The following is a 123,630-nucleotide window of genomic DNA, read 5'->3' as shown; positions in this document are numbered from 1 at the left end:
GAGTGGATGTGGAGCAGATATTTCCCCTTGTAAGAGAATCTAGAACTAGGGGTTTCAAAATGGGGGGGGGGGGAGGTGGGGGGAACACACATGTAAAATGGAGATTAGATGAATTTTCTTTCACTGGGGTTGAGTGTCTGGAACTCTCTCAAAAGGCAATGGAAGAAAAATCTTTGAATATTGTTAAGGCACAGCTAGATAAATTCAACATTAACAAGGGGCTGAAATGTTATCAGGAGTAGGCAGGAATGTGGGTTGAGGTTACACTCAGGTCAGCCGTGATCTTATTGAATGGCAGAGCAGACTTGAGAGGCTGAGTCGCTTACTTCTACTCCGAATTCATACGTATTCATATCTCAGGCTAACCCCTGCCTATATATAGCAACATGTTACAAGTTACAATTAGGCTTTTATTACTGTGAGATAGCAGTTCTTCTAATAGCTGCAATGCAAGTGAATCATGCAAGCTCCTCCCAGCAAATATGGAATTTAATTCCTCTTGCTGGAGTTCATGCCAATTCTTTCAATGTAAAGAAAACTCGTTCCGTGACTGATCCCTACACTGCAGCAGGAATACTGCTTTAAGTAGTGTATTGCGGAGACAAACAAGAGACAGGTGAGAAAAGGCTAATAAAAATGTGAAAATTGGAGAAAACAAGCAAATGGATAGATAAAAGCCACAAAAAAAGTGGTTAGAGGAGGGAGGAACAAATCAAGAAGTGGAGAGAAAAAGAGGCATGCACAAAGGTGTTTCACTTGGTGCATCAAAACTCAATGAATGTGAAATGGATCCCGAAGACTTTGTATTGTGAGGGTCCTTTATCCAAACATAAAGATCTTGGCTATCTCAAACTCTCAAAGCATGAAAAGTCACAACATAGGATGTGGACTCTGCATTTGTAATAGGTCACATGGATAAGACTGCGGAGCTGATTCTTGCTGCCTTAAAAATAGGCAATAATTATGGCCATCAGAGAGGCCAACAAAAAGCCACTGAACTGGCTGAAGTCAACTAAAACAGCCATGGTAATAAACAGTAACACCATTAAAGCAGGGATTGGACTGTCTACAACATGTTCCAACTTAAGTTCACCTTATTATTTAAACTGAGACAACCATTCTTATGGATAGGAAAACACAGACACTTCAGGTACAAACAAATTGATCACGGGCAACAGGAAGAAACATTCTTTCCTTGACGCTTGACAACAGTCAATGCCAGCTATGAGAAAAACAGATCATATTGTAGAAAATTATTTTATTTAAAGACAGAAACAGAATGACATCGACAAATGCAGAAAATTAAGAGTATATAACTCTGAGTATACAGTGCCTACGATGTGATATGCCTGGCTATAGATGGAAACAATCTGATAGCCTCTCGGTCTCTACTCTGCCTCCTTACCTCACCCTGAACCTATTTGGAGAAACCATGTGACCACAAACAAGCTTAAAAATCAATAATTAAAAGTGGGAGAGAAGAAATTTCGAAGCTGAGGAAAGTGGTCATCCACCTTGAAAAGCACTAGTGAATTGGATCATCTTGTGTAAGGAAGCTTTGAGCAAAGGCAGGTTTCAATTTTGTTTTAAATATTATTTACTCTAGTGTTTCAAGATTCTTCTCTAGTAAAACTAGGTATGTCCATCCTGAGAAACAGATTCTCTAAAGATTCAATCATTTCTAAGACATTCACGTATTCCAAGTATGTCAAAGGTATGAAACATTGTTAGGTTTCAAACAAATATTGTTGCAGCATGAGTCAGCTAGATTAAACATCTAGATAAATATCAGCACAGATTAACAGTTACAAACTAGATTTTGGCAGAATCAATGCAACATTATGAATTTGATGGGATCCATCTAATATGCTCTAACTAAGTTTATCTGTGATCAGAACAGTTTTGAAGGGATGGATGAAAATTTGTTGGCGCTACAACTTTGTCTTCTGAATTGTTAAAATTTCTATCTAATTACCTTTTAGCTGCTTCTGCTTATTAATTAAATGCCATATAAAACAGGTAGCTAAACATGATTTTTGTTCTAAAGAGGATCCAATCGAAATTATTGGCAAAACGTGTGTATGTTTTATATTATATATATTATACACACAAATGTTTTCCTTTAAAATATAAGATAAACATGCACGTGGAGAGATTTTTATAGAGAAAGGACATTTTCTTTGTGAAGAGTGGAAAGGTTATCATTGAAGAATCATATTTGCTCAGTATTACATGATAAATTGCATAATAATGACACTTAAAAAAATCACTGAACCTGAACATCAGCAGAAACAAGTATGTAAATCTGACACATTTCCTATACATGCCAGAAAACTTTTGGGTTTTTTTTACAAATACTGTACATTTTTATAGTAATATGAATACTCCATAAATCAGACTTCTTTCATTCCATGTTTTTATTGGAAAATAGAACAGTAAAAGGCACTCAAACAACAATGAGTCAAGTCAAATGATGGTTCATTTTACTTAGGTAACTTCAATTAAATTTTCTGTCCACAGACACAATGCAAGATTTTCTTTAGCTTTGTCTGAGTCCAGTTTGAGATTACTCACAGGGACAGTGTCATCTGTCCATAGTTGTTTCAGTGCTTCCAAATGGGACCAAGAAAATCTCAAGCCATGAGCCTGTATAGAGGACGACAAAAGTTAGTAATTTTGGAATAACAATTTCAAGTAAATGAAGCAGCTTCTTTACTCAGTGTACAGTTTGAGTAATACACTATATATAGTCATTCTAAAATGTAAATTATGAATTGCAGTAAAATTCAAAAAAAGCACCAGTGATTGAAAGAGGAAATGCTGTAATAATCAGCATTTATACTACAATCACAATCTAATGTGAAAAGTATACGAAATTTCACACAAGACAAATGCATTTTTAAATAATGAAATGTTTTACAGATAATTAACATGTAATGAGGCAGTTGAATGCTATTAAGATTTAATTTCCTCTATTAGAATGATGGCATATCAATATCATGAAAATTCATGTTAGATTAGCTATATTGATTTATTTCAAACAATGACGATGGCCAAACAACCATAAACATGATGCAAAAAACTAAGGTGTCACCATCAGTTTAAACATTAGATACTATACACGGTGCAAGGCAATGTTCTTTGCTCACCCTACTTTACAACTATTCCCCTATGATCTTGAAATTATTCTAAAAGGAAGCAGCAGTAGCTTATTGTTGTCCTGTTTGCAAAACACATACAAAAATGATGCTAAAATTAGGCATCACTCAAAAATTGAGGCAGAATGAAAACATCAGCAATCTGGTCCAGGTACAATCTTTTATAGGACAGTCCCCATGACCACATTGAAGACCCGAAGTAGACAGAATCTATCACACTCTACGCCATCCTCCAATTACGTTTCTATAGAATCTTAGAACTCCTACAATGCAGAAGGTGGTCATTCGGCCCAACGACTCTCTGACAGAGTACCTTATCCAGGCCCACTCCCCTATCCTATCCCCATAACCTCATGCACTTACCATGGCTAATCCATCTAACCTATTGGGTAACTTAGCATGGCCAATTGACCTAACCTGCATGTCTTTGGACTGTGGAAGGAAACCAGAGCACCTGGAGGAAACCCATGCAGACATGGGGAGAATGTGCAAACTCCACACTGATTATTAGGCAGTCACCTAAAGCCGGAATTGAAGCCGGGTCCCTGCCACTGTGAAGTGTCTATATCAATTCAGAGTTCTGTAATTTTGGATTGACATAACAATTTTCACTACCAATGAATTTGTACAATTCAAGACTCTTAATCCCTAATAATCTGGAAACTGTCTTCAGAGGTGGATGATCTGAGGATTACAGAATTCTGAATTGAGACCAAACTTAATTAAGGGAGTGCTTACAGCATGCTAGATTCTATGCCGGGGATTTATCTACCTTGATGCACTTTAAGACCTCCAGACCTCATTCTCTGTTATATGTACACTCCTCAAGACATCACTATTTATTTCCCCAAGTTCCCTAACATCCATGCTTTTCTCAACTGTACATACTGATGAGAAATATTCATTTAGGATCTCACCCATCTCTTGTGGGTCTGCACGTAGATGACCTTGTTGATCCTTAAGAGGCCCTACTCTTTCCCAAGTTACTCTTTTGCCCTTTATGTGTTTGTAGAAGCTCTTCGGATTCTCCTTTGCCTTATCTGCCAAAACAATCTTGTGCCCCCTTTTTGTCCTCCTGATTTCTCTCTTAACTCTACTCCTACACCCTCTATACTCTTCAGGGGATCCACGTGATCCCAGCTGCACTTGCATGTCATATGTCTCCTTTTTCTTTTTGACCAGGCCCTCAATATCCTGAGTCATCCAGGGTTCCCTACTTCTAACCAGCCTTGCCCCTCACTCTAAGAGGAACAAGCTTACCCCGAACCCTGGTTAACACACTTTTGAAAGCTTGCCACTTACCAGACATCTCTTTGCCTTCCCACAGACTCCCCCAAATAACTGTTGAAAGTTCCTGCCTGATACCACCAAAATTGGCCTTCCCCAATTTTTAGAACTTTTGGACTAGACCTATCATTCTCCAGTGCTATCTTAAAACTAATGGAATTATGGTCACCAGTCCCAAAGTGATCCCTCACTAACACTTCTGTCACCTGCCCTTCCTTATTTCCCAAGAGGAGATCAAGTTTTGCCCGTTCTCTAGTCAAGCCATCCACATATTGAAATGAGAAATTCCTCCTGAATACACTCAACAAATTTATTTCCATCCAACCATGGCTGTCGCAATCAACGTTGGGAAAGTTAAAATCCCCTACTATTACCACCCTATTTTTCTTGGAACTTGTTCACCGATGTTCAGCTTCTGACCTCATTATAGCCTTGGTTCAAACACAGATAAATGAGTTGAATTCTAAGGGTGATATGAGAGTATCTGCCTTGAACCAAAGGCAATATTTGACCAAATGTGGCATCAATCAACCCTAATAAATTGAAGTCAATGGGTATTAGGAGGAGAACCCTTCACTGGTTGGAACACAAAGAAGGATGGTTATGGTTTTTGAAAATCTCTCATCCTGGTCCCACAACATTGCTGCAAGAATTCCTCAAGGTTTTGTCCTAGGCCTAAAGATTTCCAGCAATTTCATCAATGGCCTTCTCTCTATCATATGGTCAGGATCAAAATTCTCTGGCATGTCTCAAGTTCAATATTCAAGACAATGTTCAATATAGACTGATGTGCAATTACGCAGGACAATTTCAGATGTGTACACATCTAGCAGGGGTGTCATCAATTATCATTTTGTTATGTTGAAAAACTATAATGGTCTTCAGCATGAAATGCTAATTCTGTTCCTCTCTCCACAATTATTGCCTGGTCTGTCAAGTATTTCAGCATTTTCTGTTTCAGAATTCCAGCATCCATAGTATTTTGTTTTTGTTTAAATAGGATAGCATTGGTTGTGGAACAGTCCCCAGATTTATTGTTAACAAGCTATGTGAAGAAATTAGGGCCTCAGATGAAATAAGAAGTCTATTGGCAGATCTTGAAGGATTGGTAAAAAAGATCCATGTTGAATATTGATTGGTGCAGTGTTACACAAACAGGCAGAGGTAATTTTACTTGTTCACAGGATGCGAGGGTGATTGATGAAGCCAGCATTTATCGTCCAACCCGAATTGCCCTCGAGAAGGTGAGCATTGCAATCCATGTGGTGCAGGCAGACTGATACTATTGTTAGGCTAGCGACAGTGAAGGAATAGTGATCTGGGTCTGAGTCAGGATGGTGTGTGATTTGGAGAAGTTTCATGCAACTTCCGCCCTTGCCCTTCCAGATGGTAGTGGTCGCAGGTTTGGAAGGTGCTGTCAAAGGAGCCTTGGTGAATTACTGATGATACACACCGCTGCCACTATGCATCAGTAGTAGAGGGAGTGAATATTTAAGTTGGTAGATGGGTGTTAATCAAGTGATCTGCTTTGTCTTTGATGGTGTCGAGTTGTTTATTTGAGTGTTGCTGGAGCTGCGCTCATCCAGGCAAGTGGAAGGAATTCCATCACACGCCTAACTTGTGCCTTGTAGATGGACTGACTTTGAGGAATCAGGAGGTGAGTTACTCACCACAGAATTCCAAACAAGTTCTTTAAATACTAATATAACACATTCAAACTTGTTTCACCTTCTCTATTACAAGCAAGAAAACAATTCAATTTTAATGAAAATCATGGTTAAATTATGCCCACCAGCTGAAATTTAATCTGCTGTCACCTTTAAAGCAGTTTCCCTTTGTGAAAGCATTCTGCTTGAAGATCTGTGTCTAGAAAGCGCTGATGTCTACCACATAATTAATTAGAAACACTGAACAGACTACTATTAACATTTGCTAAAGCTTAAGCAGCCACATGCAGTATTAACTTGCTGTGACTGTCCTGACACTTCTGTTAAACAAAGCTCACTTGCAGCCCCCAGTGGCAAGAAGGCAGTACGTCAGAAACTTCAAATTCCCAAACATCTGGGGTAAAAAAGCTGATGTCTTAATCGATTCATTGGTGTTGGTCCATATATAAATGGCTTTCCTATGAATACTCAGATAACAGATAGCAACAAAGGGAAATTACATTTTTAAATCAGATCTAATTTAAAATTTGTTTTTGGGTTCTGATCATTTCTACACAATGTTAATATTGCAACAAGTAGCTGGACTACTGTTAATATGTAATGTAAAACAGTACAGTTTTGATACTGTCACAATAAAGTTTGATCTATTTCAATTAACAGTGGTTATGTTTTGCAGTAATATCAAAAGGATATCAAGACAACTGAAAATGTAACATTCTCTTCAGTGTTGGCCTGTCTTTTTGTCTTCTATTTTCAAGGTGAATTACACTAGAGCAGCATTTCCCAAACTGGATTCTGCAGAACTCTGGCGTTTATTAGAATACACCCAGAGGGATCAGCAACAGGTCAAGCCACTTTAAATCTGAAAAAAGCTGCTTCCAGCTTGTCCAATCTACGGTGGTTTTCACACTGCATTGGTTACTGATAGGCCTAGCAGCAGCCAATGCACGGAGAAGCCAGTCTAGGAAAATAGCAGCAAAGCCAGTATTCGAGGTCCCAGGCAAGAGTGTGACAAGACAATGGGGTGTGAGGGGTAGCAGCCTCAGAGGGCAGGAGGGCAAACGGTCATGGAGCAATGGAGAGAGATAGGTGAGAGTGTGTGTGTGTGTGTGCAACAGAGATGTGCGAAGTGTGAGAGAGAGAGCAGGAGGTGGGTCTGTGAGTGTTTATGTGAAGAGGTAGAGGTAGCATGTATGTGTGCCTTTGTGTGATGGAGAGAGGTGGAAGTGTGTGTTTGTGTGAGGTGGAAGTGCAAGTGTGAATGTCTGAGAGAGGTGGGACTGTGTTCGTGTGAGAGAGAAAGATGGGTACGTATGAGAGAGGTAGGAGCACGAGTGTGAATGCGTGTGTTTGAGAGAGAGAGAGGTGGGAGTGAGGGTGTGTGAGAGAGAGGGAGAAATGACTGAGTGAGCAAGCAAAAAGGAAAGGCCAGACTGAATTATGTATGTGCGATTTGTGGAAGGTGGGAGTGTGTGTATATAAATGTATGCTTTTGAGAGTTTGAGAGAGGTGGAGGTGGGAGTACGTGCGTATTTGTGAAAGTGTGTGAGAAAGAGGTGGGAGTGCAACTGTGAACGTGTGCATTTGTTTGAGAAAGAGAAGTGTGAGTGTGTGTGTGTGAGAGAGAGAGAAAGGTGGGTGTGAGAGAGAGCTGGGAGTTAGTTTGAATGTGTGTGTTTGAGGGAGGGGAGAGAGTGTACGAGAGAGAGCTGACTATGTGAGTGTGTGTGACAGAAAGGGAAAGTTGAGAGTGTGAATGTGTTTGTGCATGAGAAGCAAGCGAGTGAGTTTTGTGGGTGTGTCTGATATGAAAATCCAGCTCTTCAGCAGCACTCCTAACATCGAACAAATCTGGAGCAAAAGAAGCAGCATCACTCCTCCCAATAAAAATGACAAAGGCAAGACTCAAATACATAAAGTTAAGCTATAAATCTGCCATGATCTAACAGTATGGTTGAACAAGCTCAAAGAACTGAATAGCCTATTCCTGTTCCTTGGTTCATTGTGGGTTGTTTGGCTTTGTACTGCACTTGGCTGGACACAACCGTTAAACTATAAACAACACTCTTTTACTTTAAAGAAAAGTCTCATCATAACTCCCTTAAAAATCATGAATCATTAAAAAATTGTAGTAGCTTTCCTGCAAATGTGAGAAATACAACATCGGGGCAGGAAGGAAGCTCAAATGTGTTGTTCATAAAAACATGAAGCTTAAAGAACAAGCTGAAGGAACTGCAGACACACATTTAATTTAGAGGGTATGGCAAGGTAGCTATTACTGAAACATGACAAGATGGTCATGAATAGGAAAATTAATACACCAGGTTATAAGAGGAGGACAGGGAATCTCATGAAAGGGGTAGAGAAGCATTTTTTAAAAAATAACTCTACATGAGATTATATAAATAGGTAGGCAGTGGATAATTTATGGGGAGAATTTAGAAACAGAAAAGGATACAAAACTAGCAGGAGTTTTCACAGGTCCTCTTGCAGCAACTATGCAGTGGCACAATGTATAAATGCAGAGATTAGATAAATATGTGATATAGGCAGTGGTTTTAGTGTGTGATTTTAGTTAACAGAGATTGGGATAACTACACAAGCTCATATCAGAAACATAGTAAATTTATTGAGCGTATTCAGGTTAGTTTTCTGCAACAATATGTTCTCGAACCTAGAAGAGGAGTGAGTTAGAGACCTAGTTCTTTCTCTCAAACACATGCATTCATACTCACACTCCTATCTCTCTCAAATGTACACACTCACAGCCATCTTTCTCTCTCTCACACAACTTTTGAAGATCTTGCATTTATTGCTCATCTAATCTAATCACTCTTGAGACAACGGAGTGGCTTGTTAGACCATTTCAGAGAGCAATTAAGAGATAACCTCATTACTGCAGATCTGGAATTACATGTAGGCCAGATCAGGCAAATTGAGCAGATTTCCTTCCCAAAAGGACATTAGCAAAGCAGTTGGATTGTTACAACAATACAGTAATTTCATGGTCACCATTATTAGCTTTTTATTTCAGATTTATTAACTCAATTTATATACCTCAGCTGTCAAAGTGGGATATGAATTCATTGCCCCGTAACAACCATTACACTACCATACTGAGTAAACAGGACAAACTTGTTAGAATAGAACAGGAGATCAGTTGGGGGTGTTCAATGAGTTGAATGTAATACAGAACTAATTTAAGGTTCTAATGGGGAAAAGATCTAGCCAAAAAAGGCAAACATGAATGATTTACAGAGGTAAAGAACAACAAGAAATTAAAAATAGATAGAGCACAAAAAGGGAGTATGAAAACAAACTTAAAGGATATCAAAATCTGCACAAAACAATGTAACAGGGCTCCTTACAAACTAGCAACAAAAATAAAAATAAGGAAATTACCAGCTGTCAGTATTTACAGTTGAGGACATATCAAGGAAACTAATACTGAGTCAGGGGCAGAGACACACCAAAGTTAAGCTGAACAAATTAACAGAAAATAATGGTAATAAACAGCAACAAACTCTCAGGATGAAATGGTTTTAATCTGAAAATTTTACAAGAAACAATTGAGAACATTGCAGATGTCCAACTATGATCTTCCAAAGTGTTCTCTATTCAGAAATGTTACTTTAGATTGGAAGCCTGCATATCTCAGTCTGCTATATTAGAAAGGTAAGATGGAAAATAAGGGTATTTTTAGGCCACTTAATTTAGCATCTGTTTTTGGGAAATTACTAGTCCATACTTCAGCATGACCAGCTGAACATTTTGGAAATGTTCAGCTGGTCAGAGCAAGCCAACATGGATTTTCACAACATAGGTCATACCTGATAAAATTCAACTGAACTTTTGAAGAAGTAACTCCAAGCAGTGCACTGGTTGTTCATATGGACTTTCAGAAAGCAGTCAATAAAGTCCCACCAAAGATACTGCAGATGAAATGGAAGCTCATGCAACTGATAGCAAATTAGTAACCAGGTTAGGGGATTGGTTGAACAGCTAGAAGAAGTGAGTAGGGGTAATGGACAGGTACACTTAATTAGAATCATAGAATCCTAGAGCGCAGAAGGAGGCCATTCGAACCATTGAGTCTGCACCAACCACAATCCTACCTAGGCCCTATCCCCATAGCCCCCATGCATTTATCCTAGCTAGTCCCCGGCACAAAGGGGCAATTTCAGCATGGCCAATCCACCTAACCTGCACATCTTTGGAGTGTGGGAGGAAACCGGAGCACCCAGAGGTAACCCACGCAGACACGAGGAGAATGTGCAAACTCCACACAGACAGTGACCCAAATTGAGAAATGAACCTACGTCCCTAGCGCTTGAGGCAGCAGTACTAACCAGCAATTGACAGGAGGTGACTAACCACTCCACACAGGAATTTAAGGCAGGGTCATAGCGGGGAACCATTACAAAAATCAGCAGCACCAAATTACATGTCCACCCTTCTCCAATCGGACCCCGCTTGTTCTAAAAATCCAGCCCCACACTTGAGAAATGATATAATATTGACCCTGGAGGGAATGCAGCATAGATGCAGTACTGTGGCACAGTGGTTAACAATGCTGCCTCATAGCACCGGGGCCTGGGTTCAATACCCAGCTTGGGTCACTGTCTATGCTGAGTCTGCACTTTCTCCCCCCGTCTGCATGGATTTCCTCTGGGTGCTCCCGTTTCCTCCCAAAGACTGAAAGACATGCTGGTTAGATGCATCGGCCACTCTAAATTCTCTCTCAGTGTACCCGAACAGGCGCCGGAGTGTGACAACTAGGGGATTTTCACAGTAACTTCATTGCAGTGTTCATGCAAGCCTACTTGTGACATTAATAAATTTGAACTTATTTACTAGAATGATACCCAGAATCCAAGGGTTAAATTATGAATGGATTACATAAACTAGGCTGTATTTCCTAAAATTTAGTTCAACAGCGATCTGTTTGAGGTTTTCAAGGTATTATGGAGCAGACAGTTTCTTTTCCATTTGCACTATTCCACTGGTTGAAGAATCTAGAACTAGGCAACACTGCCTGAAATTAGAGCCATTGGTCAGGACCATCAAGGGTAAAATTAGGAAATCATTTTAAAAAGTGTGATTTAAGTTTGAAATTCTCAGTTAATTCTGAGTCAATTGTCAACTTCAAATCTGAAATTGATACGTTGATGTTAACCAAAGGTATTAAAGGACATGGGGCAAAGACAGGTATTAAGAGTTAAGTCACAGCTCCACCTTGATCAGGCTTGAGAGCTAAACAGTTAATTATTTTCCTTATGTTCCCATATTTCTGTGATTGGATTGAATATCTTAAAATCATGCTGGTCTTGCCACCTTCCCAAGTTGAAATACATAGGAGTTTAAGTAAATCTTACGGTATTAATAGAAAAAAACAAAAAATATTGTCACCTGAAAACTTTCTTCTTCTTCATTGTCCTCAGCCCCCATCATGTGGTTTTCTCTGCTATTTTTCAGAGAATGATATACATACACCATCATTTCTCGAGATTCATCCTGAAAAAACATTACAGTAACCCTAAAATTACGTAGAACAATAATTCAACCCAACCAGTCCATATCAATTTCCATCCTCTATGTTCGCAGTAGTCCTAATTCCAGATGCCTATCCTGTTCTCCTATCTTTTCCCCTTCTATTATTTACCGTACTTATTAAAATGTTGACATGATCTTTGCTTCAGTTACTGACACTGGTAACATATTCCACAGTAAGAAGTCTCACAACACCACGTTAAAGTTCAACAGGTTTATTTGGTAGCAAAAGCCATTGGCTTTCAGAGCACTGGCTGCCCCTTTGTCAGGTGAGTGAGAGTTCAAATCACAAACAAGGCATATAAAGACGTAAACTCAATTTACAGAATAATGATTGGAATGCAAGTCTTTACAGCTAATCAAGTCTTAAAGGTACAGACAATGTGTGTGGAGCGAGCATTAGCACAGCTTAACGACATATGTATTGACTCCAGACAGGACAGTTAGAGAGATTTTGCAAGTCTAGGCAAGTCATGGGGGTTACAGATAGTGTGACATGAACCCAAGATCCGGTTGAGGCCATCCTCATGTGTGCGGAACTTGGCTATTAGTCTCTGCTCAGCGACTCTGCGCTGTTGTGTGTCGTGAAGGCCGCCTTGGAGAATGCTTACCCGAAGATCAGAGGCCAAATAGCTTGACCTGACAAAGGGGCTGCCAACGCTCCAAAAGCCAGTGGCTTTTGCTACCAAATAAACCTGTTGGACTTTAACCTGGTATTGTGAGACTTCTTACCGTGTTTACACCAATCCAATGCCAGCATCTCCACATCATAACATATTCTACAACCCTTGTTTCCTCTTCTTTTGTTCCAAAATGCATTTCATTTATCTCACCCCTATGTCTCATTATTCTCGATCCTTCAAGTCGCTGAGAACAGGCTCTTTCAATCTATTCTGTCATATTGTGTTTCATACATCTCAATCGAATTACTGCTTAATCACCACTTTTAATGAAAATTTTTAGTATTTCTTTGTATTTACACCCGAAACTGATATTACTAAAGTTTAAGTAAATTCACTGTTACATCTCATTTTTCATATTCTGTTGGCATGTCAGTATTTCATTCACTTTTTTATGGCCTTATCTTATTTAGGTATGTTTACAATGTCTACTAAGTTGAACCCACAAATCTCTGTTTCTTTTCATCGTCCAATTTCCCCCCAAAGTTTCATCATTAACTTTTATTTTTTGACCATTATTTACTTAATAAACATTTCTTGAAATTATGTCACCAGATTATTTCATTGCCTGAATGGTAAAAGATTCAAAAGGAAAAATTAACATTGGGTGAGTAAAGACTCGAGTTAGAGTTTAAATACCCACATAAACCACACCCTTCAAGCTTGTTCTCCCTTTCAGTGAGATCATGGCAGGGCTGTGACCTAACATCTTATTCACCTTTGTCCCATTTCACTTAATACTTCTAGTTAACAAGTCTATCAATTTCAGACCTAAAATTAACATTGGATCTACCATCTATTGCCATTATAAAAGAGTTCAAAACTTTTAGCACCTCAGCCTAGAGCCTCACTCTTTACAATCTAAATTAATACTGTAGCCAAATTTGTCTCTGTATTATCTCTCTACTTCAGCTACTAGTTTGTCTATCTCATTCTGGATGCTCCATGCATTCCGCTAAAGCAACTTCAATTTTATATTTTGCAACTATTTCCTTCCTCAATGGACCTTATTCCCTGATGCACTATTATTATTAAACTATGTCCTTTCTGTTCCAATCAATGAATCTTTACCCACCTCAATACACTTCTACATTGCCTCAACTTTTATTTTTGGATTTCTCCCTTCACCCGAACCCTGCCTCCCCCGAGGTTATTTAAAGCTGTTTTCCCTCAAACTGAACTACACCCCCTGACCTTTCTTCTGATCTGCTCCATCCATCTTCTAGCCAGCGACCCCTCTCTACATTCCCCATCGCATGCTCACTCACCTGTGTTTGGGTCTCTCATTGATGCTAGGCCTCTGGTTGGTATATTACAGGCAGCAATTACTACACTTGGTATTGACCACAGTTTGGTGTGTCCACAAACTTTGAAATTGTATTTCCAATTCCAGAGTTGAAATCATTTTTGTAAAAGATGAACAATTGTGGTCCCAACACCAACCCTAATGGAACACCACATTCTACATTTTGACAATCTGAGTAAATACCCCTATTCTCTGTTTTGAAGCCAACCTGATCCATTCTACTATTTGTCCCTAGATCCAATATTCAAACCTTACTCATAATTCTATTATACGGTCCCTTCTCAAAGACCTCCTGGAAATCTAAATTTATAATGTCTACTTTTTGGTTACTTCTTCAAAAAAATTCAACAAGGTTAGTTATGAATAGCTTTACATTTTGGAACTGTGCTGACTTTTTTATTATATGGATGTTTCTCTATTCATCTTTGAGTAATGGATCAATTATCTTTTCTACATGTAACACTAAGCTAAATAGTCTATAGTTCCCTAGATATGTTTTTTTAAATATAGACATCACATTAGCACACCAAAGAATCAGGATATGGACAGGACCACTAAGGTAGACACACAATAATCACATAGGTATTGACAGTAAGATCGCAGACATATTAAATATTATGATTATTTGCTTCAGTATTTGTCAGAAGGACATGATATTAGAAGGATCAAAAGATCTGACAATATTCCTTCTTCTAATGATTTTTTAATATATATATGTAATCTTGCCAATGTCTTTTAATATGACTGGATGCAATCCATCCAGACCAGGAGTTTTATCCTCTAAGTTTGATAAGCTTTTCAACTGTCCGCCCCACCTTTGTCTTAAATGTCTTCACATATTTTTTGATCTCTTCTCTTTACGTGCACCACATTAGTCTCCCTAGGCAAAGTAATCATTTAATACTTTTTCTACTTTCCTGTCAATGTGTGTGAGATTATACGTATACCTTGGGGCTCTGTCACTATCTGATACTTTTTCTTTTGTTATTCTTGCCTGCAAAGTGGTTCAGTATTCATTTTCATATTCCTTGATAATTTAGTTGCATCTGCCTTAACTGCTTCTCTGACATCTTTCACAATTTTTTCATTCCTTTTTCTCATTCTCACCTTTGTCTATACATGTTATACTTTTCTTTTTAATTTATATTTCTTCCTATTTCTCTTTTCATCCATGGTGTGACATTACTAACCAGTTTGTTATTGTTCTTTTCCAAATGGAAAAAAAAAATGAGGAGAAATTACTTCTCTCAAAGGGTTACGAGTCTGTGGAATTCACTACCCTAAAGCATGGCGGATGCTGGGATTTTGAGTAAATTTGAGGAAGGGGTGGACAGAATCAGTAAGGGTTTAAAGAGCTATGGTGAATGGCAGGTACATGGAATTGAAGCCAAGATGAGATCAGCCATGATCGTATTAAATGGCGAAAGAGGCTCGAGGGGTTAAATTGCCTACTCCTGCTCCTAGTTCTTATGATTTAGTTTCTCCTGGACTCTACTGAACATAATTTTAAATGTCTCCCATTGCTGCTCTATTTCTTCCTTTGTCAATAAAACTGTCCACATTATTTTCTCCAGTTCCATTCTCAGCCATTAAAATCAGCTTTTTGCCAAATTTATTAACTGTCTCTTTGTTTTACTTAATATCCTTCATGATTTTCAGCTTAAATTTTGTTACGTTGTATCCCATCAAAATCAGGCACTTCATCCTTGTTAGCTTATTACATTTTATAATATTTCCCATCCCACTTTAAGCCAATTCCCACAGTCTCCTTTTGTAAACATTAAAGTATAGTACTTGTAAAGTATCTCTATGAATTTCCATTTATCCATTATTCCCTGATTTCCAGATTCAACTTCATATTTGTAATAGGAGTATTCAGCTGCTAATAATCAAGGGTCCATAATTCTCACTACTTCTACAAATACATATCTAAGATATTTCCCAATGATCTCATTCAGAAGTATTCAACCACACCATAGAACATTAAGGCAACAATCAATTAAACGGTGAACATACATTTTAGTTATTATAGAAATAATACACTTACTTTTGCCAAGAAAGCATTTAAATTAAAATTCTGTACAAAATAATTCTTAAAGATATCATTTGATAACTCTCAAAGCAGTAGCCTTAATTCAGGCCAAGACATGACTAGATAGCAAATGAATTTATAATTGAATAATTGTAACACACAAATAAATGTCTATTGAAGCACATTGATGAATACTCTTGCCACTTTTAAATTAATTACGAAGAAGTTACATATTTCCTCTGCTACCCAAATAGAACATGTCAATTTTATAAAATTCATTCACAAAAGGTAAAATATTTGCCAAACTAACTTCTATACTAGGAAGTACATCTGGAAAAATTTCCAGTTATCAAACTCACTCTAAAGAGAAGACTGTTTAAACAATTAAATTCTTGCCTATACTCACTGTCCTTTCTTGATCGTGTTCAACTAAAATCATGGTATGGTCTTTAAATCTTAACTTGATCTGATCATTGAGTTTGGGCAGTTTCCCAGCTAGAGAAGAAAATAAAACTAGTTAGCATGTACACACACTAATTACGTCTAATCAGTAAACAGGTGACATAGTCAAGATCACCTTATCCAAAGGCATTGCTGCAGAGTTCCTCAGATAGCACACAACTAAAAGTGAATAAGTTACTGGATCTTTACAATCCTGACACTAGAATGTTCAACGAAATTAGGAAAGATAGCAAGGTTGTACCCACAATTACTCAATCTTGGAAAATTCTTGCCTATAGATTTACAGATAGTGTTTGACAAGAATACTCTTTCATTATGAACACCTATTTCAATATCCAATGTGAAAAGATACACATATTTTCACATTAAAATCTACTTGTCATGTTTGTTTTAACATAAGCATTGATTGACGACTTCCATCATCTCAATCTTCAAACTTTTGAGGTATATCCAAAGCACATGAAATTTAATGAAGGGTTGATTTCTGTTTTTGTACTGATCACAAACATTTACAAAAAGAGTTTAAATAAATCCAACGTTAGAGAGAAATCCTTCAACCTCACCTTGTGTTAAACAATCTGAAGTGTTGCTCATGTATGGAGGTAATCTGTTTAAAATAAAATCTTTCTTCATCTCAGATGATCTTGTTTCTTTTCCATTGTCTACCTGATCTGCCAATCCTCGCAGGAATTCACTCAGTTTTCTTGCTGAATCGGTTGACGAACCCATCTGCTATAAAATCCATGGAATGAAAGAACAAATGTAAAATGTGTATAGTTCCTTTCACATCTTTAGGACATCTCAAAGCATTTCACAACCAATTTAAGTACTTTCAAAAAGGAAACTTTTAATTTTACAGAGAACAACAGCAACATATAAAGAGGTATCATAAATAATGAACAATAATTGAGTTGATTGTGCTACTGGAAGGATGAAACTGGCAGGACATAGGGAGAACTCTTTGTTCTTCCTTACATACTGTCGCTGTATTTTTCACAGCTACCTACAGACAGAACAGGTGTCAATTTAACATCTCATCTGAAAAGGTAGATCTGACAGTGCTAGTGCCTTAATATTAAAACACTAGCAATTTAGTTAGCCAATATCAGATGAGCCTAGATTATGTTCTCAACTCATGAGGAATCTTAAGCATAAACTGATTTACACAAATTTTATGCTGCAATATTGCTATGCACAAATTTCATAGACTGCATCCACTGTGTCTAAGATACTTCTCCAAAAACATGTTACGCACGTTAACTGCTGCATCCTTGAGAATGACAAGCTCAAACGAATTACCTGAATTTGTGCAAATACTTCGCTGTGGACATATCCTCAGCAGAGCCTGAAATAACCTAATGTAAGTACAAATTAGATATCTGAATGTTTAATTGCAATTTTCCTTAATGAGATCTGCACTATATTTCATTAAAGTGCTATCAGTCACAATAAAACTGAAACTTTTGGACCACAAACTATTGTGAAGTTGTTAATCGATCATTGGCCATCCCTTGAAATCGAGGATGATGTCCACCAGGCTTGCTGAGCCTACAGATGATCGAGGAGCCCAATTCCAGATCCACAAGCACAAGTTCTTCCACAGTGGAGGACAAGTTGTTGGGCTGCAGAGTGGAATTTGCAGCCCTTGGGTTAGCTTCCCTGTCCTTTCTTTACTGCCGCCATTCTACCTCACCAACCCTCGAAGCAGCCTGAACATTGACAACTAGGTGCAGCCATGCCAAGTGGTCCATAGCTTTCTCTTCCCAGTCAATGGTGTAATTTTCTGTGCTTTAGGACGTCCTTGAGTGTATCGATATACCTTTTCCTTTAGCATTCTTAAGAGAGTTGACCATCAGAAAGCTGGGAGAACAGAACCTGCCAAAGAGGCTGTTTCCGAGCATCCAGGCGCAATGGCCTCTCTATTGGAGTTGGTTCTGCAGCAGAGCTCCTATGCTGGAAAATGCTGCCTCATGGAGGACGATAACGTATTCTAGCAGTCCTCCCATTTGATCCCCAGAACCACTGTTAGCACAAACACTGCTGATGGAAAGCTCTCAAGGATCTTAACATGACATAAACAGACAGTTCAGGTTTCACTACAGTTGTGAAGGTGGTCAACACACCTTATATCCCAAGACCCTTTGATGGCTTCCAAAGGCATGCTGTCAAAGACACGTTGATGCAGCTTGAAAAGTGCTCGACAGCTGAAAGGATTTTCCAAAGGGTGTATTCCCCTTATGCATAAAAACAGAAGGGGAAGAAGAGGAGCAGAGGCAAAATGCTCTGAGAATGAGGCACTATAGTAGAAGAGAACAGCTTACCCTGTTTACTATTTACCCCATTAGTGGCACTGTATTTACACTCATCCTATGTCGATGCTTACATTCATGCATAGATAAATGAACTTCATAAGAAACTGACACAAGATTAATGCAGACACCAGCAGGGTGGCACAGTGGCTAGCGCTGCTGCCTCACAGCGCCAGGGACCTGGGTTCAATTCCCAGCTTGGGCACCTCTGTGCGAAGTCTGCACGTTCTTCTGGTGTCTGCGTGGGTTTCCTCCAGGTGCTCCAGTTTCCTCCCACAGTCCGAAAGACATGCTGGTTAGATGGATTGGCCATGGTAAATTCTCCCTCAGTGTACCCGAACAGGTGCCAGAGTGTGGCAACTAGGAGATTTTTTACAGTAACTTCATTGCAGTGTGAATGTAAGCTACTTGTGACACTAATAAACTTTAAAAACTTTAAATTTTGGTTTAATTTTGTTCAAGTGCAATCCAGAAGATCCGGGATCATTATAGAGACAATTTAATTAATGTCAGAAATATCTATAACTGCATATGGAGAAGTAATTTAAAGCAAACCATCAACCTCTGGATTAATGACTTCCATTTCAAAGTTGGGAGATACATCTTTTTTATCCCTTCTGGGTTAATCACTACTATAGTGAAGCAACTTGAAGTAAGAATACCCTTACTATGCTTACTGTTCTCATTTGATTATCAAAAGAATTGGTAGTTCCCTCCACTCTACTGAAACGCCTTTTTACCATGTTATTCTTGAGGTGGCAGATTGGTTAAGAAGTGATCAAACTCAGCTAATTCATGATGATGTTTTGTTTTGGCAGAGATACTTAAACTTAGGGCTGTTCATTTTGCAACTCACAGGTAGTTTAGGCCTCCAAATTGCATACCAAAAGCTTGAAAGGAAATGTACTAGACACTACTGACCATCAGTTTAATGCTGCAACATAACAGGGTGCCCATGTGGGCTTGCAGCTTAGGTATGAAGCCAAATTTGTCTTAAACTTCTGGCCAGTATAGGATGATGTGCAAAAAGATCATTCCACCAGTTCTGAGCGCAAGTTCAACTTTCTCCCCCATTATCTTTTTTAGACTCAGCCTATGTTCCCACATCAAAAAGGCAGACTTCTACTTCTCTTGTAAACCATCCAGATGAAAAGGTAGAGAATTAAAAAAAAATTCAAACATACACTGTCTTCTAAAGTTGCAGGAGAATATCAGATTGAGGAAAAAAAGTCATTGAATCCAAAACAAGAAAAATTAAAGATCCATACCATAAGATATTGCCTAGGCAGACCTCTGGATAATTCAATGTCTTCTTTCATTGTATCATAAACAAGCCAAGGAATCACATCGAGTAGATAGTCTCCCCAGGTACTATAATGAAAAACATCTTTATTTAAAACAATAAATGCGGTACTGAACAAATGTTACTGCCAATTAACAGTGTCTTCTGTAGAGATAGAGGAATATATTCCCAAATATCTTTGAACAGGAGTGAAATGAGATTACGTTATTTCTATTTTATCTCTTTGGAACAGTTACAGTGCAAGTAATCTTATGATTAGTTCCTTAAATTGTTCTCAAGCTTTTTTCCCAATTTCTGTCATTTTTACAACTTTCACTACTGGCTCTTGGCTTCTACACAAACATGATTAGTTTAAAAAATCCTGCTTACTTTAAAAAAAACTATAAAATTTGTTTATTTGCTTTTGGCCTTTGACTATTACTTTGGGATGAACACGAGGGATGGAATTTTACCGCCAAGGGAATCAGAGCGGATAAGGGGCAAAACATAGAAAGGTCCATTGACCTCCAGCAAAATTTTACAGTTTTGGGAGGCCGTAAGATCTTGGCCCAGATGAATAAATGCAAAATACTTGCAGGAAACGTGTGCACATTAAATGGATACTATTTTGATCATACTTTGGATTGAAAGGCTTGGCATTGAGCATTGAACCTAGAGATTTGATTGCAAAAATAATTGTGGCCATCATACCTAATACAAAGTGGCTAGGTGGATAATGACACTAGAATTACATTTTCTACAGTCTTACCCCATTTCCTACATATTAATCTCATTCATAAATAGACTGAGCTTAAGATGCGTGGGGACTTTGGCTTGCATTTTGATTAGTCATTGAACTGCTAAATTTTAAAGTGGGGTCAGAAAGTAAGGAAGTTCAGAGAAAAAAATTAATTGCTGCTAAAAGTTATGGATTCCAAGTGCAAAATTCATATAAAACATAAACCAACATAAAGAGCTCTTACTTGTTCTGGTAAGTGCTTATGGTAATATGCGTAGAATGTGAACCTCCAGTTGGGGTATCTGCTTGGTGGATTGTTCCTCTAGGAAAATATAACAGATCACCTGGCTGGAAATAAAAAGGAAGCAAATAGACACTTCCAATATTAGTTTATTTCATTTTGTCATGTTGTGCAGGTCAACGGATAGAATAGGGGAACATTTTTAACTTAGGTCATGCAGTATTTCTTTTTAAAATATTGATATATATTTTCTATTTTCTTTTCATACCCACTATCTACTGTGCTCTATGACAGCTATAATAGCCATTTACATTTATTTTGCACTTTTAACCTCAAAATGTCTCAAGGTTACGGTCAAAACTACAAGAGGAGAAATATGGAAAAAATGCCACATACATAACAACTTAAGTTATTAAACCTTATGTTTTTAAACAATGTTTTTTGATTCCTTAATTTAACATTTACTCAAATGTTCATTAAATTTAAACTCATGTACTTCAAATGTAGGAAAGCCAGTTATATCTTCTTTATTTCAGACAGTCAAAGTTAAGAGTGACCATCTTACAGAATAACAATGAAGTGATGGTATTATTTATACCAAAAGGTGTGATGTACCTGCGCTCCTGGCTCCCCAAACCCACGCCATCTTGTGTCTAAATGGTGGACAACAATGAACACACTTTCAAATTAAAGAGGAATGCACTCCGAGGCAATTCCATTAACTCAAATGAGAATTGGTGGATCAGTATGCTGCTAACCAATCTAGGGCGACCCCAAGCCAGAAATCAGTTGCAATTGGATATGCAGTGGCATAGAAAGTACTTTATGCTCCCCTATTAAGTATTATTTTCTCAAGAAGTTGACGTAGCAAGACAATAAATTATTATTGACTAATGATTTAGACAGTTAATTATCATAGTTTAATAATTATTGTGTTGGTTTACAACAGTAAGTGTGTAAATAAAACAGGGTTGTCATACTGGACCCAAAGGTCACAAATTCACAACCCACCATGGCAAGTTTTGAAACTGAACTCAAAATATCTGGCAATTTATGGACTAGTGCCAGAAAAATTCAAATGGTTCACAGTTCAAATGGTTTTCAGGAAAAGCAGCCTGTCACTCCTATACACTCTGGTCTATATGTGATTAGTCTCACATTGCATTCTGATGAAAGTTCACATGACCTGAAATGCTCACTCTGTTTCTCTCACCATAGATATTGTCAGATCTTTTCTGTTTTTATCTCACACAACGTGATTGGTTTTCAACAGGCTCAGAACAGTGGAATGGGTAATACATACTACCTTAACACTAGTCACCCAGATCCTCAGAATAATCGCTTTAAGAGTCAACATTTCTGGAGAGTCATTTTCTGAAAATGTTATTGAGGCACACATCTAACTTAACATGCAGCTGGATTCATTTGGAGCATTCTGTTTAGTGGCAGTGTGTAATATGCATTCATGCTCCAGATGTTTAGCATTAGTTTGAGCCTGAAATTGTTTTACACTGATGCTAAACTTTAAGCATAAATTAAATGTGAGAAAGCCTGATCTTTATGGAAGACTGCCTTCCAAAGATAGCCTCAAGTATGACTGTTACATGATCTTCCTTTAAGAAGCCACAAAAAAGACTAATTATTTACAGGTAAACTATACCAGAAAATAAAAGAATTGTTCCAGAACAGTACAAAATATGTGAAATGCTCTGTAATAATTTGTCACAGATAAGTAAAAACTTAGTACAAAAAATTAAAAACAAAATGACAAATCTAATTAAGTGCGTACTAATAATATTAATTCATTACCTTTAATGTAAATTCATGGGTTGGATTTCCAATCCGGTCTTCAGGTTCCACACTATATTCACGAGCTAAGGGTTTTGTGGGTTTGTAGAGACGCCAGTGTTTCTCTCCCTCCAGCTGAAGAATAAACACCTGACAGTGCAAAGAAAAGAAATTAAACTAGCAGGATTTCTGTCATTGCTCTGAATACTGTGCTCAAATAAGCATTGCTTGGAAAGGAAGATATCTCTCTCTCTCTTCCATTTCTCTTTTCCAGACTTATAACAGAATTGTCGCTGCACTACATATGCACAAATGTTTTATTATAAAATGAGAGAAATATGAACACCACATGTACATATATACACTATGTTTAAACAAATGAACATAGGTTGATGTTAGCTGCAGGAAGTAATAACATTCATTATGAGCTACCAACCTAATACAAGAAAATCAAAATAAAAACAAATGAAATAAACTTGGTTAATACAACTCTGTCTGCATTGTACAGTTAAACTCACTTAATAAACTTATTAATAAAATACTGCAAACTGTCTCTTGACAGCAGATATCACTCCTCAGATTTATTTTTTTATTTTAGAACATAGAACACTACAGCACAAATAGGACCTTCAGCCCACAAGTTGCACCGATCATATCCATACCTACCAGGCCTATCTATAACTCTCAATCCCATTAAATTCCATATACTCATCCAGAAGTCTCTTAAAAGGCCCCAGCAAGTTTGCCCCTACCACCACCGACAGCAGCCGATTCCACTCACTCACCACCCTCTGAGTGAAAAACTTACCCCTGACATCTCCTCTGTACCTGCTCCCCAGCACCTTAAACCTGTCTCCTCTCATAGCGATCACTTCAGCCCTGGGAAATAGCCTCGAAGAATCCACCCTATCTATACCTCTCAACATTTTATAAACCTCTATCAGGTTGCCTCTCAATCTTCGTCTCTCCAGGGAGAAGAGACCTAGCTTCCTCAACCTATCTTCATAAGGCATGCCTCCCAATCCATGCAACATCCTTGTAAATCTCCTCTGCACCCTCTCAATAGCTTCCACATCCTTCTTGTAGTGAGGCGACCAGAACTGTGCACAGTGGGGTGTGACAAGGGTCTTGTAAAGTTGCAGCATTACCTCCTGACTCCTAAACTCAATCCCTTGATTAATGAAGGCTAGCACACCATATGCCTTCTTGACCACATCCTCCATCTGTGAGGCCGATGGACTCGGACCCCAAGGTCCTTCTGCTCCACAACACTGCTAAGAGTCCTACCCTTGATATTGTACTCCTTCATCCCATTGGACCTGCCAAAATGGACCACTACACATTTATCCGCGTTGACGTCCATCTGCCACTTCTCTGCCTGGTCTTGCATCCTATCTATGTCTCGCTGCAACTTCTGACATCCCTCCAGACTAGCCACAACACCACCAACCTTCGTGTCATCGGCAAACTTACTAACCCATCCCTCCACTTCCTCATCCAGGTCATTTATGAAAATGACAAACAGCAAGGGTCCTAGAACAGATCCCTGGGGCACTCTACTGGCGACCGACCTCCAGATTTTATTTAAATCTGGACATTTTATTTTGCAGCATTTTATTAATAAGGTTAATAAGAAAATTAGAGAACATAAACACCCTCACCTTTGCCATGGTCTGCAATATAAACTGAAGCAGATTTTTTCTCCGAACAAAATATAGAGTGCCTTTTATTCACTTCAAATCCCGAAATGAGAGCGGGAGGGGAAATTTTTAAGTCATACCTCAACATCATCATAATGGGGTGGTAGACCCTGAGAACCTGGAGGTGTGATGTAAACATTGGATCCAACTAATGAGCCAAAGAAACATTCCAGTTTTTCCTGGATCTTCCATAATTCATCCTTGAAAAAAAGTGAAGAAAAAGTGTGGTTTGCACCGAAATTAAAATCAAAAGATATTTCTACTATAAATCACACCTGAAAACAGATGTCCTTCAGAAACTGTACCTTAAACCTCTGTGGTTGGTGAAACTGTATTGTAGCCTTCTTCTGCTCAAAGTCTTTCTTCAGTTGTGTGTAATTAACCTTCCCATCTTTATTTAAAACTTTCTTCTTCCCGCTTACACATCGACAAAAATTAACATCTCTTCCATAAAACACATCATCTTTGCAGATTTCCTTTAAATCATCAAACTTAAATAATGATTGGTAGTAAACAGCTACCAAAGGATCATTCTTCTGAATGAGGAGAGGTTTCTGCTCCCAATATTCATTGAAGAACTCTTTGCTTCCAATGGGAGAGATCAGACTTTCAAACAAGCTGGCTGGGCTTTTGAAGTCAAGAACTGTGCTGGAAACACCTGGATCTAACTTGACTCTTTTGCAGATGTCAGCATCTTCTCTCTCAGAATTGGATTCTGGTTTTCTGCCAACCTTTTTCAGCATTTCTTTACGGGAAAGAAAAAAGTTGTGCTTTATTATCAAATGGCTCATCATACATTCACATTACAAACATCTCTGCGTCATAACCCACCCTAACTCTAAAGTCATGCCAGAAGCAATTTTAAACTCTAAGTCAGGTTGAGCAAAACAGAACAGTCAAAATAAGTAACTACATTCTTAGAAAGAACCATTTGTTTTGGTACGATCCCCATAAAGTCAATTAAATTTATTTTTAAAAAATAACTTCCATTAATAGTTAAAAGAATTACATGTCAAGATTTTATGTTTTAAGACATTTTCTGTAATAACTGACAAAAAACACTTTTAACTAAATACTTCCTTTATTGGCAATGTCTACTTTAAATCACAGAGCAAGGTATCTCCTCCCTTCTTATTCTCAGACCAACCAAAAAAAACTTCTGAGATATACTTTGCAGTGTCTTTCAAGCAGCCATTCAACCAGAATCAACCCAAAGTGATTCTTAGCTTGGAAGAGTTTCTTCAAATTCTTCTCCTTTCTCAGCATGGTAACTTGCAAATCTTAGATCAGTCTTTCACAGTGCATTTTCTCTAGTCCAGAATACTGACTCTTCCAGCCTTGTTTTAAATCCCCATAAATTTGGTCTTTTCAATCTGAATGCAAGCTTCCACCCCATTCATGTGCAGTGAACCATAAAGATTTTTATCTAACTGCCTCCTCTCTCCAAGATCCAGGCAGACTCCAAACATTGATATTCAGTGATATTCTAGGAAAGCCTGTATTCTGATCTTTACAATGGCTTTATCTACACCTTCCTCCATGGCAACATGATTCACATGGGACTTGTATCTAGGTAGAAATGTCATCCTTGAGAACTAAATTCTCTTTCACCTTGGGACGAAATGGACAGTTTAAAGCACACCTGTTTACAGCCAGGCATTCTCACCATTTCTCTAGGACTATGGAGGTTGCTGCCATTGTCGCCAAGCATAAATACCTTGCTCCTTCTTCCCAACAAAACAATCTGAACCTTCCTTTAATTTCTAACAACTAAACTAACCAGGCTTATTGTCAGGCAGACTCCAGAGCAGGTTGCATGTCCATCTTCATTTTACCTAAAATTTTAAGACACAATCCCAAAACATAACAATCTTAGAAACCTCGTAATTGTAACAATGTGAACAATCTAAAACATATACTGATAGCAAAAGTTACTTCAGTCTCCTTCCTGCTTCATTCATTGTCCCTAAGTAGGGAAACCTTGGACTGAATAGCAAAAGTACATCATTGCCTATTACAAAGTGCATTTTCAATGCCAGGGAAGGCTTACAAAAAACATCATGTCCAGTTCTGCAGCCAATCACCCACCCATGACCTAACGCCAAATTACCTTAGCATCACTCTTGAACATGCATTGACCTAATGGCAAAACCTCCAGAACAGCTGAGCCAAGGTCAAAACGTGAGTGAATCTAATACAGAAACTGGCAAGTAACAGTGTCAACACATTATGCACTGCTTCACTTCCTCTGGTCTACCCAACAGCAGAGTACTGCTGCTCAAACTAGCTCAGACGCCACCATACAAATGTGATAAATACCCACCTTCGAGAAGTCAGTGTTTTTTCTGGAATGCAAAGCCAACACAGCTTAAGTGGCTTCCCATGCTAGTGCATATTGAACCTTCTGATTTCCATAGGGAAATCATCCTCCTCAAGCAACAATGTCAGCAGCTAACAGCTACTAAAGCACTGCCATCGACAGAGGACCTCAAAAGAAAAATCTGCCACACTTGTCTGACGTTCTGCAAAACTGATTGGAACACATTCCACATGCTACAAACTTACAACAGCCTACTTCTTGATTGCATACATTCTATTTGACTGCAAACATCACCAACCACAACCTGGTTACTGATCCAAATAGTAAAGTCCCTGGTTTGAACCTTCCACAGAAAATCTGGAAAGCCCTCATCTGGGACCCACAGGTGGAACACAAGGAACAGATTAAACTGTGATTGTGGCTATCACCTATATGCTGAACTTCTGACCAGAAAGATGCATTCCTGGTGGCATCACAGCCATTCACGTGGCTCACATGTAGCCAGAGAATGTATTATTAACCTCGGCACCAAATTGTAACCACCTTCCTAGTCATACAAATGAAACATTAAGTACATACAACAGACATCTTCTTAATCCATATTAAAAACAATGTACTCACTGGCCATATGCAAAAAATAAAATCGTAAAGTGATAAGTGGTTAACACTGTCGCCTCACAGCTCCACGGACCCAGGTTCAATTCCAGCCTTGGGTGGCCGTCTGTGTGGAATTTGCACATTTTTCCCGTGTCTGCATGGGTTTCCTCCAGGTGCTCCATTTTCCACAGTCCAAAGATGTGCAGGTTAGAATGATTGGCTATGCTAAATTGTCCCTTAGTGTCAGGGAGATTAGCAGGGTAAATATGTGGAGTTGTGGGTGGAATTGTTGTCAGTTCAGACTCAATTGACCTTCTGCACTGTAGGTATTCTATGATTTTTTAAAATCCTGCAGAGACAATCCAACTTATACCAGAGCAACAATTCCACCTTGATCTCTTATCCAAAAGAAATATAGTGGGAGCATGAGGGAGAAGTAAGAATGAAAGGTCAGGGAGAATCAATGAGTGAGGAGAGACATAAATATTAAGGACGGGAGATCAGAGGTGCAGGGGGTAACATTAGAAGGAAGATTAATTAGAGACCAGGGAAAAGAGGCATAAGGCTTTGTAACTTCAAGAATGGAGTAAAAAGTATTTCAAAAAACTTGATGAAGTGGGTGAATTTGGTGAAGACGGCGATTTACTGTGGGCTGGATTGAGAGACAGTCTGAGTTAGAGAGGAGGGGGCGGGTGGTACGGGGGGGGGGGGGTGGCGCGGAGAGTTCAGGCGCCAGTAAACGCTTTGTAGTTCTCACCACACACCACCCTCCTCCAGCCAGAGACGGGGACGCGCTGGGGAGGGGGAGCGTTAAGATCACTGGAAACACCAGATCACTGGAGATTTCCCCCGGCTACCGTTACCTGGAGACGCTGGAGCTCGAGCCGCCGTTACCTGGAGACGCTGGTGCTCGGGCCGCCGTTACCTGGAAACGCTCGAGCTGGAGCTCGGGCCGCCGTTACCTGGAAGAGTTCAGGCCGCCGCGTGCCTAAGGCATTCCAGTATTTCCAAACAGGTCTAGCAACCGGTGCCACCCTCTGCAACTTCCGACAGAAAACCAGCCCTGAAAACAGGTTCCGGCCGCTGCCAGGGTTTCCTGCTCGTCCTATCATTTGTTTTGGTGTCAGTGTCAGTCTGTTGAGCGCCAGGGAACGAATGCCACAAATCAAATGGGTTTGGTAACTCTTTAAAACCCTTTTATTTATTCACTTTTCATTCATGAATCTAGACAAAACTGTATCATGGTTAAAGCCATTTCAAAATTAAACTTAAAGGTGACCTCTTTGACGTTTAAATATATTTTAATTTTATTGATTATGGGCATTTATTCAACTTCGTGGCCCTCTGACATAAGAATTCGCATTAGCAGCTGAGCCTGTGGCATCGCCAAGTCACATTTTCAACCCAGCCCCATAAATAGACTCTCTGAGACAAAAGACTTGTTTAAATGTTGTACTATCTTCCACCTCTGGATGATTGTCCAATTGAAATTTTATATTGTTCATGATATATAATCAACACTCTGCAGTCTCTGAGTTGTAAGTACACCCACAGTGCTGTTAGGGAATTCCAGCATCTTGACCCAATGAGAGTGAAGGCGATGTATTTCCAAGTCAGGATGGTGGGTAGCTCGGAAGGAAACTTACACCTGGTGGTTATTCTTAATCATCCGGTGCCCTTGGTAGCAGTCACAGGTTTGGAAGATGCTGTCAAAGGAGCATTGGTGAGTCACTGCAGTTGATGCTCATGTACAGCCATCTATAATGACAAGGTCAGTGGTGGAGCGCTGCTCCGGCACTTTCTATTTAAAGCAGACTTGCCAAATTTGTTGAACATTCAGATAGCTTATATTTGAAAAATGGTGTAAAGCTGGTTCGTAGGCTGGTTCCTCCATTCATTTGCCAAAGGTGGGCTCATAGAGCTGGTGTTTCAGAAAAACCTTGACGTTGTTCCATAAAGGAGGCTTTTTCAAAACGTTGATGGATATAGAAAGAAGGAATCAGGCAAACCGGATAACAAAAATTGGTTGAAAGTATGAGAATATATTCAGTCACCAGGGCACTGTCTGCTGTATGTAAATACAAATGCAGAAATGAATTAAAGTTGAAGCTTGTAATAGCACCCATTTGTAGCCATTTTGATATGTATGCATATAGTGTAACCAGAATAAACAAAGTTTTAAGTTGGGTCCTTGACTTTACAATGTCTCTTTTCTGCCCTGCAAAGATAATACAATCCAGCAATTAAGTAGAATTGTGGATTCCGTGGATGAACAAATTTGGTTGGAGAAGCTTCTAGCAAATCAGTAGAGGAACTGTGAATTGTAATTTTGCTGAGAATATTTTAAATAAAATCTTAGTGAAAAGGCTGCTATTTATATGAGTGGACTGACCTTCAAAGATACCTGTATCCACAGGTATTGGGCGACTGGGTATAGATGTGACCAAGAGTCTTTTGGTACCTATTTGGAATGACTAGAAATATATTTCTTTGCTAATTATATCCTCCTGTTCCCCATAATCCAGCTGTTATCCAAGTAGTGAGGGAAAGGAAAATGGTAATATTTCTGACTTGGCAGTCTGGGGAATGTATGAAAGGCTTGAGTATTTGCTTGACGCTGTTAAGCCAAAAGATATGGCACTGTCAGACATTTTTATAAACTTGAGCAGTATTATAATCCCAAACCACTGTAGGATATATAGAAAGCTATATATTTTGGAACCAGGTATAAGTTGCCTGATGAGAGAATTAGGGACTTTATTGTGATTTGAGACAGCTGTCCATTCACTGTAATTTTGGAGAATTTCAAGAGAACCACAGATCTCTGTGGTTTAAAAGTGAATGCATTTGTAGGAAGTTGCTGATGTTGCCAAAGTTACCTTACAGCATAATTCACCAAACAACAATGTCCATGGACATAGTAGAATATGACTTGAAAGGTCAGAATTAACAACTATCAGTTATCTGCTGACATAAATAAGTTGAAACTGAGTAAGCAGAAGGCTTCAACGACAGTAGTTAGTGTTAGCAGAAGTACTAAAAGGTCCTGTTACCAGTGCTTAGGCCAACATTGAGCAGAATGCTACAGCTGCAAGAAGCAGGATCACCTTGCCAAGACATGTCGTAAGAAGGTTAACAGGCACCATTCTCTGGAGGTAATGGCAGTTATTTCATAGAATTGTTGAACAGCACCAAGTCAACCTGGAGTCAGTTCATACCATCTGAACTACAAAGGTGTCCAGTGGAAATTTGTAGGATATTGTAGGCCAAGTATTGTTGGTTGGAACTCTAGTAAACATGGAGATTGACAAGGGTGCATCCATTAGTGTGATTCTGAATTGCTAAACTGTCAAAAGTTGTTGGCAGCTAGAGCAATTACACTTAGAATGAGAAGATTATGGAGGAAAGAAGATTCCCATAATAAGAAGCATGTTGGTTCCAGTCACATGCATGCAGTAATATGAAAAACCGCCCATCATGTGGTGAAGGGTGAAAAACTGGTTTTGTTAGGAAAAACTGGTTAGTAGCATTTCAGTTCAATTGGAACAAACATTTTTCACAGAAGCAAAATTCACAACACAAGATGGCATGATGGTGCCAAGTACCCTCAGATGTTTAGTGAAGCTGGCAAAACCAATTCAAGAATATAAGGCCAATATACTGAACATTTCAACCTGGAGAAAATAAGCCACCATCAGTTCTTTTGCAATCATGAAAATGGCCAGCAGGATTGTACAGTAAAAGTCTCACAATACCAGTTAAAGTCCAACAGGTTTATTTGGTAGCACAAGCCACAAGCTTTCGGAGCACTGTTGCTTCATCAGCTGAGTGGGACTTCTGTTCACAGACAGGGTATATGAAGAACAAACTCAATTGACAAAATAATGGTTGGAAAGTGAGTCTTTGCAGGTAATCAAGGGTTAAAGGCACAGTCAATGTGAGTGGATATTATTATTAACCCCAACGATTATTTTGCAACCCCCCCCCCACCCCCCACCCCAGATCTGGAAATTTAGAAAGAAGCTGCCCTCTTAGGAATAGGAAACAAGTGGGTAGGTTGGATTTGTAAAAAAAAATGAAAAAGAAGAAATGTATACAATTTGTTTTGAATTTGAACTTTTGCATAATTTCTTCATTTAGGACGAAGGAATGTAATTGCACCCTCAAGGCAACTTGCACAGTCAAACTGGTATAACCTTGCCTTTCAGTTCGGTACTTGACTTTACATGTGGCACATGCTCTCTTTTCTGTCCTGCAAAGATATTACAAAACTGTTCTCATCAGAGAAAAGGTGATTTCATGGAAGTGTTCAAAATTCTGAAAGAATGGACAAAGTAACTAAAAACAGGATGAAAATTTTAGAATAAGTGGATGTAGAGATGATTGGATGTTAGATTTAGGTGGAGGATTTTTAAGAGGAGTGTGAGGGTATGGAATGCATGACAGACTGAAGCAGAGGCGTCTAATAATAGGTGGTTGAAGAGAAAGGGATAAACATGGCAGCTTAGCAGGCAATTAAGAGTACTGCTTGAATGGAGGATAAAACCGAACATAAACCACTATAATTAAATATTAAAATAAGCAAAATACTGTGGATGCTGGAGTCTGAAGCAAGAACAAGAGGATCCTAGAAAAATTCAGTAGGTGTGCCAGCATCTATTAGGAGAAAAAGAGAATTAATGTTTTGAGTCTTGACTTTTCATCAAACTGAGGGAAGGGAGAGATGTGTTAGAGCTAGAAACTGCAACGAAAAGTAGCAACTTTAAGAACAAAAGACAGATGGTCCTGATGTGAGAGGGGGGTTGGGGTGTTTGCATTAAGACAATACATGGATGGGATATTTTTTAAAAAGCGGATTTAAGATGGAATTCAAAGTTCGAAATCTAAAGCTGCCAAACTCAACATTGAGCCTTGAGGGCCACAACATGTTTAACTGGAAGTTGAGATGCTGCTGCCCCAGCTTTAGCCAGGCTTCACTGGGGTATTGGAACAGGCCAAGGATAGAGTGAACATTAGAGCAAGGTGGTGAGTTAAAATGGCAAGCAAGAGGGTCATGTTTGCTGATTGAGTGCAAGCGTTTCACAAAGCAGTCACCCAGTCTGAATTTAGTGTCCCCAACATAGAGAAGACCACATTGGTAATAGTGAATACAATAGGCCAAACTGAAGGAATTGCAAAATGAAAAGCTGCTTAATGTAAAGGAGTGTCTGAGGCCTTGAACAATGAGGAGAGAGAAGAGACAGAAATATTGGACCTTCTGTAATTGAAGGGGAAGTGCAGTGGGAAGGGAATGGAGAGTTGGGTGTGATGGAGTGGACCAGTTGTCATAAAGGGAATGTTTCCTGCAGAATGCTGACTGTGCTAACTGTGGGGAGGGGGAGGGTGGTGATGAGAGGGAAATGTGTTTCATGGCAGCATTGTACTGGAAATGGCGGAGGGATGATTCTTTAAATGTGGAAGCTAGTGGGGTGAAAAAAAGAGAACAAGGTGGACTCGTCCTCCTTGGCTTTTTACTTTTGGCCCCCAAGGCTTTTTACTCTTGTGTGAGAAATAAAAGAATGACCAGGGTGAGGTTAGGGCTGGTCGAGGATAGTAGTGGGAACTTGTGCATAGAGTCAGAAGAGATAGGTGAGGCGTTGAATGAATACTTTTCTTCAGTGTTCACTAAGGGGCGGGGGGGGGCACACTTTTGAGGATGAAAGTGTGATACAGGCTGATAGGATAGAGGAGGTAGATGTTCTAAGAGAAGATGTATTAGCAATTTTGAAAAACCTGAGGGTCGATAGGTCCCCTGGGCCAGATGGGATACATCCTAGGATACTTTGGGAGGCAAGGGATGAGATTGCAGAGCCTTTAGCTTTGATCTTTGGGTCCTCACTGTCCACGGGGATTGTGCCAGAGGACTGGAGAGTAGTGAATGTTGTTTCTCTCTTCAAGAAAGATGATAGGAATGATCCTGGGTAATTATAGGCCAGTTAATCTTACTTCGGTGGTCGGTAAGTTAATGGAAAAGGTCTTGAGGAATACGATTTATTACCATTTGGAAAGATGCAGCTGAATCCGGGGTAGTCAGCACGGATTCATGAGTGGTAAGTTTGCCTCACAAATTTGATTCAATTCTTTGAGGAGGTAACTAAGTGTGTAGATGAAGGTAGAGCAGTTGATGTTGTATACATGGATTTTAGTAAGGTGTTTAATAAGATTCCCCACGTCAGACTCATGAAGAAGGTAAGGAGCTGTGGGATAGAAGGAAACTTGGCCAATTGGATAATTAATTGGCTATCTCATAGAATACAGTAAGAAGTCTCACAACACCAGGTTAAAGTCCAACCAATTTATTTGATAGTAATCCCACAAGCTTTCAGAAACGGTGTTCCTTCGTCAGGTGTGTGGAAGGTTCCACACAGTGAGGTCCAAACCTTCCACACATCTGACGAAGGAACACCGTTTCCAAAAGCTTGTGGATTACTATCAAATAAATAGCTTGGACTTTGACCTGGTGTTGTGAGACTTCTTACTGTGTTTACCCCAGTCCAATGCCGGCATCTCTACATCATATCTCATAGAAGACAGAGGGTGATGGTGGAGGGAAAATTTTCAATTGGAGGCCAGTTACCAATGGTGTACCACAGGGATCAGTGCTATTTGTGATTTTTATCAATTACTTGGAAGAGGGGGCTGAAGGTTAGTAAATTTGCTGATGACACCAAGATTGGTGGAGTAGTGGATGAGGTGGAGGGCTCTTGTAGGCTGCAAAGAGACATTGATAGGATGCAGAGCTGGGCCGAAAAGCGGCAGATGGAGTTTAACCCTGATAAGTGCGAGGTATTTCATTTTGGTAGGACAAACTTGATTGTGGATTACAGCAGGGTTCTGAGGAATGTGGAGGAATAGAGAGATCTTGGGGTCCATATCCACAGATCTCTGAAGGTTGCCATTCAAGTGAATAGAGCCATGAAGAAGGCTTATAGCGTGTTAGCGTTTATTAACGGGGTTTGAGTTGAAGAGTCATGGGGTTATGCTGCAACTATACAGGACCTTGGTGAGACCACGTTTGGAATATAGTGTGCAGTTCTGGTCACCTCACTATAAGAAGGACGTGGAAGCATTGGAGAGAGTGCAGAGAAGATTTACTAGGATGCTGCCTGGATTGAAGGGTAGGTCTTACAAGGGAAGGTTGAGGAAGCTGGGGCTTTTCTCTTTAGAGCGGAGGAGGACGAGAGGCAACTTAATAGAAGTTTATATGATGATGAGGGGGATAGATAGAGTGGACGTTCAGAGACTATTTCCTCAGGTGGATGTAGCTGTTACAAGGGGGCATAACTATAAGGTTCATGGTGGGAGATACAGGAGGAATGTCCAAGGTAGATTCTTTACTCAGAGAGAGGTTGGGGTGTGGAATGCACTGCCTGCTGTGGTAGTGGAGTTGGACACTTTAGGAACTTTCAAGCAGTTATTGGATAGGCACATGGAGCACACTAGAATGATAGGGAGTGGGATAGCTTGATCTTGGGTTCGGACAAAGCTCGGCACAACATCGAGGGCCAAAGGGCCTGAGTTTACTCATTTACTAAAACCCTGTTTTATATGAAAAATGTTTTCCTGTTTCCTACCTCCAATCCAAAATAAGATTTCCAATATTAGATGTACAAAAATCTTACCAAAAATGTAAAACATTTAAAATATTGAAAATGTATAACTAATCAGTGATCATCTGAGATTACAGGTTGCTACTTTATTTGGGACATCCTTTACTCAGAATTCAGAAACGTCACTCGTTCTTGCAAATGTGCTCTTTTGAAAATGTTAACATACCTGCAGATCCCTTTCTCAATCCTGATTAATCTAGTTTAATTCCAGCATTTCTTGTTTTTAAAATTAAAGATAAATTCATAAATTTTACAAGTACAAATCATCAAAAGATACAGCATAGTGTCCTTCAGTCCATTGTCTAAAAGATAGGATAGATTGAGATAAACTACTTCCTCCAGTTGGAGTATAGGAATATAGGACCACGTCAAAATATATCCTGATCATTCACGAGTGAAATTAGGAAAGACTTCTTCATACAAAGATGGTATAAGTTTGGATTTATATTCTGTAAATGACAACTGACGTTAGATCAATTGTTAATTTTAAATCTGTGAGATTTTTATTAGCGAAAGGTATCAAAAGATCATAGAATCCCAAAGTGCAGAAGGAGGGCATTCGGCCCATCAAGCCTGCACTGATAACAATTTCATCCAGTCGTAACCCAACGTATTTACCCTGCTAATCTCTCTGACACTAAGGGACAACTTAGCATGGCCTGTCAACCTACCCTGCACATCTTTGGAGTGGTCACAGTAAGAAGTCTCACAACTCCAAGTTAAATTCCAACAGGTTTATTTGGAATTGCAAGTTTTCAGAGCACTGCTCCTTCATCAGGTGAGTGGAGAGGTGGGTTCACAACCACAGCATATATAGGCAGAGACACAATTGCAAGATAATGGTTGGAATGCGAGTCTTCACAGAGATCAAGTCTTTGCAGGTACAGAGAGTGCGGGTGGAGAGAGGAATAATCACAGCTTAAAGAGATGTGAACTGTCTCAAGCCAGGACAGTAGGAGGATTTTGCAAGCTCGGGCCAAATGGCGGGGGTTACATGTAATGTGACTTGAACCCAAGATCCTGGTTTAGACCAACCTTGTGCGTGCAGAACTTAGCTATCAGTTTCTGCTCTTTTGGAGTGCAACATGGGACAAAAATGGCTATATGGAGTTAGGTGTGGAGATGCCAGTGTTGGACTGGGGTAAACACAGTAAGAAGTCTCACAACACCAGGTTAAAGTCCAACCAATTTATTTGATAGTAAACTCACAAGCTTTCGCGGTTTGTCCCTTCATCAGGTGAATAGAGCATATAACAGCACACACAGTTTTCAGATTACTGATTAGAATGCAAGTCTTTACAACTAACCTGCTCTTCAAATCTTAAAGATACAGACAATGTGAGTGGAAAGAGCATTAGGCATAGGTTAAAGAGATGTGTATTATCTCCAGACAGTACAGTAAGTGAGGTTTTGCAAACCCAGACAAGTGATGGGGGTTACAAATAGTGCGACATGAACCAAGATCCCGGTTGAGACCATCCTCGCGTGTGCGGAACTTGGCCATCAGTCTCTGCTCAGCGACACTGCGCTGTTGTGTGTCATGAAGGCTGCCTTGGCGAACACTTACCCGAAGGTCAGAGGCTGAATGCCCGTCACCACTGAAGTGTTCGCCAACACTTCAGCGGTCATGGGCATTCGACCTCTGATCTTCAGGTAAGCGTTCGCCAAGGCGGCCTTCACGACACACGACAGGGCAGAGTCGCTGAGCAGAGACTGATAGCCAAGTTCTGCACACATGAGGACGGTCTCAAACAGGATCTTGGGTTCATGTCGCACTATTTGTAACCCCCCATGACTTGCCTGGGTTTGCAAAACCTCACTACTGTCTGGAGACAATACACATCTCTTTAACCTATGCCTAATGCTCTTTCCACTCACATTGTCTGCATCTTTAAGACTTGAATGGCAGGTTAGTTGTAAAGACTCGCATTCTAATCAGTAATCTGTAAACTCTGTGTGCTCTGTCTGAGGCCAGAACTCTCCATTCACCTGATGAAGGGGCAAACACCGAAAGCTTGTGAGTTTACTATCAAATAAGTTTGTTGGACTTTAACCTAGTGTTGTGAGACTTCTTACTATATGGAGTTAGTTTGCAGATCAGCCCTGATCTCAGTGAGAGATGGCAGACTGGCCTGTTCCTTCATGTCTGCGCTAGCTCTTTGGTCAGTCTATCCCATTAATTGCACTGCCCCTGCTCTTTCTCCCATAGTAATTTAAATTTCTCCCTTTCAAATGTTTAGATAATTTGGTTTTAAATGATTTCTATCAAATCTACTTCCATCACCTTTTCACATAATGCATTTCAGATAAGAAGAAATGTGTAAGAAGAAACGTTTCTTCATTTTACCTCTGGTTCACCTTAAATCTGTCTCTTCTGGTTACCAACCCTTATCTCTGCCACTGGAAATAGTTTTCCATTTTTAACTCTAATAAAAATAGTCATGATTTTGAACACCTCAGTCAAAGTTCATCTCATCACTCTCTGCTCTAGGGAGAACAGCCCCAGCTTCTGTGTCTCCACATAACTGAAGCCCCAATAACATTTTAGTCTCAATGATTTACTGTGACATATACCATCTTGAGGTTGGGTTTATATTTTTAAAGATAAATCTTGATCAGAGAGTATTTCATACATCAGTTATACATAGTTAGTCATGCATCATAATTTCCTTAGAAATTATTCAGACTATAAAGGAACAAAGAACAATACAGCAAAGGAAATGGGCTCTTTGGCCCTCCAAGCCTGCGCCACTCATGCTTCCAATTAGACTGCTCGTTTGTATCCCTCCATTCCCAGTCTGTTCATGTGGCTATCCAGATAAGTCTTAAACGATCCCAGCATGTCCACCTCTACCACCTTGCTTGGCAGTGCATTCCAGGCCCCCACCACCCTCTGTGTAAAATATGTCCCTCTGACATCTGTATTAAACCTTGCCCCCCTCACTTTGAACCTGTGACCCCATGTGTTCGTCACCTCCGACCTGGGAAAAAGTTTCCCAGGGTTCACCCTACCTATGCCCTTCATAATTATATACACCTCTATTAGGTCGCCCCTCATCCTTCGTCTCTCCAGGGATAACAACCCCAGTTTACCCAATCTCTCCTCATAGTTAAGACCCTCCATACCAGGCAACATCCTGGTAAACCTTTTCTGTACTCTCTCCAAAGCTTCCACATCCTTCTGGTAGTGTGGCAAGGCGACCAGAACTGGATGCAGTATTCCAAATGTGGCCTAACCAACATTCTATATAGCTGCAATATCATATGCCAACTTTTATACTCTATGCCCTGTCCTGTAAAGGCAAGCATGCCATATGCCTTCTTCACCATCTTCTCTACCTGTGTTGCCACCTTTAAGGATCTGTGGACCTGCACACCCAGGTCCATCTGTGTGTCTATACTCCTGATGGTTTTGCCATTTATTGTATAGCTCCCCCCTACATTAGTTCTACCAAAATGCATCACTTCGCATTTATCTGAATTTCATCTGCCATTTCTCTGCCCAATTTTCCAGCCTATCTATATCCTGCTGTATTCTCTGACAATGTTCATCACTATCCGCAAGTCCAGCCATCTTTGTGCCATCCGCAAAATTACTAATCACACCAGTTACACCTTCTTCCAAATCATTTATATATATCACAAACAGCAGAGGTCCCAGTACAGAGCCCTGCAGAACACCACTAGTCACAGACCTCCAGCTGGAAAAAGACCCTCCCACTGCTACCCTTTGTCTTCTATGGCCAAGTCATTCTCCACCCATCTAGCTAGCTGTCCTTTTATCCCTTGAGATATAACCTTCTGTACCAACCTGCCACGAGGGACTTTGTCAAACACTTCATTAAAATCCATATAGACATTCACGGTCCTTCCCTCGTCGATCGTTTTTGTCACCTCCTCAAAAAACTCAACCAAATTTGTGAGGCATGACCTTCCTCTTACAAAACCATGCTGTCTGTCGCTAATGAGATTATTCCATTCTAAATGTGCATTCACCCTATCTCTAAGAATCCTCTCCAACAATTTCCCTACCACAGACGTCAAGCTCACCGGCCTACTATTACCCGGGTTATCCTTGCTACCCTTCTTAAATAACGGGACTACATTTGCTGTCCTCCAATCCTCTGGGACCTCACCTGTGTCCAGTGAAGAGACAAAAATTTCTGTTAGAGGCCCAGCAATTTCCTCTCTCGTTTCTCTGAGCAGTCTAGGATAGCATCTATCAGGCCCTGGGGATTTGTCTGTCTTAATGTTCTCTAGAAAACCTAACACTTCCTCCTTTGTAATTGAGATTTTCTCCAACGGGTCAACACATCCCTCTGAAACACTCCAAATCAACATGTTCCTCTCCTTTGTGAATACAGATGCAAAGTATTCATTTAGGATCTCATCTACTTCCTTGGGCTCCAAGCATAATTTCCCTCCTTTATCCCTGAGGGGTCCGATTTTTTTCCCTGACAACTCTCTTGTTCCTAATGTATGAATAAAATGCCTTAGGATTCTCCTTAATCCTGTCTGCCAATGGCATTTCATGACCCCTTTTTGTCCTTCTAACTCCCTGTTTAAGTTCTTTCCTACTTTGTCTGTGTTCCTCCAGTACTCTGTTTTTAGCTGCCTGGACCTAACGTACGCCTCTTTTTTCTTTTTGATCAGACACTCAATTTCCCTGGTTATCCACAGCTCTTGAATCTTACCTTTCCTATCCTTTCTTTTCACAGGCACATGCCTGTCCTGCAGCCCTATCAACTGCTCCTTGAAAGACTCCCACGTGCCAGACGTGGATTTATCCTCGAACAGCCTCTGCCAATCAACAGCCACCAATTCCTGCCTAATCCAGCTTTAGTTAGCCTTTCCTCAATTCAGCACCTTACCCGTAGGACAAGACTCATCTTTTTCCATTACTATCCTAAAGTTTACAGAATTATGGTGACTATTTGCCACATGATCCCCTACTGAAACTTTGATGACCTGACCAGGCTCATTCCCCAGTACTAGGTCCAGTATACCCCCCTCTGTAGTTGGGCTATCAACATATTGTTCCAAAAGAACCTTCCTGTATGCATTTTATAAATTCCTCCCCATCCAGACCCCCAGCCCTAAGCACTTTCCAATCTATACAAGGGAAATTACAGTCTCCCACTATAACAACCCTATCTTTTCTGCACCTGCCCAGAATCTCCATATCTGTTCCTCCAATTCCCGTGGGCTGTTGGGAGGCCTATAGTATACCCCCCGCATAGTGGCTATGCCCTTCCTGTTTCTGAGCTCCACCCACAATGACTCGTTACATGACCCCTCTAAATTGTCCACCCTCTGCACCGCTGTAATATGCTCCCTAACCAGTATTGCTACTCCCCCACCTCTTCTAGCCCCTCTTCTGTCTCATCGAAAACACTTATACCCCGGAATATTCAGCTGCCAGTCCTGTCCCTCTTTTAACCAAGTCTCCATCACTGCAATCACATCCAAATTCCGTGTAAGCACGAAGGCCCTAAGTTGGTCTGTCTTGCCCATTATGCTCCTTGCATTGAAGCAGATGCGCTCCAGACCTCCAGGCCCACTGAGGTCATCCTCCCCCAGAATGCTCTTCTTGAGATAACTTTAACTCCAACAGGACGAAATAGTTTAACTGCTAATTTCTATCCTAATAGATTTTAAAATCTTGTTCTAGAAGTGTCATGTACATTAAAGCATTTGTTTCTTGAAAAGCTGAAATACTGTGGATGCTGGAAACCTGAAATAAAATGCCAGAAATAGCAAGTCAAGCAGCATCTGTGAAGACAGAGTTAATGTCAAAGGATCTGTCCTAAAAAACATTAAAGCTGTTCCTTTCTCCACAGATGCTGTATGCTAAGCGTTTCCAGCATTTTGTTTTTATTTGTTTCTCCCACTTTACTCATTTACCAAAACATTAACGTTTCGATCTAAAGTAAATTTTGCCATTTGTCAAAATTAGATGTAAAACAAACAAATTCAAATTTTTCAAGACTGGACCGATTCAGAGATCAATCTTTATTTAGATTTATAGTTTACACTGTTCCATAGTTTAAAAGATATCCATTATTGGCTTACGTTGACTGGTCATCAATACAAAACTGCACAAAAGTAACTTGCAGTAAATGGCTGCCTGTGATGTTGGCTTATGTGGACAAATGCTGTAATTTACTGATATGCAAGAGGATTGTGTTTATGACAGACAAGTATAAATGCGGTGGTACAGTTCCAAGCATATTCCAGTGCTACCAGCACATTATGAACAGTGCTGTTTCAATCTACTTGTTGTATATCTACTAATTTTCACCTTAATTACAAATAACCAGTTAAAAATTCCATCCATCGTTTCAGAACTTGAATAGATTCAAGATATCATTAGCAAAAAAAATAGAAACACCAAAAACTTGCACATAAAAATTAGATTGAAAGCAGCACTGCTCACAATACTTTGGCTTCTACTGTAACAACGAAGCTTGAATCCTTAAGTCAAGCTAGATAATAAACTGTGTTTTTGATAATAATCCTTTGCAACTGTTAGAATGTTAGCTGTTGCTGTTACAAGACAGATTTCACTGCAGTAATCCTTCAGAGGTATACTGACAGCTACTAAAATAAATCAAAAAGGATTATACTAGTCTATCACTTTTCAAGAGCACAGAACTCTTTTACTCATTCTGTAGCAGAATGTCACGTCTGTCTTGATTCTCTGCCTGCAACACAGATCTGTGTATTTTCAAATGTTGTGTTGTTGTCCACACCCTCAGGGAATTCCAACTTCTCACAGATTAACATTTTCAGGGGTAAATACTTTGAGATCTCATTTGGATCAGTAAAAAGATACTGCGGAACGTTCTGAAACAAAAGTGAATTTGATTAGGTCTGGGATAGTATGCATACACTTCCCCACCCTACTCTCCCAACAGGCCCTCCAGTCCAGGATCCGGAACATGCACTATGGGATGCTAACGCCTGACTAGTTTAAATTAATTGGGTTAACACATCGACTAAAATAGCAAAAAAATGAATTATGGACAAGGGATTAAGCATTCATTTCCTAGTATCCAACAATTTAATTTCAGAGACCATTTATTTTTAGCTGTAAAGTGGCCCAAGATATAACATGCAGCAAAATGTTCAGATCACAATATAGTCAGCTCTTAACTATATACAGAGAACTCAACCAACTGCTGCTAGTAGTTGTTCTCCATGGTGCTTTCCCACAAAGTGGCATTGTTTCTACAACTGATTTGCAAATGGATCCTTTGCAGGAGGATTACCCTCCCAAACTAGGACACTAAAATGAGCACACAAATAATTCCCACAAAGCTTCCTTTGCTTTAAAAGGCAAAATTAACAACCTCAACCCATCATTTCATCAGTATTACCAAAACAGAACAGGTGTTAGGAAAAAATATGTCTTGCAATTTACTGCTGCAACCTATTTACAAGTGATGCATTAACAAAATGCCTAATAATCTTTTAACTCTTAAGTTTCAAATCCCAGACACTTAAAAATTGTTACCTGAAGAGCTGACACATTACTTTCTCGGGAGCTGTATTCAGAGAGTAGATAGTTTTTGTCAGCCTTTGAAAATAAAAGGAAAACGTGTTTTTTCAACAACATGAATTTTCATGGTTCTTTACTTTTATGTTTCTATGGTATTTTTCCAAGTCTGTAACGTGCCAGAGTGTAGAGTTTAGACTTTGGGGAACACATCACTGATGCTTCAACTTCTGTTTTTGTGCTACCAATTTTTCTTCAAAACATTCTCTTCAGTTCTGATAAGGGCCATGGTACAGGGGTTCTGATAAAGGATTATGACTGAAATGCCAACTTTTTTTGACTTTACAAACACTGCTCAACATACAGCGTGTTCCCAGTATTTTCTGCTTTGTTCCAGATTTCCAGCATCTGCAATACTTTATTTCTTATCGAGTTCAGGGATGGGAAGGGGAGTGCACAACAAAGCCTCTAGTGGAGCAATGAATGACTGATTGCAACTACAGGATCTCCAAGTTAATCTGACAGGTGATAGTTTGCTATTAAAACACCTGTAAATTCCAGGGTCTTTCTGTCAGCAATACTTAGAAACCATTGCTTGCGAGGCTGAAAGTTGGAGACTTTAAGCAAGGGGTTACAAGACTTTTCAAGAAAGGGAACAGGGATAGCCTGCGAAATTACCGACCGATGAGTCTGACCTCAGTGGTTGGCAAGTTAAGAACATAAGAAATAGGAGCAGGAGTAGGATATCTAGCCCTTCGAGCCTGCTCCGCCATTCAGTAAGATCATGGCTGATCTGAAGTGGATCAGTTCCACTTTCCTGCTTTCTCCCCATAACCCTTAATTCCCTTGTCTGTCAAAAACCTATCTACCTGTAACTTAAATATATTTAGCAAGGTAGCCTCCACCACTTCAATGGGCAGAGAATTCCAGAGATTCACCACCCTTTGAGTGAAGAAGTTCCTCCTCAACTCCATTCTAAACTGCCCCCCTCTTAAATTGAGGCTGTGCCCTCTAGTCCTGCTGTCCTTTGAGCAGGAAGAATCTCTCTACCTCTATCCTATCCATCCCTTTCATTATCTTTTACGTCTCTATAAGATCCCCCCTCATCCTTCTAAACTCCAACGAGTATAGACCTAGTCTATTTAGTCTCTCTTCATAGTCTAACCCCCTCATCTCTGGTATCAGCTCAGTGAACCTCCTCTGCACTCCCTCCAAGGCCAAAATATCCTTGTGCAAGTGCGGTGACCAAAACTGCACACAGTACTCCAGCTGATGGAGAGGATTCTGAGGGACAGGATTTATGAGCATTAAGAAGTTTGGTAGGATCAGAAATAGTCAGCACGGCTTTGTCAAGGGCAGGTCGTGCCTTACGAGCCTAGCTGAGTTCTTTGAAAATGTGACTGAACACATTGATGAAGGAAGAGCGGTGAATGTGGTTTACATGGACTTCAGCAAGGCGTTTGATAAGGTCCCCCATGCAAGACTTCTTGAGAAGGTGAGAGGGCATGGGATCCAAGGGGCTTTGGCCTTGTCGATCCAGAACTGGCTTGCCTGCAGAAGGCAGAGAGTGGTTGTGGATGGGTCTTTTTCTGCATGGAGGTCGGTCACCGGTGGAGTGCCCCAGGGATCTGTTCCAGAACCCTTGCTGTTTGTCATTTTCATAAATGACCTGGATGAGGAAGTGGAGGGATGGGTTAGTAAGTTCGCCGACGACACGAAGGTTGGTGGTGTTGTCGGTAGTCTGGAGAGATGTCAGAAGTTGCAGCATGACATAGATAGGATGCAAGACTGGGCGGAGAAGTGGCAGATGGACTTCAACGTGGATAAATGTGTAGTGGTCCATTTTGGCAGGTCCAATGGGATGAAGAAGTACAATATCAAGGGTAGGACTCTCAGCAGTGTTGAGGAGCAGAAGGACCTTGGGGTCCGGGTCCACAGGACTCTTAAATCGGCCTCAAAAGGTGGAGGATGTGGTCAAGAAGGCGTATGGTGTAGTGGCCCTTCATTATTTGAGGGATTGAGTTTAGGAGTTGGGAGGTAATGCTGCAACTTTATAAGACCCTTGTCAGACCCCACTTGGAGTACTGTGTGCAGTTCTGGTCACCTCACTACAAGAAGGATGTGGAAGCTATTGAGAGGGTGCAGAGATTTACAAGGATGTTGTCTGGATTGGGAGGCATGCCTTATGAAGACAGGTTGAGGGAACTAGGTCTCTTCTCCCTGGAGAGACAAAGGTCGAGAGGCGACCTGATTGAGGTATATAAAATGCTGAGAGGTACAGATAGGGTGGATTCTCGGAGGCTATTTCCCAGGGCTGAAATGGTCGCTACGAGAGGACACAGGTTTAAGGTGCTGGGGAGCAAGTACAGAGGAGATGTCAGAGGGTGGTGAGTGAGTGGAATCGGCTGCCTTCGATGGTGGTAGAGGTGAACTCGCTGGGGTCTTTTAAAAGACTTCTGGATGAGTACATGGAATTTAGTGGGATTGGGAGTTATAGATAGTTCTATGGCCTGGTAGGTATGGATATGATCAGCGTAACTTGTGGACCGAAGGGCCTGTTTGTGTAGTATTCTATGTTAATAGAAGGAAAGGTAGAAAAACAAATTGTAATTATTCTGTTGTCCTTTAATGCAGTATTGGATTGATAATCATCAAATTAGGCTCTCAATGTCCTAGCAATCTTTACATAATGTAAAATCCAAAAAGTAAATGGAGGATGATTAAGAATGGATGATAACTATGCATAGTACAAACACAAAATTGCAGTTTACTTGTGTATCCGAGTCAACAAATGATACCATAAATCGTCGAGTTTATTACCACAGTAATAATGCAACGCGCAAGTAAAAGCTATTATGCATTTTTACCTCATGATAAACTCTAGTGTCGTTTGTCCGTATGAGTACACCATCAACTCTCAAGAAAAATCGCAACAACACAAAGAAACTGGATGGCATCACTCTCTTGGGAAAAAAAGAGATGAATTAATTATTCAAATATACTGTCCAGCAGCTTTGAATTTCCTAGCCAAAATAAGTTAACTTTAAACAATCTTCAATTTGCTTCAAAAAGTTAAGCTGCAATATTAAGAAACATGAAAAATCACAACAATTTGTTTTGTGACAAAATTAAAATGGATGCAACTCAAAAATCTTTCACATAGAAGTCAACGAAACATCATTCAAAACATGAGCTGTACACCTAGTTATCGTTTTGAATTATGTAGAATAAAGACAACACGTCCTGTATTTTCTGAAAAATATAAACCCCATTTAAAATATCGCTTTAGAAAAAGATCACTCCCTTATCAGGCTATTCACTACACACAAATTATTTTGGTTTCATAACGACAAGAACATCTTAAGAACACTTACTGAGAAACACATCAGACACAAATCTTTAAAGTGACAGGGTAGCTTGACAAAGCTGTTTTAAAAAAAATGCAGATTTGTTTTCATTTTGTTCAAGGAATGGAGACAGCGCTGTCAGCCCAGTTTTTGTTGCCCACCTCTAATTTCCCTTGAACTCAGTGGTTTCCTAGGCCATTTCAGAGGGTATTTAAAAGCCAACCACATTGCTGAGTCTGGAGACATGTGCAGGTCAGACCAGATAAGAATGGCAGATTTCTTTCCCTAAAGAATATTAATAAACCAGATGAGTTTTTACAATTGATGATAGTTTCTTGGTCACCATTACTGGGACTTCAATTCCAATTTCATCTGCTGCGCTGGTGGGACTTGAATTCACGTCCCCCAAGTGTTAGCCTAGGTCTCTGGATTACAAGTTCAATGACATTATCACTAAATCATCATCTCCCTTCATAAATAAAGAATTACAATATTACATTAAATTATGCTAATCCTTTATAAAATCACTGAATAGACTTCTGCATACTGTATCCAATTATGGATACATACTTTAAGAAAACTTATCAAGGCCTTTGAGGGGGTGAAGTGGAGATGTGCCAAAATGGTACCAAAATGAGGGAAAAAATAAAATTCACGAGTACTGCAAATCTAAAGTAGGAAAGAAGTGCTGAAAATGCCCAGCATACGGTATGGGCGGCATGGTAGCACAGTGGTTAGCACTGCTGCTTCACAGCTCCAGGGACCTGGGTTCGATTCCGGGCTTGGGTCACTGTGTGTGTGGAATTTGCACATTCTCCTTGTGTCTGTGTGGGTTTCCTCCGGGTGCTCCAGCTTTCTCCCACAGTCCAAAGATGTGCAGGTTAGGTCAATTGGTTATGCTAAAATTGTCCTTACTGTCCCCAGATGTGTATGTTAGAGAGTTTAGCGGGTAATTATGTGGGGATGTGGCGGTACAGCCTGGGTGGAATTGTGGTTGGTGCAGATTCAGTGGGCCCAATGGCCTCTTTCTGCACTGTAGCGTTTCTATGATATGGGGAGAGAGAAACAGAATTAATATTTCAGGTTGATGACCTCTTGTTAGAAAAGGAAATATTTAGAGTTGTGATGCTTCCACTCTGATCTCAATTCCAATTTCATCAGCCAATTGTTCCAATGAAGTTCAACATAAGATTGAGGAACAGAAAAAAATCTTTAGGATTTTGACAATCTTTGAATGCTTTCCTTATGTTGTCTTTGCTTCTTTTGCCACCCACCTCAAATTAGTGTCTTCAGGTTCCTGCCCCTTCCACCAATGGAAACAGTTTTTAAATTTTTTTTCTGTCCAGGCCCTTCATGATTTAGCAACTCCTATGAAATCTCATCTCTAAGGATGTTAGAGTCATAGACGTTTACAGCATGAAAACAGGTTCATGTATCTGAAGTCCTCATCCCTGGGACCATTTTCATAATTTGTTTTGCACCCTCTCCAATGCCTTCACATCCTTAGTCATAGAGGTTTACAGCATGGAAACAGGCCCTTCGGTTCAACTTGTCCATGCCTCCCAGCTTTTGCCATTATGCTAGTCCCAATTGCCTGCTTGGCCCATATCCCTCTATACCAATCATGTAACTGTCTAAATGCTTTTTAAATGACAAAATTGTACCCCCTTTACTACTATCTTTGGCAGCTCGTTCCAGACACACTCAACCCTATGTGTGAAAAACTTGCCCCTCTGGACTCTTTTGTATCTCTCCCCTCTCACCTTAAACTTATGCCCTCTAGTCTGACTCTTCTATGGGTGGAAAAAGATGTTAACTATCTACCTTATCTATGCCCCTCGTTATTCTGTAGAGCTCTACGAGATCACCCCCAAGTCTCTTATGCTCCAGGGGAAAAGAGTCCCAACCTATCCAGCCTCTCCTTACAACTCAAATCATCAAGTCCTGGTAGCATCCTAATAAATCTTTTCTGCACTCTTTCTAGTTTAATAATATCCTTTCTAAACTAGGGTGACCAGAGCTGTACACAGTATTTTAAGTGTGGCCTTACTAATATCGTACAATTTCAACAAGACATCCCAACTCCTGTAGTCAATGTTCTGACCAGTGAAACCAAGCATGCCAAAAGCCTTCTTCACCACTCTATCCAGCTGTGACTCCACTTTCAAAAGAACTATGAACCTGTACCCTTCAATCTCTGTTCTGTAACTCTCCCTAACTCCCAACCATTAACTGAGTAAGTCCTGCCTTGGTTCAATCTACCAAAATGCATCACCTCACATTTATCTAATTTAAACTCCATCTGCCATTCATCAGCCCACTGGCCCAACTAATCAAAATCCCCTTGCAATCCTAGATAACCTTCTTCATTGTTCACTATGCCACCAATCTTGGTATCATTTTCAAACTTACTAACCATGTCTCCTAAATTCCCATCCATATGATTAATATAAATGACAAATAACAGTGGACCCAGCACTGATCCCTGAGGCACAATTTCCTTCCTAAGGTGTGATACCTCGAATTGGACACGATATTCCAGGTGACGCCAGACAGCATTTTATAAAAGGTTCACTATAACTTTTTTGCTCTAAGCCACTATTTCTAAGGCCCAGGATCCCATACATCTTATTAACCACTTTCTCAATCTGCCATACCAACTTAAACATCAGTGGACATACACTCCCACATCCCTCCACTCAGACTCAGTTTAGAATTGTATCTTTTGTTCTACATTACCTCTCCTTGGTCTTCCTACCAAAACATATCACTTCATCATTCTTCCTATTAAATTTCACCTGCCAGATGTCTACCCATTCCACAACCCAGTCTAATGTCCTTTTGAAATCTATCACATCTACATCACAGTTAACTTCCAATGTTTGTGTCATCATCAAATTTTGCAATTCTGCCTTGAACACCCAAGTCCAGGTAATTAATATTGATCAAAAAAAAAGCAGTGATCTAGTACTGACCCCTGCGAACCCATTGTAAACCTTCTATTTTCAGGTGGTATGTGAGATTCCAGATAATCTACCTTACCACTTTTACACTGAGCATGGAAACTCCATGATCATGAAGTTCATCTTCAAACAATAAAACTTCTTCAAAGTACATGATCTGCTCTCTCGTTTTCAATTTCTCCAAATCTATACGTTCGGTTGTGGGAGTGACCTACAAAAGAGATTAGTGTATACTATTCAGCCAGCTAAGGAATGACCATATCATAGTGAATAAAGGAGCAAAGCTGTTATTAAATTCATATGATTATTCTTGTATCACATTAGAACATCAGTGGAAAGGAAATAATGAATCCATACATTGAATGACATTTTGATGATTCGCATCATTACTATGTTTGCAATCATTGCATATAGCCACCTATCAATAAACCAGTCTTAAACATTAAGATTAGGACAACTGAGTTGATTGAAATTAGTGTCTTAACAAATTACCTTCAACTTTAACTCATCACCAAGTAATGTTCCTTTATAGTCTGTCGTAAACGTCCAATCATAGGGTTTAACAACTTCTTTTGAGTGTTCAGAATCAGCCCTATGGTTAAAATAAATACCTAATTTGAAATGTATTACATTATGCCAAACTTGCACTCTCAGCCATCTGTAACCAGGCAAAACTCACCCCACAATTAGGACGACCCCAGAAAGTGGCCAGAAAGAACATCATGCAATTTAACTAGGAAATTATTCAATTAATAAAGTGTAAATCAAATATAATAATACTTGCAGTATCTGAAAATTAATTTGAATGTCATAGAGTCAGAGGTTTACAGCATGGAAACAGGCCTTTCCACCCAACTTGTCCATGCCACTTTTTTTAAAACCCCTAAACTAATCCCAATTGCCTGCATTTGGCCCATAGTCCTCTATACCCATTGTAACCATGTAACTGTATAAACGCTTTTTAAAATGACAAAATTATACGCACCTCTACCACTACCTCTGGCAGCTTGTTCCATACACTCACCACCTTCTGTGTGAAAAATTGCCCCTCTGTACACTTTCGTATCTCTTCCCCTCTCACCTTAAATCTATGCCCTCTAGTTATAGACTCCCTTACCTTTGGGAAAAGATATTGACTGTCTACCTTGACTATGGCTCCTCATTATTTTACAGACCTCTATAAGGTCACCTCTCAGCCTCCTACACTCCAGAGAAAAAAGTCCCGGTCTATTCAGACACCCTACAGTGCAGAAAGAGGCCATTTGGCCCACTGAGTATGCACCGACCACAATCCCACCCAGGCCCTACTCCCATATCCCTACATATTTACCTGCTAATCCCTCTAACCTACACATCTCAAGACACTAAGGGACACGTTTAATATAGCCAATCAACCTAACCTGCACATTTTTGGACTGTGGGAGGAAACGCATGCAGACACAAAGAGAATGTGCAAACTCCACATTCCTCGCTCCTTATAACTCAATCCATCAAGTCCCGGTAGCATCCTAGTGAATCTTTCCTGCACTCTTTCTAGTTTAATAATATCCTTTCTATAATAAGGTGGCCAGAATTGCACACAGTATTCCATGTGGCCTTACCATTGTCTTGTACAACTTTAACAAGACATCCCAACTCCCGTTTTCAATGTTCTGATGATGAAACCAAGCATGCCGAATGCCTTCTTCACCACTCTGTCCACCTGTGACTCCACTTTCAAGGAGCTATGAACATGTACCCCTAGATCTCTTTATTCTGTAACTCTCCCCAACGCTCTGCCATTAACTGAGTAAGTCCTGCCCTGGTTCAATCTACCAAAATGCATTAACTTGCATTTGTCTAAATTAAACTCCATCTGCCATTCGTCAGCCCACTGGCCCAACTGATCCTGCTGCAACTGGACATAACCTTCCTCACAGTCTACCATGCCACCAATCTTGGTGTCATCTGCAAACTTACTAACCATGCCCCCTATATTTTCATCCAATGTCTGTGAAAAGCAGTAACTAAAACAGTTATATTTAACACGTTTGAAACAATCAAAGTGGCACACCCCAATAACATACAGAAGCATTAGATCTTATCTATGGCTATCACCTATTAACTTTAGGTATTCGAGCTCACCTGCTCTCTTGCCATGCCTCTGCACATGCCACTTTCACTGTGCCATGCCCATTATCTACTGTCCTTAAGGCATCTGTAGCATTAAATGAAATTCCAAATCCTCCAGCATGTTGCACCTTTAAGACGTTATCACCAAACAACATCTCTGGAAGGGAATGCATCTTCATTTCCTCAGCTAACCTGAATGGTTAATCAACCAGAGAAAAGTTGAAATCATTAGGAAAGACTACATCCATTTAGGTACTTCGACCTATGTTGAACAATCAGCAACAACCTCACTAATCAGCTGGAGGATCTAGTTTTACATTCAAGTGTAAATTTAAAAAAAAAATATGGTTCCAATAGAATTAGTTGCAATATGAATTCCATTTTCTGAGATTAAAATCTACTAAATTCATCAAAAATTATGGCTGAACTTCTAGAAAAGTGTGTTTTCATACTGTATTCTAAGTCTATTATTCCACTAAGAAATTGAAGATCATTTGTATCAAATTTAAGCAATTTTGATCTAAGCTAACAGCCAATCAACTTCAAATTCTAGCTTTGTTCACCAGGAAGTGAAAGTATCCAAGAGAAAATTAACATATAGGAGTTAAAAAGTTCCAATTGCCTTAAACTTGAATTCAGATTTTAGCAGACTGAAAAACCATCAATAATATCAAGGCAACAAAAGATCAGAACAATTTTGTCCAGTATTGCAGACAAGCTTATAGATTACTTAAACATTGATGATAAGGCATCACATTTTAAAATTACTTTTTATTGATAATTTTTTAATTATCATAGTCAATAATTTAATTTTTTTTGCACATTTTAAATATTACAAGACACCAAATAAATTCAATTTAAAAAGCAAATAAACTAATTTCATACTTTTCAATGTCCTTTGATTTCATAATATGGCTTTTGTTCGCAGTTAGCTTCCATGGTCCAAAGTTAAATTCTTGTTTGCTGTTTTTGAAACTGTGTGTTGTCATAGCAGTCAAATGTCACCTAAGAGAAAATATTCAAATCTATAAATTACCTCAGTTATGATGTAAATGATTGATAATTGTATTTTTGATCACATAAATCCTTCAGATTGAAGATCATAAACAAATTCTGTGTTACAGAAATTTCTTTTATATTCAGTTAGTTATTGTGAAGTGATCTAATCATTGACTACTAGAAACTGTAGGCATCAAGGTGTCCCAAGGAGCATTTCTATAAACATTCTGTAATAGCTTTGAAGTCCATAAATTAATGATAGCTGAAATATTAATAGTTACATCATAAACACAACTTTATTGGGCTTTACTGAGTTTCTACACAATCAGCCAAATAGGAGGTCAATCAAACAGCAAACTACAACTTCCAGAATACACTGGTGTCACTCTCTGTAAGCATTGTGTGTGACAACTCTTAGTACGTTTCATAAAGCTGGCCTCGACTTCAAATGATTACTGCAACATTCTGGAAGTAGGCCGGAACAAGAGACTGACTGACTTTTCACAGAATATTTTACAAGTTAATGCTCATGAATACTGCCTCTCTTATTGCTCTTCAGCTTAGATCAGCAATGAAAAAGGCAGAGAAAACTGAATGCAAAGAAGCCAATATTAGGACCACAGAGCCTAATTCCATTGTTTGAGTAATAAAACTGTGAATTGTCTAAAAATATCAAAGCATAACAAAGCATGACCTTTTTAACTTTAATTGAAGTATCTTTTGGTTTGAAGTTTTTCCTTTCAATGTTTCTAACTATATTCAAGAAGTTATTTACATAACTACATCTTGCTTCATGTGCAGCTTTATTTATTTACAGTACACAAAAGCAACAACTTTAATTTCCCTACCCCACAGTTATGGATAAAAAACAATTGTCAAAAGTTTCAAAAAAAACAATTTTTGCTCATTACACAAGCAGTCTCCATCACAAAAAATTCTGATTAATTTTTGTTAAGTTTGAACAAATGAAAACATTACTTATTTTGTTGTCCAAGTACAGGGGAATTTCACAATAACTTCATTGTAGTGTTAATGTAAGCCTTATTTGTGACTAATAAATAAACTTTACATCTCTTTTAAAGATGTTTTCAAACCCATTCAGCAACAATGGGCACCCGTTCTTTCAACTTGGCATCTGCTCTTTCAACCTCCAACTTGTGAACAATGTTACAATTTGCTTGCTAATTTAAAAAAAACTTGGAATTTCTTGCTGTTTCCTCATAGGCCAGCCTGGCACTTTAACCAAAAACCACCCATGTCCCAGAATAATCCACTTCAAAGCTCTGATGCCTATATCCTAACACACACTAAATCAAGTTCACCGGTGAACTTTGTCCTCAGTAACATACAATGGCATCATGTCCCCCAGTGTCTCCCATTTAAAATTCCGATCCTCATGTTTAAATTTCTTCTTCTGATCTAGTATATGTCCTTCCTGCCACCATTGCCAATTATACCTCTGCTGCCTCAGCTCCATCTCCTGCATTTCCTCCGTAAGACCCTTTACTTCCCTAGGCCACTTTGTTCCTTTTAGACCCTCCTTAAAACTCTCTTCTTTGGCCAAACCTATGGTTATTCATGCTAATATTTTCAACTTTGGCTCAACAGATTATTTTCGTAGTAACACAGTGAAATATCTTCAGGCATGTTTCCACATTAAAGGCACAACAGAACAGCAAGGTAAATCATGTTGTAGTGGAAAATGTGTAGGATGCCCACTACATTCTCCTGCCTACTCAAAGGTATTAAAAATAACAATGTCATATTCACACTAAAACTAATAGACATATTTCCAAAATATTACACATGCAAAAGTGGAAATACACAGCTAGAAATTAGTAAATACAATGTCATGAACCACACTATCCAGGCTTCGCAGTATCCTGTAAGTTTCGAAAAGATCCCCCCCTCATCCTTCTAAACTCCAATGACTACAGACCCAGAGTCCTCAACCATTCCTCATACAATAAGCTCTTCATTCCAGGGACCATTCTTGTGAACCTCCTCTCGATTCACCTGACGAAGGGACTAACCCCGAAAGCTTGTGAGTCTATTATCAAATAAATCGGTTGGACTAAAACCTGGTGTTGTCAGACTTTTTACTGTGTTAACGCCAGTCCAACACCGGCATACCCACATCCTTTCCAAGACCCATCCTTCCTTAGATACAGGGCCCAAAACCACTCACGATGCTCCAAATGGAATCTGACTAGAGCCTTTCACAGACTGAGAAGTACATCCCTGCCCTTATCTTCTAGCCCTCTCGACATAAAAGCTAACATTGCATTTGCCTTCCTAACTGCCAAGTGAACCTTAAACAAGGGCTCCCAAGTCCCTTTGAGTTTCTGATTTCCTAAGCATTTCCTCTTTTAGAAAATAGTCTATGCTTTCATTCCTCTTGGTCCTATTGAAAAGTTCTCTCCCTTTCCTCTCCCTCTCTCCTTCCTGCATCTCTAACTTCTTAATTTCTATGTTTCTTTGTAATTGAAGCCTAATTCAATTTCTTCACTTCTTGAAATACTGGGTCTGGCTAACACCTCTCATATTTAAATACGTTGATATGCTTTCAATTAGCCTTCTTAGACACTGTAGCTAAGACTATTTCCAATTTATCTGCCATTTCTATTTATTTGATTTTTGGCACATCTTTCAAACTTGCTGTAGTGGTACCGTCTACTTCCAGGTAAGATTGCGCTAGATCAATAGCCATTCTGCTGCCTTCTTACTTTAAATAACACATTCTCACTTGGTTCTACTTGGTCCTCATTCTTGTTACATTCAAAGTCAAAAATCCCTTCGCCGAAGGAATTAAGCTTTTTTTTAAGATGCCAGTCAAGAGCCCCAATTTTCTGTCGTGGACCACATGGATATTATCTGCAAAGGCATCTCAACTTGAAACACCAGTTCTTGGTGGTGTAGAGTTTTGTTTGGAATGGTGAGGAATCACGTGAAACCTCAGTGAAAATAACTAGCCCAGTCATCGTGTAACGATTACCAAAGACTATTTATTAAACTAAAGAAAAATAAATACACATGATTAAGACTATAACACTAAGACAATTAAATATGTGAACTACTAAACACACACATGGTTTAAAAAGCAGTAACTCCTTGACTATCTTAGCTTGAAGACTGTAAAACTGGCCTCTCCAGCTCTTAGATGTTGCAATGCTTTCTTTACTATGAGATGTTAAACTAGCCTGACTGCTTTTGCAGGTGCTGGCAATTATGCCACGGTGCTTCTGTGAATCCTCCCTCTGTATATTTGGGCTGCCTGCATCTCATTTTGTGACTCTCAACATTAGCATCTGTATACCCCCACTGATCTCTTAGTTGTCTAAGTAAGTTGTTTTCTGGTAATAGCTATTTATACCTGATTTTGTTTGCTAATCTCATTGCTGGGAAAGGTTGCATCTCATCATCCCCTTTAAATGCTGGCTACTGCTGTCACTAGGCAGATCTTTTTACCTGTTACTGGACAGAGCTTTGACATCTCAAATGCACTGATCAGTCCTTCAAAATGTATTCTTTACACAGTCTGATAAGTGGAAGATTATTGAAAATCGTTTTATATAAAATTTCTGATGAGCCTCCTCTAGCTTTACTACTGTCCAGGATGAGTTATGGCAGCCTTTATCATGGTACACAGCAGTCAGATTCTCATGCTGGGCCTCCATCTTCAGGCTCCAATCCACCAATCTTTGCAATTCTCTCCTTACCTGGCATAATCTATTTATACATAAAAATTCAAGTGATTCCTCAGCATTATTTGCAAGGTGATGTATCCAACACATCAACTACATGATCACATTTTTCAAAATAGACCTTAGGGATGTTAGGATATTCGCTTAAAATGCTACAGGGATAAGGCATCTTCCGTTCTACATTCCGTTTTGACGAATATGATGTATCCCAAAGTGAGGATATATGTTCCACAAGCCAGATGCAAAGTGTTAATTCACAACTGCAATGAGAGAGAATTTCAGTGTCTTTTTGTTGCTTTTTGCATCTTGCAGTATTTCCAGATCTTGCAAAGATATCCCATCTCCCCAAACATGCAAGTCTAACCTAGATAAATATTTATTTTGTGTCCTACATTGCCACATATGGAATATTAAATGCCCAAATCACTCCTGGAAACGTATTCAATGAATTAGCTCTCACTTCCCAGTGTTGCAGTCAAAATCATGGTTCACCAAACCCTTCATTTAACTGGTTTTCTTGAGGCTCTATTAGCCCATCTGTTCTCATGCTTCCTTGGGCCACAAAATGATCAGCTTGCTTGACATTATGTCATTTAAATCCTGGTGTCAATCAAGAAACTATAGCTTTTAAACTTCAGATCTGCTTCCAGAAAATTCTTCATTAACTTTTACTCAGACACTTCCTCATTAGTCTTTACAATTTCTCTCTTTATCCACAGTTTAAATGCATTCTCCATTTCAATCACCAGTTCTGTTACTGTTGTTCTAAGTTTGACATAACATTATGAATTAATATGCCTACAACTGTTAATATCAAAAGCAATGACAATTGTACACTGTACTTTTATTGCAAGAACAAACAAGAATTTTATTAGCATCTCACTTATATTTGTCCTATCCCACATAACAATTTGGCAACAATTCAAAAGTCCACAAGTCCAAAATGTGATCCTCCTCTATCATTTGTAATAGATATAAGATTTGATAAAAGTTGTTTTGTAAAAAATTAATAGCTGAATGAATTCACAGGTCTGTAATTTAAGCTGCCTGGCTGAAATTGAAGATATGCTATTTCTGTTTCCCATCCATACATGTACGGTTAATAGTAACTTCAGACTCATGCTTATGCTGTGAACTTTTGCTTAACCTTAGTTCAGTTGCTCACACCAAAGTCAGAAGGTCAAGGATTCAAAACCCACTCCAGAAACTTGAGTACAGAAGCTGGATTGACACTTCAGTGCAATGCTGAATGAATGCTGCACTGCTGTAGGTGCTTTTGACAGTAAAAATCATCATTTTTGACATCAAAATTTTGACATTAAATTTTCCCAATGGCATTATTCCAGGAAGAGCAAGATAGCTCTCCTAATATCTAAGTCAAAATTAATCCTTCAATCAACAGTACTGAAACAGATTATCTTGTCATTTAACATTACTGTTTGTGGGACTTTGCTAAACACAAGCCAGTTGCTGTGCTTTCCAACATTCAGTGCAGTAACTATATTTTGAAATCAACTTATTATTTGTGATGCCTTTTGAAATAGCCTGACATTGTAAAATGCACTATAAGTATCAGCTCTTTTTTTACTTACGCTGTCACTGTGCCTCCTTGCATTGCTGCTATTTGTCTTCAACTTTGTGCCTGCTTCTCTTTTCAAGTCTTAACATCCCCTTCCTGCTCCCACTGCTTAACCAATTCCAACTGTGATTCAGTTTCTAGTTTCACAGCCATATTGAGTTCATTTTTGTCCTCCTGTATGTGATTCTTCCTTCTGATCATTTCTTGAATTTTGATTTAAATTTTTGGCTTAGCACAGTTCTCGCATCTAATGGGAATGCCCAAGTATATTACTCAGCTAAATTCATAAAAATCCACAGAATCCCTACGTTGCAGAAAGAGGCCATTCAGCCCACTGAGCCTGCACTGATTCTCCAAAAGATCATCTAGCCTAGGCCTGCCCTCCATATCTCCATCATCCTGCACATTTACCATGGCTAATTCACCTAACTCACACATCTTTGGACACTAAATCCACCTAACCTGTACATTTGTGGACTGTGGGAAGAAACCAGAACACCCGGAGAAACCCACACAGACATAGGGAAAATGTGCAAAGTCCACACAGAGTCACCCAAGGCTGGAATTGAACCTAAGTTCCTGGTGCTTGCTAACCACTATGTCGCCACTAATTAGACTGAACTGGAGAAAGAACAATGGATCAATCATCCAAATATATTCTACACAAAGCAGCAGTTAATTGTAATTTCTATAAAACAAACTGTTTTATCCATTAATCTTAGTTATCAGGTTGTGTAAAAAAAACTTTTAAAGAATAAAGAATAATCCCTTCTGAGCTGAGCACTTTCAGATATTTATTCATTTCTGGCTATGTGTTTCCATTTTGGTGTAATATCTTGGAAATATATCTACTGTTTCATTCTGAATGTAACAGTATGGCAGTTTCACTGCCTTTTGAGTAGACAACGGAACCTGAAATTATTCATTTATGAAGAACACCAAAATTTCTGGGCAGCAGCTGCAATGAAATCATAAGACCATAAGACATAGGAGCAGAATTAAGCCACTAGGTCTTTCGGGTCGAACCAAGTAAACAAACTTAAATTACATTCGGACAAAGAAAAAGGGGGCAGCTCCCCAAAAGGAGGGGGAACGGCCCGAACAGAAACAAAAAGTACAAGGAAACTTAAGACACGTCAAATCAAAATGTGATTGTTGGGGTCTATAACGCACCTCAGCCCCCGCGGTGCCCAAAGGGCATGGAAGGCCTCGACTGTGCCCGCGGACACCGCGTGCTCCCTTTCCAGGGACACCCAGCCGCGAACGCAGCCGCGGTAGAGGGGCAGACAGTCAGGATGGACGGCCCCGTCGATCGCCTGCTGCCTGGACCTGTTGATGGCGCGTCTCGCCAGGCCCAGGAGCAGGTTCACGAGGAGGTCGGCATCCCGACCCTCCCCTCTCCACACCGGGTGTCTGTAGATCAGGAGCGTGGGACCGAAATGCAAACAGAACATCAATAAAAGGTTCTTCAGAAAATCAAAACAGGAGTGCAATCTATAACACAAAACGTAGACGTGGTCCACGGATTCCACAAGGCCACAGAAAGAGCAGTCTCGGGAGCCCACGAACCAGCGAATCCTATGGTTGTGCGGCACTGCTGTGTGCAGCACCCTCCACCCCAGGTCCCCGAGGTAATTGGGGGAGATCCCTCCGTAGAGGGACCTCCATTGGGGACCTCCGCTGCCCGGTGGCAACAAGGCCCGCCAAGGTGTGAGAATTAAGCCACTCAGCCCATCAGGTCTGCTCCGTCATTCAATCATGGCTGCTATTTTCCTCGTCCCAATAACCCATAATCAGCACAATCCACTCCGTTAATGCATTTACATTACCAGTTTTCAATCAGCTTGACACAAGACATTAAGCAATTGACCAGTCAGTGAACATCCCACTAAAGACACTGATAAAAACCAGAGACAATGGCCTAAATTTTCCGATCAGGATTAGAATCCTTATTTCCAATCTAATCAGAGAAAAGAAACTAACATTCCTCCTATTTTTCTGGCAGGAAAATCACAGATTGGTGTGGTTTCTGTTCTGTCCAAGACCACAATTTGTAAATTTGCAGATGGAACAAAAATTGGGGGAGTAGTGGATAATGGGGAGGATTGTTAGAGGATACAGCAGGATATAAATCAGCTGGCGACCTGGGCTGAAAGACAGTGGATGAAATTTAACCCAGATAAACGTGAAGTGGTGGATTTGGAAAGTCCACTGCAGAAAGAAAGTAAATGGAAGAGCCCTTAGAAACATTAGCACACAGAGGAATCTAGGTGTGCAAATCCACAGCTCCCTGAAGGTGGAGAAGGGGGTCAAGAAGACATACGGCATGTTAGCATTCATTGGTCAGAGCACTGAGAATAGGAATTGGAAAATCACGTTGCAACTGTATAAGACTTTGGTTAGGCTGCATTTGGAGTATTGTATACAATTCTGGTTGCCACATTACTGAAAAGATGTTGATGCATTGGAAAAGGTAGAGAGGAGATTTACCAGGATGTTACCTGGTAACATGGAGAAGGTTCAACAAATTTGGATTGTTTTCATTGGAGCATCGGAGGATGAGAGATCTGATAGAGGTTTACGAGATTATGACAGGCTTGGATAGAGTGGATTGAAGTGTCAATTAGTCAGGGGCATAGGTTGAAAGTGAGAGGGGGCAAGTTTAAAAGAGATGTATGGGGCAAGTTTTTCCACACAGAAAGTGGTGAATGTCTGGAACGTGCTGCCGGAGGAGGTGGTGAAAGCAGATTCTAAAATAATGATCAAGCGGCAACTGGATAGATACGTGAATGGACAGGGACAAGAGGGATATGAGCCAAGTAGAGGCAAGAAAATATTAGAGAGGCAGGTGTTGGCACAGATGGGCTGAAGGGCCTGTTCCTGTGCTGCACTGTTCTTTGTTCTTCTTTGCAAGAAACTACAATGGATTGTGCACCCAGTCCATCACTCAAACCAGCCTCCCATTCACTGACACTGTCTACGTTTTGCTCTGTTTTGGGAAAGAGACAAACAGGGTGGGGGTGTGTGTGTGTGCGCGCGCAGGGAAAGAAGAGAGTCGGGGGGGGGGGGGGAAAAAGAGTCAGGGGAACTGGGGGAGCAGCTCAACAAGTCGGGTGAGGGAGTGGGTATTACACTGGAAAGGGGTCTTCTGAGACGGTGCAGCTGTATCTGTTGCATTGTTACCAAGGGGTTGGACTCAGATTTTCCTGTTTAACATTTCTATTCAGTGGCAGCTTGGATCACTCTCGGTCCAGAGTCCATTTGTTCTCCCCGTATCTGCCTGGGTTTCCTCCCACAGTCTGAAAGATATGCAGGTTAGGTTGGCTATGCTAAATTCTCCCTCAGTGTACTTGAACAAGCGCAGGAATGTGGGGACTAGGGGATTGTCATAGTAACTTCACTGCAGTGTTAACGTAAGCCTATTTGTAATAAATAAATAAGCAAATCTGAACCTTCTCCAGACTCAGTTGGTGACTCTCGCTAGAGTCGAGGAATTGCCAGATGTTCAAATTTCCTGGGCAATTCCCACAGAAAGAAGTCCAACAGGTTTATTTGGTAGCAAAAGCCACTAGCTTTCAAAGCACTTGCTGCCCCTTTGTCAGGTGAATGAGTCACCTGACAAAGAGACAGCAAGCTCTCAAAAAGCTAGTGGCGTTTGCTACCAAATAAACCTGTTGGCCTTTAACCTAGTGTTGTGAGACTTCTTACTGTGTTTACTCCAGTCCAATGCTGGCATTTCCACATCACGAATTCCCACAGAGTTAGTGCTTGGTCCCGCAGCGCTCCTTGGGGATTTGGTGTCCAACGATCCGGAGTTTTGATTGAATCTTTCTCTAATGTGCTGGCGGAGCAGTGAGTGGGTCAGTCGCTGCTGTTTCAAGCCCTGAACCAAAAGCTGCTTGGGGTGGCAGCATTTCTAATTGCAGGGACACTTTAGTCTCATCAGTTTAAATCCCACACTGGACCCCCGCTTTAAAACCTGAGGGGCAGCTGAAAGGCAGAGTGTCGCTGGGAGCTGTGGTTCACCGTTACACAGTAAGGTGTCTCACAACACCAGGTTAAAGTCCAACCAGTTTATTTGATAGTAATCCCACAAGCTTTTGGAAACAGTGTTCCTTCGTCAGGTGTGTGGAAGGTTCTGTTCAGAGAAGAGCATATAACACACAGTTTACAGAATACTGATTAGAATGCAAGTCTTTACAGTTAACCTGCTCTTCAAGTCTTAAAGATGCAGACAATGTGAGCAGAGATAACATTAGCATAGGTTAAAGAGGTGTGTATTGTCTCCAGACAGACAGCAAGTGAGATTTTACAAGCCCAGGCAAGTCATGGAAGAATGAGGGGAGATCTCATTGAGACGTATAAGATGATGAATGGGATGGATAGGATAGAGGTGGAAAGACTCTTCCCGCTCAAAAAAGACAGTAGGACTAGGGGGCACAGCCTCAAGATAAAGGGAGGGCGGTTCAGAACGGAGTTGAGGAGGAACTTCTTCACTCAAAGGGTGGTGAATCTCTGGAATTCTCTGCCCATTGAAGTGGTGGAGGCTGCCTCGCTAAATATTTTTAAGAAGCGGGTTGATGGGTTTTTGATAAGAGAGGGGATTAAGGGTTATGGGGAGAGGGCGGGAAAGTGGAACTGAGCCACGACAGATCAGCCATGATCTTATTGAATGGCGGGGCAGGCTCGAGGGGCCAGATGGCCTACTCCTGCTCCTATTTCTTATGTTCTTATGGGGGTTACAGATAGTGCAACATGAACCCAAGATCCCGGTTGAGGCTGTCCTCATGTGTGCAGAACTTGGTTATCAGTCTCTGCTCAGCGATTCTGCTCTGTCGTGTGTCGTGACGGTTGCCTTGGAGAATGCTTACCCAAAAATCAGAGACCGAATGCCCGTGACCACTGAAGTGTTTGCCAACAGGAAGGAAAGGCAACAACCTTCTGACCCAACAGGAGGTTCTCCAAGGCAAACTTCACAACACACGACAGCGCAGAGTCACTGAGCAGAGACTGATAGCCAAGTTCCACACATATGAGAACAGCCTCAACCAGGATCTTGGGCTCATGTTGCACTATCTGCAATTCCCATGACTTGCTTGGGCTTGTAAAATCTCACTTACTGTCCTGTCTGGAGACAATACACATCTCTTTAACCTATGCGAATGCTATCTCCACTCACATTGTCTGCATCTTTAAGATTTGAAGAGCAGGTTAGCTGTAAAGACTTGCATTCTAATCAGTATTCTGTAAACTGTGTGTAACTTTTATGTGCTCGTCTCTGAGCAGACTCCTCCACACACCTGACGAAGGAACACCGTTTCCTAAAGCTTGTGAGTTTACTATCAAATAAACCTGTTGGACTTTAACCTGGTGTTGTGAGACATCTTATACTCTGTTTACCCCAGTTCAACGCCGGCATCTCCACATCATGTTCACCGTTACTGACAGGCGGCACAGTGTGTCCATGCCGCAGTTTTCAGTTATCCCCGTCTTTGCTTCAGCTCCGTATCCAAAACTGGACAAAACCTAACCCTTCCTCCCGCTCTCCCATTCCCATCCAGCCACTCGCACCCAACCCCGGGCACCTCTCCCCCCCTCCCCGAGCCCCCCCTCACCGCCACCCCCGGGCCCCTCTCCTCTCTCCTCCTCCCCCCGGGCCACCCCCCCCCCCTCACCAGGCTCCGCTGGCGACTCCGACCCCGACCCCGATCCACCGCCGTTGCTGTGGGTTTCCTAGGCCCCAGTCCGCCGCGATTCCGCTCCCCGGACCGGCCGATCGTTCCGTGATCCCGGTCTCCCGGTGAGGGACGGAGGAAGGGCGGCCAGGAGAGAGGGGAACACCGCCTCTCCTTGGAAACCACACAGGAGGGGAAGGTATCCAGCCTCTTACTCACCCTGTGGTGTGTCCCGCCCGGCCGGCCTGCCAGGGAAATCTGCTGCACGCGATTCGGTAGTGTCGCTGCGGTCCCGCTGCTAAAAGTGTCCCGGGAGCTCGCAAGCCAGAGGAAGAAACCGTCAGCAGGTTCCTCTCCCTGATGGAGGGCTTTCTGCTGCACAGTTTATAAAGTTTATTTAGTAGTCACAAGTAGCCTTACATTAACACTGCAATGAAGTTACTTTGAAAATCCCCCAGTCACCACACTTCAGCACCTATTCGGGTACACTGAGGAAGAATTTAGCATGGCCAATGCAGCTAACCAGCACCTCTTTCCAATTGTGGGAGGAAACCGGAACACCCAGACAAAACCCACACAGATAGGGGAGAATATGCAGGCTCTACACAGATAGTGACCCAAGCCGTAAATCGAAACCAGGCCCCTGGCACTGTGCTATTCATTGTGCCACACCATTACCTCCCCCCCCCCCCCCCCAAGTGCACCAAGATAAACATCAGTTGTTACCAGAGGACCGTCAACTCTGTAAAAGATGGTCTTTTCAGTCTGCTCAAAACTTTCTGCTCTTTTAAAACAGCTAGGAACCATGAACGATCAATGTTGCAGAGGCCCATCCAAAGTTTAAGACTATGTGCTGCAGCGCACATTGAAGTTTGGGACAACCCTGAGAAGTCTCAGTGGGGAAAAGCCACTGTTAAGTAAGGCACTTCTGCCAAAATATATTGAGCAGCTGGAAATCACCTAAATCCTTTGTGCTGTCTGCACCAGAGAATGTTTGGGCTGATAAAAGGCAACTACCATTCGCGCCACACAAGTGCCAGGCAATGACCATCTCCAACATGGCCTCCAGTTTGTGTGGTGTTTGCACATTTTCATGGGTTTCCTCCGGGTGCTCTGGTTCCTCCCACACCCCAAAGATGTGCAAATTAGTATGATTGGCCACAATCAATTGTCACTTAGTGTTCCAAGATGTAAAGGTTGGGGGGATTAGCAGATAAATGTGTGAGATTACGGGGATAGGGTCTGGTTAAAATGCACTGTCAGAGAGTCAGTGCACACTAGATGGGCTGAATGGCCTCTTTCTGCATTGTAGAGATTCTATTCTATAATGAGAGAATCTGGTATTTAAGTGCATACCATCATCGAATCCTCGTTATCAAGATCCTAGGGAGTATCATTGAACTCAACCGGCCATATAAATACTAGGTCTCCAACAGCTGGTCAGAGGCTGGGAATTCTGAGGCATATAACTCACCTCCTAACTCCCCAAAGCCAGGCCACCATCCTCAAGGCACAAGTCAGGAGTGTGATGGAATATTCTATTTGCGTGGATGAATGCAGCTCCAACAACACTCAAGAACTCAACACCACCAAGGACAAAACAGCCACTGGATCGCCAACCCATCCTTCACCTTCAACATTCACTCCCTCTATCACTGATATACAGTAGCACCAGTCTGTAACATCTACAAAATGCACCAAGCAATTCATCAAGACTCCTTCAACAGCACCTTTTAAACCCACAACCTATGCTACCTAATAGTATAAGGATAGCACATAACACCTGTAAATTCCTGTCCAAACCACACAACATTCTGACTGAGAATTATTCTTTCACTGTCACAGGATTCAAATCCTGGAACTCCCCAGCAGCATTGTAGGTGTACCTGCACCAGATAAATAGCAGTTCTGGAAGGCAACTCACCACCACCCTCTCAAGGGCCATTAGACTTTGGAACCAAATGCTGACCATGTCAGGAATGGCCACATCCTATGATAGAATGAAGCAAAGTGTAAAAGTACATGGTAAATATAATCTGGTACAGCAAATGTAAGGGGGACCTCGTTTGAAATAAACTGATCTATATTGCATTTTATGTGATGTTAAGTTTGAACTTTATGTAATATACTTGTAAATATTTTATGAATAAAGTATGTTTTGGGAAAAAAAATCTTGGCATGCACTTACTACAATGATCACGGAAACTTCCATAGTACTGCAATGCTGCACAGGAATTGTACAGGCACCTGGAACAAGACCACAGAATTCCTGTACTCTGCTTGATTTTACTTAGGATTTCATGTTATCGTTACTATATTCTTTCTCCGTCTTTACCTGTGGAAGACTCGCTGGAGTCATTTGCTATGAATGGAGGGGATAGTTCTGGTTGTCAAATAATCCCACTAATACATGGGCTGAAATAATGGATTTTTACATGATGAAAATGTCACTTGTATTTGACATATTGGCTGGGGTTTTACTGACTCACCCCGCCTGTCGACCAGTGGAACAAGCCAGTAAAATCACAGGAGAGTCGAGAAATCAGGATCACACTTGATTTCTCAGGTCTCACGATTTTACAATTGCTGAATTTCTGGGGAGGTCTACCTCTCGCCGGAAATGTGTGAGAGGCTGAATAAATTATTCAAATTTATTATAATGTTTATTAACGTGTGAATTGCAAGCCTGGTGCTGAATCGTCAAAGCTCGTTTGCCTTTCTGGCTCTCCGGGAGATGTTCTCTCCAGCTAGGAAAACAAGTGCTCCCCATGAATGGGGAACAGTCATGTTGGCCTCACTGGTAGAACCTGGTAGGACATTGAGGCTCCCCAGGGAATCTTGGCACTGCCAGACTGGCACCTCAATAATGCCCATCAGGCACTTAGCACTGCCCACTAGGCAGTGTCATGGAGATAGGACCTATGGGTGGATGGGGCCTAGAGGGGTGGGGCCTGGAGAAGCAGCTCAATCGTGGGGGGAGGGGGGGGAACTGCTGCAATTTTGCAGACAATTGTTTTGGGGGGTCCGCTGCCACAGGCGGGGGAGGGAAAGGGGGCCTACTCCGCATTGCGAGTGTTGCGGGGGGCAATTGCAAGGCAACTGGTCTGGGGGCAGTGGGGCCTGCATTTCAACTGATGTGGAGCTCACAATCAGCTGCGGGCCCCCACAATCGCAGAGGGGAGGGGGAGTTTGTTCAGGCTGCCTGTAGCAGCAGGGCCTGACAGCTCTTTCTCTGTCAGATCCCAGCTGTTGGAATTGCACATGTGCAATAACTCCCTTTGCAGATGCTATTGCATGTGTGCAGACACAGAGGCCTGCCCATGTGCAATAGTTCTCTCTGCAGGCCGGCAGGTAAATTACGCCTAGCCCACTGCCTGCAGCAGCTAGAAACATCGTAGCCCATATTTTCAACGTCCAAGTCCATAAGATTGAGAGTGAAAACTCACCCAAAAAACAGACCAGGAACTTTCTCATTTTCACGCTAGCTTAGAAAATAAATCTCATAAAATTCCACCCATTGGGTCAGATGATTGACAGTGTACACCAGATGTAAATTGATGGAAAGGAGCCATTTGTTCAAAACAAAGGATGATTTCAAATATGCCTTTAAAATGCAAATGATTTCCTTTAGCTGCTTTCTGCTCCTAGAGGAATCCAACAAGCTTATATAACTGCAAAACTATCTCGCTCATGCACACACACTCTCTCGCTTCTTATTTCCATTAAGAAAGAAATGAATTGTGTAACCATCCTGAAGAAAACACCAGTGATCTTACTTATTGCTATTTATTGGTCCTATGAGGTGCCTTGAAACGTCTTAATATGTTGACAGTGCTTTATAAATTAAAGTTGTTGTTGCACATTGACTGTAGAAGCCACAGGGAAAGCTAATATAGATCTCTTGAATGGAAAAATGTCATAATTAAAATATGCTTTAATGGTTTACAACATAAGAGCACAATAATTTTTGTTCCATGTACCTTTTAAAAATATTCCCATAGTATTTTTATATCTGTCCCTTTATGTATTAGATTCTTTTGTTATTTTGGATAATTCTGCCACATGATGTATTTTCTATAAATGCCCTGTTGGATAGAGGTTTTGTGATGCTTTTCAAAGAAGATATGGAGTTTTCTCAGTGTCCTTACCTGAAATTCTTCCTTCATGGACTGCAGAGGTTGAAGAAAGTGGCTCATCTTCTCAAGGGTAATTAAGGTTGGGCAATAAAAATACTGGCTTAGTCACAACACCTATGTCCCATGAAAGAATAATAAAAAAACACCCAAAACTGATTAATTGATCTTCCATCTGACTTGCAGTTTGTGAGGCTACGCCTACTTGACAACTACCCTTCAAAAGTAACAATTTGACTGTGAAGTGCTTTGTGATGTCCATCATAAGATGCTTTATAAATCCAAGTTCCTTATTAAAACTTTTGGAATAATCAGTTGTTAAGACTTAGCAGGAAAGACAATGAGAAGTCTACACTTACAATTAATTGATGTTTTCTTGTATTTTAAGATAATTTCCAACAAATTTGGTATCATAACATATACGGTACAATACAGTTTGGCTGGCATTGCACTCAGTTGGAGGATGTCAACTAAACTCTTTAACAGATTCAAAAATTGGTAAGGTTCAGATTGTCTGTTTCATTTGCACTCCAGTATGTGCGCAGGTTTCTTGCATTTGGCTATACTTTACCTTTGTTGTGTTCTCCAACATTCAGCCTCAGATCTTTTTGAAAATGTAATCTTACTAAAAATGTTAGTAAAATGATATCAGTATCCTACGAGTTATGAAATCTCCCCAGTCTGGGCCAAGTGTTTGTGTGGAGTCGCACATTGATTCCTGCTCAATGAAATCTATCATTAGTTCAAGATAACATTCCATGGCTGCCCATTTTTGAGCTGTGACAAACTGCATAGCCCCTGAAAATGGGCACTACATAACCCAATTTCTAGCGTTCAGCTTACAAAAAGTTTGGAATGGCAAATGTTTATGAAAATAAGCACCAGTAAATGAAATTAAAAAGAATAAATGCAGCAGGAAATAAAACCCTTGAGTAGGTATCAATAGCATGATTGTTCTTTATAATAACTGCGGTAACATTCCCCTTGGCAGATTTCTTCCTTCTTAACTGTTGACTGTCTGGATTTGAACATGATGCACGTTCCCTGGCTTCTGTAGTTGTTACGCTTAAGCGACCTTCAGCGTAGTCTGACAGGTCCAGCTGGCTATCATGGTAGCAGCCATCAAAAGCCATGTTTTGCGTCTGATTCAACCTAAAGGAATCTGAAAACTAAAAAATAGAAGTGCTTTTGTGATTATCACTAACTAGTACTGAGATACCAGCATAAGATTAGGTTGACTGTTGGGCCCAATTTTAACTTCGTGTTAGTGGATAGGTTGTGAATGGGTTAAAATTGGACCCTATACAAAATTCAATTGTTCTTAAAGCAATCTTCACATTTGCAAAAGTATTTACTGTAATATAATTTATTAAGTGAATCTTAAACAATGTAAAATCAAATTAATATACTTTAAAATCAATGCAGTTTTATTTAAAATCTGCTCCTTCCTATCAGTGTAACAATAGACTAATGCCTCCTATGAGATGATATTTCTCCTCACCTCTACTTTTAATAGAAGACATTAAGCTTTGAACCCCTGTTTTGGATTCCCCCTGCGAATAGCATCAACACTGTCAAGCCCCATCAGGATCTTATACATTGCAATAAATTCATCTCATACTTACAAATTCCAATGGGTGTAGGCCCAACCTGCTCAACCTTTCCTCATAAGAAAATCTAGTGAACCTTCTCGAAACTGCTTCATGCCTCTACATTTATATCAAATGTCTTTTGATGCTGCCAGCCATTTCTTTTGCCCCAAAAAATCTCCAGGAAGGCTCAAATATGCCTTAGAAATAGCTATAGCCTTTTTAAAGACCCACATGTTTTAGCCTCCACACCCCGACATATGTATTTTTCATGTTCGTGTAATCCATTGCCCATAGCCAGCCTAGTGCAATGTGAAAGTGAGAGACTAATAATTGAACTGACCACGGACATTTCTGTGGGATAAGCATTTTGCCAATCTGACTAATTGGTTGCAACGAACTGCTGTCTGTTCCACTGATGTGGGAATGCTGGCGTTGGACTGGCGTAAACACAGTTGTCAGACTTTTTACTTTAGTCTGTTCCACTCACAGAGCTGTAGAATCAATGCTCGTTTCTCTAATTGGAGCAGACAAATACAGTTTCTGAAGTAATCTATGTATGCCTTTAAATGGCGGTGAATGTCACGTTTCTAACAGTTCTCTCTTAAAATTACAAATAGAGTGTCACAACAATCAATTGTGACTCACTAAAGCTACACTGTTACAGTGGGAGAATCCTGCATAAATTCACCCCACAATGAATTTCATGTGCTGTATAGCTCATAAACAGTAAAAATTTTATAATCCACATTTAATGGCAGAAAGTCATATTAAATTAATTTTTTAAAGTTGCTAACACAAATTATGACCAACTTAAGGTTACTTTTCCTTGGAAAACTGCTGCACAGTTGCTTTGGAGTACAGTGGAATCTTTACAGACCATTTCAAATCAGATCAATTTGTTCCAAAACTAAACTTTGAGACACGTTAGCATGCAATTTCCCTGAGAAAATAATTTTCCTAACATTGTGTGTATCAGTTCTCCTTGGATGAGTTGGACATTTCTAGACTTGTGCTGCTACAACCTGCTGACCTGCTACCCTCTATGATGCAGATCTAATCTAGATCCACATTCCTCCGTGATCATGTTTATTCCAGATGCAGATTTAACCATAAAATGGAGCAAATGTCAAGTTTCTTGCCCTTTCCTCACTACTGCACTTTAACTAACTCCTTCCAAGTTCCAAAAAGCAAAGTCCCATTCTCCTTGGCTCCCACACTGCTGGATTTCCAAGTCACTTTATGTAACTAGACCGATATTTATCATTTCTCTTTTCTGGGTTCAGCCTCACTGCCTCTCTCTTGTGGACCCAATGTTTCATCATGGTACTCTCATTATTTTTCTTTTCTGTTCTCATGTGACACTGACTAATTTTAATTGATTCAATCCTGCAGCTTTAAAAATTCTGCATTTAGTGTTGCTTTTGGCTGGTTTATCCACTAATACTAAAACTGAGCCAGACCAATCTGAGAGAACAAGGTAAAATGTGTTAAAGAAAAAATAAGTTACTTAGTTGTCTTAAATTATAATAGCTGTTTGTTAGCTGATGCATTAATGACATTTTTCATTTGAATCCCCATGAGGTCTTAATTAACAAAAGTGGGGAAATTGATTGAATTTTATAGGAGAAAATTAGTTTCAGGTATAAATATTAATATTGAATGGAACTTTTGCAGAACTTTATTTGTTTTTGCATTTTGTTGAGAATGTAGATTGTAACGAGTATGCAGTTTATCTAGTCCCACTACTCTTCAGGTCACCCCATTAGTTTAAAAATTTAATTCACTCACCAAAATAGCCAATTGTTTCCTTTCACTACTGTTAGACCCAGAATAAAAGAAACTTTAACCAAGACTCTTTCAACAAATTCAGCATGACTGATTTGTTACAAAATGAAACTTTTAAAAAAAAGTTGCAAGAACTGGTTAACACACAATTGGGTTCTGGAAGTATAACTAAATATCCCTTTTTAAAAATGCCCCAACACGTGCACACACACACACGCACACAAACGAACAAAAAAAAACAAACAGATAGGGCCTCTGCAGTAATGGGCTTTGGACGATAGATTTTACAAAGTAAAGGGTAAGTTTTGCAGGGTTTCGCTGCTGTTGATCTGGGAGTTCCTTTGTGTGAAGAAGATATGCTCCAGTAGATGTCTGATGGTTCTCATCATCATAGCTTCAGCATGGAGGATAATATAGAGCTGGATCAGCTTTGCAGGTTTCCAAATGCAGAAAAGTTATAGTCAGCTGAGGATTCTCTGACTGAAGATTGATAATCACATGGAATTTTAGACAAGACAGGGAGATACCAAGTTAGAGGAGCCTTCCTTCTCGGTTTATTCCCAAAACTGAGTTCAAAACAATAGGTTGAAAACTTAAAGCTCCTCTGTCACTAGCTTTTGCCTTTAAATCCATTTGCGGGATGGGATTCCCTCTGGGCTCCCACCCACCTGAGCACACAGTGTTTTAATGCTGAGGCAGATAAGGTCTTGGGTAGAAAGCCTGGCCTTGCCCCAATTGAGGTCGTTAAGTGTGCAATTAATGGCCCCTTAAGGACCATTCCCAACCAGCTGCAATTTTTAGACTGGTGGAAACAGTGAACCTCTCTGGGGGAAGGCCAGAAAGAATCAAAGTTAGACCTTGGCTGGGAAGTGGGGCAGAGGGTGTGCCTACATCAGAAGCTCCCTTCTCATAAGAAGGCATCCTTACCTTAAGGCCTTGTGACCTCTGGACCTCTTTCCCCCACTGACCTCTCCCCTGAGATCTAGATCACCCCCAGCAACCTCCAGCACTGCCCTACTTACCTGGCCTGGAACCCTTGTAATTACCCTGTCCTGCAGCTCTGGTACTTAGACTAAGTTAGGTTCGTATACTTCCTCTTCTGCCCATTGCAGCGCTGCCACTACAGGAACTGGAGAGCTGCCAGCTTGGTCAGCATCTCTCTAAGGCAGGACTTCCTCTCGAATAAGAGGCAGAAGTCCTGCCTGCACCTAAACAATGCTCATTGGAGCATACCTTGGAATTTAGCTGCAGGGCAGTCAGGCGAACACATCCACGCTAAATCTCCCAGTGGCGGGAAGTGAGCCCTTGCCAACCAAAAAATTCAGGCCATGGTTTTCTGAACACAATGTTGCCATTGTGAGAAAGATAGTGTCATATTATTTGTCAAAACTATTAACGATTGTAATTTCAGTACATTGAAATGCACATACTGTAAAAGGAAAAGCTCTTTATATAATTTGTGAAGCGAACGTTCAAACATCTCTCCCAATCTCTATTTTGTATCCACATTTTTTGAAATTAATAATGCTCAGTAATAATTACCTTCTCTCTCTGCTTCAGTTTTTTTCTCTCTTCAACAGTGGTTAGGTAGTTCACAGCTGCGTATTCAATTATAGAAAGGAATACAAAGAGAAAGCTGACCCAGAGGTAGATATCCACAGCTTTAACATAAGATACTCGAGGCATGGATGCATTCACTCCAGTTATAATTGTTGACATTGTCAGAACAATTGTTATTCCTTTCAATGGAAAAGAAAGAAATAGATGTAAGTAATGTTGATGGTATGGGACAGACCACAGTTAAAAGTACTTAAGCCCTTCATTCTAATCTGGATCAAGAGGAGAGAATGGATGGGTCACACATCTGTGGCCAGAATCCCCAATTCTATTGGGATTTTGCTGCTTTTTTGACAATCCATGATATTAGCAGATAAACAATTCTAAGCACTGCTACCAGCAGTAGCTTAGAAGGAACGCAGTCCTGAATCCTGAGTCACCAGACCTACTGCTATTGGAAATATAAAACCTCAACAAGTTCAAGATTACACTTTCGGGAATCAACATTAAATATTATGGGAGACATGGTAGCACAGCGGTGGCACTACTGAGTCTGCACATTCTCCCCATGTCTGCGTGGGTTTCTTTTGGGTGCTCCAGTTTCCTCCCATGGTCCAAAGATACGCAAGTTAGATTGATTGGCCATGATAAATTGCCTCATAGTGTCATGGGAATTAGCGGGGTAAATGAATAGGAATACAGGAATAGAGCCTGGCTGGGATTGTGGTTGGTACAGATGGGCTCAATGGCCTCCTTCTGTACTGTAGTGGTTTATGATTCTATGATAACATTTTCAGAAAGCATTTTAATGGGCTTTTTCAGAAGAAGTGCAATGAACCAAGCTAAATGTATAACATGGAGTTAACTTAAATCAGAATTATGCACTAACATCAAAGGTTAGATAATTTCATTTGGGTAAAAAAAATGCATGAAACTTCCTCAATGCCACTTACATCAAAATTGGCACAAGTTTTTGTGTTGATGTTGCCAATGAGAACTTACACCTAAATTTATAGCCGTGCGTATGTAGCAGATTAAGTGTCATCAGTGCAGATAATTGTGAGTGGGCTGCTTACTTCTGTTTTGAGGCCTCGCTCTCAAGGAGCTGTTGCCTCCCTCCATTGTTCCTCTTCTTCTCCATCACTATGCAGTACAGGGGTATGGCTATTGGGAAAACCATTCCAGTTGCTTGACCCTTCTCAGCATGGGGGAGCAGGGTGGTGGGGGAGCACAAATCCAAAAAGGTTTTGTGTCACTGAGACTGACAGCACTTTCATTAAACATTGTGCCGGTCTCAACATGTCAAAATTAAGTCACAAATAAAATGGTTATCAAACTCCAGAAATTTCAGGTGCACCAATATCCAGTGGCCAGGCATTTTGCAACTAAATGTACACATTTAAATCTACACTAGCACATTACTTGCATAAATTCATGGAACGAGCAAAGCGTTTCAGGAAATGTGTCACAAAAGTAGCACAAAAGATTGAGGGAACACATATATAGCTCTACTTTATCTCGAAGACCCCCTAAGTATATCAAGATCCATATTCTAGAGGCAAACCTCCAACAGTAAACTGATTTCCATTCTCTCACTCTTGCATTAATGTCAAGAAATAGCTGTAGATGGTGAAACAATTCCAATTATTTGAACCCAGCTGACTTAAGGGAGCAGAATCTATCCAGTTTCTGGTGTAAGCATACAGCACAAAACATTGATAATTTGGTACTGACTAAATTGTCCATCCCATTAATTGTGATAGTGGAAAAATTGGCACCCTCCTGTGAGGTTTAAGTCTCAGCAAAATATTGTGCTTTTCATCAATCTAAGAGTACTTCAATCTGACATTGGCCATTTTTCTATCCCCCACTTCGATATCCACAAGAAAAAACATAGAGAAAATAAAAGTAAGTTACCCAGTGAAACCCGAGCTGGGACTGCTCTTCTGTCAATCCAGAAGGAAACCCAAGATAGCATGACCATTAACATGGTTGGAAAGTAGGTTTGTAAAAGAAAAAAGAAAATGTGCCTCCTTAGGATGAAATTAATGAACAATCTGTTGTACCAACCTAAGGAGAAAAGAAAAGTTACACAGAAATCATAGAATCCATAGAAACTCTACAGTACAGAAAGAGGCCATTCAGCCCGTTGAGTCTGCACCAAACACAATTCCACCCAGGCCCTACCCCCATATCCCTACATATTTTACCCACTAATCCCTCTAACCTACACATCTCTGGACACGAAGGGGCAATTTTAGCATGGCCAATCAACCTAACCCGCACATCTTTGGACTGTGGGAGGAAACCCACGCAGACGCAAGGAGAATGTGCAAACTCCACACAGTGTCCCGAGCCAGGAATTGAATTCAGGTCCCTGGAGCCATGAAGCAGCAATGCTAACCACTGTGCTACTGTCCGCCCAAATTGGGTAATTGGTTACAATTTAGGTAAAACTTCCTCTCGTGGTCTATCATGAATAATCTTCTACCTCAACTGCACTTTACACCCAATCACAAATCTCTCAATTCTCCTAGTGCCCAAAAACCTATTGATATTGGCTTTCAGTTTGCATAACAGGTGAGTAGCCAGGGCCCTCAGAGGTGGACAATGCCAAAGATTCTCAACCCTCTGAATGAAGAAATATTTCTTTGTCTCAAGCTAAAATGGTTGCCCCTTGGCCGGAGACACCAGGGGAAACAATGGGCCTGATTCTCCCATTGCGACCCGCAACTTTTCTGGCAGGTCCTGTCGAGAGAATTGTATGTCAGCCATTTTGTGGGATTCACACATGCACCGGGAACGCACGCGCGTCTCCCAGAGCTGGAGAACACCCACAGTCGAGACCACGCTGGAAACCAGCAGGAAGAGAAGTAACTCATTTGAATCTTTTTAATGTAATTTAAATATATTTTGCATGTGATTATCGGGCCCGGCATGGAACTTGCCAGGCCTGACAGCATCTCCTACCCATCAGGAGTACTTCATTCTGGCAGGGTTTAGAATATCTTCCTACCTTCATGGAACTAGATGGCGACCCCGCCAGAATGAAAGGGGGGCAATTGGGGCTCCCCAGGGATTCGAGTGGCGGGTTGTGCCTCCTGGGCATGAGCACTCTGGCAGTGCCAGCCTGTGCCTCTGGTACTGTCTGGGGCACCTTGGCACTGCCCAGTGGGAATCAGGCAGTGCCAAGGGGGCAGGGCTTACTGTAGGCGGGGCCTAGGGGGGATCAGTGGGAGTGGGGAGCCCTGCTGCCACTCATTGGGATCAATCTGGGCTGGAGGGAGGGCAGCGATTGGGGTAGGTTGGGAGGGTGGTCTGCTGGGGGAATGGGATCTGCCTCCCAGGGGGCTCTGACCCCAGGGGGGGTTAGGAGGGGCACTCTGCCAGGATGAGGGGTTGGGGAGATCACCACTGTTGGGGTGGGTGAGGGTGTGGGCTGGACACCAGGGCACTCTGAGGCAGGAGGGGTTAGGGCTGGATGAGGAATTGTTGTGGGAATCACGATTGGGCCATGGGGATTGCTGGAGGGGCAGCACTGCTGTGGTCCCTAGCTGGTGAGTGACTGAGCTGGCCAGCAAATGGGGAGACTGATAGATTGGGGCCACTGCGCATGCGCAGAGTTCCAGAGCTGTCAGACACCAGCACAAATAGGCCCCGCCCCTCTGGGTTTTTAATGGGATTCACAGTTATGACCTCTGCAGTGCACAGAGTGGGGAGGTTCAGGTCTAAAGCTGCACTGAAAAAAAGTTGTGATCTAGAACACCAATTCAGCACTTTTCCCACCAATTCAGCACTTTTGGGAGAATCGCCCCAATTTGTGAGCTGTCGAGTCCTCTTCAAGATTAAAAAAAAAATTTCAATTAGTTCACTTTTCATTCTTGTAAATTTCAGAGAATGTAGGGCCATTCTATCCAATCTTTCCTCAGAGGATAGCGTTTCCACCCCAGGAACCACTCCAGTGAACCTTTCATGCAGCCCTTCTAAAGCAAGTGGCTTTTTTAGGTAAGGAGACCAAAACAACACACAGAAACCACCATATAACTGTAGCACGACTTTCATACTTTCATACTCCACCTCCCTGCAATAAAAGCTAACAGAGCATTCATCTTCATAATTCTTGTTATCTCTGCATGTTAAGTTTCTGCTATTTGTGTTTGAGGATTCACATATCTCCCTGAATGCCCATGCTTACTAGTCTCTCATTTTTAAAACACATTCTGCTTTCTGCTTTTCCCATCAAAGTGAGTAATTCCACATATCCCCACTATATGAACATGGGGGCACAGTGGTTAGCACCCAGGTTTGATTCCTGGCTTGGGTCATTGCCTTTGTGGAGTCTGCACGTTCTCCTTGTGTCTGCGTGAGTTTCCTCCTGGTGCTCCTTTTTCCTTCCACAGTTCGAAAGATGTGCTGGTTGGGTGTGTTGGCCATGCTAAATTATCCCTCAGTGTACCCCAACAGGCACTGGAGTGTGGCGACTAGGGGATTTTCACAGTAACTTCATTGCAGTGTTAATTTTTTTTTATTCATTCATGGAACATGACCGTCACTGGCTGGTCAGCATTTATTGCATATTCCTAGTTGCCCTTGTCAAGGTGGTGGTGAGCTGCCTTCTTGAATCACTGCAGTCCATGTGCTGTGGGTTGACCCACAATGCCGTGAGGGAGGGAATTCCAGGAAGCCTACTAGTGACACTAATAAATAAAAAAACTTACCCCCTCTGCCACCGTCTTGTTCAATCAGTCCCTTTGCAGCCACTTGGCATTCTGTTTTCCCACTTAACTTTGTATCATCAGCCAGCTTAATGCATTATACTTGATCTCATCATCTAAACTATTCTTATAAGATTGTAAATAGCTAATACCCAACTACAGATCCTGGCAACACTTCACTGGTTACACCCTGACTTTTCAAAAATTAGTCCTTATTCCTCCTCTTTGTTGTGTATTTATAGTAATTTCTTACCAGCTTTATTCACCAAAGATCCTTAGACATCACCTTCCAAACCCACAACCACTTCCATCTAGAAGGATAGGTGCAACAGATACATGGGAACACCACCACCTGCAAGTTCCTCTTCAAGCCACCTGACTTGGAAATATATTGGCGTTCGTTCACAATCGCTGGGTCAAGATCCTGGAATTCCCTCCCTAATGGTATTGTGGGTCAATCCAAAGCTTGTGGACTGCAGCGATTCAAGAAAGCAGCTCACCACCACCTTCTCAAGGGTAACTAAGGTTAAGCAATAAATGCTGGCCAGCCAGCAACGATGTGGAGATGCCGGCGTTGGACTGGGGTAAACACAGTAAGAAGTCTGACAACACCAGGTTTAAGTCCAACCGATTTATTTGATAGTAAACTCACAAGCTTTCGGGGTTTGTCCCTTTGTCAGGTGAATGGAGAGTTCTGGCCTCAGACAGAGCATACAAAGCAGACAGTTTACAGATTACTGATTAGAATGCGAATCTTTACACATAACCTGCTGTTCAAGTCTTAAAGTGGCTAACAATGTGAGTGGAAGGAGCACTGAGTACAGGTTAAAGAGATATGTATTGTCTCCAGACAGTACAGTAGGTGAGGTTTTGCAAACCCAGGCAAGTCACGGGAGTTACAGATAGTGCGACATGAACCCAAGATCCTTGTTGAGACCGTCCTCATGTGTGTGGAACTTGGCTATCAGTCTCTGCTCAGCGACTCTGCGCTGTCGTGTGTCGTGAAGGCCGCCTTGGAGAATGCTTACCCGAAGGTCAGAGGCTGAATGCCCGTGCGACAGACACATATGGAGGTTTTGGTTTCATTTCAAAATGTATCTATTGCGCGTAGAGAGTTTATGACATGAAAAGCAAACACGTTTTAAAGAAGCACTGAGCTGTTGCTTAGCAATCGGGGCACCTTTAATTTGTAAAAAATATTTTGAGGTTAATTTTAACTGGACCCAACATAGCTGGAGCTTAGCAGCCAAAGAGGAAACAACCCCTAAAGCTCTGTCAGAGCAGAAGCAGTTCCATGAAATAATGAGTAGAAAGCAAGTCTCAGAAACTAAAGGACAGATAGTTCGAGAAACCAGAGAATTAAAACAGAAGTCCCAGGAAAGTTGAGTCAAAAGGACAAAAGGAACTAGAATTTGAACAAGGTACTGTTCATTGAAGTTAAAGATAGATCTGAAAAATGCAGAAGTTGGCTAGTGAGAAGCCACTATCTGATCTAATCTTAAGGTTGGTGATCTTAATACTGCCTGTGACACAATAGTGTTCTTTCAGCAATTAATCTATTGAGTTTATATGACAAGTGCAGTTTATGGGGAAGCGATGGCCTAGTAGCATTACCGCTAGATTATTAATCTAGAAACTCAGCAAAAGGTTCTGGGGACCCGGGTTCGAATCCCTTCATGGCAGATGGTGGACTTTGAATTCAAATTAAAATATCTGGAATTAAGAATCTTCTGATGACAGTGAAATCAATGGAGCATTGTTGATTGTCAGAAAAACCCAACTGGCTCACTAATGTCCTTTCGGGAAGGAAATCCGCCACCCTTATCTGGTCTGACTCCAACCACAATGTGGTTGACTCTCAACTGCCCTCCAACGGCAACTACATAGAACATAGAGCAAAGAACAGTACAGCCCTTCGGCCCTCGATGTTGTGCCGAGCTATGTCCAAACTTAAGATCAAGTGATCCCACTCCCTATCATTCTGGTGTGCTCCATGTGCCTATCCAATAACCGCTTGAAAGTTCCTAAAGTGTCCAACTCCACTATCACAGCAGGCAGTGCATTCCACACCCCAACCAATCTCTGAGTAAAGAATCTACCTCGGACATCCCTCCTATATCTCCCACCATGAACCTTAAAGTTATGCCCCCTTGTAACAGCTACACCCATCCGAGGAAATATTCTCTGCACATCCACTCTATCTATCCTCCTCATCATCTTATAAACCTTTATTAAGTCGCCTCTTATCCTCTTCCGCTCAAAAGAGAAAAGCCCCAGCTCCCTCAACCTTTCCTCATAAGACCTATCCTCCAAACCAGGCAGCATCCTGGCAAATCTCCTCTGCACTCTCTCCAATGCTTCCACATCCTTCTTATAGTGAGGTGACCAGAACTGCACACAATATTCCACATGTAGTCTCACCAAGGTCCTGCATAGTTGCGGCATAACCCCACAGCTCTTAAACTCACACCCCCTGTTAATAAATGCTAACACACTATAAGCCTTCTTCACGGCTCTATCCACTTGAGTGGCAATCTTCAGAGATCTGTGGCTATGAACCCCAAGATCTCTCTGTTCCTCCATATTCCTCAGAACCCTGCCGTTGACCCTGGAATCTGCATTCAAGTTTGTCCTACCAAAATGAATCACCTCACACTTTTCAGGGTTAAACTCCATCTGCCACTTCTTGGCCCAGCTCTGCATCCTATCAATGTCTCTTTGCAGCTTACAAGAGTCCTCCACCTCATGCATTACTCCACCAATCTTGGTATCATCAGCAAATTTACTGACCTACCCTTCAGCCTCTTCTTCCAAGTCATTGATAAAAATCACAAATAGCAGAACCCAGCACTGACCCCTGTGGTACACCACTGGTAAATGGCCTCCAACTGAAAATTTTCCCTCCACCACCACCCTCTGTCTCCTATGAGACAGCCAGTTGCTTATCCAATCGGCCAAATTTCCTTCTACCCACACCTCCTAACTTTCTTCATGAGCCTACCATGGAGAATCCTATCAAACGCCTTACTAAAATCCATGTATACGACATCAACTGCTCTACCTTCATCTACACACTTAGTAACATCCTCAAAGAACTCACTCAAATTTGTGAGGCAGGGCTTACCCCTCATGAAACCATGCTGACTATCCTGGATTAAGCTGCATCTTTCCAAATGGCCATGAATCCTACCTCTCAGGACCCTTTCCATTAACTTACTGGCCTATAATTACAAAGTTATTCCTATTTCCTTTCTTGAAGAGAGGAACAACATTTGCCACTCTCCAGTCCTCTGGCACAATCCCCTTGGACAGTGAGGACCCAAAGATCAAAGCTAAAGGCTCCGCAATCTCATCCCTTTCCTCCCAAAGTATGCTAGGATATATTCCATCTGGTCCAGAGGACTTATCAATCCTCAGGTTTTTCAAAATTGCTAATACATCTTCCTTCAGAACATCTACGTCCACCATCCTATCAGCCTGTATCACACTCTGATTCTCAGAAACATGGCCCCTCTCCTTACTGAGTACTGAAGAAAAGTATTCATTCAGTGCTTCACCTATCTCTTCTGACTCCATGCACAAGTTCCCACTACTATCCTTGACTGGCCCTACCTCACCCAGGTCAGTCTTTTATTTCTCACATAAGAGTAAAAAGCCTTGGGGTTTTCCTTTATCTGACCTGCCAAGGACTTCTCATGCCCCCTCCTAGCTCTCCTAAGCCTTTTTTTTAACCTATTCCTAGCTACCTTGTAACCCTCAGCTGAACTGAACCTTGTTTTTTCTTACGTACACTTCCTTTTCCCTCTTGACAAGACATTCAAACTCCTTTGTGGACCATGGTTCCCTCACTGGGCCATTTCCTCCCTGCCTGACAGGGACATACCTTTCAAGGACATGCAGTATTTGTTCCTTGAACAAGCTCCACTTTTCATTTGTGCCCATACCTGACAGTTTCTGCTCCCATCTTATGCTCCCTAGTTGTTGCCTAATTGCATCATAATTACTCCTGCCCCAATTATAAACCTTGCCCTGCCATGTGACCCTATCTCTCTCCATTGCAATAACGAAGGACACTAAATTGTGGTCACTATCTCCAAAGTGCTCTCACACAAACAAATCTAACACTTGGCCCATATCCAGTACCAAGTCCAATGTGGCCACTACAGATGGGCACTAAATGCTGGCCAGGCAGCAATGCCCATATCCTCAGACTGAATTAAAAAACAAACCTAGTTTAAAGGCAATAACTCTTTCCCTACCATCAAAACTTTTTGACTAGTTACATTTCTCATTACCTGCACTGCCCAAACAGCTGCAGCAGTGTTGAAATGCTTGTTGCTCTGTACTATGAGTATCCAGCAAGTATGAAGATGTTCTTAGTGGGCACAGTTCTGATAATTTGCTGTCATATTGTACAATATCAATGAACTCCTACTATCTTGTCCATTCCTTTCTACTATCCATTAAATCCGTTATAGTAAGAGAAACATACCAGTGCTGCTATAAAACGCAAGTCCACTTGATGCACGGAATTCTTGTATGAAAAACTGAGCAAGTAAAATCTGTTCATCTGTCTTAAGTGGTTCCTTTTCATTTGCCCAATGGAGCATTAGATCTTTCTCATTGTAAGCATCTGGAGGAAAACATTAAAGCATTAATAGATATGGCCAAGCATGATTACAAACTGGCTATACTGGGGATTACAGAAGTAATTATTTTGTCTATTCATGTGCATCATGTGCCACTAGTATACACGTATGTATATACATGAAAGAAATGCAACAGTTAGATTTTTGTTTGTACACATTCACAAAATGTAGATCAATTATGAAGAGCACTCATAGATTTTCATAAACAGTTTACAAACATAATAGATTATCCACTATTATCCTCTTCTTTCACACAAATACATGTTGCCTTTGAAACTCAATTAACTAGTTAATCTGATTAAAAATTGTGATTGCAGAATGAATTTGCTGCATTAATTTGTGAACATTGTCACAAAATATTTGTCAATTCACATGTAATTTGACCAAAAGATAATTTTGCTTTAAACAAACAAGTCAATTAAGGGACTTTTTCAATAAACATTCTGGGGTGGCATTCCAGAATAAATTACAAATGCAGATACATTCAATTTAAAAAAAATTGACATCTGAACTGGGCTAAATTTGAGCATTCACTAAATGCTTCATTTTGGTTCCTGTTGATTGTAAAGACAGTTCAGCATTCAAACGTAGCATGAACATTAAACAGAAAACATGAGTATATTGCCTATTAACATGGGAATCAATTAGTGCAATTGTTAAACCTCAAAACAAATAGCCCTGACAAGACTAACGGGAAGCTGAGCTGGATATTTTAAACAATGTATTCCCAGAAATATTCTTTTTTGCTGTCCTTCTATGGGTGTGGGTCCATGCTGGCACTTTTCCTTTGATAACTTGCCCATTAACCAATTATTTTTGTGTGACCTTTGTATTGAATGCCAAAGGGCAATTATTTGCCAGTTGAATTTCAGATCTTAAAATGTCAGGTCTCATAAGATAAAGAGCAAAATCTTACCCAAAAATGGCAGTGTGTTGATTCTGGCATGAAAAACCGAGTGTTTCCCATCAATGGCATCAGTGTGAATTTGGACTGAATCTTATGTCTCATTAGTAATAATTTTTATGCCCACGAGAATCATGCCGCACCTGCAGAGGGTTCCCTCTGATTCGCCCACCTTGCAAGAACCTAACTCCAGCAATCACTAGGGAGCTCCATATAAACAGTTCCCCAGCACTTGTTCCAGAATGACTGCAGGTGATGGCAGCCAAGAAGTCTGCACCTCACTTTTCGGAGGGGGCCCTGACCAAACTGCTGGATGGAGTGGGACAGAGACAGGACCCACTCTTCCCCTGCTCCAGGAGTAGGTCTTCCATCATCCCTGGCTAAGATGAGGTGGCAGCTCTGCTGAGTGAAAATGCACTCTAAAGAGAATGGAGTAACAGTATCAGAAGAAGATGGACAATTGTCTTCTCTCAAGAAGGAAAAGTGAACCATACCTAGTCTCCCAAGCAACCACCTTACACATCCCACGCACCCCCAACTCCATCTTTCATCCAGCCACCTCAGGGTTTGCTAATATCAGGAACCAAGTGCCACATCTCATTACCATCTTCAATCTCATCGCTCCCACCTACGGTCTGACTATGTGTTTCAATGCAGGACATACTCAACCACAACATGCATGGGCGGGTGCAGTCAGCTGGAGTCATGCCCGAACTCAGAACACTCACACGTTTTAAGGAGTGAGCCTCAGCTGGCTGGGGAGAAGGAAGAATGTGCCTGTGTTGAGAGTGAAGTGGGGCCAGCAGACTAACATGAGAGCCCTTAAGACACGCTGTTATTCCTCAAGTCCCAAGTGAGTAATCAATGTTTTTTCCTTTATCCCCTGTAATGCATTGATGTCATGTCCCTTCTCCTGAAGGCTAATCAGCTGAACAGGACAGACTATCCTTGGGTCTCCTGGACTCACTGGTCATGAGCAGCTCTGAGGGAGACTTCTCCAACCCCACACTGAAGAGGTATCACAGCTATCAGCTGTAACTGGCACTACCACAGATTTTATCACCTCGATGGGATCATTAAGTAGACAGGTTTCTGGGTCACCCACTGGTGAGTAACTCATACCTGAAGATCCACAGCAGGTGGAGGCAGGGACATCCAAAGGAACTGGCACATGGAGGAATGTCGGAGCCAGGACTCTATTGAGCCCCTGGCTGATAATGTGCCCCTGTTCCCTGTCATCCCACTGCTGCTGGAGTTACAGAGCCAGAGTTGTGAGCAACAGGAAGAGATGACAGCATCCCTGTTTGGACTGCAAGGTTGACTGGGGGAGTCCCTTGATTTCTATCAAGGAGATGATGCTATCACTGCATCACAACAAAGCCAGCACTGCGAGGGTGGTGACTGCAATGGAGACATAGGTGCAGGATGTGCAATCCATGGCAGGGGATGACCGCACCTTGGCTCAGCTCATGACTTACATGTCTGGGGACGTGAGCTCCATGGTATAGGGCTTCGACTGCATGGTGCAAGCACTGAGGGAAATCCACGAGCGTCAGCACCAAAGAACCACAGAGCACCTGGATGTCACTCCAGCTGCCCCTCAATACCATGGACGAGCACATGCATCCTTGGGAATCCGAAGGGAAGAGAAACGGTGGGAGTACAGCCTGGCACCTCCATCCAGGGGGCCCAGGCTTCTCCAGCTCATCTGATATTCTCCTCCCTATGACTGACACACCTCCAGTTCCTGACACCGAGGAGGGTAGCAGTCAACCATCCATGCTGCCTGAAAGCAGGCCTGGACTCTCCAGATCCCAGTCCCCCAGGGTGCTTGTACACTAACATTTTGGCAGGGTGTGGAGCAGCAAAACACAAGTTAAGTACACATTTGATCTGAGGCAGTCGGCACTCAACTTTGGGGGAGGCTCCAAAAATATGAGATAATGAAAGTTAAGCCAGGCCTCAGACACATCGATTATAGAGCTGTATATGGAAACAATTCCCCATTTACCTATTGGATGGGATAGGTTGTTTAAAAGGGGGAATAAGTTACAGTTCAATCAATGATTCAACAAAAACTCATTTTGCTGAAAGACCTCATTACAGTATGCAATAAACATTTATGAAGACGTTTATGTAATTCCTATTTTCCAGATCTGGTTTGTATATGATTATTATTTTCTTTATTTATTAGTCACAAGTTGGCTTACATTAACACTGCAATGAAATTACTGTGAAAATCCCCTAATCACCACACTCTGACGCCTGTTCAGGTACACTGAGGGAGAATTCAGCATGGCCAATGCTTCTAACCAGCTTGTCTTTCATCAGTGGAAGGAAACCATAGCACCTGGAGGAAACCTACGCAGACACATAGACTCCACACAGACAGTGACCCAAGCTAGGAATCAAATCTGGGTCCCTGGTGCTGTGAGGCAGCTATGCTAACCACTGTGCCACCATGCTGCCCTATCGGTCCAACAAAAATAATTACACATATCCATGGGACATAATATCATAGGATTTTTTCCTCCTGATTTGAAAAATACACACGTGAGCATTTTGATAGGATTGGTTAAAATAAGCAAAATACTGCAGATATTGAAATCTGAAATAAGGACAGTGAATGCTGGAAAAACTTAACAGATCTGGCAGCATCTGTAAGGAGACAAAGCAGAGCTAACATTTTAAGTTGAACCATTAACTTTGATAACTAGGTCAATTTGAGCAGAGGGTCATAATTTGGTGCATTACGAAGAAGTATTACTAATCTTTTTATTGATTTGACAAACATACGTTGGTCAAAACATGAATAATTTATTAATGTCATATACAACTGTGCTTTGATGTGATATTATAGTTAATGCTGATAAAATATTATAAAGATTACAAAACATGCCATGCTTTTTGACTGTTCTAGTAATTGATTGTTCCATCCCAAATTTTAGTTTTAGGCGGCATAGTGGCACAGTAGTTAGCACTGCTACCCCTTAGCGCCAGGGAGTCAGGTTCGATTTCCAACTTCGGTTACTGTCCGTGCGAGTCTGCACGTTCTCCCCATGTTTGCGTGGGTTTCCTCTGGGTGCTCCAGTTTCCCCCACAGTCTGAAAGACATGCTGGTTAGTTGCACTGGCCATGTCAAATTCTCCCTCAGTGTACCCGAACAGGCACCAGAGTCTGGCGACTGAAGGATTTTCACAGTAACTTTATTGCAGTGTTATTGAAAGCCTACTTGGAACTAATAAATAAGTAAAATAAACTTTTTATTTGACTTCAGTTTTCATGAATCTGTTAATAAAATTAATAGTATGGACCATAACAGAAACAAAAATAAATGCTGCCAATGATAGTCACATCATATTGCATGAAGTTATATAGAAACTTTATAATTCATGGATGGTTATGTGCATTGAAGAATAACCAAGTATAGCCATTCAAATTCAGCAACCAAAATAATAGATACTTACAGCTTTCAAGTTCAAGTGAGCAATTCTGAGTATCAAGGGGAAAGTTGCTAAAATCCATTGAACACATGGCAGTGACTGTTGTCCTACAAAAAATATTCATAATAATCTATGAATTATGCTTTAATCACAGCAACATAAACTCCAAAGCACTTTGAACAATACATTTAATATTATAACAGGAATGGTAACATGGTGGGAATGTTCCCGGATACCAGAGTTAAAGCAAAATACTGCGAATGCTGGAATTTCTTCACAGATGCTGTCAGACCTGACGAGGTTTTCCAGCATTTTCTGTTTTTGTTATAGTAATCCAGAGACCTAGACTAATGCTCCAGAGACATGTTCAAATCCCACTTTGGCAGCTGGAGGAATTTAAATTTAATTTATAAATCCAGAATGAATTGCTAGTCTCAGTGGTGATTATCCATGAAGCTACCAGATAATCGCAAAAACCTATTTGGTTCACCAATGCCCTATAGGAATGGAAATTTGCCATCCAACCAGTCTGGCCTACATGCGACTACAAACTTAATGTGGTTTGCTCTTAGCTGCTATACGAGTGTCTTAAAAAGCCACTCAGTTGTATCAAACCACTATAGAAATGTTGAACTAGGACAAAACCAGAACATAATCTGTAGTTTCATGGTCCAGCACATTGCCCACTCTATCATTACCATCATGCCAGGGGATCAACCCAGATTCAATGAGGATTGCAGTAGAGTATGCCAGGAGCAGCATCAAACATACCTGAAAATTAGATGCCAGCCTGGTAAAGCTACATCACAACGCTGTGTGTGTATTCGTAAAGCACCATGCTACAGGCAGAGCCAAGTGATCCTATAACCAACTGATCAGATTAATGTTCTGCAGTCCTGCCACATCCAATCATGAATCATGATGAAAACTCAAGCAAGTAACCAGAGGAGGAGGCTCCACAAACATGTCCATCTCCAAGAGGGAAGCTCAGCATGTCAACAAAAGACAAGGTTGAAACATTTGCTACCTGTTTCAACCGGAAGTGCCAAGTGGATGATTAATCTTGACGTCCTTCTGCAATCATCAGATGTCAGTCTTCAACCAATTCAATCCACTCATGTGATATTAAAGAAATGCCAAAAGCCACTGGATTCAGCAAAGGCTGCAGCCCCTGACAACATCCTGGATGTAGAACTGAACATTTACACTCCAGAACTAGCTGCATCCCTAGTCCAGCTGTTCCCATACTGCTGCAACACTGGCACCTACCCAAAAATGTGGAAAATTACCCAGGTATGTCGGAGTACAAAATGCAGGACAAATCTAATCCAGCCCCATCAATCCATTTTCAATCATCAATAAGGTAATGGAAGTCAGTGACAGCGCTATCAAGCAGCAATTACTCAGTAACAACCTGCTCACCAATGCAGTTCAGCGTCCACAGAAATCCTACAGTGCAGAAGAAGGCCATTCAACACATTGAGTCTGCACCGACAACACTCCCACCTAGGCCCTATGCCCATAACCCCACATATTTACCCTGCTATTCCCTCTAACTTACACATCCCAGAACACTAAGAGGCAATTTACCATGGCCAATGCACCTAACCCACACATCTTTGGAATGTGGGAGAAAACCCACACAGACATAGGAAGAATGTGCAAACTCCACACAGACAGTGACCCAAGCCAGGAATTGAACCCAGGCCTCTGGAGCTGTGAGGCAGCAGTGCTAACCACTGTGCCACCATGCCGCCCAGTGATGAAGCAGCTGAAGATGGATGGGTGTAGGGAATTACCCTGGGGAACACCCGCAGTGATTTTGTTTTGGGGCAGTGATAGTTGACCTCATACCTGGCATATGTGGGTAATTTTGCACATTTCTGGGTAGGTGCCAGTGTTGCAATTGTATGGGAACAGCTTGGCTAGAGACACAGGCATTTCTGTAGCGTAAATGTTCAGTTTTACATCCAAGATGTTGCCAATGCTAACCACTGTGCCACCATGGAGCCCAGTGGCCCTGGTTCTGCCAGGGCCAATGGGCTCCAGATTTCATTCCAACCTTTGTATAAACATGGTTGAAGGAACTAAGTTCCAAAGGCAGCATTTGAGCAAATAAGACATCAGAAAGCCCTAACAAGACTGGAGTCAATAGGAATCAGGGGAAAGCTCTGCTGATTGCAGTTGTACCTAGCAGTAAGCAGAAAGCAGAATACTGCAGATGCTGGAATCTGAAATAAAACAGAAAATGCTGGAAAATCTCTGCAGGTCTGACAGCATCTGTAGAGAGAGAATAAAGCCAATGTTTTGGGGTCATCAAGTCTCGTGTTTTTCTGACTTGCTGAAATATATACCGTTCTTTCACTGTCACTGAGTCAAAATTCTGAAACTCCCTCCCTACCAGCACTGTCGGTGTGCAAACATCACATGGAACACCACATGGACTGCAGAGAGTGAAGAAGGTGATTCACCATCACCTCCTGAAATGAAAAATAAATGCTGGCCTACCACTGCTCACTTCCCATATATAAAAAAAAGCAGTGTTTAGGATACTTGATGTAAGATTGGAGGTGTATCAGTCCTGAAAAACGTTCCTATATTGTTATCCATGTTGCCAAACATGAAAGAGAATCGATAATATCACAGAATTGTACACATTTTCATATTTACAATGCAATTAAATTGTCACACAATAGATTTTGACTGTTCAGAGCTCTGGCTTCAAGCTGCCAAAGAAAGCATGAGAACCATTTTGTTCAAATAAAACGAAATGAAAATACATGATTTCAAACGATGCAAAGATTGATTTTAAAATCATCGCAATTTCTAGTTCATGACTGATAAATTTATAATATGGTTTTAATTTTATTCATGGTTATAACACCCAATCGCAGCAACACTGCCTAAGAATTCCTTGAACCATAACTAAATTAGAACATCAGCAAGTCCAATGCAAAGCTGGGTTACCACCCAGGATCCTGATGGTGATGAAGAATTCCTCACAATGCCAAAGAAACAAGTTGAGCCCACAGCATAAAGGGTCTTAGAGCAACTTAAAATAGGTGTGTGTTCCAATCTGAAAATGGTGCCATGCTTGAAAAACTGCATGAAGGAAAACATTCACCTTCATCTTCCTCCTGCTCATTTTGTCCACTTTTGGAATCAGATCTGGAGGAACTGGATGACTGCACTCCCTCCATGAAGATTGGCTCTGATTTACTTCAGGGAGTCATTCAGCTCTGAAATCCTGCAATAGGTCCCCAGTCTCAATGTGTTGCCCACATGTCATTAATGTGCCATGATGAATAATTAGTTCACTTTCCTTCACCACCAAAATTTCACACCTTTATGAAGAGTTTTGGCACATTAAGAGCTGTTCCCACTAGGAATTTTGCAATCCCCAAAAATGAGTACTGCAGCCAAGCTTTTTGGGAAGACTTTACTTTAGTTCCTAGTCAACTGAGAGAGTGGGGCCTATTCTACAACATTTTGCAGAATACTTTGGGCCAGTATTATCTTTTCTTTTTTGAATCAAAAACAGGAACTTATGTGTTTCCAAAATTTGACCACCAACTAACAATGCAAACAAAGCAATTCCTAATTTCAACTCAGTCTGACATTAGGTAAAATTATTTCATCGATATAGTAATTAAAGTATTGGTGAAAGCATTTTACACAATTATTGCTTACACTTTTCTGTAGTTTAAAAGATTGGAGCAATAACAGAAATCATGGAATACAATTTCTATGAGGTGACAGTTTGGACTCTGAGAATGGGTGATACATTGTCTACCCATAAAGTAGTATGAGAGAGTGAGTGGATACAATAAAAAATAGATTATCAGTTTCTATTGACATTAAGCGATTATCCACTTATAAGGGATATAGGGAGGAAAACCCAGCTGAATATTAATGTGGAAAAACAGTACTCAGCAATACAAAAGTACTTTTAATTAGCAAAGTTTCACCTTAGACTGTACAGGATGTTGCCATCTGGATATACCCTTAGCATGATATTCTCCATGGTTGTGTCATGTATGAAAGATCTTTTGGAGTGAACAAAAAACACATCTGGAACCCAAATTTTCTTGACCAATCTTCCATCAAATGTCATACTTCTGTTGTGGGAACTTGTGAAAGCGAGTCTGCTATCTTTCCAGTAATGTCTTAGGTATAAAGTCATTGTAAAGTCCTAAGGATAAGAACAAAACATTACCATTTGGATTGTGAATTGAAAGAAGGATGATTGTAAAAATATAGAATGTTAATGCTGATAATTTTTTACATGACAAGCCATTGTTTTTGGCTCTCACTCCAACCTCATTCCCTCACTACATGTTCCATTCTTCCCCCCAACAACAATCTGAGACCAACCAGCCTGATCACAACGTAGGTGTCATATTTGACCCCAGATGAGATTCCGACTATATATTCACATCATCATTAAGATGGCCTATTTCCACCACCATAACCTTCACCCATCTCAGTTCATTTGCCGCTGAAAGTCTTACTCATGCCTCTAGACATGACTGGCTGATCTCCCATATTCTACCCTCCATAAACTGGAGATCATCCAAAACTCCACTGTCCATGACTCAAAGCACGCCAAATCCCATTCACCCATCACCCCAGCGCTCAATGATTGACGTTAGTGCTGAGTCAAGCAATGTCAATGTTTTAAATTCCTCCTCCTTGTTTCCGAATTCCCCATAACCTCATGCCTCTGTTTCTCTATATTATTTTTAGTCCCACAACCCAGCAAGATATCAATTCATCTAATTCCAGCTTCTAAACCTTCCACGATTTTATTTGCTGTCACCAATTTTTACAGGTGCATCATAGAAAACATTCTTTCTGGATGTATCACAGCTTGGTATTGCTCCTGCTCTGGCCAAGACCGCGAGAAACTACAAACCAACCTCCCATTCAATAACTCCATCAACACTTCCCACTGCCTTGGAAAAGCAGCCAGCATAATCAAGAAACCCACACACCCCAGAAATACTCTCTTCCACCTTCCTCTGTCGGGAAAAAGATACAAAAGTCTGAGATCATTTACCAACTGACTCAAGAACAGCTGATGCCACCAGATGTTTGGATGGATCGACAATATATTAAGAGGATCTTTCTCTACACCATAGCTATCACTGTAACATTATATTCTGCACTCTCTCCTTTCCTTCTCCCCTATGTCCTCACTGAATGTTATGTTTTGTCTGTGCAGCAGGCAAGAAACAATACTTTCCACTGCATCCCAATACATGTGACAATAAGAAATTATTCAATCAGAATCCTTAAGACCTATCTTTGTAACCAAGCATTTCATTGTCTAACTTAATATCTCTTTATTTGGCTCAGTGACATTTTTTTGAAAATGCTCTAGTCCTGGGGCTTTATATTACATTAAAGGTGCGACAGAAATATAGTTGTTGATGATGTATACAAGTTGACCAAGCTGATGGAGGATAGAAAGCTAGGGTGCATAATCTTACACTTCTTCATAGTGTAAAAAAAGCCAAACCTCTGAACACCTATTAATCAAATGAAATGACAATAATGATAGTAAAATACACAGTGCTCTACCATACAACTATTTTGCTTGTCGAGTTATAGTTCCGGTCTGAATCTCCAAAGTTTTTTATGAAGTCCACCTGGATCATAGGTTTTGCCTCATGATTTTGGCTAGGATAGCATAACATGTTTCTCTTCAGGTATGATTCAAATAACCCACTAGAGAACTTTTATCAAACAAAGTTTACTTAAAAATAGAGTTAACACATATAATAAGAAAATTGGCAAGACCTTTTATCAAATACATACAAGAAACAAAACAACCACTATAATGTATAAATAACCCTTAACAAATATATCTGTTCCAATCAAATCAATCCCATAGACAAAAAACCCTTTTCACAGGTTTAACACAGCAAAGATTAATGCTCACTTGATACTAGACTTGGGACCTTTGGATGAAATCTACAGTTCTCTGGATAGACTTAAAACAGTTTGAAATCAAGACAGCTTCCCAAAACACTAGGGACTCTAGGCAAGCCACCAGCAGCTAATCCCCCCCTTCAGAAAAGCAAGACCTTGCCTTCAGCTAACCAGCAGAATTCCCAAACTCAGGGAGAGAAAGATTTCTTTTCAACTTGATGCCCCTTCTAAAACTAAAACTCAAACCTCCAGCTCCAAACTGAAAAAGAACTCCTGTCACCTGACCTGCCAACCAATTTTTCTCCTAACAATGTAGAACCATAAACATGCCAATAAAAATAAAGAAACCCCTGTTTAAGCAGCAATAAAATGATACCCGTAAACAGCCCGACAACAATGAGAAAAACAAACTGAGAAAGTTTGCTTACAACTGCAGAGTATATGATTAAAAATAACACTTCTTAAAGATATACTAACATCACAATACCCTATCAACAATACCACTTGATGAACTTCTGCCCACTTTTCAATATGTAAAGATCTCCATTTCCTCATTAAGACATCATTTTTAAGGTAATTACACTCTGGTGTACACTCAGATTCCTCTTCCGTGTACGCTTTCTGATACAACTGTTCCATTTCTATATCTTTCTATTATAATTCTGCTAGTTTTCCCAAACTAAAAATATCCACCTCATCCTCGACCTGTTCTTGTTCTTTTTCAACCATTCGATCAAAAATTGTTTCTGAAAATTGAACTTCAATTTTCCCACCTTCACTCTTTGATTTCTCCTCTTGTCTTAACCTGTGACTTTGTGGCCTTGTTACTGCACAGTCAGGAAAAATACGCATCCTTCAACAGCTCAGTTGTTTGATTGTCCACTGGCTTTTCAACGACAGTAGGCATCATTCCCACCTGTGATTCAGCTATATCATTAGCCAAGATATATCATTTTCCTGAATAAGGTAATTTTCCTGAATAAGGTACTCCTACTATCACTTTACCACTCTTCACAGGACTCTCCAACCTCACCTTATATAATGGAACACAACTCTTCTCACCCTGAATTCCACGTATTACCATCTTTTCTTGCAATACTCCTCCAAAACTATACAACACCTTACCTCTTACCATCAAAGATTGACTTGCTCCTCATCTCTTAAAATTTTAACTTCTTTACCTACTCCTCCTGGTAAACACTTTACCCACACAAGTAAATTATTTAAAGAGATCTGGTACCTTCTTATTAATCAACTCCTGACCAGGCTGTACATTTTTTTGCACCTCTTTCACTTCAACTGAACTTTCCTTTATCACTTTAACAAACCCCACTGGCTTATCCTGCTTTACCACTTCAGTCTTCCCAGTGCTTTTCTTAAACCATTAACATTGACTTTGCATGTCTTAATTTATTACAGTGAAAATATCTGAAGCTCTTCATTTCTCTTCCACCCTCCCGTATTCCCTTTTTAACCCAAGGTACACTGTCTTAGTTATCTCCCACAAGATCTCCTTTACCTTTACCACCTAAGGATTTCTCTTTTCCCCTGTTTCTCACAGGCTAAAACTGATATTAGAAACCAAACTTTGATTTATGATCTAATTCATAATCATCCACTCCTTTTGCTGCTACTCTCGTAGTTCTACACATTTGCATTTCTAATATTTCAAGTTCAAATTGTTTTTCCAGTTTCTGAAGTTCTAATGCTCTCTCCTTTTCTTTTTCCCTTGCCTGCAATTCAAGCAGTTTAATTTCTTGTTCTTTTTGTTCCTCCCTTTCTCTGTCTTTCTCTATTGCATTTGCATCCCTTTCTTTGGCTTTTTTGTTCAACTAGGGCTATCCTTTCTTTTTCTTTCACTACTCTCTCCTTTATTTCAAATTCAAGCTGCTTCAATTCTTTTACATGTTTCAGCTGTTTCATTTGTAATTGAATTCTAGCCATTTCCATTGACTCTGATTGTGTTTCTGGCTATTTTAAGTGCTGAGCTATCACCACAATTACCTCCCCTTTCCTTACAGAGTCAGATAATGTCAATTGCAATGTTTTTTGCCAATTCCAAAAGTTTTGTTTTCATCACCTTTTGCAAACCACCTTGCATGACTTTCTCCATCCCCAGGAACTTCTTAGCCTCTGAAAGAGCCATTATTCCACAACACACTCCCTATTTAAACCTGAATATAACGCCTGAAAAGAAACCACAAATATGCTCACCACTCACTGTCTTTGAATTCAATAGTCCCAAATAAATCAAGAAATACAGATTCCAGATGAGCTTCCAATTGTTATTGATCAGGTCAGAAACTCCAAAGTGTTTTATGGAGCCCACCTGGATCATAAGTTTTTCATCGTGAATTTGGCTAGGATAAGCATGATATGTTTCACTTCAGGTATGATTCAAATGACCCACTTGGGAGCTTTTATCAAACAAAGTTTATTTAAGAATATAGTTAACATGCATAGTAAGAAAATTAGCAAAGCTCTTATCAATTACAAAAAGAAACAAAACAACTATAACGTATAACCCTTAACAAATCTATCTAATACGTTCCAATCAAACCAATCCCATAGACAAAAGGCCCTTTTTATAGGTTTAATACAGCAAAGGCTAGCGCTCGTGTGATATTGGACCTCAGACCTTTGGATGAAGTCTGCAGTTTTCTGGATAGACTCAGAACAGTTTGAAGTTAGATCAGTTTCTCAAAACACCAGGGACTCTAGGCAAGCCATCAACAACATATTCTCTCCCTTCATAAGGCAAGACCTTGCTTTCAGCTAACTAACGGAATTTCCAAAACCAGGGGGAGAGGGAGACTTCTTTTCAACTTGTTGTCCCTTCTAAAACTCAACCCTAACTGCAGCCAAGCAGAAAATGAAGAAAACTCCTGTCACCTGACCCGCCAACCAGTTTTTCTCCTAACATCCTAGTAAAAATAAACAAACTTCATTTAGGCAGCGATAAAAACCTTCTCCAGACAAATTGGTTTCATAATGACGTCAGCTAAGGCTGTGAGCTGAGAAACACTGAAGCTGTGAGAGCTGCAAAGATCATGATTTAAAAAACACTTTCTTAAAGGTACACTAATGTCACAGTTGTTGTTTCTCTTTCTGCACCTAGTGGGTGCACAAGGCAGACTTTCATCCCATTTTATGTTTTGTTTCCTAGAACAAGTCTAAAGTCAGCTTTAGAGGCACCACTCCATACCAAGCATAGTTGACTAGGAGTCTCTCCTGTCTTATCACCTGCTATTGGCTTTTTGGAAGGATTTTACAGATCAATACTCTATCCTGGGCTTTCAGGTCCTGGGGCTGGGACACAAACCCAGAGCTTTTACCCATTGCCCACACAATACCTCCACATATACAATTATGTAGTGCAGTTTTATTATAGATGATTAACTGTCTACAAACAGCTAAAGTTCAGACTTACCATATCAACCTCCGAAATACTGTCAATGCTTTCAATCTGGACATCTATACCAACAGGTACTGCAGCTCCTTGAAAAACAAGTAAGAAACAAGAAATTTTAATCTTACCTTTTTAACAAAGAATGTTCCACATTTTCTACAAAAAGACAAGCATAGCTTGGACTGTTGTGGGTTAGCAGAGCAACACCTTATATTTAGAAGAGTAAGTGTGTGGTGTCAAAGGCAAAGATGTTCAATGTTGGAACAAGCTCAGCCAGGTGGAGGCAGATGATAGGATCATGACTGGTTTAGCTTCTGTTTAAGGAAGAAGGGCAGACCATCCTAGTGAGGGGATGGAAGTAATGAGGATTTGACCATAAGGCAGAAAGCAGATATTTAGGACCAGGAACTTGGAAAATGTTAAAGTGACAGAGGATATTGGAAGACTCACAGGTATAGGTCAGAAAAAAGTGATGTTTAGTTGACTGAAATTACCTTCAAAGCAGATATAGGGAAGAAAACATTGAAAATATAAAAGGAGCAAATGACTTGTGAATGCTAAGGCAGTGATAACTTAATCAGTGGTAACTAAAATTAAAACAGGAAAAGGTAGTAGAATAAAATCCAATTGTCTAAGAAGAAGAAAAAACACTTTCTGCTCCATGACAATGATGATCTGACAGAGTCCTCAGTTTAAATTCATCATCATTGGGGGCAGCATTTCCTAATGTTGGGTCATGAGAAGGGAGCACTTTGGAAAACATGTTTGCTCCTGCGCTTATTTGTCAGTGCCACGGAGACCCAGGCAGAGTATGATGGATGTCACTTCACTGTGAATCCCAGTCCAAGACCCAATTGCCTTAAGGATGGCTCGTCCTGTCATTCCTTCAAAATATTCAGCTATCTTCAGGGGAAGAACTCACCTTTACATTTCTCTCAGTCTAATCTCCTAGGCTGCCTCATCCATCACTTAGAGCTTCGTGTAAATTGAAGCTCTTGGTTACTAAAGTCTCAATTGCGGCATTCATTAGAGAAATTTCCTCTGGGTATCTGTCCTCAGACAGTTATGGTGCTGCCATAGTGCTAAGGATATCTTCAAAGCCTTGCTTCCCCGCTGCACCAATGTCACACCCACATCTCTCAACAATGTACAACAGCACTTGCACGCTTCTGTAAAAATTCTTTAAGGACTAAAAGAAGCCATCTTACTGAATCTACAGCAGAAGAATTTTGCCATGTACTAACTAGAACTGCTTCTGTAGCTGCCACCTCATCATGCTCCTCATTCTTAATGCTTTGTGCATCATCCAATATTTCATTCTGACTCTCAATCTCCAAGTACCCCTTGAAGGACATTTCGGAGCTGGAATGGATGTGAGATAGACTGATTATAATTATTGCTGTGATACAGGGTGGTATTGTGTAGCACTGGGCTGCCTACTTCATTTTTGTAGGTGTAAAGAAAAATATGTCATTATAGTTGCTGATAATGTGTTTAGACAATGTGTGCCATGCTGCTGATCTGCAAAGTATGCAGAGAGTCAATGGATGACTTCTGGTGATAACAATTAAAATATTTGAAGGAGAATATTAGCTATAAATCACCCAAATTCTCCTATCTTTCTAACAAAAGACCCAGCTTTCACTATCCATAGGCCATAATCTCCATGACTGTTGATTGCCTTTAGCTTAGTCAGAAGTCCCCTACTTTTTATGTGAGAGTGCGAATGTCACTTGAAAAATCCAGATGTTAGAATTTGTAAAAGTCCCATCCCAGTATCCAGCCTTATTAAAATTAGAAAGATTAATATGTGATTCAAAGATTGGTGTGGGAGAAGGGGGTTCTGCTTCATAGGGCCCTGACATCAGTTCTGGGGAAAGCAGGGGTTGTACTGTTGCGACAGTCTGCACCTGAACTAGTGTTCTTGTGAATCATGTAAGTAGGGAAGTAGAAAGGGTTTTAAACTAAATAATAGAGGCAAGGGGTGAAATGTGAAAAGATGTGAGGCTGGATTTTCCAACCTCACCTGCAGCTGGGATTCTCTGGTCCCACTGAAATGAATGGAGATTTGGCTGAGCGCCAAATTCTCTCTTCTTGAATGGTCGGCAAATTCCGGCCGTGGTATATCAAAGAGTAGAGAAAGGGGGCGGGATCCTCCAGCCTTCCAGCCACGTATTCCCCAGGGAGGAGGCGTGCTGTTCGCTGGCCAGCAAGATTCCCTGGTCCTGCCGCTGTCAGTGGGATTTCTCACTGAAGCCATCCCACACCGTGAAACCCGTAGGCAGGGGTGTGCTACTGGCAGGACCAGAGAATCTCGTCACCAGTGAACAGCCAGAGCATCCCGCCCAAGGTAAGGGAGGAAAATACTAATATGAGAAATGAGGGTCAGAAAATGACAGAAAGGCATGGAGAGAAAAAGAACCTAAGAATGTACCAACAATCAAGACTAGATGTTACAAAGATAATCAAAATCTGAATGCCGTAGCATTTATAACAAAGTAAATCAATTAATAGCACACAATGAAGTAACTGAATATGATCTGATAGCCATTACAGAGATGTAGCTGCAGGATGACAAGGATTTGGTCCTCAATACTGAGAGGTACATGACATTCAAGAGGAATAGGAAGCTAGGTAATAATGGAGGGGTACCACTGTGAATCAAGAGTAGCGTTGGTGCAATGGTTAGAGATGACCTCAGTTCTTGAGATCAGGATGTGGGAGTGGCTTGGATGGAGGTGAGGAATAATAAGGGAAAGAAGCCACTCGTGAGAGTGGTCTGCAGGTTCCCTAACAATAACCACAATGTAGGACAAAGTATACACGGAGAAATATTGGGTGCTTGTGAAAAAAGGAGCAGCAATAATCATGGGTGCTTTAATTTATTTGTAAACTGGAAAAATCAGATTGGCAGTAATAGCCTGAATGAGAGGTTCTTGAATTATTTTGAGATCCTTTCTTGGAGGGTTAAGCAACTTTGGAACTCTCTGCCTTAGAAGACAGTGGAAGCAGGATCATTGAATATTTTTAATGCAGGAGTAGATAGATTCTTGCTAGGCAAGGGAATCAAAGCTTATCAGGGATAGAAAGGATATGGAACTTGAAACACAAACAAATCAGCCATGATCTTACTGAATGGCAAAGCAGATTCGAGGGGCCAAATGGACCAAATGGTCAACTTCTGCTCCTATTCCTTATGTTCATATGTTATTGGTCCCAAACTGATCTCCCCAAATGTCCTGGGGTCTGGGTAAGGATTGGAACAGGATACATACAGTAGGCATTATCTGCACTTGTTAACTTTATACTCGTGCTAAGCCAAATTCTGTTTTTCTCATCAGTTCTGAAGCCTATGAAAGATCTATGAAAATGTAAATTGTCTTCTCTGGTTTTTACAGTGAGAATAGTATATAAATAATTGATCAATTCACTAAATCTATGTTGATTGTATTGGCAAATACAGCCACAGTGCGCTCTGTGAAGGAATAGGGGAATAGGATATCATTTTTAATTGAACATGTGCAAACACCAGAAGATACTGTAGTAATTGTGAGTGCCAATGTTTTACCCTCAGTACAATGCAAATTCAGGGCCATTGAGCTCGATCAGTTGTTTTGACAATGTAATGCTTCTCAGTCCTATATTTTTTCTGTGGTAATATTATCTTAACATAACATTTTATACATAGGATTCAATATGAAAACTACCCCGGAGGATAATACTGGATGTAAGAGGAGATTTTTCTGGGTTTGTTTCCAGGCACATTCAACTACCTGGGAAAATTGGATGGATTTGAATACACAGAATAAAGGAACCGACCATTTTTCACTGCTTAAACCTCTCCTACAATATCATGACAACCACATTGTATAAATTGTACATTTATTGTGTAAATTGAACATTTATGTTGCACATTTGATTCCAAATGTTATTAGATCACTTCAGATTTTGGGAGATTCACAATGTGACTGTGCAATAGTGCCACTTGTGATTCCATGAAGTATCTTCTTATGGTCCAACCCAAGGCAGCACAACCTCCATCACAAGTTGGACATAGAGGCAGGTCCCATATCTGCTCTAGCTCAAAACTGGGATTGAATCTTCTGTTGTTGGCATCAATCTGATCCTACACTGGTGGTCCAGCCATCGCCACCATTCCCCTTTACCCAGGATTCCAAGTTGCTGTTGTAACCTGAAACATTGGATAGTGATGGTAGAGGCATCAATTTCTTTTCAGGTGGACCAGGAATCTCTCCTGTTCCTACTCTGCCATTGGAAGGATTTAAAAATTGACACTCAATCTGCTTGGCTGTATTTTAAACACACCTTCCTTGGCCATCCTTTGGATTTGAACCTTGGGGTTTCTGGCTCTAAGGAAGAGGTGCTACCCACCCTGCCGTACGACTTCCATTCCATGGGCTGTAGAAAATACACAATAAGAGTTACACTTTCCAAAACTTATGTAAAATGCTTAAACTATTAAATAGCATAGAAACCTACCTCCGAATCCAGGTCTCATTGCAAAATCATGATCTTCTATTCTGAGGAGTTGTTCAGATTTTGTTAAGTGTGTTTTGGTTGAATCTGATCTTTTACTTTCTGGTCGACTGAAGCAAAACAACACAATTTTTAAAAAAATCTTAATAGGAAAACATAAATGCAACACAGCTTTTAAAAGCATTAGTAATTACAACAGATGAGTTAAGTGAAACACATCTTAATACTTTTTGCGAATAAACAATACAATGGAATAAATACAAAGCCAAAACTGTCAGCTTGTGCTGGTGGCTTCTTCATCTGATCTCATAAGGATAAGAGAGGGACCTTTTAAAATGAAGCATTTAGTCTTACCACACCATTCCTCTTGGAATCCTGTCCGCCAACTCATTCATCCAGGAAGCTTTAGATATTGTGAGTGAAGACGTGGCATTGTGTAAATCACAGAGTATAATGGATCCAATGAGATGGGTAAGAAAGTGCCAAGCTCCAAATTTCAGGATACTGATTTTGGTGAATTCAGCAATAATAATGCCATTGAACGTCAAACGGTGATGATTAGGCTTATTCTTGTTGGAGATGCTCATTGCCTGCCACTTCTATGATACGAATGTTACTTGCCACTTAATAACCAAAGCCTGAATATTGTCCAGATCTTGCTGCGTGTGGACACAGGCTGACCCAGTATCTGGGGAGTTGTGAATCATCTGCGATCATCCTCACTTTTGACCTATTTTGTAGGGGAGGTAATTCCTGAAGATGGTTGGGCCTGGCACAAAATCTTGAGGAACATCCAGCAGTGATGTCCTGGCACTGGGGTGAATGGCCTCCAACAATCACAAAAATTTTCCTTTGTTCTAAGTATGACCCCAGCCAATGAAAATCTTTCCCCAATTCAAACTGACTTCAATTTTGCTAAGGTTCTTGATGCCACAGTTAGTTAGTCAAATGCTGCTTTGATGTCAAGGGCAGTCACTCTAGCCTGACGTCTGGATTTCAGCTCTTTCATCCGTGTTTTGGCAAAGGGCCTCAATGGCCTAAATTGAGTATTGGTGAGCAGGTTATTGCTAAATAGACCTCATCTGACAGCACTATTAACAACATACACTATCACTTTGCAAATGCTTAAGACTAAATTGATTGGATGAATTAGTTGCATTGGATTTATCCTGCTTTTTGTGGACAGGATGTACTTGGGAAATTTTCAATATTAATGAGCAGATGTACATGCTGTAGCTGTACTGGGGAATGGTTAGTCCTGGGGCACAAGTCTCAGGTACTACAGCCAGAATATTGTCAGGGCCCATAGACTTTGCTGCATCCAGCACCTTCAACCATTTCATGACATCATGTAGAGTAAATTGAAATGGTGGAAGACTGGTAACTGTGACACTGGAGACCTTGGGAGGAGAATGGGAAGGATGATGGTGGTTACGTACATTTAAGTCTTGTGTTTTGGACTGATGTGCTGGGTTCCCCTTCATTGAAGATGGAAATGTTTCTGGATTCTCCTCTTCCTGTTGATTGTTTAATTGTCCACAACCATTTACAACAGGATGTGGCAGGAATGTGGAGATTTTTATGTTTTCACTTGCCCACAGACTTTCTAAGGAAGTATGCAGATGGGCTTATTGCGATTGGAAAAGCATTTGGGTGCAGCTCTCTCTACAAGCTATCCTGTTTGAATAGGGCAAGCATCTGTGTATCTCCCTAAGGAATCAGATTGAAGAATCTTAAATAAGGAGTACAGAGTCTGACCAGGAAATGACAGTTAGAATATTTAATTAAATGTTATTGAGATACCGGCATTGGACTGGGATAGGCACAGTAAGTAGTCTCACAACACCAGATTAAAGTCCAACAGGTCTATTTGATAGCACAAGCTTTTGGAGCACTGCTCCTTCATCAGGTGAGTATTGCAAGACTGCTTACAATGTTAAAACAGTTACTGAAAGTAAAATAAAAAAAGGGAAAGGTATGACTAAAAGAGAGAAATAAAAATGACAAAGTAAACTTGTTATTATTTTTAAATTTCTAGCAATAATTAAAACCTGAAGGAATGAGACTCCACATTATAAAAGTTAATTTTGAGTGCCAGAGAGATTATTTGACAGAAATTATGACTTACCATACCATTAAGTATGTCATTATGTCTGAATGAACAAACCCCAGCTATTTCCACTGAGTTTAGGGCAGTGAAAAGCAACCTAGGATAGTGAGTGGGCCACATGAGTGGCCATACTTCATCTCAGTGGGTCGCAAGATTGAAATTGGGCAAATTGGTTAACCATGGTCCAGGCATAAGATTGAATACACACTGAATACTTCAAAAAAAGTTATAGAAAATGCAAAATCTTCATATATGAACAGAACTGTTATCAACTTCAAATGGTAAAATCAAGAAATTTTCACTCTTTGGATGCAAAGGGAGCATATGGCTTTCACAGTCAATGAGGTGGGTGATCAGCATGCACCTCGCTTCACTTAGAATCATAGAATCAAAGAATCCCTACAGTGCAGAAGGAGGCCATTCAGCCCATCGAATCTGCACCAACCACATTCCTACTAATGATCCTTGCTCTTGCTTTATGCACATATCACTTAAGTCAACAAAGAACAAAGAGCAACACAGCACAGGAAACAGGTCCCTCAGCCCAACAAGCCCGCGCCGCCATTTTAACAATGTGCTTTTTCTCCTCCACCCTTGACCCATGTCTATGCTTATGGTACCCCCATTGGAAACCAGATTAAGGGGAGAATAATTTAGGGACAATTTGTTACACCAATCAGCCTAAGTGCACATCTTTGGGAGGAAACCGGAGCACCCGGAGGAAACCCATGCAACCACAGGAAGAATGCGCAAACTCCCACAGATACTGGCCCAAATCCATGTATCTGCACAGCAAACAGTGATACCAGTCATACCAGTAGGAAAAAAAACTACGCAAATGGAAATAAGCAAAATGTGGCAACCCCTGCACATTGGCAATGGTCAACAACATATCTTGTGGGCCACACTCAGAACCCAGATGGGCTGCATGTAGTGCCTGGGCCACAGGTTGCCCACTACTGCTTTAGTGGGTATCAACCAAGTAAGCACAATGCCTTCACACTGTTCCATGTATTTCAATACCGAGTCTTTCAGTGAGGCATAGGTTTTTGGAGGAGCAGGGCATCTCAGATAACTACCTGCTTTCTATGTTTAACTGCACAAGTGCAATTGCTGAAAGATGCTCACTGATTCACATTTTAAGAACTACATTATCCGTTAGCCTTATCATTATTCCCATTGCAAAATTCAATCTATGGGAATTATAGTTTTTTAGGAAAGGGAGTACATATTTCTTGATTACTTGTTCATTCAGATTATTTAAATATCCATTATAGAGTCAAAGAGAACTGAAGCTAAGTGATGCTCTAAGATGGATATTGATTTGAAAAATGTGTGCATTTTACATCGGTAGAATTTATGCAGAGTTGGATCACTAGGAAAGAGGCTGAAGAGACGGATGTAGTGACCATTTGTATCAAAAGCTTCAGATTCGTTAAGAAGGATGAGCAGGGAGACCATTCTGCAGTCACAACTGCATTGAATGTTGGTGACATTGATTGGGGAAGTTACTGTAGGTTGGGTGAAATTGGGCTGATCTGCTCCAAAGAGTTAGTGAAGCTTCATACAAAGTTAAGTAAGAATGGTGCATTGAAAAAGCATAGAGAGAAAGAGGTTAGAGATGAAATAGTAGTTCAAGGTGATGAAGAGAGTTTGATAAGGTAAAGATAAGAAAACAAGCAGATGGCATTCTTAATGATAAAGGTTTCCCATATCAAAACCTGCGCTTAACTGAAACTCTGAATCATTCCAGCTCAGTGGCTTGTCACGTCAGCTTCCAGTTAGGCAGCAATTTACCATAGTATGGTTTTCATAGAATTGGGCATGTTGGACAGATGGGAATAAGAATTGCTAAAATGTGTCCTGCACAATAAAAATAAGCAGAGCCCAGGTGATTGTCACTACTAAGGATATCAAGTATTCTTGATGCCAGAGCAGAGCTGCTTACCTTTTCTGCTTGATGTCCTCAGTTGTGGGCTGCTGATGATGCTTTTTGGCATGATTTCCCTTTTCCATTGCAACCGGCAACAAGGTGAGAAACAGCAGCTCCCAAAAGATCAGCATGGCTTTTACTTCACAGGTTTCTTATACATAGAGACAGTCAAGGTAACTCAAGGCATCATGTCATTTTGAGCAGGTCATCCCACCTGAGACATCCATGAGAAAAGTATCAGCTTCTCTGAGCATGCCACACATTTCACCACCTCACTTTCTTTTCCTTCAGTTCTGGAATCCGTTTTTAGCCCAACTGAAAAACGTCCTTAACTGTTTAAAATAAGCCAAATAATCTTCAGGGCTAAAGCCTGATTGGAATATACCCAGTTTTATAATTTATGCTTTTATTTTCATTGTTTGTAGATGGGTATCACATTCAAACCTCAGCCTGCTCCAGAAGTAGAAAACAACAAATACATGCAAGATGCATTTCCGAGAATTAGGAAAAGGAGTGACGTTAATTCGTTTTAATCCTCTTTATAACCACCCAGATTCAACGACAAAAATAGTCCAGCAACATTAAATTCTGATGAAAACTCACTCAGTCTCTACCACCTTATTGAAAACCAGATACAGTAAATATTTTCAGGCTCAGAGAAGGGGTGAGGTAAATACAAGGGAAAAAAACCTGGCAAATTTTATAAATTTTATAAACTGACAATCAAGTGCTTCGTGTGGAAGTTTTTTTGAACAAATTATTTAATTGCATAGAGATAATCTAAGGCTTTCTGGCCATGTTATGGGATAGATTCTCCAGAAGTGATGTTACAAATAATAAAATGGTGTGTTATTCTGGAAAGCCAAATACAATAATGTGGCGTTTGGTAGATACATCAATTGATGCACTTACCAGCATTAATCCCCATGACTAAAGCTGGAGTTTGGCAATTGCTCCAAATAATCGGGGATTTGGAAGACTTTGAAAACTGCAGAATTGGGAAAATCTATTTACGGTAAATGATTGTGGGGGAGGCAGGGGATCTCACCAGAGGTCTGATTTGACCATATAAAACATTCCAGCTAGGGCAGGCTCACTCTCAGATTTTCAGAGAGAGAATAAACAACAGCTTTTCACAAAGGGGTTTGGCGATGGGGGTGGGTAGTGAGGGGGAGGGGGGGGCGCAGAATGCGGTCATGATAGATTAAAAGCTCACTAAATACGGAATCCTGGGCTGATGCTGACAGAGATATCGCTGTCTACGCAAACATTTCTTTCCACGTAAATCCCCTGCTCGGTGCGTCTTTCATTTGTCAGAAGCATAGATAATTAAAAGGGAGAACTCGGAAAGTGGGAAAGGGTCAGAAAGAGAGCGAGAGAGAATCAAGGCATATTTAAGACTGCGTCTAAAAGGAAAAAAATCAAAACAACGAGAATTCATATAAATATATAAGGGGAAAAGACAAAACAGCAACAAAATTGTGGGAATTAAATTCACAGAAAATAACAATGTTATAGACGATGTAGAGGCCATTTTCCCTGTACTTTATGTGCTTGTTCCATCAATTGCTCAACTGCTTTAGACAGTCCAAATATCTTCGGTTTAATTATTTCCATCTTAATGCACACTCAATCATGCACATGTATATGGAGAAAACGGCAAAAAATATATTACATGCATTAAATAACCAGAGGATTGAGTAAGTTTTTTTTAGGCGAGGTATTGTTATGATCTGAATTGCATTGTTTGGTGCATTGGCCGTGTTAAATTCTCCCTGTGTATCCCAACAGGTGCCAGAGTGTGGCAACTAGGTGATTTTCATAGTAACTTAATTGCAGTATTAGTGTAAGCCTACTTGTGACACTAATGAATAAACCTGAACTTGAACTTAAACTGTCTGAAAGAGTGGTGCAGCAGATTCTATAGTAACCTTCAAAAGGTTGTTGGGTATAGTTGAAGAGGAGAAAATAAATGCATGGATGTAGGGGAAGAACGGGAAAGTGGAAGTGATTGTTTCGCTCCTGGAAAGAAGCAGTACCTCTGTTAGTGTGCTGTGCAATTCCACTGCCACAACATTTGGTTGTGCACCACAAGGTATTTCAACTGTTTCAGGCCCTAAAATGGTGCCCAGGCCTATGCTGCATGCAGATAATTCTGGTGCAGATTGCACTGCGGTACCATTCTGGACAGCTTGTTAATGCAGTATTGGTAGGAAGTGTGCAAGTGGACAAATCATGACATCAGTCAGCAGGTTTGATTCTAATTATTTAATTTCTGCCTCTGAAATCTAGCTAATGTCTTTTCTTAACCTGCCACAATGAACATGCATACGGCAACAAGAAAGACAGTCCACCAGTGCTATCTAAAGGGATAATTAACTACTTTCAGGTTAATTGCTGATTGTTTTTTATTTGTTGGCTTGTTTGAAGCTATTAGAAGTGTTTGAAGATTTGTACTGCCAGCTGAAATCCACATGGCATCCAAGTGGTGAAGGCATTCAAGGGTTTTGTTTGGACCATTCACTCCTGATCTTGGATGCTGCAGTTTCTAACGCATCTGGCCTGCAGCATAATGGGGGATTGACAATGGGAGACGTACAGGAGAAGAAGCTGCTCTGAAGGAGAGAGAAATAAGGGGAGAAGGGTCTCTCCAGGAAGCCTGTCAACCCAGAGTCTACAGGGACCAATGCTCCTAACACCTCTTCACCAAGGAACAGTGTGTGTCTGATACCTCTCAAAAAATATAAAACCAAAGCAAAACATCTGCTGCTGACTGTGATTCTGTGAACGTGCAGCACATAGAGAACAATTCTGAGTGCCCTAATAGCTACACTAACAACGAGTTTAAGATAATCAGTTCAGCTTATACATGGCAAATTTATTCTTGCAAGAAAATCCAGACATTCATATTTAGGGACCCATCCTCTGCAAACAAAAGGACCATGTTCAAGCCTTGGGTGGAATGGTGGGACAGTGGTTAGCACTGTTGCCTCTCAGTGCCAGTGACCCAGGATCCCCAGCTGTATGAAGTCTGCACGTTCTCCTCGTGTCTGCATGAGTTTCCTCCCACAGTCCGAAAGACGTGCTAGTCAGGTGCGTTGGCCACTTTAAGTTCTCCCTCAGTATACCCAAACAGGTGCCAGAGTGTGGTGACTGGAGGATTTTCACAGTAATTTCACTGCAGTGTTAATGTAAGCCTACTTGTGACACTAATTAATAAACTTAAATTTACACCTTTTTTGAAATACTCTGAAGCATAGAGAACCTATAGTTCCCCTTTTTTTTCCTATGGCAATTCTTCGGCAAATCAGAGTCAATTTGCTAACCAGTCAGTGCCTGTTTCTCCTGTAGTATAAATCATTTGAAGTTTGGCATTCTTGTGTTTGTCCTGTTAAGTGCAAAGATAAGAAACCTTTGACAACATTTTCAGCAAATCCAAGTCCAGTACTCCAAGACACTTTCTGTAAATCTGTTCTTCTAACATGACACTGCTTATTATATCATAATAAAGCTATGTTGAGAATAACCCTTCTTTTCCAAATGCTGCTTAGGCCATTTAAGTAGTTGCTGTATCGATGATTTTTTTAAAGGTCTGTTAATTCCAGAAGCACCCTTGTCAATGAACATATGTCATGAGAGATAAAATGGGCTTATGAATTTTCACTCAGACAAAGGAAGAAAGAAAGTATTTACTGGACGTCTCAAAACACTTTTGAGCCAATGTAGTACTTTTCTTTGAATTGCAGCCACTGTTAGACTGTACGTAGCTAATTAGTGCACAGCAAGTTTCCACAATCAGCAATGTGAAAATGACCAGACTGACCTCATCATCTTGGGTTAGACATCCGTCAAGAGTCGCAAATACAACTTAGTGATGCCTGTTGGAAGTGCACATATGGATATCAATTCAGAAGGGATTGGGCTCAGCTGGGATGCTCTGAATGCTTGAACAGGCCACCGATCCCAGAGCCTGAAATTGCTTCTCTGGCCTCCTCGGAGCACACCTGGATTGCATTGGGCCTAGAAATGTGACTTGCCTCTTTTCAGCGCTATTGGATTAACTGCCTTAGCTAGGATCGGGGAAATTGTATTGGGGCACATTGTTACAGTATAAATAAATGAGCTGTGTCATGTAACTGTAGGAAAAATTACCTTTAAATGTCCCTGAACCTCATTTTGTCCAGGACCAAAGTCTGGCACATTAGTAAAGCTGCTATATGCAGACGTATTAGTGTTGCAGCCAACTGGGCAGGTGCAGCAGGTGGTCAGGAAGGCGAATGGGATGCTGGCCTTCATAGCGAAGGGGATTGAATATAAAAGTAGGGAGGTCTTGCTGCAGCTGTATAGGGCATTGGTGAGGCCGCAACTGGAGTACTGTGTGCATTTTTGGGTGCCGCACCTGCGCAAAGATATTTTGGCCTTGGAGGGAGTGCAGAGGAGGTTTACTAGGCTGATACCGGAGTTGAGGGGGTTGAGCTATGAGGAGAGGCTGAATAAACTGGGCTTGTACTCGTTGGAGTTTAGAAGAATGAGAGGAGATCTCATTGAGACGTATAAGATGATGAATGGGATGGATAGGATAGAGGTGGAAAGACTCTTCCCGCTCAAAAAAGAGAATAGGACTAGGGGGCACAGCCTCAAGATAAAGGGGGGTGGTTTAGAACGGAGTTGAGGAGGAACTTCTTCACTCAAAGGGTGGTGAATCTCTGGAATTCTCTGCCCGTTGAAGTGGTGGAGGCTGCCTCACTAAATATTTTTAAGACGCGGGTTGATGGGTTTTTGATAGGAGAGGGGATTAAGGGTTATGGGGAGAAGGCGGGAAAGTGGAACTGAGCAGCGACAGATCAGCCATGATCTTATTGAATGGCGGGGCAGGCTCGAAGGGCTGGATGGCCTACTCCTGCTCCTATTTCTTATGTTCTTATGTAATGTCAGCCTGGCAGTTCCACCTCTTCCAAAAATGTCCTTTAGATCTCACTTACAGCAAAATTTGGGAGTGTACATAAAAAGACAATGGAACTTGGTTCAACACCATATCCCTTCCCAGAGAACAAGACTTTAAAGGCCCTCAATGGGATTTCAGGGCTTCAATCACTGAGCTGAGGACTAAAGCAACTTCAATGATCAACGGAGGGTAACTGATTTCACAATAAGCATAATAAGAGAAAAGCAAGAATTTACAAACATAGAAACTAGAAGCAAAAGTAGGCCATTCAGCCCTTCAAGCCTACTCTACCATTCATTTTAACCATGGCTGATCATCAAATTCAATATTCTGATCCCCCCCCTTAACCCCATATCCCTTGATCCCTGTTGTCTTCCTGCGTGTGAGCAGTTACTAATTAGCAACCGAGAATCATTGGCTTACTTGATTTTACTCTTGTATCTGGATCACGAAGTGTGAAAATGAATCCCAAGGTTAGGGTCTGAATTCATGATCCAAGTTGGCACTTCACTGCAGAACAAAAGGAGGGCTGCATTGGCAGAGGTGCTATCCTTTAGGTGGGATGTTAAGCTAAGGCCCTACCTATCTGTTCTAAAATGTAAGTGCTAGCTAACATTCCCCTCTCGATCAGTACCACAAAAAAAGAAAGATGGATGAGTCATTCATTTTTGACCGTTATTGAACAATACCCGGCACAAAATGGCTGCTGTTTTCACCCAATGTAATGACTTCAATCAGGTCATTAAGGTCAGCCTATTGGAATATGAACTCCCTGATTAAGGAGTCAATTAATGGGCCAATTAGAGAGTCCTATCCTTTTATTTAACCGGGAGTGTCAGTTCCTCTGGCACTCCCAAAGGTAAGCTGCTGACTGATAGCACTCTATGTACAGCTGTAGGAATTGTAAGTAAAGGGATTTCAGTGAAGGGACTTCTGTGTCCAAAAACTTATTACACACACCAAACAAGCTTCTGAAAAATAATTAATCATGTAAAGTGCTTGAAATAATTTTGACCTGACAGAATGTTATATTAAGGAAATAATTATTGACACATGTTAACCACAATAATATGGTTAATGAAAAGACATGAGCTGAAAATAATCTACATCTGATCAGTTATTTTCACGAAAGCTAAAATTGGAAAGTTTCAGTAATTCAAATTAAACAATTGTAAAATGACAATATTGCAGCTTTCTTTGCACAGTTCAAAATTTTGTTCCCCAGGAATTTGAATTTAGGGACAGGCTGCACATTGCAGTTCTGTTCATATGAGAAAAAGAATGCAAAGTAGCTTTAAACATATTATAAACACCAGAGGGAGCTATTGGTCATCATCACTCCCCTGGCGCCTCCCCTCCGCCCCCCCGCCAAACCTGAGTTGGATGGCTGTTGAATGTTTTGTTTTACATCTCATGTGTTTGCATTCTCCAAATGTCATGGACTACACCGAACACTCAGCAATGTAATCTGCAAGAAGAAAAATAATGACCTTTTTCCTAATAGTAAAAAGCACAATATTCTGACTTGACATTTTATTTCACATAAGAGTAAAAAGTGAAGTCACGTGGAGGTTCCGCTTCAAGAGTAATAAGAATTGTAGATTAAGTTAATACGCAAGGCCATTGCTAAAGTCAGTAACATGTGTTCAAGGGACAATTGGATGCTTCAACAGAACTAAAAAATGGAGCTGCAGAATTTTAGCATTGTAATGTATTGATATGTAACATTCTGATTGTTATCAAATTAATCAAATTTTGCATGCTGTAGAGACCTTAACCTGAAATTAAGGGGTACTAAAAGAAAGGGCTTCAGTGGCACAATGTTTAACATTTCCCATCTCCACCTTTGCTTCAAATATCTTCACAGTAAACACTGTCAGTTTGGTAAACCCATTCAGAAATCATGATAGCACAGTGGTTAGCACTGCTGCCTCACACCGCCAGGGAACTGGTTTGATTCCCAGCTTGGGCACTGTCTTTGTGGAGTCTGCACATTCTCCCCATATCTGTGCAGGTTTCCTCCGGGTGCTCTGGTTTCCTCCCACAGTCTGAAAGATGAGCAGGTTAGGTGCATTGGCTATGCTAAATTCTCCCTCAATGTGCTCAGACAAGCACTGGAGTGTGGTGACTTGGGAATTTTCACAGTAACTTTGTTGCAGTGTTAATCCACACCTACTTGTGACACTAACAAATAAATATTAACTTCTAGGGACTGCTGTTTTGACTGACTGAAGTGGGCCATGTAATCATTGTATTAGGACAGGTCTGATGCACAATTTGCACACACCCAAATTAGACAACTGACAATGAGCCCCAACTTCAGAGTCATGGCTCATTAACAAAGCAAAGTGAACATCTAGAATGATTCGAGTCAAATGTTAGAAATTTGCACAACTGGAGTGGGAATGATTTGCTGTACAGGAATTGAAAGAATCTTATCTTCTCATTCTATTTTTCCATTGGAAATTTGCAGATTATATTCTCTCTGGTGAGCAAAGTGTCATTGGCTTCCTTGATGCTTCTGAACACCATGTAAATAGTACTGCAAAAGTTTTCTATTGTAGCTAAGGAGAATAGCAAGACACAAATTTCAGGGTTTGGTAATGATGTCAGTATAACTGGCAGTGCCACTTCTATGGTAAAATTTATCTGTAGGTCAGTCGCAACAGGTGGCATAATTAAATCACTGCTTCCTCGGTGAATTTTAACCTGTAAAGGAGGTTCTGTATTGTCATTGTCAACTAGATGTGTTGGGCTAATAAATACAGCTGTGTGGAAATGACTGGTGTGGACAGTCCACCTCTAATGTGTAATCTCACTCCCTTCTCATGCTTACTTTCATTCTCTTCAATTTACAAGAAAAAATCAACAACAAAGGAGGGCTGAGAAATCCCAGGATTAGTTTAATGACACTAGCAGGCAAATGTGCAAGTGTTATCAGCAGGAGGCCAGATACACAGGGAGAGAATGGAACTTTCAGAAATGGAAGCTAACTGAATCAAAGAGAGGTAAATGGCCATACTGTAATAGGGGAGCAATGTTCTTTAAGGTATAATATGGCATCAAATTTCTTGACTCAGAAGCATTCAGTAAAGAAAGGAATGTGAAGAGGGAGTGAAATGGTTTTGTGCAAAAGAAGGGAAAAAGCGTGCATCTAATTTGTTTGATTCTAATGTGCTCCTGCACAAACAAGAGAAAGATAAACGTGTCAAGAGAACCATGACAAAACCATCATATACAGTAGCATCAACCACATGAAAGGAAGTAACTGTGGCTGAAGATTGATGAAGAGAAAAACCTTTCACTCCATTCTAGCTCATCAAAAATGACAACCATTCATTGCTATTCATCCACTCCCTTCCACGTAGTTGCCTAGAAACATCCACTTGAGGGAATACAGAGAATATATATGAGAAACTGATACATGTTGGCGTACAGAGCTCAAGGAGTCCAAAATGTAGATGCGGAAGTGAGGCTGGGTGCACTGGAATGGAAATCCTTTGCATCAACCCCCTAGCATAGAAGAAACAGATGATGATCTGGGCTCCTTCAAGGATGAGGATTCCAGCTGAGTATTATACCTGTATGGAGGTTCTGTGTGGCTTCTCCTGAGACGTGTAGTGCATGACTAACACAATTGCAGTATTTCTGTGAAATGGAGGATTCTTGCACATGCAAAATTCACATATAAGTTAGGGTGACTGAAGGAATCAAAGGAGTGCTGTCTACTTTAGGGCATTCTTCTGAGAAATGAGCCTAACAGCAGATGACTGACTAAATGATCTTGTCAACACCACCCAGATGAAAGGGAAAACAAGCAATTGTTTTCTCCAATAAAAGATACTGAGATCTTTTCTCTTGGGAAGACAAGGGATGATCTGAATAAGGTCTTTAAGATTATAAGAACATAAGAAATAGGAGCAGGAGTAGGCCATCTAGCCCTTCGAGCCTGCCCCGCCATTCAATAAGATCATGGCTGATCTGTCTTGGCTCAGTTCCACATTCCCGCCCTCTCCCCATAACCCTTAATCCCCTCTCTTATCAAAAACCCATCAACCCGTGTCTTAAAAATATTTAGCGAGGTAGCCTCCACCACTTCAACGGGCAGAGAATTCCAGAGATTCACCACCCTTTGAGTGAAGAAGTTCCTCCTCAACTCCGTTCTAAACCGCCCCCCCTTTATCTTGAGGCTGTGCCCCCTAGTCCTACTGTCCTTTCTGAGCGGGAAGAGTCTCTCCACCTCTATCCTATCCATCCCATTCATCATCTTATACATCTCAATGAGATCTCCCCTCATTCTTCTAAATTCTAACGAGTACAAGCCTAGTTTAGTATGAAAGGATTTGATTGACGTGATGTAAAGAAAATGTTTTCATTTGTGGGGGAATCTAAAACTAAATGTGTAAATAGAAATTACTCACTAATAAACACACTCAGGAATCGAGGAGGATTTGTTTTACCTCAAGCATGGTAAGATGTGGAATACACTACTAGAAGTTGAGGAAAATCCCATAGATACATTTAAAAGGAAGCTAGATATTCACGTGAGAAGAAAGGAATTGAAGGATAAGGTTGGATGATGTGAGGTGGGAGGAGCCTTGAATGGAGAATAGAAGGCACCAGTCAGGTTGAATGGCCTGTTTCTGTGCTGTAGGTGCTATGTAACTCAATGTTAACTCAGAACATTTTATTTCCTCTGGCAGCTGCCACAAGAGTTATCAATCACATTAACCAATCCACAGATGTCCCAGCCACAGATGTTTCAGCCATATGTCACATTGTTTAAAAAAGATGAGCAATTGACATTTCATCAAATCAAGGAATAACAGAATCTTACAACACAGAAATGGGCCATTGTGTTGGTGCTGGGCTTCGAAAGAACAGCGATGCTCACCCCATTCCCACCTTCTGTAAGTACCTACTCAACTTACTTTTTAAAATGATTTATAGAATCAACTTTTAGCACCTTTTCAGTATTCCAGATCCTGACAACTCTCTGAGTGAAAAAATTCTTCTCATCTCTCTTTTGCCAATGAACTTATTGTGTGTTTGCTTTCAACAATATTTAACTATAATTTTAAAAAGAGAGCTGGAGATACATTGCAATTCTTTCAGCGTGTTAGAAATCCTGGAACTTACTGCCTATCAGCACTTTCTAGGTAACAGTCCATAACATGGACTGTAGCAGTACAAGTAGGCCACTCAACATCATTCTCTCAAAGGAAATTAAGTTCAGGCAATAAGTGTTGCCCTCACAGGCAAAGCTCATATCTCATAAACAAATAAATAAATAAATAAATCTCATAAACAAATAAATAAATAAATTTTTACCCTGCCTGGCCAGGCCACTCCATCACCAGAGGCCATGAAGTTCCCATCATAAGAACATAAGAACACAAGAAGTAGGAGCAGGAGGTTCAGTAGGCTGATACTGATGATGAGGGGGTTAGAACATAAGAACATAAGAAATAGGAGCAGGAGTAGGCCATCTAGCCCTTCGAGCCTGCCCCGCCATTCAATAAGATCATGGCTGATCTGAAGTGGCTCAGTTCCACTTTCCCGCTGTCTCCCCATAACCCTTAATTCCCTTGTCTGCCAAAAACCTATCTGCCTCTGTCTTAACTATATTTAGTGAGGTAGCCTCCACCACTTCAACGGGAAGAGAATTCCAGAGATTCACCATTGGTATCAATGGGTTCACCATCCACCATTTTTGGTTGACAGAAGCATGGTGACATAATCAGTCGTCAAAATCTTGCTCCCATTCACAGGATCTTACGGTCCTGGCGCTGATACACTTCGGCCACAGGTTTCCCAGCGGTGAGGGGTGCGTTCAATGGGGTGTTGACAATGGCAGAACCATAAGATCTTGCCGCCAGTGAGAGCGCGCCACCTCCTACCACTGTGAAACACACCGTAGAGTGGGAAAAAAATCCTGCCCAATCATTATATGTAATGTGAGACAAAACATTTCCAGCGTGCAGTATACACTGCACAACAAAAAATGTTCTTGAGATTAGTGCTTCTCTTCCCTCCATCCAGGCACAATTGCAGAAATACACCCAGAAGCAATGCAAATATTCCCAATTTGCACCATGTGCGATATTACATTTTTGCATTATGAGACCAAAGAAAATTAGGCCATTGGCTTATTTGTTCATAGTCTCAGTTAATTTTTATCCACTTAAATTGTAATTTTGCCTCCCTTTGTTAATGCAATACTTCAACTTGAAATGTACTTAGTCCTGGGATACTAATAGTCATAACAAGCGAGGGTTTTACTCTTCCTTCCTGAAGTAAAATGCACATGATGTGTTTGACGTTGAGCCCTAGCTTTCTTTATGATACATCAGTTTCCATTGTCAACGTGTAAAAATTTTCCCCATGTAGAGACGTCCGATAACCAGAATAATAAATTTAACAATGGAGCTTTGTAATAACTGCATTCACAAGCTTGCCACTTCATAAATTTTTTAGAGCTACCTTTGATCAAAGATCATGCGCATGTGCCATTATTGAGTTCTATTAAGTTCTCCCTACACTATAAATGAGGCATAGCAGCAATGCCAATCAAAGGCAAGACTATAATTCCCAAAGTTGTTTTCCTTTCATTAATGCTTGTCCTAGCTGTAACAAATCTTTCCACTCACTGCTCATTGCCTCAAATCCAACCCTTCAGCATTCTGATTGCCTCCTACCCTTTTAAGCATACAATTCTGCCTTGACTGCACAGAAGAGCTACTGAGCTCTGTCCTCTATCTGACTGGCAAGCTGTTGCCATCAAATAGTAATGGTCGCCACACCTGCAACTTGCCTGGAGTGCACGCAACCCAGAATTTGGGTCCTTTATCAAGGCACACTAAAAGCATCATAGGCTACAAAATTGAAGACAGCTGTTTGACTAGTCAAGACTTTGCCAATCTCTGCACGCACAATTTAGCTAATCCCACTCCTCGCCCTTTTCCAAGGGTTGCAATTTATTTTTCCTTCAGGTGCTTTTAGAATTCCCCTTGGAAAAGCTTGCTTTTAGCTGCCTCACCAGACTCTAAAGCAGTACAATCCAGAATTTTCCTGGTATCATCTTTGGTTTCTTTGTCAATCATCTTAAATCTGCATCCTCTGGACCACTGAGAATTTTTTGTCGAGACCACCATGATTTTGAAGACTCCAAATAAATCTCCCCTCAATTGTCTCCAGGGAAAACAGCCCCATCTTCTCCAATCTACCCATGTACAGGTGACTGAAATCCCTCATTCCTGGAAACATTCCCATAAATTTTTGCTGCACTCTCTCTAACGATTCTACATCCTTCATGAACTGTGGAGCCTTTAATTAGATACAATACTCCAGCTGTATTGTAACAGTCCATCATGACTTGCTGACTTTATGCCTCTATATTAATGTGGTTCAGGATCCCACGTGCCTTTTTAACCACTTTCTCAACCAGTCTTGTCATCTTTTTTATTCCTCTGTGGGAAGCGGGTGTCGCTGGCTAGGTCAGTATTTGTTGCTCACCCCAAATTGCCTTTGAGGAGGAGGGACTTAAGTGTCACTGGCTAGAGCAACATTCTTAGTTGCCCTCGAGAAGGTAGTAGTGAGCCCCCTTCTTGGACTGCTGCAATCCATGTGGTGGAGATACACCCACAGTGCTGTTAACTTCTCAGCATCAGATTTCACCCATTCCACCAGCCTGTCTATGTCCTCCTGAAATCTACCACTATCAGCCTCACAATTTATATTACTTCCATGTTCAACATCATCTGACCCCAGTGTCATTGGAGGCGCAAACATTTATGTTCTATAAAGATTCCAAAGTGCCTCTGGGTACTGACAAAAAAAACAGTTGTCACCCTGGCATTTAAATTGAGTCCACTATATGGGCAGCATGGTGGCACAGTGGTTAACACTTCTGCTTCACAGCGCCAGGGACCAGGGTTCAATTCTGGCCTCGGGTCACTGCCTGTGTGGAGTCTGCATGTTCTCCCCATGTCTGCGTGGGTTTCCTCCGGATGTTCCAGTTTCCTCCCACACGTCTTTGATGTGCAGGTTAGGTTGATTAGCCTTGCTAAATTGCCCCTTGACATCCTAAGATGTGTAGGTTAGGTAGATTAGACATAGTAAATATGCAAGGTTACAAGGATGAGGGAAGGGTAGGCCTGGGTAAGATGCTGTGGTGACATTTACTGGGGTGGGTGTTCAAAGTGGGAGTTGGGTAGGGTGTGGAATTTGGGAAACCTAAAAGTCTGGGTTTGAGTTAAATGATATCTCCACCCACACTGCCATTTCCCTGGCCTGAAAGCTGGCCTGATTGTTAGGCTTGGCTATCTGAGGATGAGCTCGATAAAAGGCCCCAGAGAGGTTTTGCAATGGTGCTTGGGGCTGAATAGGTCATTCTGCCTTTGTTAAAACCGGGAGTAGACAAGTTTGAGGTGCGGTTTGAAATTACTCACAATTTTACTTTACACCCAACCCAAATGTATACTTTTGGGATATTGCAGGCTTCATTTATCCTGCAGAACCACATCCATTATAACCCATCCTAGGAAGGTAATGCAGTTTTCAAGATACTGTGTTGTAAAACAAATTATCTATTTTGCATGCATATTGAGCAGTTAGCAGATCTATGTAATTTGTCAAGCAGTCAGTGAGTATATGAAACAGTCTACAGAGAAGAAACAGTGGCTATTGCCTTTTTGTATTCACACATTTCCGAAAACTTTGGTAGCTTCTTTGCTCGTGTTATCAGCAATACCAGTCTGAGTTCTATCCTTTAATTGCCTTCAGTCTCAATTACTCTAATATCCTCTTTATCAGTCTCCCATTTTCTACTCTCCATAAATTCCACTGATTTAAAACTTTATGGCTCGGAGCCTATCTTGCACCAATTTATATTAGTTCCTTTTGTTTAAGTTCCTCTTTGGTCTTGTTCCTCCCCATCACCAGCCCTTTAGTTGATTGTTTTACTCTGCTCAAAGTGCTGACTTACAATGGGGACTTGAATTTCTCTATAATAATACATATGACGAAGAGAAGAGCAGAGAAAAGCCAGGATTAGGGATTCTTCATCAAACATCATGGAAGGTGTTTTTCCCCTGTTCACACAGATCTACTCATCATGCAGTACACACAAAAATGCCTTCCTCGGGCATTTCCTACAATCCATGTCTTCAAAGACTGCATGATTCTCTGGAGATTATTGGAAAAATGTTCAACTGGTGTCTGAAGAGCTACATCCAGGAGAAGAACAGTGTTGTCCATACCAATCAAAGTCAGCACTGTCCTGAATCTCTTTGCAACTAGAATTTTCCAGTCAGTATCTCATAAGATTTGTCACATTAGTTAGGTAGCTATCCATTTATTGCCTTAAAGCAGTCACTGATGCTCTATTGAAGTGCTGTGCAGTTAATATAATTCTATTTGTCACATTGTATAATCACAAAATGTTAGCATGCAGGAACAGCAAGTAATTAGGCATATGGAATGTTATGTCAGAAAGGTAGTGATAACTTAAAAGTATCATGGGAATCCAATAAAGTAGAATATTCCCAGTTGGTTATATGTTGGTTAAAAAAAAATTGAGAAATATAAGCTGCTTAAGGGAGGGACAGTTTGATTATGCTAATTGAATTAGGGCTTTTGATTAAGCGACACCTTAAACAGATGTTTACCTAAGACAAGCAGGTAGCAATGGGGAACAAAACATAAATTGGGTTTGAATAAGGTGTTAGAGGTTCAAAGGAGGAGACAGGCTATGAGCCAATGCCCCAAAAATACAAAAGCACAATACCCCACTTGCTGAAAATCTTAAATAGAAAGAGAAAATGCTGGAAGTACACCTAAGGCGATTGCACAGAATAAGATACTGTATGGACAGTCAATCAGCACCCAAAGAAAGAAGGCCACAACTAATAACCATTGCTTTCAATAAATACAATTTAAGTCATCCAATAACATCACTTCATATCTACTTGTTCTCCTGATATATTCAAAAAAGATCTCTTCCTCTCAGTGACTTCAATCAAGTCCTTTAATAAAGTAGAAGTCAACATTTCTCTATCATTACCCACACCTCAAAAAGAGAAAGCATATGTTGAGGTGAGGTTGGAACTCCTTATAAATAAGCCGTCTTCACTTTGCAGAGCAATGTATTCTCCAAAAAATACCTTATCTATAATTTATTTCAATATTCTGTCTAGACTTTGTGCCAAGTCAACCTAATTATTTAATTATGAATCTCCTATTTCCATGGGATGCTTTCTGAGTCAGATGTGTGCAGTGAGAAGGTGGGAGACTTGAGGCTATTTATCACTCAGGGAAGCAAGTACTACTGAGGTCCTAGTTTCTAGCAGCTTTTTTTTATACAGACAAATCAGGCTCATGTGTGAATAGATAAAAACCACAATACAAGTTACAAATAGCTCAAAACAGATCAGCTCAAGATAAAAAAAGGATTCTCAAAGATTATTTACCCTGGTATTGACAAGGGAGGGCATTGGTAACATAATTGCCCCAGTCAGATTTAATGCTGACAAAATTAATGGCTTGCTATCAATGACATGGCAGTCCAGAGAGTTAAAAAGGGATTAATCAATAAAATCACAGATAGATGGTACTGGACGTCACATCAGTGGGTTTGAAGACAAGGTGAGTGGTCAAGATAGTTAGGTTAGGTTAATTGTATAAAATCCATGAAAATGTCTGTAAATTAGGTTCACACACATTGTGGATGTGAAACTCATGATGCCACTGGAGAGTGGCAAGGAAGAAATCTGTCCGAAGTCTTCCCTGTCCCTCGCCGGCAGGAACTGCAACTTCCAGATCTCGAGGCCCACCAACAATGTCACAGATGGCGAACACGGACTCAAGAAACCGCCACATGTTCCCTGACTTCCACCAAATTTTCAGCCCACCTCACCATTCCCTCTGAAGACAAATGCAATCTGAAAATTTGCCCCTTAAGTACATTTCACATTCAACATGTACAACCAATTCCCATTGGTAATCAATAAAGGCAATAGAATGTCAAGGTAAATATTTAGGAAAAGTAGAACATGAGCCAAATTTTTAAATGGCTTCAAAGGGGAGACTTGAGGCAAACAAGTGCCTCTGGGCCACTTTGATTCTGAGAGATGAGGGGTGGATGGCTTTTACCAACCTGTAAGTGGTAGGTAGTCTATTAAGTCAATTAAATGTGGAGCCCTCACTGAGGCTGAAATGCAGCTAAGGAATTGAAGTGGCTTCTGAGTGGCAAACCAGGTATTGAGGTGCAGTGATCCATTCCATTAGGTCTGTAGTATTCCATCTGTAGTCTTTGTCCATCCAATGGAAGAGGGGGCACTCCACTGTCATAGTCTTTTTAATGGTTAAAAATCTTAAAAATCACTTCAGAAAGCATCTCTGCTGTGAGGAAGGTCTATCTCTCTCTCTCTTTCTCTCTTCCTTCTCGCAACTGAATAGCTATTAATTGGTCTGCTGGTCACAGATTGCATCAAGCACCAAAGCAACGTGAAGTCAGTACTCAGAAATTCAGCCAATGCCAGAAACAAAATCCAGCCCTTGAAGTCTGAAGAAGCAGTGATCAAACCATACAGTACCTTCTTCAGCCAGAACACACTGAATTCCCAATCCACAATGTATTCTTACAAAGGAAGGCTGTGTACTTTATTCGTATTTAACTCTTATAGCAAGCATGCCCTGCACAGCACATATTAGATTGAGTTAGCCAGTTACATTCGCCTACATACTGTCACAAGCAGAAAGTTATTTAAACCTGACACTTAGTGGCTAGATTGGTCAGCTATGTGGTGAGGTGGGGGAGGGCTCTGGATGTAAATCTGGAGAACAGTGGCAGAGTATGGGGATGATTGTCTGGGTCTGAGAAGTTTATGCCGCAGAATTTCCCAGCCATAATTTAAAAATGGACAGATAATTTACTAAATACATATAAACTAATTTTACACAAGCAAACATATTTAAAAACAGCACTTTGGTCATGTAAATGTTCTTGAACAGCAGAATGAAAGTACGTAAATGATTCAGTATTATTTTAGTGTACATAACAATCTGGTGTGACATTCAACATGTACTCTGCTGGAGTTGCAACTTCTTGTTAGCTTTGAGCTGGCAGATCAGCTGTTCCAGAATCATACAACAAAGACATGCTCTTCTTTCATTTCACAGAATTCTTCCAGTACAGAAGGAGGCCATTTGGCCCATCGAGTCTGTACTGACCACAATCCCACCGAGGCCAATCCACCTGACACTACGGTCAATTTAGCATGGTTAATCCACCTAACCCATCCTTGAGCTGTGGGAGGAAACCAGAACACCTGGAGGAAACACATGCAGACATGGGGAGAATGTTCAAACTCCACACAGACAGTGAACGAGGCCAGAATTTAACCTGGGTCCCTGGCGCTGTGAGGCAGCAGTGCTATCTGTTGTGCTACTGTGCCACACAAGTCTGAAGGTAATAATTTCAACAAGAAATTAAAAAATAAGGAAGGGTTAATGTATTAAATGGTTGTGTTGTATAGACTAGGAGGGTTCCTGTTTCAACCCCAACCACTTTGTATGAAACCAAAACCAAATTAACTAAATCAAATAAACTGAGGGATAAGGTAAAAGGGGAAGCGTCTTAAAGAATACTACGTACACAAAAACAAATCACAAATGAAATTTAAAACATTCAACCAAAATGTGATTAAAGGTGTCATTAAGGCACCTCAGCCCCTGCACTGCCTATAGACCATGGAAGACCTCAAAAATGCTGGTGGAGACTGAATGCTCCCTTTCCAGGGATGCCCAGCCGCGAATATTGCTGCAGTAGTGGGTTGACAACAGGCTGCATTTAACCTGAGTTAACTCAATTCTAGTGAGATGCTACAATTGTTCTGAGACAAGATTCCTGTTCTTGATTATTATTCAACAACTACAGTTGTAAGTACACATATGTAGAAGTTAATTACATCAACAACAGATTGGAAATACAAAGCAAATACTTGGAAGAGGAATGACAAATCAATGCTTAATCTAATATGGAGACCCTTCCCCAGTTATCTTTTAATGACCAGAAAATTGGGAGTATGCATTCAGTTTACTGACCTTCATACCTGATTCTTCGGAGGGTAATTTCCTCTAGTAGGTCTCTTTACTGGGGAGGAGATTTGCAGAGTATCTCCTGGAAGGAGTTATGCTTCCATCCTCTCTTTTACCTGCAAATCCTGCATGGTCTATTGTACATTTGGCTTCAGGTGGATAAGGAGGTTTTGATCTTGTAGATTTGTAAAAGCTTCATGAACAGAAGCTTAAATCTACAATTTTCATGGCACTTGGCAATTTGTATAGTCAGCGTTTTGCTGTCATTGTACTTATAAAGCAACTTCATAAAACAAAGTCCAAAGATGGGCAGGTTAGGTGGTTTGGCTATACTAAACTGCTCCTTAGTGTCCCAAGATGTGTAGGTTAGATGGATTATCCATCTAACCTAGACATTAGCCAAATATTAGCCATATATTTGGGGTTATAGTGATAGGGCAGGGGAGAAGAACTGGGTAAGATACTCAGGAGGCACTGCTGCTTCACAGCACCAGGGACCTGGGTTCAATTCCTTGGGTCATTGTGTGTGCGGAACTTGAACATTCTCCCATGTCTGTGGGTTTCCTGCATGTACTCCAGTTTCCTCCTACACTCCAAAGATATGCAGGTTAGGTTGATTGGCCAAGCTAAATAGTCCCTTAGTTTCAGGGGACATGCCGGGTAAATACATGCGGTTAGGGGGATAGGGCCTGAGTGGGATTGTGGTTGCTGCAGACTCAATAAGCCAAATGGCCTCCTGCTGCACTGTAAGGATTCTATGAATTCTATATGGGAGTATACAGGAGTTGGAATGTCTTGTTGAATTTGTAGAAGACATTAGTAAGACCATACTTGGAATACCCCTATTATAGAAAATGTATTATTAAATTAGAAAGAGTACAGAAAAGATTAACTCGGATGCTACTGGGACTAGATGGTTTGAGTTATCAAGAAAGGCTGGATAGACTGGGGCTCTTTTTCCCAGGAGTATAGGAGGTTTAGGGGTGATCTTATGGAGGTCTAAAAATTAATGAGGGGCATAGATAAGGGAGGTGGAGGGTGGTATGGGGAGGGGGCTGGTGGAGTTCAGTGATTGTAGTGGAGCAGATGCTGCTGATGCCATGCCTCTGTTGTCCATATCCTTCTCACTGCTAGGGCCTGCGGTTATGGAGGGGTTTGGGGACCAGCAGTAGTGCATTTTTCACATAACATACACAGATGGCAATGGGTCCATGGTAGAGGGTGCTGGATGGGGTATCAATCAAGTGATCTGTGATCCTGCATTGTGTCCAGCTTCCTCAGTGCTGTTGCAGCAACACTTATCCAGGCATGTGAGCAGTATGCCCTCAAACCCCTCATTTGAGTTATTGCCTGTGCTCCCCCCTCTCCACCCCATCCCCATTTCCAGGGACTGACCCAGGCTGGGTCGATATATCATTGAATCATGTCTGCTGTGATGAACATGGAGAATAGCCACACAGGTGCAGTTGGGATATGTTCAGGTCTTCAGGCTGATAAACAGCCCTGCACACATGCACAGTTTGGTTCTTTTTGATCTAAGAATTGTTTTGGGGCACTTGTGCAGAATAGACATGGAAGAAGATGAAAAAGGTCATGTGGCCTAAAAGAGAACATCATTTGGAAGAATGTGCCCAGAAGAAGCTGAACCCAGGAGAGGGACAGAGAGCTGATCCCAACAAAAACAAGAAAGGTTTAAACCAGGAAATGGGCAGAAAGAGGTCCCAAGAAGACAGCAAGGTACAAGAACAGGAAACTAAATAAGTTCCTGTCAAGTGAAATGGAAAGTAACAAGCAGAAGAAAAGGCTTGAATGTATCCAAGGAGTCAGCCAAAATTCAGTGACTCTTTACTATGGGCTTTTGAGCATGGTGTTCTGCTTGGCATGGCTGAATATTTATGATACATGCAGGTGGAGATCCATGCGAAAGCAATCTTGGAAATAATGATTATAACACTAGAGGTAGATCCATAGAACTATAGAACGATAGAATCACTACTGTGCAGAAAGAGGTCATAGAGCTCACTTGAGTCTCTGAAAGAACATCGTACCCAAGCCCACCACATCCCATCCTCATAACCTTGAGCATTTTCCATGGCTAATCCACCTAACCTACACATCTTTAGACACTGGTGGATTTGGTGTGGTCAATTCACCAAACCTGCACATCTTTGAACTGTGGGAGGAAACTGGAGTACCCAGAAGAAACCCACACAGAATAAGGAGAACATGAAAACTCCAGATAGACAGTCACGAAAGGCTGGAATCAAACCCAGGTCCCTGGC

The 123,630-nt window shown here is 40.8% G+C and overlaps 3 protein-coding genes across 9 annotated transcripts; all 3 read right to left on the bottom strand.

Moving 5' to 3' along the window:
• Nucleotides 1–2,399: 2,399 nt before the first annotated feature.
• On the bottom strand, nt 2,400–28,144 carry riox2 (ribosomal oxygenase 2). 3 transcript variants are annotated; one of them, XM_080203882.1, is made up of 10 exons: nt 27,982–28,144; nt 24,507–24,946; nt 24,282–24,401; nt 22,523–22,651; nt 20,717–20,820; nt 19,720–19,822; nt 16,706–16,874; nt 16,087–16,175; nt 11,522–11,626; nt 2,400–2,646 (listed from the first exon to the last, which is right to left on the bottom strand). In XM_080203882.1, the coding sequence occupies exons 2-10, from the start codon at nt 24,942–24,944 to the stop codon at nt 2,488–2,490; spliced, it is 1,416 nt and encodes a 471-aa protein (XP_080060008.1). In that variant the 5' UTR covers nt 24,945–24,946; nt 27,982–28,144; the 3' UTR covers nt 2,400–2,487. The 3 variants fall into 3 exon arrangements, with proteins under 3 accessions (XP_080060008.1, XP_080060010.1, XP_080060011.1); XM_080203884.1 differs by having other exon boundaries at nt 28,013–28,144; XM_080203885.1 differs by having other exon boundaries at nt 28,081–28,132.
• Nucleotides 28,145–40,760: 12,616 nt separating this feature from the next.
• tiprl (TIP41, TOR signaling pathway regulator-like (S. cerevisiae)) lies at nt 40,761–63,206 on the bottom strand. 5 transcript variants are annotated; one of them, XM_080203875.1, is made up of 8 exons: nt 62,864–63,206; nt 51,573–51,692; nt 50,700–50,879; nt 49,068–49,167; nt 48,655–48,786; nt 45,133–45,228; nt 42,284–42,346; nt 40,761–41,613 (listed from the first exon to the last, which is right to left on the bottom strand). In XM_080203875.1, the coding sequence occupies exons 2-8, from the start codon at nt 51,674–51,676 to the stop codon at nt 41,449–41,451; spliced, it is 840 nt and encodes a 279-aa protein (XP_080060001.1). In that variant the 5' UTR covers nt 51,677–51,692; nt 62,864–63,206; the 3' UTR covers nt 40,761–41,448. The 5 variants fall into 5 exon arrangements, with proteins under 5 accessions (XP_080060001.1, XP_080060002.1, XP_080060005.1 ...); XM_080203876.1 differs by lacking the exon at nt 62,864–63,206 and adding an exon at nt 62,645–62,812; XM_080203879.1 differs by lacking the exon at nt 62,864–63,206 and adding an exon at nt 60,678–60,698.
• Nucleotides 63,207–66,453: 3,247 nt separating this feature from the next.
• On the bottom strand, nt 66,454–103,796 carry LOC145352970 (gamma-aminobutyric acid receptor subunit rho-3-like). Its single transcript, XM_080203277.1, has 9 exons — nt 103,321–103,796; nt 99,266–99,372; nt 94,787–94,854; nt 89,391–89,614; nt 85,447–85,529; nt 80,919–81,059; nt 73,629–73,781; nt 71,697–71,893; nt 66,454–67,946 (listed from the first exon to the last, which is right to left on the bottom strand). The coding sequence occupies exons 1-9, from the start codon at nt 103,434–103,436 to the stop codon at nt 67,644–67,646; spliced, it is 1,392 nt and encodes a 463-aa protein (XP_080059403.1). The 5' UTR covers nt 103,437–103,796; the 3' UTR covers nt 66,454–67,643.
• Between the last annotated feature and the right edge of the window lie 19,834 nt (nt 103,797–123,630).

Source organism: Carcharhinus amblyrhynchos, chromosome 15, assembly GCF_965287045.1.
Source record: "Carcharhinus amblyrhynchos chromosome 15, sCarAmb.v2.hapA, whole genome shotgun sequence".
Taxonomy (NCBI): Eukaryota; Metazoa; Chordata; class Chondrichthyes; order Carcharhiniformes; family Carcharhinidae; genus Carcharhinus; species Carcharhinus amblyrhynchos.
The sequence above is the reverse complement of the archived record's forward strand: the minus strand, read 5'-3'. Positions and strand labels throughout refer to the sequence as shown.

Bases quoted from the DNA above. Each gene is read 5' to 3' on its own strand.
- riox2 (XM_080203882.1), bottom strand. From the start codon at position 24,944: ATGCTGAAAAAGGTTGGCAGAAAACCAGAATCCAATTCTGAGAGAGAA. The intron at 24,402-24,506 runs GTACAGTTTCTG...CTTTTTTTCAAG, and splicing joins ACCAACCACAGAGGTTTAAG to GATGAATTATGGAAGATCCA. The intron at 20,821-22,522 runs GTAATGAATTAA...TTTTATTTCCAG, and splicing joins CCCATGAATTTACATTAAAG to CCAGGTGATCTGTTATATTT.
- tiprl (XM_080203875.1), bottom strand. From the start codon at position 51,676: ATGACAACACACAGTTTCAAAAACAGCAAACAAGAATTTAACTTTGGA. The intron at 45,229-48,654 runs GTAAGGTAGATT...TTTTTTCCCAAG, and splicing joins CCATGCTCAGTGTAAAAGTG to AGAGTGATGCCATCCAGTTT. The intron at 42,347-45,132 runs GTAAAAATGCAT...TTATTTTCAAAG, and splicing joins ACACTAGAGTTTATCATGAG to GCTGACAAAAACTATCTACT.
- LOC145352970 (XM_080203277.1), bottom strand. From the start codon at position 103,436: ATGCTGATCTTTTGGGAGCTGCTGTTTCTCACCTTGTTGCCGGTTGCA. The intron at 73,782-80,918 runs GTATGTTTCTCT...TTTTCTCCTTAG, and splicing joins TGCGTTTTATAGCAGCACTG to GTTGGTACAACAGATTGTTC. The intron at 67,947-71,696 runs GTAATTATTACT...TCTATTTTTTAG, and splicing joins AACTGAAGCAGAGAGAGAAG to TTTTCAGATTCCTTTAGGTT.